General features: G+C 46.1%; 1 protein-coding gene across 1 annotated transcript; it reads left to right on the top strand.

Moving 5' to 3' along the window:
* The first annotated feature begins 740 nt into the window (after nt 1-740).
* Nucleotides 741-97,539, top strand: FRK (fyn related Src family tyrosine kinase). Its single transcript, XM_055329637.1, has 8 exons — nt 741-1,096; nt 52,591-52,712; nt 81,171-81,334; nt 82,910-83,078; nt 88,921-89,079; nt 95,337-95,518; nt 96,783-96,948; nt 97,340-97,539. The coding sequence occupies exons 1-8, from the start codon at nt 741-743 to the stop codon at nt 97,537-97,539; spliced, it is 1,518 nt and encodes a 505-aa protein (XP_055185612.1).
* The last annotated feature ends 24,357 nt before the right edge of the window (nt 97,540-121,896 follow it).

Below are 121,896 nucleotides of genomic sequence, written 5' to 3'. Positions count from 1 at the left end.
GCAGCTGGCGGGAGGTTAGGGACTGGCCTAGGGACGCTGCGGGGTGGGCGGTTAGGGATGGGCCTAGGGACGTGCTGTGGGCAGGGGGTTAGGGATGGGCTTAGGGATGCGTTGCCGGCGGGAGGTTAGGGATGGGCTTAGGGACACTGCGGGTTGGGTGGTTAGAGATGGGCCTAGGGACGGGCCTAGGGACGTGCTGCAGGGCGCAGCTAGCGGGAGATTAAGGACGGGCCTAGGGACGTGCTGGTGGCGGGCAGTTAGGGACGGCCTAGGGACGCTGCTGGGTGGGCGTTAGGGACGGGCCTAGGGACGGGCCTAGCAACGTGCTGCAGGCGGGCAGTTAGGTACGGGCTTAGGGACGTAGTGCGGGTGCACTGCTAGCGGGAGGTTAGGGACGGGCCTAGGGACGTGCTGCTGGCGGGCAGTTAGGGACGGGCTTAGGGACGCGCTGCGGGGTGCAGCTGGCGGGAGGTTAGGGACGGGCCTAGGGACGCGCTGCGGGCGGGGGTTAGGGACGGGCTTAGGAACGCGCTGCGGGCGGGGCGGGCGGAGGGCGGGCCCACCTGTTGCGCCCGCGGACCGGCAGGGCGCAGGCGAGGGGGCTCCTCCGTCCGTCCGCAGGGGCCGCCCCGTGCCAGGTTTGCTGCGAGCAGCCTCGCCCCGGGCGGCGGCAGGTGCGCCCGCGGACCGAGCAGGGCCCTGCAGCCCTGCGAGGGGCTCCGCAGGGCGGGGGAGCAGCCATGGGCGGCACCTGCGTGCGGCTGTGCGCGCACCTGCGGCGCTGGCTGCCCTGCGCGGGCCGCGAGCCCGAGAAGCCGCTGGTGATCGGGAACCCGGGGGCCCGCGCCCGCCCCGACGCCGCCCCGACGCGGGGTCCGCAGCCCGGCGGCGGCCGCTACTTCGTGGCGCTGTTCGATTACCGGGCCCGCACGGCGGAGGACCTGAGCTTCCGCGCCGGCGAGCGGCTGCAGGTGCTGGACGCGTCCCTGGAGGGCTGGTGGCTGGCCCGGCGGCTGGACGGGCGCGGCGCGGGGCGGCCGCAGGGCTACGTGCCCTCCAACTACCTGGCGGAGGACCGGAGCCTGCAGGCGGAGCCGTGAGTACGCGGGCGGGCGGGGGGGGGGGGGGGAGGGGGGTGGGGGAGGGGAGGGGGGAGGGGGGCGCACCTGCCCGCAGGCGGAGCCGTGAGTACGCGGGCGGGGGAGGGGGATAGGGGAGGGGGAGCACCTGCGGGCAGGTCGGGCCCTGAGTACGCGGCGGGGGAGGGGGAAAGGGGAGGGGGCGCACCTGCCCGCAGGCGGAGCCGTGAGTACGCGGGCAGGGGGAGGGGGAGCGCACCTGCCGGCAGATGAGCAGTGAGTACGCGGGCAGGAGCAGGGTCGGGGCCAGTGGGGATGACGGCCTGGCCCTCACAGGGGCGCCGCAGGCCTCCCTCAAGTCACACTGTCAAAGCCAAGTCCAGCTCTCTGGGTCTGGAGACCTCTGAAGCTCCAGCCCCTGCCCACCTGGGCACCCACAGGGCCCGCGAGCGCCCTGGCCCACCTGGGCACCCACAGGGCCCGCGAGCGCCCTGGCCCACCTGGGCACCCACAGGGCCTGCGAGCACCCGGGGTGCTAAGTTTTCACTGCCCCTTCCCGGTGCGACCGCGCCCAGACCTCGTCCTGGGAGCGCAGGTGGGGACTCGCGCCCCCACCAGTGATGCGCTCGAGGTCATCATGGTCACAGGCTGGCAGCGCCAGGTACTTAGGAGGTTCCACCAAGAAGGACGATATGACGGCCGCGTCCCCCAGGGGCTGGTGAAGAAATCCCTGAGAACCGTGGTGGCCGCGCAGAGGAAGGCTGGACGCCCTTGTCCCCTCACCATCGGGCCGATGCGGGGCCTGGCTGTGTGGTCCTGCGAGCGGGAGACGGGGGCTGCGCTCCTGGCAGGTGGACGTGAAGGAGGTGCAGCCCGGCCGACGGCGGACACGAGGTTCAGCAGGAGCAGGAGCAGGAGCAAGTGGGGACCGACTGGCCCCGACCCTGCTCTTGCCGGTTCCAGCGAGACCCAAGGCCGGGAAGGGCGCTCAGGACCCATTTTACAGATGGACCCTCAGTAGAGGAAAGACGCCCGGGGGGCCCGGGGGTTCTCACAGCGCTCCCCTTTCTAGGAGGGCCGCGCCATCCGCTCCTTGCCCAGGAGTAAAACGGCAAGGAGGTGCCTTTGGGGCAGCACTGCCGCTGTCCAGACCCAAATACAAATCCGAGCAAGCCGGGTAATCGCGGAGATTCCTTCCAACCCCAGGCCTTCTTTTGTACATAAGTGGAAATGAGTTGAAATCTAGACTTCTGGTGAGTGGACTTGTTCTCAAATGCCACAATCATATGTGTAAACATTTGTTTTCTGGGATAATCTATAGGAAATACCTTATTCTTTTTTTTTTAAAAAAAGATTTTATTGGGGGTCGGGGAAGGATCTCAAGATGGCTGGGCGAAAAGTTGCTCTAAAAACCATTGACTGGGTCGCTTTTGGGGAGATCATACCCCGAAACCAGAAGGCCATTGCCAACTCCCTGAAATCCTGGAATGAGATGCTTGCCTCCAGGTTGGCTGCTCTTCCTGAGAAACCACCTGCTGTCGACTGGGCTTACTACAAGGCCAATGTGGCAGAGGCCGGCTTGGTAGATGACTTTGAGAAGAAGTTTAATGCCCTGAAGGTTCCTGTGCCAGAGGATAAATACACTGTCCAGGTGGATGCTGGGGAAAAAGAAGATGTGAAAAGCTGTGCTGAGTTTCTGTCTCTCTCAAAGGCCAGGATTGAAGAATATGAAAAAGAGCTGGAGAGGACGAAGAACATAATACATCTGATCAGATGACCATTGAGGACCTGAATGAAGTCTTCCCAGAAACCAAATTAGACAAGAAGAAATATCCCTATGGGCCTCACAAGCCAATTGAAAATTTATAAACTTGAGTTGAGGAGAAAGCCCCGGCCCTCATATTATAAACATTGGACATTAAAAATAATGATGCGGTGTAAAAAAAAAGATTTTATTTATTCATGAGAGACAGAGACACAGAGAGAGGCAGAGACACAGGCGGAGGGAGAAGCAGGCTCCATGCAGGGACTCGATGTGGGACTCGATCCCGGCTCCCCGGGGTCACGCCCTGGGCCGAGGGCAGGAGTTTAACTGCTCAGCCACCCAGGGGTCCCAGGAAATACCTATTCCCTGAGCGCTTACTTTATGTTCTTACTCCTCCATGTTTAGGGTGCAGTAGGTCCGGCGTTAGGTACGCTCGATGTTCGGCAGCCCCTGTGCATTCTGCACAAAGGAAGACCAGAATATCAAGGGCAGAGTCTTGAACTCGTAATCTACCAATATTCTTATCATTCCGTCTTTCATTCATCATGACTCGGGCACTCTTTAATCCTCACCCCCGATTTCCCGCATCCCCCCACCCACATCCCCTCTGGTAGCCGTGTTGGCTCTCTAGTTAAGAATCTGTTTGCTGGTCTTACTCTCTCTCTTTCCCTTTGTTCATTTGTTTCTTGAATTTCACATATGAGATCACATGGTGTCTGTCTTTCTCTGACTTACTGATTTCTCTTCCCTTTATACTCTCTGGCTCCATCCATGTTGCAAATGGCAAGATTTCATTCTTTTACGACTGTATCATATTCCATTATCTATCTATCCATCCATCCATCCATCATCTATCTTGCTATCTGCGTAGATCTCTCTCTCTCTCTCTCTCCCTCTCTCTCTCTCTCGTCTATCTGTATCAGATCTTTATCCATTCATCTACCAATGGACACTTGGGCAGCTTCCATAGTTGGGCTATTGTGAATAATCCTCCAATAAACATACAGTTGCATGTATCCCTTTGAATTAGTGTTTTGGTATTTTTTTTTTTTTAGTAAATATGCAGTTGTGTGATTACTGGATTACAGGATGGTTTTATTTTTGTTTGAGGAAGCTCCGTACTGTTTTCCTCTGTGGCTGCACCAGTTTGCATCCCCACTAACAGTGCACAAGTGTTCCTTTTTCTCCACATTCTAGCCCCCATTTGTTGTTTCTTGTGTTTTTGGTTTTAGCCATTCTCAAGGTGCGAGGTGATAGCTCATTATAGTTGTGATTTGCGTTTCCCTGATGATGAGGGATATGGAGCATCTTTTCATGAGTCTCTTGGCTCTGGAAGGTCTTTGTAGAAATGTCTGCTTATATCTTCTGCCCTTTTTTTAAATTGGGTTATTTGTTTTTTTTGGGGTATTAAGTTGTATCAGTTCATTATATATTTTTGATACCAACCCTTTGTTAGATATTATTTCCAAACATCTTCTCCCATTCATGGGTTGCATTTTAGTTGTGATTGTTTCTTTCTCTGTGCTGAAACTATTTATTTTGATGTAGTCCCAATAGGTTAGTTTTGCTTTTATTTCTTGCTTCAGGAGACAGAGCTAGAAAAATGTTGTGAGGACCAATGTCAGAGGGATTACTGCCTTCCTTGTTTCCTCTTGGAATTGGTTCTCAGCGGTGTTTCCGTGTGTCACTACCAACCTGTATCTCTATATCGGGCTCCCCTTGGGATCTTCACATCCACTGGCATAAAAGCTCGATGCCCAGAAGATGTTGGTCAGCCTGGGTTATTTCTTTTCATTTAAGTGTACACGATGGCCGTCATCTATGAACCTAGGTTCTCAAAGAGGGTTCTTGCCACCAAATGGCTAAATTCTTTTTTTTTAACATTTCTTTTTTTTTAATTTTTATTTATTTATGATAGTCACACAGACAGAGAGAGAGAGAGAGAGAGGCAGAGACACAGGCAGAGAGAGAAGCAGGCTCCATGCACCGGGAGCCCAACGTGGGACTCGACCCCGGGTCTCCAGGATCGCGCCCTGGGCCAAAGGCAGGAGCCAAACCGCTGCGCCACCCAGGGATCCCCAAATGGCTAAATTCTTCAATAGTTCCAGTGCAGGTAGCTGCAGCCTCATAATTCCAGGCCATTTCAAGGGGTAGTGATTTAAACTTAGCGGGTAAGCAGTGAACAGTCTCCTGAGTGAAGGGTATCCACGTGGCCCACTCACAGCCTTCGTAGCCGGGGAGCTACACAAAGATGGCTTTTTAATGTCTTTCTTCATTGAATTTTTCAAAGTTGCATTTCATAGTTTTTTAAATACTGTGGAAGTTAACGTGGTTTATTTTACAGTGAGCTCTGTGTATAGTGTTGAGTAAAGGCGATTGTTTATATTTACATGTGTGGGATGAGAGGTAATGGGAAACCGGTGAAAACTGAGTCATCTAACTCCTAATCAGACTAGTTTAATGCAGCGCATGTTAGTATTTATCTGTTTGTGTTTTTATTCTTGACTTGCCCGAATGAGAAAACAGTGCAGATACTTCTGGAGTTATCAGTGCCAGGGCAAATCAGTTGAAGGTTTTAGCATTTTTTTGTTTGTTTTTAATACAAGAAGTAGAGATGTTAAAAAAAAAACGAGAACTATACTATTGTGAAAAGATAAAGCAATCTAGTACTTGATTGTTATTCCACCTTGAAATGCTTTATATTTTCTACATATCTTGCATTAAGTGATGTAATAAAACCATTCTTTTTTTTTTAAAGATTTTATTTATTTATTCATGAGACACACACACAGAGAGAGAGGCAGAAACACAGGGAGGAGAAACACATGCAGGGAGCCCGACGCAGGACTCGATCTTGGGTCTCCAGGACCACACCCTGGGTCGAAGGCAGCACTAAACCGCTGAGCCACCCAGGCTGCCCTAAAACCATTCTTAATGACTATTTCTAAGAAAAATTATTGTATTTGCCTTAATTTTGATTTGAATTCCTAGATACTTTCATAGATGAGTGCTAGTCTTCAACATCTTCGACATGAAATTTCTCAGAACCCTTGCTCTCAGAGTCTGGTTACTCAGAACTCCTTTTATGTTTCTTATGCCCAGTGGTTTATTCATTCATTCATTCATTCATTCATTCATTCATGAGAGACAGAGAGAGAGAGAGAGGGGCAGAGACATAGGCAGAGGGAGAAGCAGGCTCTATGCAGGGAGCCCAACGTGGGACTCGATCCCGGGTCTCCAGGATCACACCCAGGGCCGCAGGCGGCACCAAACCCCTGCACCACAGGGGCTGCCCTATACCCGGCATTTTTAGAGACAAAGTTCACCCAGAAAATAATGGTATGGAGATTACATATAAATCGTGGAGGCAAGAACAACAGCTTTAAATTCCATGTTTTTACTGTACAAAAAAGATTTAACTAATGCAACGTAGCGATGAAAAGCAAACTGATCAGCAATTGTACAGTTTGCACGTAGCAAATCATTTATCTACAAAGCGTTTAAAAAGTTCTGTGCCTAATTGTCTAAGTGTGCTTTAGGTGGTGCTCACACACTTTATACCACATTAAACTAGGGACGCATTCAGTGGGAAGCTTTTTCTCCTCTTCCCATCACCGCATAAAGGCAGATTATTTCCAAGTCCTCTCCTATTCACCATTTTATAAACTGCATTAAAAATATTTGCACCTTGTAATTTTGTTGGTAGTTTATGCTATGAAATAAAAGTGTTAGAATTTTATGACGTATAAAGGTAATGGAATTTCTCCCCATCTGCTTAGGGCATAGTTTCCTAATTGTGCTCCCCTTTAATATGTCAAACTAGAGTTCTGTCAAAATTTTATCTAACCTAAGGTCATTGCCATTGTCTGGCTGGAGGAAAGTAGGATTGAGAAATAAAGTGATATATTCTCAGGATGAGAATTCTTTCACCCCCACCATTTAAAATAGGATCGGAGCTTCAGGATTTGGTGAATACTGCTGAATTTAAGAACTACCCAATACGAGGTGGACAGAGTGTTCCTAGTGACCTTCAAACTTGGGGTCAGTAGACTTCTTTCCCAGGCGGGAAGTGAAACCACCTTATGAATCTTATTAGTGAATAATGTAGTTTAAAAATTAAAACTATTATTAATGCATAAATAAAAGCATCAGAATATATATATATATTAGTTGAGTACGACTGACATACAATGTGACGTTAGTTGCGGGTGTGCAACGTCGTGATTCACGGGTATATGTCACGCTGTTGACCGCAGGTGCGGCTACCATCCGGCCCCCGTGTCGCTATCAAAACACCATTGGCCGTATTTCCCACGCTGCGCCCTTTATCGCTGTAACGTATTCATTGCACAACTGGAAGCCTGTATCTCCCCCTCCCTTCCATCCATTTTGCCCAAACCCATCCTCGTCCCTCAGTTTGTTCTCTGTTTGTATAGGTCTGATTCTGCTTTTTGTCTACTAATTTGTTTTTTTTGTTTCTTTAGATTTCACTTATGAGTGGAATCATATGGTATTTGTCTTTCTTAGCCTGGCTTATTTCACGTAGCCTATTACCCTCTAGGTCCATCCGTGTCTCAGATGGCATGATCTCACTTTTTTTTTATGACTGTGTAATATTCACACACACACACACACACACACACAGACACCCCACATCTTCCTTATCTGTTCGTCTACTGATGGACACTTAGGTTGCCTCCGTGTCTTGGTTATTGTGAGATGATGCTGCACTGAACACAGGGTGCATATGTCTTTTCAAATGAGGGTTTTCATTTTATTTGGGTAAATACCCATGAGTGGAATGTTTTGATCATATAATATTTCTATTTTTAAATTTTTTGAGGAACTAAAAAAAAAACTTTTTTTTTTTGAGGAACTTCCACTCTACTTTCCCCAGCGGCCGTACCAAAGGCGTCGGTATATTCACAAACCAATCTGACGTGTCCACTTCGAGTAGTTTAAATCACTAGCAAATCACCTACAGGCGATCATCCTACATGGGACAGGCGCAGCCTTCTATGCAATAAAATAGGACTGACTCTTGTTAAGCAACTCTTATGAGCTGTCTCCTGGGTCTGGAGGCTCCCAAGAGAAAAATAAACAAGGTTTTGCCCCAATTAACCACCTGATTATCAGCTCAGAAAATTCCCTTTGGAGTCTCCAGCTCTCAGTGCTGCAGTGCGATACTGCTCTGCTGCAAATCAAAATCAGAGCAATCTTTGGGTTCTTCTGCTGGATATTTTAAGTAGGTCAAAATGTTGGTGGCATAGAATTTTAATTGAGATATGACGCTACTTACCCTTTTTCTGTGCTCATGAACACAGGCCATGGGACCAGATGATCTAGATTTGCGTCTGGCTCTGTCATGGCTTAGCTGTGTGAACCTGAGCAAATTATTTGACCCCTCTGCCTCAGTTTCTCATATGTAAAAGAGGAATAAAAGTGATGCCTATCTTGTAGGGTCATTATGTGACAAAAATGAGATTATTTGTGGGAAAAGCGCGCACCACAGAGAATCTGACGCGTAGGGAGGGCTTCATGAATGGTACCTGTTATTGAGTCGTGTGGCTCCCCATTTACTTCTATCTAAATAGATCATGCTTTGTGCATCCCGGCTGAGGCCTCAGCTCAGAAGATTTCTTTCCCTGGAAAGGGGTTTCACACGCTGAGCGTCTTTCGCTCTCCCTCCGGCGACCTTAGGCTTCGTGTGGGCGCGCTGTGCGGCTGCAGTCCTCTCCCTCCTCTTTTCTGGCCAACTCTCCCTCATCTTCAGGCTCACCCTGTTTGTTCCTCTCTCTCTGAAGCCTTTCTCGACTTTCTGGACTAGGTTCGGTGTTCCTGTTTAGAACCTTTAACATCCTTTATGGTCATTGCTTATCTATTTTCTGTAAGTCCATAAGCCGTTGGGGGGGTGGGGTGGGTAGAGAAGCCATTGCCCTGGGCCCTGAGCTTGGTGCAGCGCCTGTGCATGAGGATCACTCCTACCTGTTGGTTGGGCAAACGAGTAATTCAATAAATGTTTGCTTATCTGCAAATCTCAGATATTTTCAAGAGTAGCTGACAAAGCCAACCTTTTTTTTTTTTTAAACAGTTCCTCTCTGAATTGTTTTTTTACCTACCAGAAATATCTAATGAGTTTCTAAAGGCAAAGGGCATTTTGCATTTTTTTCTCAATGAATTGTTCATGTCTTAATTTTTGATTAAACTCATAGTCATAATAGCATAATTTCCAGGTCCCAGAAATTAGTGGCTCTAATCCACTACTGGGGAAAAAATATGCTTAGGGTTCACAGATTGCTGTGAATATTATCCATAATGTAGAATGAATATCAAGCTGGAAACAGATTGTGAATCCTATTGAAATGGTATTTAAAAATCACATACATACGCATTAAACTATATTATGGTTATATTTAGAGTGAAGAATTATTGGCTTGGGCTTTTAAATGGACAGAAAACCAAAACCCAATTTACAAAATTAATGTCATGGGCCAGACTTATAATTTCAGTTTTTATGCTTAACATACATAATTTCAAACTATTATGTATATGAAATATTTTTCAGATTGTGCACACTGAAAGTTTGATGCTTTTACTGAATATTAATAGATTTTCACTGTCACATTCTAAAACATTACCAAACACAATAATTGTATGTTCTTTTTACTAGTTTTCTTACTAATTAGCTGCTAATTTCTCTGCAGCATTTTCTGACTCCCATTTTTAATGGGGGTTCTTCACACTTGTTAGCACTGGAAAGATGGGCCAATTTTTCTGGGAGAAGGTCGTTATATAGATTGATGGTAGCTTGGCTGGTATTTTAGATCTCCTCATGGCTGTTTTCCTGACGCCTGCAACTTTAGTATTAGTTTATGTGGATTATTTTGAAGATTAACGTAATAAAAATTTTAAACTATATAGATGCGAATGTAGATCATGTGATCTGTAGTATATGCCTTCATGCTTATTTGACTAATTTCAGATGCCATATAGACTGTGCCTTGTGTATGATCTTTTTGTCATGATGTCATTTTTTTCTACAAACTTTTTCTATTAGATTTTCTCTTAAAAATTGAATTAGTTTTAGTGTTATATTCTTTAAGTTTTTATTTGTCTTCTTTTTTATTCATATGCATATTTTGTAATGCCTTTAAATTCAGACTAAATTTCTCAATTGGGGATTTTTTTCATGAATTTTGTGCCTTTTGAAGGGTAAAATGAGAATGCAATTCAAGAAGTGCTAAAGCTAAGAACTTTTGTAATTCAAGAACTTCTATCACTAAGAACTTTTAAAATTTATATTAGGTATCTATTTTGAAAGACATTTAGAGTCTTACATCAAAATAAATATTTCCATTAACACAAATGTTGCATACCACATTGGCAGCATGATTTAGACGATTCAGAAGAATCCCATATGGTTCCTATGAAAGGCCAGTATTGTTGGTAGATTTAAAGTCACTCTGATGGGAGCACCTGGGTGGCTCAGAGGTTGAGCGTCTGCCCTCGGCTCAGGGCGTGACCCTGGGGTCCTGGGATCGAATTCCGCATCGGGCTCCCCGCAGGGAGCCTGCTTCTCCCTCTGCCTGTGTCTCTGCCTCTCTCTTTCTCTCTCTCTCTCTGTCTCTCATGAATAAATAAATAAATAAATTCTTAAAAAAATAAAGTCACTCTGATGCTATTCCAATCTCACATACATCTTTTTTTTTCTATTTCTGAATATTGATCAATTTTGACATACCAAGATTCTCATTATAGGAGGGACTTATCTGGGGGGCCTAGGCTGTCTCAGTCAGAAAAGCACACAACCCTTGACCTTGGGGTTGTGAGTTTGAGCTCAACATTAGGTGTGGAGTTTACTAAAAATAATAAGTAAATAAACTTAAATATAGGAGGGACATATCCCTGCAAGCCTCAGAATTGTGCTGCTTGAAAAGCCACTTCTAGGAAGTCATCTCTGGAGGATGCCTGTGTTATATCTATGATGGATGACTCAGGATACTTTCTCCAGAATCTTCTCAGCATTTCTAGTCATTGACTTTTTATATAGTGGGACACATCAAAATGAATCAGACAGTGCTTCTTCTCCAGAGATTTTCAACAATCTCTGGAGGTAAGACAAATAAATCAAGAATGTATGTCAGTGCCCGCCAGCCAAAGACCACCAGGAATACGCCTGTGCTGATATACTGCTCATTGTGGGGAAGGAGAACACAGCAGGACCAACAGTGGACATCTTAGTAAGAGCATGTTAGAAAGGATGCATCATAGAGTTTGGGGGTGTAATTTTGGGGAGGACTTTTTTATTTTTATTATTTTTAAATATTGCATTTATTTATTCATGAGAGACACACAGAGAGAGGCAGAGACACAGGCAGAGGGAGAAGCAGGCTCCCTGCAAGGAGCCAGATGCAGGACTCGATCCCAGGACCCCGGGGTCATGCCCTGGGCTGAAGGCAGACGCTGAACCGCTGAGCCTCCCAGGTGACCCTTGGGGAGGATTTAAAGAAGCAAGGCTTCACCCTGGATTGACTGCTGTCAGAAAGGGGGGATAACTGTACAATTGGGTATTTTAATACATTTTGATGAGAAGGAGGGAAGACTAGTTCAAGATTAAGGCTGTAATTAATTGGTAGGGAAACAACAGTCGCTCGTGGTAGCCAAGATAAGTGGATGTTTGGTCATTTTTGTGGTCAGATAGTGTCCACGTTGTTGTGGGTATTCAGGTATGATTAAAAGTGATCTGATCTTGTTTTCGACTTGCTCCATCATGGTCACAGAGTGGCCTCATCTGGTGTTGGTGTTCTTTGAGGTTGTTTGTGTTCAACAGGAGGACAGCAAGACCTAGTCATAGTGCACGGCCAGCTCTTGGATGTCAGGGGCTGTTTTTCTCAGCTAGCGTAAGATAGGTGCTGATAAATGCAGTAAGAGTAGCGCAAACTGTCATGTGGCATGCACTTAAAAAATTATTACTTAATGATTCGATGAAGAAACAAATACAAAGATCAGTCCTGGTTTGGGAAAAATCATACGTTTCTTTCAGGGTTCAGCTCATAAGGCCCACCCTCTTCTAAGAAGGTTTTTCTAACCGTCGTTGGAAGAATTCATAATTTGTTTTTCATATGATTTTGTATTTCTTGTTAATAGGTCGATGGATATAAAGATGGAATTTTCCGAAAAAAAGATGGAATTTTCAATTTTGAAGGCATTCACACAGAGGTGTTATTAGATGTTACAGGAATAAGAATTGCAGAATATCGTAGACTTCACGAGGATTATAAGAACCATACAGCGTGAGTCTAAGAAATAGGAGAAGGGGCCAAAGATCAGCTCTTTAGAAATGCCCTTATTTTAGGTGAGCAAGCGCAGTGTGCAGATCACAGTAATGGCCCTGTTTGTTCACACCTCCTTGTGTCCACGCACTTTGGAGGTCTCCTCCCACCCAAACTCTCAGTTTGGCCAACTGACCTGTTTTGGCCAATGGAACAATGGTAAATGTGACAAAAACAGAGATTGAAAAGCGCTTGTGCATTGGGACTTGCTTTCTTCCTGTTTTTGCAGTTCTGCAAGTACCATGAGAAAACACCCGAGCAGACCCCTTGGATGATGAGAGACCGTGTGAAGAGAGGTATTCCTTGTCCCAACCGACTCTCCCGTTGACCGGAGAGTCATGGTCAAACCCGGCTAAGATCAACAGGGCTCATCCCAGATCATTCACCTTCAGATTTGTGAGTTAATTGAATAGTGTTTTGAAGCAAAACCTAACAAATACAAGGAAGAAGAAGAGCCACTGCAAGAAAACAGCGAAGAATTCGTGAAAGTAGAACAAAAACAAAGAGCATATTTTTCAAAATAAGAAGATAGAATGTCAAGGAGATTTTTGGGTCAAATGCCAAAGAAAGACCAGAGTAATGAAAAAGAGGTAAAAAGTATTAGAATTTCCTGGAGATTACTGATGACACTAAAAAGCAGTTTCATGAAGTGATTATGGACGATGTCATGAGGTAAAGAGAGTTTAACGAGGAGCTTCATGTTTCATCCAGGGCTCTGCCTTGGGAAGGTTGGACTGAGCTGAGCCATAGGAAACAGTATTGTAGACAGGGCTCTAGACTTGGGATTGGGGCCATCCTGACGCTCAGCTAAAGGAAAACAAAATCAAAAGAGGCAGTTGGGTGGGTTGGGATATCTGACATTTGGAGTTTGGGCTAGAGCAGGAATAGGTTGAGGGTTCATTTTTAGCAAAGTCAGTTCGATTGTCCCAAAATTGTTGGAAAAATTAACGAGTTTTTCTCTTTGGTACTATACTCCCAAGTTTTGGGGTCATGTAGGAGGATTGAACTCAGTCACTCGAACAGCTGCTTAAAAATACTTCAATACTTAATTATATGCCTTGCATCTACATTTTTATTTAATTTTAGATTCTTTTTGCATCTACACTTTTAGTACTTGTTTTCTGCGGTAGAGTAGTAGTACTGTTTTACAAAATAAAAAGAATGCACTCAGATCCATCTATTCCAAAATGCAATACATGGACCTCTTTGCATTCTCCTAGGAGATAGATGGGAGTGGCTTACGTGAGCCTCGACTGTCTTCTCTGGTCTGCTGCAGTTAAAGGATATTCTTCTCTTGTAGCTTTAGGCTGTTCTAATACGGCGAGTACGGTGATATTTCAGATAAAAGCAATACAGAAGTGACTCAATATCTTGTATCTGTATTATGCAATAGTTTATTGGAAGTCAGGCAGATACTGGTTTTGTTGCTGAATCACTTTGAACCCTGTGCTCTTATCAAAAGCCTCGCTTCAGGAAGCAGTCGTTTAACAAAATAGAAAGTCATGGTATTGGTTTCGTTAGTCCTGGTAAAGTGGTAGAAAGCAAAATAGTTTCATAATAATTAGTGAAGATCAAAGAATCCCGACAGGTGGTTTTTCACTTATGATCACTTTGGTGCTTGATGAAACTCCTGATACCTTTTAAAGCATAATTGCCCATTTTCCAAAATATTCTAGTTTATTAATGGCTTTAAAAACCTTATTCTTTTAAAAAACGTGTTTCATAACTACAAATAATATGTGCAGGTTGAAGGTAAATCATAAAGCATAATGATCAATGAACCATTGATATTTGGAATCCATATAACCAGCTAGCCCGTGACTGAGGCTACTACTACTAATGGCCCTATGAGTTCCTCCCCTGCGCCATCCCCAGAGTAAAACCTTTTTTCCTGGGAAATGTTGATCGCAACTCAGTTTCTAATAGCAAAAGATTAGAATCGCTCCGAGTGCCTATTACTAGGAAGGGATAATTTGTGGTTTATTACTCCGTGGAATACTATACGATAGCGAAAATGATGAATTGAGTGGCATACAACAGCAGGGATGGATTGTGGAAGCATAATGTCGAGCGAAAAGAAGATTTCAAGAGATTGCATATAATATGATTCTATTTTATGAACTCTACAAATAAGGGAAACCAAATAATATATTGTTTGAGTAGGCACACATGTTAGTAAACTATAAAACAGAGTAGGGGAACGATAAGCAGTAGCTATCTGATTTACTCATCTAAGGACCATAAATTCTATACTCCTGTAGGGCACTTAAATGATTAGAAGTCACTTGTGTCATGAGAAACTAAGGGTGGCAGAAATGCTGGCCAAAAGGTCACGTACAAATATTGTGATTGAACATATACAGTTCATGATGTTACCTTCCTCATAAAACTACTTTCATCGGATTATCCTTTAATATTACCCTCCTAACAGCATACATAAGATAGGAAAACACACAACTTTTGCAATTTCTATTGTCCTTATCCACTATGACTTTTAAGATGCCCGTCCCCCAAATTTCAATGACAATAATCCTTAACCTTCAAGAGACAGACTTGAGACAGTCTGCGAATCTTCTGAAACTGCATGTAAAGTTTATGCAATGTAGATTTGTGCATTTTTTTTTAGGATAAGGGGTTATAGGCTTTATGATATTCTAAAAGGAACCATGTAAAAACTGTGTAGGAACCTGTGTTACCAAATTAGCATAGGCAAAGGTTGTTTCTCTTGGAACATTATTTACTTCCTTATAGCAGATAATAAGAATTTTATTATACATCACATTTCTTTTAATTGTTAGGTACTGAGAAGCTCAGAGTTCAGTTAAATGCTTGTTTACAATAACCAGTTTTGACCTTAAGTCTGGCTTATTTTTTTCCTTCTCTCTCTCTCTCTCTCTCTTTTTTTTTTGAGTCCTTTTTTGTTCTTATTTTATAGAATCAATGCTGAATTTTATAAGAGTCTGTTATTATAACCTACTTTAATACATGCATAATAATTATAATTCTAGGCATGTTTCACATTTTAAAATCTCAAATTAGAAAGAAAAAGTGATTTTATATCTTTATATATTGAAGAATACATTTTTAAACTGTCTTTCTGAGCTTGATTGAGGGACTAATTCTAAGGCAAAGATGACAAGTTGTTGGGTAGAATACAATCAGCGGTTGTTGGCCAAGACCCTACCCGGCCTCCTTTACGGGCCCCCAGTTTCTTTCCCTGGTTCTAACCCTGGCTGGTGCTGTCCCCTGCCCCTTACCTGGTTTGTGGCCCTGCTCAGTTTCAGTCGGGCCTACGTCACTGTTTGCTGGAGAATTTGACACAACCTCCCTGGCCTTCCTCCTGGTCCCTGGGATCGCGAGCATTGTGCGTATTCATTGTGGTTATCTCATGATCTGCAGTGGGGCAGGAGAGGATCCTCGGTAGGGGCTTCAGCCCCGTGTCAGACCCACGTGCGTTTGAGGAGAAATGCACAAAGGAACGAAGACAAGGATTGAAACAAAGGGAAGGGGGGGAGTCGGTGGTTCAAAGTGTGGGTAAAAGGGGGCAGATGGGGGCGCCTGGGGGCTCAGCGGTTGGTTGAGCATCTGCCTTGGGCTCAGGGCGTGACCCTGGGGTCCCGGGATCGAGTCCCGCATCGGGCTCCCCGCAGGGAGCCTGCTTCTCCCTCTGCCCATGTCTCTGCCTCTCTCTGTGTCTCTCATGGGTCAATAAATAAAATCTCTTAATAAAAAGAAAGGGCAGGTGAATTTTTAATAAACGTCAGAAAAGACGTGAGGAACAAACAGAAGATCCCATAAGCAAAAATGAAAGAATACGATGCTGGTGTTGGAGGAACTTGAAGTGAGGCTGGGAGAAAGCAGGATAAGAAAGGAGATGGGTGAGGAGCTAGATAAGAGCTGGGCTCGGTGTGCAGCTGAGGGGGGACAGATGAGGGTGCCTTGCTACGAACCGAAATAAGTCGGACAGGTATGGGCGGGGGGGGGGCAACTCATGATTCCAGGCTTATATTATTTTAAGAAACTATCCCTGGGCTTTTACGTTTGCGTTACATAAACATTCATACTAAGGAGACCATGACAAGATGCGGTTTTCCAGCTCCGGCGCTGCTTTCGGGTCCGCAGCGTGAAAAACCAGATGCTGATTATTGTCGAAGAAGGTGAACTACATCCTTTTCGTCTGTGTCTACCTCCTTTTTGCCATCCAGTGACATACCATGCTTCGGCGTTGGTGATCTTTCACAGAGTGCACAGAAGGCCACCCACAAACACGCGTCCACTGTTCGGGAAGTGAGACCCAGTAAGTGACTCGCGGGGCCTGAGGATGACTCGACCTCCTACACTGTGTGCAAATCGCGCGGAGCAACCTTGGTGGTAGTGTGGGAAGTGTCCACCTTGGTGGTAGTGTGGGAAGTGTCCACCTTGGTGGTAGTGTGGGAAGTCTTTAACGTTAGTCACTGGAAAGCTGACTGCACGGGCAGGGCGGTGAAACTAAAGACTTTTAGGGAATTAGAGGAAGCTAATCACTTTGCTTGGCTCCCAGCGATTAAGAAAGTCTCGCAAACAAAGTACTGACACACTTGGGTGTGCTCCATTTTCCCTTCGGGAAGCCTGAAGGTTTTGTCGTTCGTTGATTTAAGAGTCAAAGAAAAGGCTTTTAATAACAATAACTCTTTTTTTTTTCTGATGACATGTTCACACGCAGAATACGAAATTGCTTTTGGGGGAGTTAGAAGGATAAACAAGTGAACGTATACAGAGGAAGGCTTCTGCAAGCTTCTCCCCGGTTCTGGTGAGGACTCTTCCTGGGACACAGTTCACTGATTTTGCTCACCTTACCTATACATTTACATTTATTTTTATTTTTATTTTTATTTATTTTTATTTTTTTTTATTTACAATAGTCATACAGAGAGAGAGAGAGGCAGAGACACAGGCAGAGGGAGAAGCAGGCTCCATGCACCGGGAGCCCAACGTGGGATTCGATCCCGGGGTCTCCAGGATCGCGCCCTGGGCCAAAGGCAGGCGCCAAACCATTGCGCCACCCAGGGATCCCTACATTTACATTTAAAGTTAAGTGGACGGGTATTTATCGTGTAGAGCGATTGCATTCATTAAAGGAACAAAATGCAATTTTTTTTTAAATCTCTTTCGAAGGAATATTTTTCAGTTTGATTTTTGAAAGTAGTTTAACAGAAGTTAATCTTCTTCAAACATAAAGAGGGAATATCTCCCAGGAATTTTGGCTGAGTGGTTCTGGGAACGCAAGCCACGTCAACACGTATTTGGATTAACATTCTTACTGCGTGGTCATACCTGGCGGAGCTCATTGAGCACACCGAGCGATTTAGTTTAGTCTAGTAGGTATTTTGGGGAAAACGATCCCAACTTGTTTTTCAAACCTATGTTTTTATCCATTTGAACATATTCCAGCAACTTTTTGGTTGCTATGATTTTGTGCCATTGTAGAAACAGGAGTGTACGTAATGAAAGGTTTAGGATGGTCCAGGAGAAAGTAAGTCTATTTGCTGAGGGCAACCCAAGGAATTGGCAAGATTCGCCGCATTCCTGGGGCTTACCTTATCTAATGGGATCTCAGCCGCTGCTGCTGACGGGGGAGAATATCCCCACGACTCCGGGATTTGTCACGGAAAGAGGCTTTGTCTGAGCAAAGAAGGAAGGAAACTTGGTTATTTCTTCTTAAATTGCTGATCTGTTTTCAGAAACCAAGTATTTGTTCAGACAGACTTATTAGCAAAGGCCACATAGCTCTACTGCTTGTCCCTTTTCTATCCAGACGCTTTTCGGAGAATGGAAAACTGAAATGGAATCATGTTTACTGAAACGGAGAGGTCGTGATCCTTGAGAAAGAGAGCCAGGAAAGAGGAAAGAAAAACAGTCGAAAGGAAGACAAGATCACGGAGACTAAGGCTCGGAACGAGGGGGTGGAAAACAGTCCTTACATTTCTATTACAAAGACCAGGAACAAGTGCCAAAGATCACCCTGAACGTTCCTTCCTACTGTAAATAGAAACCATAGAAACAGACATTCACCTGCTCCCTATTTATTCACGAACAGTTGTAGCAACACAAAAACTCAGAACTTGTTAGCTTGGCCGCCGATACTGGAAACCGTACGGTGGAGAGTGAAGGAAGACGTTGAACGATAGTTGTACTTCGAGCTACGTGAATTACATGATGATTCTCCTTATTTCTTCCCTTTTTTTTTTGATTCAGGCGTTTGGTACTTTTAATCCAAATTTATTAACTATCATGCACAATAGTTTGCTAACCAGACAAGTTGCTGGATTATAACTTTGAAGCAGGCTTTTCAGTCACTAATATTTGGTAGAAGGTTTCTGAAAGTATGTTTCTGATAGATGTGTAGGAATGAGTGATGACTGGGTCATATTGGAGAAGATTAAAGACTTTAGCAAGTTTAGAATGTGCCTGATTCTCAAGCGTGCTGTGGGTTCAACTGAAACCGAATGATAGGTGTTGATTCCTTATAAAAATTATTGACCTCTCTTAAATTCACCACTGCCATTTAAATTCTAGTTAGTAAAGAATTAAATGGTTTTTCAGACCTAATTTCTTCTTGGAAAGCTATGTAGCAGCCAAAAAGATCAACATTCTTAACTTTTACAAACAACTCTTAACTCTTCCCTGATGGCTATTGCACGTTAATCTCCTCTCCTGCGGAGCAAACCTTTACAAAAGTTGCCTATACTTGGGTCTTTCCTTCTTTTCTCTCTCTCTCATTTTTACTTTTTCTTTCTTTCTTTTTTTTTTTTACAGAAGTATAGAAAACATTATGTGCTCCGCCCCATGTCTCGTCACTCTGCTTAACAATTATTCTATATGTCGGCAAATTGAACACCAATAAAAAATAAATTTATATATAAAAAAACCTATAGGGGAATATATTTCCTTGATGCATATTTATATAATATAGCAAGACCTTATTACAGTGAACTTAACTTTTCGTCACCTGTGAGTAGCATTTACGTTAAAATAGCTCTAAGTTCATTCTACTACTCTCCAAAGAGAATTTCCTGTATTACATTTACTTCATAAAGAAAAGAAATGACAAATGAGAAACCTTTCTTCTCATATATAGTAAGCTAAAAAAATAAAAACAACAAAACAAAACAAAACAAACAAACAAAAACCAATTACCAACACATGGCGATTTATCTCATCCTGGTATTCCTTCTTCCTACCCTTACTCACACCCCCCACACTGGGTTGTTTTGAAGCAAATCCTAGACATCACATAATTCTTTCTGTAAATTCTTTTTGTAGGTGTCTATAAACATCATGAAAGACTCTTAAACAAACATCATTATGATGATCGCTCCTAAAAAACCAAATTCCTAATATCATTAAATATTCAGTCACTGGGAAACTTCTCATACATAGTCTTATAAACTTTTTGGTACTTTGTTCAAATGTAAATCTTGGTGGATTTGTTTTATGGCTTGTTTGTGAATCCAGATAATATCCCTATATTACCAATGGTTGATTTGTCTCATTTAATCTCCTTTAACATGGATCCTTCCTCTGTGTTTTTTTCCTTGAAATTTATTTCCTCTTCCTGTAGAATTCCCCACAATCTGAATTTTTCTGGATGATTATCTCTTGAACTGACCGCAGGTCGACTTTTACTCTTCCCACTCCAGGAAGCTGCTCTTACCAAAGGTCATCAAGAAAACTCCACATTATAAAATCCATCGGTCAGTTCTTAGTCTTCTCTTTAATTGTCTTATTAACACTATTTAACACTCTTGATAACGCCACTGGCCTCTCCCAGGAGAGCCTCTCATCTGGTTTCTTCCTGTAACACCAATCGAGACATCTTTGCTTGGCTCCTTGTCTTCCGTCCGACCACTCCATGTCAAGTGCCCAATCCTTTCAATTTTACTCCTCCTCCCTGCCTGCCCTCGCTTTCTTGGTCGTCTCTTCAATTTGAGACACATGTGTTCAATGATCTTGAATCATGACATGAATCAATGACCTTGACGTCTCTATATCTACCTGAAACTCTCCAAACTCCAGCCATTTCTTTCTTTTTTAAAGATTTTATTTATTTATTCATGAGAGACACACAGAGAGAGAGAGAGGCAGAGACACAGGCAGAGGGAGAAGCAGACTCCCTGCAGGGAGCCCGACGCGGGACTCGATCCCAGGTCTCCAGGATCACGCTCTGAGCCGAAGGCGGCGCTAAACGGCTGAGCCCCCCGGGCTGCCCACTCCTGCCATTTCTAACTCTTCCGAGAGTGAGCCCCTGCATTCCTTTGATGCACCTGCCCCGTGAGGCCTCGTGCTGCTCTGTCAATGGCAACTCTGCCTTCATTTGCCCGGGACCAGATATCTTGGGCTCACTGTGACTCCCAATTTTCCTTCGTATGTCACGTGCGGTCGATTAGCACATCATTCTGCCTCTAGTTCTCAACATACATCCACGAATCCGCCGTCTCTCACCAGGCCTTGCCACCGTCTAGTCCAACCCACCCTCATCTTTCAACCTGGCTTTAGTGGGATGGTCTTCTAACTGTCCTTTCTGATTTGACTGTTGGCCTGAATACAGTCTTTACTCAACAACCCAGCAGGCAGAGTGACCCTGTTTAAATGACAAAATATTAAAATTACTTCTCTGCTGGAATTCTCCAGCCCCTTCCCATATCACTGAGCGGGATCCCCTATTTCCAGTAGTACCTTTCCGACTCCAGTCCTCCTCTATCTTTCCTTGGCTTCATCTGGTTCTGCCATAGGACTTTTTTAGTATTTTCACTTAGACTTTGGAACGGAAGAGTAGCCTTTTATTTATTTTTTTTTTAATTTTTTTTATTTACTTATGATAGTCACACAGAGAGAGAAAGAGGCAGAGACATAGGCAGAGGGAGAAGCAGGCTCCATGCACCGGGAGCCCGACGTGGGATTTGATCCTGCATCTCCAGGATCGAGCCCTGGGCCAAAGGCAGGCACCAAACCGCTGTGCCACCCAGGGATCCCAAGAGTAGCCTTTTAATTAGCTTGTGCTGATGTTTCATCTGTTTGGCATTTTTTAGAAAAGATTTTATTTATCTACTCATGAGAGACCCAGAGAGAGAGGCAGAGACACAGGCAGAGGGAGAAGCAGGCTCATGCAAAGAGCCTGATGTGGGACTCGATCCTGGGACCCCGGGGTCACACCCTGAGCTGAAGGCAGACGCTCAACTGCTGAGCCACCCAGGTGACCTGTGTTTGGCATTTCAGACTCATTTTCACTAATAAATGGTAGCCTGTGTCCCACTGCATGGTCTTTCTTGCTCAAGGATGTTGAGTGCAAGAAGGGAAAATCTGGGGGTTGAACAAAATAGTGTCTTGTACTTCTAATAAAATCAACAAAAGTCTGTATTATTGATAGGCATCTAGATTTCAGTTCTAGGCATTTCAGAATCCTTGACATTGAATTTAGCTTTCTCCTGTTTATATCTTTAACGAAGAGTTTCTCTCAATGAATTCAATGCAATAAGTGCACATCTAAAAATAGTTCTAAGCACACAAAAAATTATGAGCTCGTTCTGTGTTGTCATCATGTAGAATTACTCTCTGCACCTCAAATATGTTTCTCCCTCCCCTAAGAAGTTAAACACAGACACGAGATATAAATGACTACGTGTTTGCTGTAAGGCTATCGGACGTTTTAGTTGTAATTAACAGAATTTCTAATATTAACCAACATTAGTTCACAATGTAACGTGCTTAAACATGGAACATAATACCAATGCTCAGTAGATGAGGCATATTCATCAATATACCTCGTGCGTATTAAAGATTTCTTTCTGAAGGCCACACTATTAAACAGGTTTATTGTGCTTCCCATCATGAATTTTGAGTTTCCTCCTCTACTCATCCTGTGGACGTTACTCCTTCCTTAAGTCGTGGTGGCGAGAAGGACGGGCTCCAGGCCCGCGTCAGCAGAACGGAGACAGGTGCTGCCCCGGCGGGGGGTGGGGTGGGGGGTGGTGTTGGCTGGAGGTGTGGTTCTGGGGGACGGAGAGCGTTGTCTGGCTTTGATTCGCTCATGTGAGTTTGTTGTTGTTGTTGTTTTCCCAAAACGGGCCTAAGTTTGCGTTTTCCTGATTGTGTGAGCTAGTAAGGGCTCACCGTAGAGTGTTCCGGACAACACTGGAAAGTGGGAAGGAAATTTCCTGTCCCCGGAACGTCCAGAGGTAGTGACTGACCACATTAAAAAAAAAAAAAGATTTTATTGATTGATTGACTTTATTTATTTGAGAGAGAGCGAGAGAGAGAGCGAGAGAGAGAGCCCAAGCAGGGGCAGAGGCAGAGGGAGAAGCAGGCGCCCCGCGGAGCAGGGAGCCCGGCCCGGGGCTCGATCCCAGGACCCCGAGCTCAAGACCTGAGCCCAAGGCAGACGCTCAGCTGACTGCGCCCCCCAGGCGCCCCGTCCACATTTTTGGTGTATACCGTCTTTTAGAAATTCTTCCCTTGTTTCGTATCAGTCTCGGAGGAATTCTCTCTGGCTTCCCTCCTCCCCTGTCCCTGTCTGTGTATCCGTCCTTCTCTGAGTAAAGCCACCCGCGGCTTTGGGCCTCCCTTTAAGCAGCGAGACGCCGTTCCCCTGCTCTCCGGAGCTCTCCTAGGTACTTTTGGTGCTTAATCCTTTTGCCTTATGCTGCTAATCTTGAATATTAAAAACATTTCCCACGTGATAGACGTATGTGACAAACAGCAAAATATCAAAATATCTCCTAAGTTCTTATGCACATGTCTTCTGTGTAAATGTGATCCGTGTATAGATTCTGCTGGTCTACTTCTATGCGTTTTAGGGCACGAGGCAGTCGTCACAGGATATTTTCAAATTTCCGTAATATACTTGTCAGTGAATACGCCGTGATTTATTTAATCCTTCTCTTAATAGTCAGCACTTAGGTTTTCTTCCATTTTTAGTATTTATCATGTTTTGAATAGCACAGAAACGAGTATCTTTCTACGTAAAGGTTTTTCTGTATTTTGTATAATTTCTTTAGGAGAGATCCCCAGAATCCAAGGACGGAGCCAAGGTGAGGAGCAGCTCCGGGCCCTTACTGCGAACGGCCAAACTTCGTCCAAAGGCTCCCGCTGGCGCAGTGAGGGACGCTCACAGTCTCATGACACACCACGGTCACTACACAGTACCATCGTTTTCCCTAGTGACGGGAAATCACGATTCAAAGAGATTTTTTTCCTACACTAAGACGTCTGAGTTTTTTCCGTATGTTCTTCCATTAATTATATTTTCCTCACGAATTTTCAGTCCGTTGACCACTCAAAAGTCGAATCTTTTTAGTTTTCCTTGACCTTGTGTGTGGGCCCCATCGGTGGATTCATTCGCCAGGGCAGCTGTGACGAATGCCTCCGAGGAGACGGCTTGGGGGGCAGACGTGTTGTCTCCGGCTGTCGAGGCTGGACGCCTGAGATCAAGATGTGGGCAGGCCGCCTCCCTCTGAGAGTTCCTGGCCCTCGCCTAGCTCCCGGTGGCTTGCTGGTGGCCTCTGGTTTCACCATCCTCACCCCCGCCCCCACCTTTACGCTCACACGGCATGTGTGTGTGTCCGGGTCTCCAAATTTTCACTTTTGGCACAGACAGTAGTCATACTGGATCAGGGCCCACCCTGCCCCATGTGACCTCACCTTAACTAACTCCATCTGAATGACCCCATTTGCAAGTAAGGTCACATTCTGAGGTACAGGCAGTTAGGACCTCCACCTACGGAGTTGAGGGGGACCTAATCCAACTCGTAACATTCAGCAGCTCACTCATCGATATATTCGTTGATGATTTCGGCAGGAGCATTTATGGAAGGTTCCCTCATGCCGATCGTTGGAAGTAGGTGTGAGAGAGAGCCCCTGCCCTGGAGGGGCTGGGGGGTCAGGGTGGACCCAGCACTCCCTTCCACCCACCGCCTCAGCGACACCAGCCTCTTCCGTGTTTCGGGGCGCAGTGGGCACGAGCCTGCCTCGGGATTTCTTTCCCCTCTGCCTGGATTATTGTTCCACGGGATGCCTGTGGGGCCTGCTTCCCTGCCTTCCGTTCTCTGCTCAGAGGGGGACTTCTCTGACGGTCCTGTCTGAAGTGGTGACCCCACGCGTCTCGCACGACCTATTTCTCTTTCCCGCCTTTACCTTCTAAAAATTTCTCATCACCTTCTAAGATCATAGTCTGCAATTTGGTTCTTTATTTTGCTTACTGCTTGCCCTTGCCCTGGAATACAAATGGCTTAAAGACAGGGGCTTTGGTCTGTCTTATCCACTACCATATCCCAAAGGCCATACTCAGTCAATACGCAACGAGTGGATGAAGAGAGAGTTGTGATCCAGTGGATTAGGTGCTACGAGACACTGCGATGTTACGGTTTGATTATTTAATGGCATTGTTATTAAGACTTCATTTTTTAGAGTAGTTTTAGCTTCATAGCAAAATTAAGGGGTAGGTACAGAGATACCCATAGCATAGTCTCCTCTGTCATCGACCCGATAATATTCCCCACCAGAGTGGTACATTCGTTAGAACTGATGAACCTCTATCGACATCATAATCACTCAAAGTCCATAGTTCACATTAATGTTTGCTTCTCGTGTCGCGCACGCTATGGGCATGGATAAGTGTAGAATGACACGTACTCATCACTATGGTATGTAGAGTGTTTTCATCGTCCTAATAATCCTCTGTTCTTTGCCCATTTATGCCTCTCCCCACCTCCCTACCCCGTCAACCACTGATCATTTTATTGTCTCTGTATTTTTCCTTTTCCAGAATGTCATAGAATTGGAACCATAGAGCATCATGCCTTTTCAAACTGGCTTGTTTCACAAAGTAATATGCATTTAAGTTTTCCCCAATTCTTTTTACAGGTTAATAGCATCTTTCCTTCTTTTCTTTTCTTTCTTTTCTTTTATTTTTCTTTATTTTCTTCTTTTTTCTTTTCTTTCTTTTATTTTATTTTTTCTTATTTCTTTTTTAGTGCTGAGTAATATTCCATTGTCTGGATTTACCACTGTTTATCTGATTCCTGAAGGATATCTTGGTTGCTTACAAGTTTTGACTGTTATGAACAAAGCTGCCATAAACATTCATAGGCAGGTTTTTGTGTGGAACACTTATGTTTTCAACCCCAAATTGTGTGTTTGCTGGACTGTATAATAAGAGTATGTTTAGTTTTGTAAAACACCACCAAGCTGTTTCCCAAAGTGGCTGCAGGGTTTGGGCCATTCTAATAGGTGTGTCGTGGCTTCTCATTACTTAAATTGCTTTTCCCTGGTGACATTTGATAGGAAGAATTCTTTTCATATGCTTATTTGCCATCTGTACACAATCTTTGGTGAGGTGTCTGTTAAGGTCTTGGGACCACTTTTCAATTGTTTGTTTTCTTATTTTTTAAGTTTCAAGAGGTTTTTCCATATATATATATATATTTTAGATAACAGTCCTTTAGCATATGTGTCCTGTGCAAATGTTCTCTCGCAATCTGTGGTTTATCTTCTTATTCTCTTGACTTGGTTGTCTTTCACAGGGAAATTTTTTGTTTTAATGAAGTTCAGTTTATCAGTTCTTTTTTTTGATAAAGTTTTAAATATTTTATTTATTTATTCATGAAAGACACAGAGAAAGAGAGAGAGAGAGAGAGAGGCAGAGACACAGGCAGAGGGAGAAGCAGGCTCCATGCTGGGAGCCCCACGTGGGACTCGATCTCGGGTCTCCAGGATCAGGTCCTGGGCTGAAGGTGGCGCCAAACTGCTGAGCCACCCGGGCTGCCCCCAGTTCTTGTTTTTTCCATGGATCACGTATTTGGCATTACATCTAAAAAGTCATCACCATACCCAAAGTCAAATAGAGTTTCCCCCCTATGTTATCTTCTAGGAGTCTTACAGTTTTGTGTTTTACACTTAAGTCTGATCAGTTTTGAGTTATTTTTGTAAATCGTAGAAGGTCTGTGTGTATATTCATTTTTGTGAATGTGAATGTCAGGTTGTTCCAGGACGACTTGTTGAAAAAACTATCTTTGCTTCACTGGACTGTTTTGCTCCTTTGCCAAAGGTGACTTGACTATATTCATGAGGGTTTATTTCTGTTCTATTGATCTATTTGTCTGTACTTTGTCCAATACTACACCGTAGCTCTGTAGTCAGCCTTGAGGTTGGGTCGTGTCAGGCCCACAACTTTGTTCTTCTCCACTATTGTGTTAGCTCCTCCCACTCTTTTGCCTCTACATGAACTTTAGAATGCAGTGGCTGCTATCGAAAAACCAATTTTCTGTGACTCTAATTGGGATCACGTTGCATCTATAGATAAAGTTGGGAAGAACTGACATCTTGACAGTGGCAGGTCTTTCCACGAACATGGAATATTTCTCCACTTACTTACTTCTTCTTTGATTTCATTCCTCAGAGTTTTGTAGTTTTCTTCATGTAGGTCTTATACATATTTTGTTAGATTAATACCTAGGTATTTCATTTTTCGGAGCACTAATGAAAGTGATATTATCATAGTTAAGGTTTTAAGTTCACTATTTCTTTATTTTATAAATATTTATTGAGCACCTATTTAGGTAGTACATGTACAGTCATGACCAATGCCTAGTACAATTGTTTGTTTGTTTTAATTTTCTCTTTCCCTTAAGAAGAATTCTCCTAAGTCATGAGTTTACCTCTGAGTATTGCTTTTATGGATCTGGGAAAGCACCCAGTAGTTTTATTGCAGGAGAGAAGAATGAGGCACTGTATGAGTTATTTACATTAATCATCCATTAATTCTCCAGAACAACTGTATAAGGGAGGCACCATTATCTTCAATTTGTAGACAAGCTGAGAAGTAGCAAGTCTAAGGGCTGGAATGCAAATCTAGATATGTTAGTCATCCCTTTCACTCTCTGAGGATTCTTCTGTTTGGCCTGGTTCTCCTCGGAGTACAAATACTCTGCCATTATATTCTTAATGTCCTCTTTAATGTGACTTTTCTTAGGAAACTTTATTTTCCAGTTATTTTAAATTTTCGTTGTTTTTTTTTTTTTTTAGTTTAATTTATTAATTCCAGGTCTTAATTTCTGACCATCTCAAAAAGTAGTGTGTAAATTCCTCCTCTTAGATTTATTGGATTTCTTAGCGGCCTACCGTGATCTGTGTTTATTTGTGAGCCACACATCCTCCCTAAGAAGGTCTAATCCAGGTGTGTGTGGTGTTGGGTTGGTTCTCCCTGCCTAGTGTAGTACAGAGATCCAGGTGCTCCAAGGCACAGCCCCTCTCAGAGAGTTTCTCTTAAGGGCCAAGGTGGGGAAGGGCGGATGGAAGAGAGAATGATCCCTCAGGGGTCCCAGGAAATGCTGCCTCTTTTGGTGTGGTAAGCCTGGCCACCCTGGGGCGGCCGACCTGCTCAGGTGGGCTGTCTGCGGATTCTGTTCATTCATCACGCCTGTCATTCATTTTCGTTCAAGTGACTTGTGGCTGGAATGGCTCTGTTCCTTGGTTGACCATCTTCTCGGGACATAATGTTGCACAGTTCCTGCCTTTGACACACGCTTGTATGAATATCATCATGACTTTCACTCTTCCTCCTCCGTGCTGGCTGGCTCCTCCCCTGAGCCCGGATCCTATCTCTCAACAGCCCTTGTGGCCAGTGTTTTTAACAATCCTGCCCCACTTCTGTACATTAGCATTTTAAAAACCTTCAAAGTTCTAGCTCCATCCTGAAGTTTTTTCCTAATATCTCTAATCTTAATATTTTTAAAAAAGATTTTATTTTATTTATTTATTCATGAGAGACACACAGAGACAGAGAGAGAGAGAGGCAGAGACACAGGCAGAGGGAGAAACAGGCTCCATGCAGGGAACCTGACGTGGGACTTGATCCTGGGACCCCAGGATCACGCCCTGGGCTGAAGGTGGCGCTAAACTGCTGAGTCATCCAGATGCCCCAAAAGATTAAGATTAATCTCCCATTTTCCCTTCTAATTTTAAATATTTTAATTATTCTATTTAAATATTTAAATATTCTTTCTTTAGGTTATTCTGATTTATCCTATTTTTATATATTAACATTTTAATGCTTAATTATGACTTCTTAATTATAATGACCTTTTTTGTCTTTTCTAATTAATGCTATCTATTTCATGGATTAAAATAAATTGATAAGTTTTTATCTAACATTTTACTGTTTTCATTTCTGTATCTCTCTGCCTTTGGTGCCTCAAATAATAAACAGGCAGTTAGATTTGTTTTTTTTTAATCAGTGTTAAATTTTATGACTTGATGGGCCATTTAGGCTGCTTACAGTCATAATATAATAGTCATTTGCTTATATAATATTTAAGTATTATTATCTATCATCCTATTTGACATGGTAAAGATTATACGTCCTTGTCTCTTTTCTGTTGAGGGTCTTTATTGTGACTGTTTTTGTTTTTCACTCTGCTAGTATTACGGAAGGATATTTTTTCATCTTAAAGACTGAGTGTGTTTAAACACCGTTCGATGATTTAAATAATGTTCTTTTTGGTCCTTGCAATCACCATGCGAAGTACTTGGTAATTACCTTCAACACCTTTAACAGTTTGGATGGTCCATGGTTAACTAACTCTTCAAGGCCCGATTCCATCCCTGTGGGGAGCACATCGTCCTGCAGAATGCAAATGCCAGGGCCAGTGTGCAGGACTTCCTGCCATTTATTATGAACTCCTCATCATCTGTCTCTTACTCCATACCCTACTTTTTGCCCCATGTTGACACATTTTTTCCCTATTTCTCCAGGTCCCAAGTCATGGCATCGTCATTCACTTTTATGCAGAATTTCCTTCCTTCTGGTAAATCATTTGTGACAATTACGTAATAACTCATCTTCTGGCTTCTCAAAACCTTTTCTGGGACACCTGGGGGGCTCAGTGATTGAGCGTCTGCCTTCGGGGTGACCCCGGGGTCCTGGGATCGAGTCCCACATCGGGCTCCCCACGTGGAGCCTGCTTCTCCTTCTGCTTGTGTCTCTGCCTCTCTCTGTGTCTCTCATGAATAAATAAATAAGATCTTATTTAAAAAAACACACAAAAAAACCCCTTTTCTTTCCTGATTACTGTTGTGGGAAGAACAGCCAACTCTCTCTAGCTTGAATCCCAAAGAACTTAGCATCTTGAAGGACATTTGAGTCACATTCCCGATACTTTTTCTTCAATAAAAACAAATCTAATAGTCAGTCTACCCTATCTGTCTGTCTGTCTGTCTGTCTGTCTACCTACCTACCTACCTACCTACCTACCTGTCACATTCTTTTAGTTGCTGATGTTTGATCTACGTTGGCCCTTCTAATTGTTCCCATTATGCTTTGGCCATGGATATAGGACTATTTAAAAACAGTAACAATAACAACAAATTTCTGGGCACTATGATTCAAGAATTACTCTAGCCTTATTTCTTCTTTAGTCACTTGGAATTTTCTTATAATCAGTATGTCTTGTTCATCAGCTCATTGAATCCCAAACCCTTTACTGGAAAACTGGGGCACAGGGGTTGGTGCCCTGTGACTTTTTCTCTGCTGTCTTTCTGGAAGTGGATATATCTCTCCTCTCTGTTTTTTTTCTTCTTTTTTTACTTTGCCAATATATGTTATTTTTGCTTGCTATTCAAATTCTGTTCTTGAGTTTAGTAGGAACTCGGTTACAACTAATAATCTGATTACTTTTAAATATGTCACAATTGACATTTTGACACCTGGTGCCATGGTAATTTGTAATTGCTAGAACCATTAACGCCTGCAGCATAGATAAAATAAACCTGATTTCTTCTCTAGCTCTTTTATTTCTCAAACAAGCAAGCACATTGAAACATAATCAAGTGGGAGAACTGATTCCACCCTGAATTTTAGAAGAGTGAGTGATTTGTAGACATTAGTGCCCTTTTAAAAATCAAACTTTTAATTATGAGGTAATGGTAGATTCACATGCATTTTGATAGAAATAATACAGAAAGACTTGGTATGCCCTTTACCCCCTTTTACCTAATGATAGCATCTTTTAACACTAGACTGCAATATCAGAACCAGGATATTGATAGTCAAGATACAGGTAGTTGAATCACCACGAGATTCTCTCTTTTTACTTCTAACTCTTGCAATCAACCACCACCACCCTCCTTCTTACCACCCCACCACCCTGACCCTCCAGTCCGGGCCCTGACCTCTGACAACGACTGATCCCAATTTCTTTTATTGTTTTTCAAGACTGTTATATAAATGGAATCAGACATTTTGAGACTGGCTTCCCCCCCACTCATTATAATTCCCTGGCAATTCATACAGGTTGTGTGTGTATCAGTATGTTCCTTTGTATTGCTACGCTATTTATCTATCGCATAGAATAGTATTCCATGGTGTGGAGTACACAACTGTTGAGCCATTTACCCATCGAAGGGCATCTGAGTTGTTTCCCTGTTTTTGGTTATTACAAATAAATCTTCTGTGGACGTTATTACACAGGTTTTTGTCTCAACATAAGTCTTGATTTCTCTGGGATGAGTGTCCAAGGGTGCAATGGATTTGTTTTTGTACTGTCAAGTCTGGAGAGTTCTTTATTTATTCTAGACACAGTCCTATATATGTGGTTTCCAGATACTCTACATTTTTTTTTCTCTCAGTCTGTGGATTGTTTTTTTACCCTCTTAATAGGATCTTTCACAGATCACAGGTTTTTTAATTGAGCCAATGTTCAATTTATCATGCTTTCCTTTTACGAGTCATACTTTTGGTGAGAAGTTTGGATCTCTTTGCCTAGTTCTAGATCCTGAAGATTTGCTCTTTTTTTTTTTTTTAACAACAGTGCCTTTTCCTTAGAAAATTGCTTGCTGCTCTCTTCTCAACTGAAATCAATAGTCTTAAGTCCAAAGTTTAAAACTATATAAATGAACACATGGATGAATTAGCCATAGCAGAGATAGCCGGGATCTTTAAAAAGTATCTCTGATGGCCCTGTTATAAAGAACCACAAAGTGCCTCTTCTGTAGGAACTGTCATGAAAGAAGGTAGAGCATGGAAACAGAAGACTCCCGTTCTGTGCGCCTTATAGAGTTATTGGCAGATTCCCAGAATGAGGGGCATCCTATAGACACGTCAAGGAGGAAACTGAGGCCAGAGGTCATGCAACATGTGAAAACATTCATTTGTGGTGAATACATGGCATGCCTTGAATTCAAGTACAAACAGAGCTGTGGCTTGTTCACCTAAGACTGTTTACCCTCCTGGATCACGGAACCAATGGTGGCTGACTCATACGATTAACAAAGGATTATAACCCACAAAAGGTTAGTAAGAGGTAGGGATATTGTTGAGAAATAGACAATAACTAAGAGAGCTACAACCATATGCTTTGGGTATTTGGGTCTTCTAATTAGCCTAGTCTTCTAAAGGGTCAAAATTAAAAATAAATAGAGGCCAGAATTACAAGGGTGTGGCTTCAAACTTTATTATTTCTAGAAAGGGTTTGCTACTTTGAGACTAAGTTCATGGTGACTTGACAAGTGGTGATAGGGGTTTCATTTTAGAAATGAAATTTAGGGGCACCTGAGTGGCTCCGTCGGGTAAACGTCTGATTCTTGATTTTGGCTCAGGTCACGATCTCAGGGTCACGAGACGGAGCGCCGTGTCAGGCTCTGCGCCCAGCAAGGAGTCTGCTCGACATTCTCTCTCTTCCTCTCCCTCTGCTGCTTCCCTCTGCTCGTGCTCTCTTTTTTTCCTCTCTAAAGTAAATAAATCAATAAATAAAATCTTAAAAAAAAAGAACCACCCTGAAATTTAAAATGACTTTTCGGAGTTAAATACAGCAGAGGTTCTGTATACAGATTTTAAGGTGAAGTCGATAGTCATTTTTCTCTAATAAAACACAAAACAACACACTTTTATCTTCCAGGCTTCATATTTCCTCTCTCAAGAAACTCGTCATCAGGAGCATAAGTTTGCATAACATATTGCAGATTAGGTATTTACTTTCTTTGCTCCAGCCTTTGAGCCTTAGCTAGTCCGCTGAAAATGGTGCCAGTCTATACCCGCAGAAGGAAAAAGAGGCGCTGGCAGTCTGTGTGGGGTCATTTGAGAGGTGTTGCAGGGCTCCGCTAATCCCAACGTCTCCTGTTCACGGAGCCTAAAACTTCTTGCCATCCTTCCAGTTAAAGGCCTCTCTCCAGAAGATCTTTTTTAAAGACGGAAATATCTGGACACCTGGGTGGCTCGGGGGTTGGGCATTGGCCCAGGGTGTGACCCCGGGGTCCCGGGATCGAGTCCCACGTCGGGCTCCCTGCACGGAGCCTGCTTCTCCCTCTGCCTGGGTCTCTGCCTCTCTCTCTGTGTCTCTCATGAAAAAACATATAAATAAATCTTTAAAAAAAATAAAGAGGCAAATATCTTACCAAGGAAGTAGATACTAATATCCTCAGTGACTCACATTTCTGCACCCACCCCTAAGTGACAGTAGCACCTAAGGAAGCAGGAACCAGACAGTTGTATTCAAACGAGGCGGCTAGTAAGGAAGGAGTGGGGGGGCCTTCTCGGGGGGCCCATCGCAGCACAGGCGCAAACTTTATGAGAGGAAGGTTTCTGAGGTCAGAACTTCCAACTGAATCTTCTTTTGCAAAACCAACCTAGGTACTTCCAGGTCTAACCGAGGAAATAGTGGGGTTTTTAAAAGCCACATTCTATATTATTATATAGAAGCAAATCTTCTATATAGTTTTTCAAAAAATTAATTTTAGGAGGCACAGTTTGCGCACAGTAAGATGCACAGATCTTACGCTTACATCTCGTGAAGTCTGGTGAACACACATGCCCTTGTGAAGGACACAACGATTAAGGTGGAGCACATCGCACGGCCTCAGAGATTTCCCCGTGGTCCTTTCCGGACACCCCCCGTCCCCCGCCCCTGGATGGGCCATAATTGTGCCACGGAGGCGCTTCTTCTAAATGCCATCCCACAGCCACTTCTCTGAGTCTGACGGCTTGTGCCCGCCGCGGGGGTTTCGGGACCCAGCCGTGCTGCTGGTGTGTCCTTGTTTGGCCTTCAGGGCTGCAGCACAGCTTGTTTTCTCATCCCCTTGATAGACATTTGGGCTGTTTCCCGCTTTTGCCCATCACGAGTAAAGCTGCCATGAAAATATTTTTGTGCTAGTCTATTTGTGGACGTATGTCTTCATTTTTCTTAAGTGAATGCCCCAGAGTGGAATTGCTATGTCAGAGGGTTAATGTGTGTTAACTGTACAAACACTGCCACAAAGGGCTCGTACTGCTTTACACTCCTGCAACAGAGCTCGCCGGTGCCTGATAGTCTCAGTCTTTTTCGTTTTAGCCCTTCTTCCAGGGATGATCTATCTCGCTGTGACTTTTAATATTTAATTTAATTTAAAGTCAGTCAGTTAGCACATAGTGTATCATTAGTTTCGGATTAGAGGTCAGTGATTCATCAGTTGCATGTACCACCCGGTGCTGTTACATCCCGGGCCCTCCTTCACGCCCATCCCGCTGTTGCCCCGTTCCCCACCCCCCCCACCCCCCCAGCAACTCTCAGTTTGTTTCCTAGAGTTAAGAGACTCTTATGGTTTATCTCCCTCTCTGATATTGTCTTATTTTATTTTGCATTTCCGTAATGACTAATGATAAGCAGCACCCATTCCTGTGGACACTGGCCAGTCCTGTTTCCTTTGGCGAAGTGTTTGCTTAGGTCTTTTGCTCGTTTTAATAATCCAACATCTGGGCCTACAAGGAGTTACTTCCTATTGACTGCATTGATTCCCTGGGTATGGGTCATACGTCCCTGCTTCTTTGCAATACTGCTTAATTCTGGTTGCGTGCAGGACACTGTTGTGGCTACCCTAGATTCTCTCACATTCTTCTGAGAATTACTGGCTTTCTGGTTTTTGTAGATACTTTAGTAGATAATAGCCTGGGATCTAAGTGCAAACCTCCTCTCCTTTAAGCTATAACTGCTCCTAGTATCTTTGTTCTGTTTTTATTTTGCTTTTAAGCCTGACATTAGGTGAAGGTTTTTTTTTAAATTATTTTTATTTTTTTTTTTTAGGTGAAGGTTTTTTCATTGTTGCCCTTTTTCAGATTGAAGAGACTTTTTTCTATTGTAATATTGCTAAGTGTTTTCACTTTTAATCAAAAATAGATGTTGAATTTTTCAAAACTATTTTGAGTCTATTGATCGGATTCTGCAGTTTTAATTTTTAGTCTATTAACGTGGTCAGTTACATTGATTTTTAAATATAAATCAACTTCTTCCTGGAACAAACCCCATTTGGTTGCAATATGTTTTTTATTTTATAGATTTTTGGATTTGATTTGCTAATTGTATTTTAGGGATTTTTGCAACTGTGTTCATAAGAGATATTTATCTGTGATTTTCTTGAAATGTCTTTGATTTTGATATCAGGGTATTCTGGCCTCATAAAATAAATTGGAATATATATATATTTTTTTTTCTTGAATTTTCTGAGACAGCCTGGATATAAGATTGATATTATTTCTTCCTTAAATTTTGGTAGAATTCACCTGTGAAGCACTAGAGACATGGGGTTTTCTTTGTTGGAAGGTTTTAAATTATGAATACAATTTTTAAAAAAGATTTTATTTATTTATTCATGAGAGATACAGAGAGAGGCAGAGACACAGGCAGAGGGAGAAGCAGGTGAAGGCAGATGCTCAACCACTGAGCCACCTGGGCGCCCCTGAATACAATTTCCTCAACAACATTCTTTAAGGTTATTAAGATTTTCTGTTTCTCCTTGTGGTAGTTTGTGTAAGATGTGTTTATCAAGGGACATGTCTATTTCATCCAAGTTGTCAAAATTATTGGCATGTAGTTGTTAACAATATTCTTTTATTGTTATTTTAGTATCTGGGAATCTATGATGGTCTCCTCTTTAACTGCAGATACTGATAATTTGTTTTTGATTTTTTTCCTTGAATACTGTTACTAGAGGCTTATACCTCTTATTAATTTTTTTCAAAAAATCAGTTTTTGTGCTTGTGGATTTTTTCTATTTTTTCTTTGACCAATTTCCACTGCCTTTTTTTTTTATTGTTTCTTTTCTTCTATGTCTTTTAGGTTCAATTCGTTCTTTTTTTTTTTTTGTCCATTTAAAGGAAATATCTGATATGGTTTCGAAAAAGCAATAGAAAGATTTGCATTAGTGTATACTTAGAAAACCTATGTTGAACAAATTTTGCAATCTTATTTTTGTTATCAAGGGAATTAAAAAAATTAAATGACTATTGTAAATTTAATCTCAATCAATTACATACGAAGGGTGTGAAGATTGAGGTGCATAGAGAAATCATGAGGCAGAAAATCCTTGTCAAACCAAACTCCTAAAAATAGCACTTTAATGTGGAGATGGAATTATATTTTTCAGGCAATTACTCTGAATACGTCTTTTTTTCATTGTCTCTGCCTTATCAGTCATTATATGTGAAATTTTGTCTGCACCATTGACATATTGATCACATACATGTCAATTATGAAACATTTCCTCACATTTCTTTTAAAATATATTTCTTCAATTTTCTGACATCAAAATGATGTATGGTATGGTTAGATAGCTTATATTTTTTGACTTTTATAAAAGTTTTCTTTTTATACTGGTCTACATGTGTGTTTTTCCACTCATAATGTTAACCTATAAGCAAGCATATTGTCTTTTTTTTTATTATCCCAGACTTCAATAAATGTTTATTGTAGTGTTTTTCCTTTTATTTTTTATTTTTTTTGTGTGTGTGTTTTTCCTTTTAGATGCAATGTTTCTTGGCATTTGAAACATTAAAAAATTGTCCTTTTAGTTTCTGAAGAATGAGAATCTGATTTTAAAAGTTAATTGGGCATAAAATATCATATTAAAAGATGAACATGAAACCAGTCCTTTTTTTTTACTCCAATTTTCCAACTAGGATTTGGAAACCATGTGAATGAAGATCAGTTAAATATATAGTAAGACATAAGATGAGAAAAATGTTGATAATTACTGAAGTTGGGTGTTGAATAAAAGTGGGTCATTATACTGTTCTCTCCACTTAGGAATATGAGTGGAAAGTCTGAAAATGTCTGTTAGGAATGCACGTATGGAAACTCAAAGAGATGGGAAAATTGTGTCTTGTCGTTGAGATTTCTTGTCTAAGAAAATATTTCCAAACATGGATGGATCTTGGTTTCACGGGCCTACAGCTAATATGGTACAGAGGGGAAGGTTCTGTCTGAGAAAATGAGAATGAAACTATGGGAACAGAACTTGGTAAGAAAGGGAATATTTAGAAGAGAAGAAGAAACCACTACAAATTATTTGTAGACCCTGACAAATAATAAACATAACCATAGTGAAATATGAATGAACTGCCTCCTATTTAGTTTTCCCCCTATATTTTTGACTCATTTTCTTTGACTGACTCTTGATGTGACAAGATTTTGTAATACCATTTTCTATAGAAAGAATAAATGATACTTTGAACTTTTGAAATGTTTGGTCACATTTTTTTTGACAGTTTAGAAAAAATTTTAAGCTTCATAATTCATTATTTGCAATATCATCTATAATTTTGGAATTGTTTTTACTTATTTAAATATCTATTTGAATTTTAATTTGCTTTCCAGTTTTGAATTTGGATCCTTATGCAACCAAGCCCACCTCTAAATAACAGATTAGTGTTTAACTTCATAAAAATACATTCTTATGTTATTCTGTGGGAACATTTTTATTTTTAAAGATTTATTCATGAGAGACACAGAGAGGCAGAGATCCAGGTAGAGGGAGAAGCAGGCTCCATGCAGGAGCCTGATGTGGGACTCGATCCCGGGACCCCGAGGTCATGCCTTGAGTGGAAGATGGACACTCAACTGCTGAGCCACCCGGGAGTCCCTGGGAACATTTTTAGGAGCAAATTTGGCTCTTCCGACGTATTGAAAGTGATCCGTCCTCTGTATTGTACGTAATATTTTTTTCAGGCAAAATGTTAAAGAGGATAAAGGGTAAATCTTCTCATGATTATCCTTTTTTTTTCTGGAAAATCAGTGAAGTTGAAGAAAGATTTAAAAACGAAAAATGAAGGGGAAAAAATAAAAATGAGAAATGAGGGGGAAAAACTAAAAATGAGAAATGAGGGAGAAAAATAAAAATGAGAAATGAGGGGGAAAATAAAAATGAGAAATGAGGGGGAAAAAATAAAAATGAGAAATGAGGGATGCCTGGGTGGCTCAGTCAGTTAAGCGTCTGCCTTCAGCGCAGGTCATGACCCTGGGTCCTGGGATAAAGCCCTGCATCAGGCTCCCTGCTCCGTAGGGAGTCTGCTTCTCCCTCTCCCTCTTCTGCTCCCCCTGCTTGTTCTCTTTCTGTGTGTCAAATAAATAAATAAACAAAATATTGAAAAAATAAAAATGTGAAATGAAAATGTTGGCTTCGTCACACTAGTGCAAACCCGTGGTTGACTCTGTTCCATCTTCCGTCTGGGAGATACCGTAAGAGGCAGCTTATCCGCTCACAGTGAACGGGGTGTCCCCCCCCAATCCTATTTTTTTTTATTACAGTCACATCGTAGGGTAGTTTTCTATGAATTTGGGTGAAACTATTTTGATGCCTACTTACCCCGTTTGCAGCCTGGAGCTCCTCTTTCTGCCCCGGGTCCTTTATACTTCTGCCCCGCTGTGTGAGGGGGACGATGATGAGAGGACGTGGCTGCACGTCCCCTGCACGTCGGGCACGAGTGTTGAGAGGTCCCGTGGACGGCCTTGCACATCCACCCGCACACGGGCACCGCTTACTCTCTTCCCTCAGCTCACTTTCTAACCCCACAAAGAGGGGCCCTTGGGGCACCTGCTCTGGGGGCCCCGCGATCTCCCACGAATTGCAGTAATGAGCAGAAAGCACTGGGGCTTAGGAGCATCGAGGGGAGGTGGGGGGGTTGCATAATACCAAGAGGAGAAACCCAAGGCCAGGGGCGTGAAGGAGGGGGACGGGGGTTCGTCTTACCCACTCGGCTGATGACCCGGAGCTTGAGGAGTGAAGGGCAGGGAAGCTCCGGCGTGTGAGGCCTCGTCCTCCCTCCGTCAGTCTTAGGAAACCTGCTTCTCTGTCTTACTTGGGGTCCCCATTCCGAGGCCGTGGGGCGTCTGGTCCTGTGCCCTCGCTCCCCTTTCAGATCGCAGGTCTCCTGAGTGTCTGCTCCGGCCGCAGCTTGACAAGTCCGGACCGACCCCGCTCTGGGCGCTTCACCCAGTTCTTTCTTCCGTTCATCCCGGACGAGGAGGGCAGCGGCCGTTTTCGCGCCTGCATGATCCTTTGTACCACTGAGGTCGTGGGGTGGGCCGAGACCTTGTTGGCCGGCAGGTTGCTACCAAGATTATTTACTCTGTGTGTGTCATTAGGCTTTATCCTCCTCAGGGGACACTTTGAGAGAGCAAATACCTTAACCTAGGTCAGGAAATTCAGGATTCTAATATGACCGCGTTCCTTAAAACATCAGTGTAACTGGGGAAGAAGCCCAACAACCGCGCCTTCTCCTTTATCCTCAGACGTGGACTTGCTTTTGACAAGAGCACGCGTGAGCCTTTCGCCACCGTCTGCTGCGGAGACTGGTGGGGGCGGTGCGCTGCCTAAGGGCTTAACGTGCTAAGGAAATTCTGTTGTCTCTTCTTTTTATAGAAAAAATATTTTTAGTACTTATTTCCTGAGACACACAGAGGCAGAGACCCAGGCAGAGGGAGAAGCAGGCTCCACGCAGGGAGCCCCACGCGGGACTCGATCCCGGGACCCCGGGGTCCCGCCTTGGGCCAAAGGCAGATGCTCCACTGCTGAGCCATCCGGGGGCCCCTAAAAGTCTATTTTCCAAACTCTGGTTCTTTGTGCTGTTGAGAATCAAGACCTGGAGTGGACGGGCCTTGATGGAGCGCAGCCGTTTGACGTGCCTTGGAGAAGGTGGAAGTGGGCCTGGGATGTGGGGGGCGGGGGCGGGGGGTAAAGAACTGCATTGGTCATTGGTTTGCACGTGAAACCAGGTGGATGGAAAGCCTGAGCCGGAGGGAGGGGAGGGGCAGGGGCCTGGGCCACATGCAGGGAGCCCGCCCTGCGGAGGGAGCCAGGGGGGTGGGAAAGCCCCTCCGGGCACCAGACACTGCGTCTTTGAGCTTGATTTCTACACTGGATGGTCCTTTGCTCCCCACAAATTTTACGCAGAGTCTTGGCAGAATTTACCATTGTGAGGTTGCTGTGAAAATAAGGGGGGGGGGGCTCCAGGTGGGGCAGAGCGACCGGAGAGCGGGGGTTGGGTGGGGGTGGGTGGGGGTGGCCACACAGGAGCCTTTGCCTGCAGGGAACACCTGTGCTTCTCAGGGCTCAGCCCCGAGTCCCAGCCTCAGATTCTCGGGGCCTCTTGGGGGGAGCCTGTGGGACCTGGAGCCGCACCTCATGGCTGGTGGCCCGTGTGCCCCCATCCCAGCTCCGTCCTCACCGCTGGCGGCCCATGTACCTCTTCCCGGGCTCCATCCTCTCTGCTGGCTGCCCACTCTCAGCTCTGTCCTCACTGTTGGTGGCCCATGTACCACCTCCTGGGCTCCATCCTCATTGCTGGAGGACCGTGTACCCACCCCCCCGGGCTCTGTCCTCACCACTGGCGGCCTGTGTACCCCCTCCCGGGCCTCTGAGCACCCCTGGGCGTGTGTCCGAGGCCCGGAGCGGCGGGTGGGGGGTGTCACTGTGTGCCAGCAGGTGCCCGGCCTCCCCCAGTGACACTGCAGTCCCCGTGCAGCCCTCCCCTCCGACGATGGGCAGAAGCAAGTGGGGGGCTGGTGTCAGGGTGTTGGCCCTGAAGCACCAGGGGTCCCTGCGGCCTTGGCCTCCTCACCACCGGAGCCTGCTGTCCCCACCCCGCTCAGCCCCTGCCCTGTGGAGTCGGTGGCGCCACTGCCACAGCTTAGAGGCACTTGGTCATTAATACCGGCGCTATTGATGATTGATTAGTGGTGGTAGCAGTGTTTGGTTGGTAGCTGGGTGCCAGGATCAGATTATTATTTTTTAAATATTTTATTTATTCATGAGACACACACAAGACAGAGACCCAGGCAGAGGGAGAAGCAGGCTCCCTGCAGCGAGCCTGATGCCGGACTCGATCCCAGGACCCCGGGGTCACGCCCTGGGCCCCACAGGTGCCCCGGGGTCAAATTATGAAAAAGAAAAGAAAAAGAATATACGGGCCCATCTGACCTTTGTGGCCTTTGTCACCCTCCCGTCTGCCTCGGGACACCTGCTTCACGTAAACCCCTGAAGAGTCGGCGACACTAGTGCCCGCGTGTGATGGTAGCGTGGGCACCCACGGGCACACGCGCACGCCGCCCCCCAGCACGGCCACAGCCACGTCCGCCGGTACACGTGGGTCTCTGTGCCGCGCGTGGGTTAAGACAACGGAGATTTTGCTTTTTCTTACATGTTTGCCAAACATGAACGACAATTTCATTCAAACATTTTGATTTTTATGTGGATTTTAAAGAAATCCTACCTCAACTACTCCTTTATAATCAGAACTATTATTTCCTTTTTTAAAAAAATAAATTTATTTTTTATTGGTGTTCAATTTGCCAACATACAGAATAACACCCAGTGCTCATCCCGTCAAGTGCCCCGCTCAGCAGAACTATTATTTCTAGTCTGTGGATGGTTATTTTTTCTGAAAACGCGCGCTTCCTACCTAGCAGAGGGCTCACTTTCCTTTGGCCAAAGAGCCGCGGTGCCCAAGAGACCCTTGGAGGATACTTGTAGCTTCAGGTGCTTCGCGTTTCCATAAATACCAGTCGTACGGATGAAGCTGGGGGGGGGGTCTCATTTGTTGCTTACCTAGAAAAAATGCTAATAGATATGGGCCAGGCTGCACTTGAGGAATCCGGATATTGTCTCGATCCCAGAGTCGATCACGATCCTGGCTGGTCTATTCCTTCCGAAGACTCTCTCCGGCTTTCCCCCACCGCTGAATTCATTCTCATCACCTTGATTTCAGGAACACACAGGCTAACGCTCTGGAATTCCACCTGCCACGCTTTGCTGCCTGCTGAGTGATTTTATTTTATTTTATTTTATTTTATTTTATTTTATTTTATTTTATTTTATTTATTATTTTATTTTATTTATTTTATTTTTTAAATTTAATTTAATTTCTTAAATAATAAATTTATTTTTTATTGGTGTTCAATTTGCCAACATACAGAATAACACCCAGGGCTCATCCCGTCAGGTGCGCCCCTCAGTGCCCGTCACCCAGTCACCCCCACCTCCCGCCCACCTTCCCTTCCACCACCCCTACTCTCTCTCCTTCTTCCTTGGCTTCATTTTTTTTTTCTCCTTGGCACTTACCACCTTTGCACAGCCTGTGTAATTATTCAATTATTTTATTTATCGCCTGTCTTTCCCCATCAGTGTGGGCTCTTTGTATGGTCCCCCCACTGCTGTATTTCTACGCCCTGGAACCGTGCCTGCCACGTAGTCCGCGCTCAGTAAACAACTGCTGAACGACGAATGAACCAGTGAAGGAATCTCACGGTCGCAGGCTGTGCTTATCGCTTCTTACCAGCCCTTGCGCGAACGTGGAGATGTGTGGTTTCTGTCCCGGGCATCGGCGAGAGTTTAATGAAACGCTGGACTCTCTTCCCAGAGGATGTGTACTCACTAAAACACATTTACAACAAGTTTAAAAGGTTCACCCATGAACCCTCATAAACATTTCTTTCTAGTTCTAAAGTTCTGATCACCCCCGCTGTGTTCCTCCCACAGAGTAACTCTTCCCCGCTCTTGCCTTCCACACGTCCGCCTCTTAAATTTGTTCACTAAATGAGTTTTAAAAAACAAGTCAAATTGCCCTGTCATTTTTGCAGGTGTGCCCAGACCTCAAAAGTCTTTACTGTGTTAAATCTTACACGGGACATCTCATCATGGTCCTAATGTGGTTTTTGAATATTTGCCAACGATCTACGTCTGCCGTGGAGCTCGTAGCTCCTCCATGGGGTTCTGTGAGCATCAAAGAGCTGGTTTTGTTTCCTCTTCCTTTAATCGACGCTCTTCCCCCGCCACTGCCCCCCAAACCAGCCCGCTCACAGACGGGCTGCTGATTCTTCACCCGTCCTTCATTTCTTTGGATTTCTCATCTCTTCCAAATCCTTACTCCAAGGGTCTGGTCTTTAAGATGCCTTCCGTTGTTGACGCACCGTTGGGTGTTTGTTTCCTGGATTGCAGTTGCCTTGGCAATTAGATCCTTATTTTGTTTTTGTCACTTTTTGACTTATTATTCAGTTAAAATGATCTCTTATTCTTCCCTTGATACTCTAAAATTCTCGAAGGGCAAGAAAGATGCCCTTCTTCTGCTCTTAGGTCTCTTCATCGTGTTCCATATAGTGAGTAGGAAATGAATGCTACGGAGACATTTTAGCAAATGAAGCCAGTCGAAAACTACATCGATGTGACCTTGTAAGATAATAGGAAGGTTAAGATACCTTCAAGGTGTGTCCTGTCTTATTTGGGATAAAGGATTTAATGACAGTCAATGATGACTTACAGTATCACATTATTAGCCCACCTTCAAGAGGGTATACACACGGACTACTCCTACTAGACTCAACACTTGGTCTTGTTTATTCTGTGAACATTCCCAAAGAACAAGTTGATTTGTAGATCTTTATTTTTAAAAATTTTCAAAGTAAACTCTGTGCCCAGCCTGGGGCTTGAACTCACTGCCCGGTGATCAAGAGTCACGTGCCCCATATGTTGTAGATCTTTCAAGAATACTCAGTGCTTTAAATAAAGTGGGATGAGATAATATCACTCATGATACCAGGAATTAAAATTCTTTAAAATTAAGTGAATCAAAAAGTTTCTCTCATTTTCCTTTTTTGAAAGTGAGAAAGGAAATGATTCATAAGAGGAGATAACTATTGTGGGTTTTTTTTTGCTTTTTTTTTTTTTTTGTTTGTTTGGTAGGAAACTTAGTGGGGCTATCAGCTCTGAAATCAGTCCTCCCTATGACTATTAAAAAGTCATAATAGTACCCAAAGGCATATTCAGATAAAGAACTGGAGTGAACATGTGTAGTGTTTTGTGAAGTAAGGCATATTTCCAAACGTTATGAAATTAATTGCATTTACTTTCTTTGGAAAGAAACTCCTCAATGACTAATGTTTTCAACTCTGATCTGTATTTCTCTCATTTCTAGGACAAACATTTTCACAAATGTACAAAAACAAAGCAGACAGGTTAAAATCTACGCTAGTATTTCTGGCTTGATGACTGGAAATGCCATCATATATGCTCACACTTTGGGTTCTATTTTCATTTATTTATCTATTTTAAGTAGGGTCCAGGCCCTCTCTGGGGCTTGAACTCACAGCCCTGAGATCAAGAGCCAGGTGCCCCCGTTTTTGATTTTAAAAGAGAAATCAGTAGTAGCTTCCATTTCCTTTTCCACAAATAGAAGGCAGGGTGAGCCCAGAGCAGCGCCCTGAGGTCGATTCCCCGTCTGAGCTTTGCCGGGCTCTTCACCAAGCTTTTGTGAGGGATGGGAAGCTCTGGATTTCTAGACACTGGCCCAGGGGTCGGGGTTATAACCATGTCGCCAGCAGCACAGAGGCCTCAGCTGCCCCATGGCTGGGGACCCAGGTGGGTCATCTGATGTCCTCTCGGGAGAGACTCCTTTGAAGTTCCCCTTTTCTGATGACTCGACAGGTGACCGCCAGTGCCAACCAAGCTTTACCAAGGAGCTCCCTGGTTTCTTTGTGACAGCAAGTCACACTGAGATGCCGAGGCCACACTGAGATGCCGAGGCCACACTGTCGCTTTATCACACGGTCTTCATGCATGTGTGGCCCTGACGCGTGTGTTTGGGAGGACAGTGAAGCGAGCGTCCTTCCCGGTCTTCCCGGCCACAGGCAGCTGTGCTCTCCCGGAGAAGGCTGCGCTCACCTTGGGACCTGCCGTCGGGCCCACAACCTGCCAATCTGCGTTGCAGCCAGGTGGCCCGGCAGGTAAGGTGTCTCACCTGCATGCTGAGTCGCCAGAGCAGGCTGGTGGGTCCAGGCTTGCTCGGGGCACCGGCTTCATGCGGGGTGACCGTCACCCTAGCCCAGTGCAGATGTGCTCATGGCCAGGTACTACATGTCCTGTCATCAACAGGTAGTGCTTTAGGTGCCCTGGAAGGTGTGCGGAGGGTGTTTGCAGTGAGGCTTTGTGTAGCTGCAGGTGGACGCAGAATGTGATGATGATGATGATGATGATGATAAGGAGGAGGAGGAGCAGAGGCAGGAGGAGGAGAAGCAAGAGGAGGAGGAGCAGGAGCAGGAGCAGGAGGAGGAGGGGGAGGAGGAGCAGGAGGAGGAGAAGCAGGAAGAGGAGGGGAGGAGGGAGAGGAGGAGGAGCGGGAGGGAGGAGGAGGGGAGGAGGAGGAGTGGGAAGAGGGGGAGGAGGAGGAGAAGGAGCAGGAGGAGAAGGGGGAGGAGGAGCAGGAGGAGGAGGAGAAGGAGCAGGAGGAGGAGGGGGAGGAGGAGCAGGAGGAGGAGGGGGGAGGGAGAGGAGGAGGAGGAGCGGGAGGGGAGGAGGAGGAGCGGGAGGGAGGAGGAGAAGGAGCAGGAGGAGGAGGAAGGAGCGGGAGGGGAGGAGGAGGGGAGGAGGAGCAGGAGGAGGAGAGGGAGGAGGGGGAGGAGGAGCGAGGGAGGAGGGGGAGGAGGAGCGAGGGAGGGAGGAGGAGCAGGGGGAGGAGGTGCAGGAGGAGGGGAGGGGGAGGAGGAGGGGGAGGAGGAGGCAGCCGTGACTTTTGCCTGCGGGGCGTTAGCCCAGAATGGTGGTCACCAAGGCCTGGGCGTCCTGGGGACGCGGGCTCAGGTGATGCGGGTCCGAAGGCGGGGGCGAGGCGGGGGGGCGCCTCACCCCTGCAGGTGCGAGCTGGCGGGGCGGGCGGTTAGGGCTGGTCCGCGCGGGTCGGTGAGAGACCCAGAGGCAGGGGCGCGCAGGGGGAGGAGAGGCGGGCTCCCGGGAGGCCGATGCGGGCTGGAGCCCCCCCCCCATGGCAGGTGCCCTGCGCCCCCCCCGTGGCAGGTGCCCTGCGCCCCCCCATGGCAGGTGCCCTGCGCCCCCCCCCGTGGCAGGTGTCCTGCGCCCCCCCCCCGTGGCAGGTGCCCTGCGCCCCCCCCGTGGCAGGTGCCCTGCGCCCCCCCCGTGGCAGGTGCCCTGCGCCCCCCCCCGTGGCAGGTGCCCTGCGCCCCCCCCCCCCGTGGCAGGTGCCTGCGCCCCCCCGTGGCAGGTGCCCGCCCCCCCCATGGCAGGTGCCCTGCGCCCCCCCCCCGTGGCAGGTGCCCTGCGCCCCCCCCCGTGGCAGGTGCCCTGCGCCCCCCCCCGTGGCAGGTGCCTGCGCCCCCCCGTGGCAGGTGCCCTGCGCCCCCCCCCGTGGCAGGTGCCCTGCGCCCCCCCCCATGGCAGGTGCCCTGCGCCCCCCCCCCGTGGCAGGTGCCCTGCGCCCCGCGCCCCAGGACAGCCCCGCCCGGCCCTCGCAGTGGGGGAGACGCGGGCATCCCCTGGGGGCGGCTTTGCAACCCCGCGTCTCTTTACACCGACTCCCTGAGCGTTGGCCCCTGTGTCCCACTGAAACGCTGATGCCGATATTCCGCAGCGACGCGCGCGGCCTGGGTTTTTAGGGGCTGATGTGGTCTTTTTTGTGCCACGAGGAAGCTCCGTTACCACGTTCCGGCCTCCGCCCCTCACAAGGAGCGAAGGCGCCTGCGCCACCTGGTGGCCGCACGTCCCAGTCCGCAGGCGCGGGCGGAGGGAAGTTCCAGGGAAGGGGGGTCCCACCCTCGGGTGTGCGCGGGCGCGAACGCAGCCGGCGTCAGGCACTTTATGTCCATCATCTTCCTTCCCTCCTTCCTTCCTCCTTCCTTCCTTCCTTCCTTCCTTCCTTCCTTCCTTCCTTCCTCCTTCCTTCCTTCCTTCCTCCTTCCTTCCTTCCTTCTTCCTTCCTTCCTTCCTTCCTTCCTTCCTTCCTTCCTTCCTCCTTCCTCCTTCCTTCCTTCTTTCTTCCTTCCTTCCTTCCTTCCTTTCTTCCTTCCTTCCTTCCTTCCTTCTTTCCTTCTTCTTTCCTTCCTTCTTCTTCCTTCCTTCCTTCCTTCCTTCCTTCCTTCCTTCCTCCTTCCTTCCTTCCTCCTTCCTTCCTTCCTCCTTCCTTCCTTCCTTCCTTCCTTCCTTCCTTCCTTCCTTCCTCCTTCCTCTCCTTCCTTCCTTCCTCCTTCCTTCCTTCCTTCCTTCCTTCCTTCCTTCCTCCTCCTTCCTTCCTTCCTTCCTTCCTTCCTTCCTTCCTTCCTTCCTCCTCCTTCCTTCTTTCCTCTCTCTCTCTCTTTCTTCTTCTTCTTCTTCTTCTTCTTCTCTTCTTCTTCTCTCCTTTCTTTCTTCTTTCTTTCTTTCCCTTCCTTCCTTCTTCCTTCCTTCCTTCCTTCCTTCTTCCTTTCTCTCTCTTTCTTTCTTTCTTTCTTTCTTTCTTTCTTTCTTTCTTTCTTTCTTTCTTTTTTTTAAAAATTTATTCATGAGAGAGAGAGAGAGAGAGAGACAGAGGCAGAGACCCAGGCACAGGGAGGAGCAGGCTCCTTGCGGGGAGCCCGATGCAGGATTTGACCTCAGGACCCCGGGGTCACGCCCTGGGCCGAAGGCAGATGCTCCACGGCTGAGCCCCCGGGGGGCCCCTTTATGCCATATTTCTGATGGATTTCCTTAGATTTAAGTACATTGCAAAGTAACATAAAACCGCATCTTCCTGTAGATACCCCACCGTGGGGAGGAGCGCAGAGTGAAAAGTGTTTTGGCCGCTGCTTCTGTGTCTCTCACTCAGTCTCCAGAGAAGTAAGCAAATAGGCATTTTGGTTTGTTGGTTTTAGAAATGTAAATGGAACTAATGTTTTGATGACCCTGCAGTTGACTCTTCTTCACTGGGTTCTATGTCCTGCAGATCTTTCTGCGTCAGAGCTACAGAATTTACACACAGTAGACGCCGGGTAAATGTTTGCGAAATAAACCTTAGACTTCGATCACATACTCCTTTTGTCCAAAACCGGACATTATGCTTTTTTTTTTGGTCCATTTTCATCTATTTGAAGCGTTTCCTCCTCCTGGGTTATTATGGGGCTGCTCTCCTTTTTGATTATTCTTCATCAAGATCTCTCTCATGGCAAGTATCTCTTTCATAGCAATAAATATTAGTTTCGAAAAAAAAATAAAGATTAGTTTCATCAAAGATCAGTTAAAATGGGGAGCCTGCGGGCTCAGTGGTGGAGCAGCTGCTTTTGGCCCAAGGCACGACCCTGGGGTCCTGGGATCGAGTCCCATGTCGGGCTCCCTGCACGGAGCCTGCTTCTCCCTCTGCCCGTGTCTCTGCCTCTCTCTCTCTCTCTGTGTGTCTCTTATGAATAAATAAATACGATCTTTAAAAAAAAAGGTCAATTAAAATGTGTGTGTGAGTGTAGTGTCATTTTATTGGATGATTTTCACATGTAAGCGCCAGACTCTAACTTATTATTCTCAGCTGTCTCATATAAATTTTTATTTATTTATTTATCATTTTTTTTTTTTTACTATTTTTATAACTCAGTAGTTCTCAAGTTTTACTGGGCATCAGACGCACCTGGGGGCTCCTTGCGACCCAGGTTGTTGGGCACCGGCGCACAGTCTCTGGCTCGGTAGGTGTGGGGAGTGGCTGAAAACGTCCTTTCCAACACGTCTGCACGTGGCGCCAGTGCTCCTGGTCCAGGGGCCGCACCCTCAGGGGCACCGGTCGGTAAGACTCTCCCTGGACCCGCCGCGGGCTTGCTTCCCGGCCCCCGCTGTTGGTGCCTGCAAGGAGCAGAGCCCACGGAGAGCGCGGAGAGAGGCCTCGGCGGGCCGCGGGCCTGGAACCATCTGGTGCGAGCAGAGGCTGGAAGGGACTGTGGCTCTCCGGGCGGCCTCTCCGGGGCTCATGCTCCCACCGTGCGGTACGTGCTCCGACCTCCAGCGGGTTGCCTCATCCTGGAGTCTGAACGGTGGCATGGAATGCCTCGACTTGCAGAAACCAAGATGCATTTATATTCACTTCCTGGTGCTAGCTCGGCCAGGCCAGGTGACATTCCAGGTATGAAGTGAGCTGACGCATCCAGCCAGGTATCTATATCCATTTCATTGTTACGGCCGAGTCGATACTGGTGCGACTCGCCTTGTAAAAGTGAGTGCAGGAAACTGTTGTCCAAGAATCTAAAATTGGTGGGACAAATAAGGACTTAAAAGCAAATTGCCATAGAGTTCCTGTCTCCAGATGTAGTAGAATCACCGCATCTTTGATTTACAAAAACTGCCTGCTTGTGCGTATACTGGGCAGAGAAAATACAGTCATTTACGGCCTGGATTATACAAAACACAAATGTAACGTATGTATATGAAACACAGAATGGAGTTTATTCTTGAGAATGATGAGGTGCATGAGGTATATTCATACTTCTAAGAGTTTGATCTGCTAGATGAATCGTAATTCTTGTAAAGGCTTAAATATTCACATTTTGAGCAGACACTTTTTAATGTTGATGCACAATCAATACCCTCGGAATCAAGAAAACGCAAGGGCTCGATCAGTATATTTGATCCAGGTTGCTAACGCGCTTGAAATATTTGTGCAAAGAAATTTTGCCACTTCTGGAAATGGAGCAAAAAAAAAAAAAGGTTATTAGCTATTAACTCTAGGCTTTCAGTAAGCCTGCGACTACCCGTAAAAATATATAGTATTTTTTATGTGTTCACTTGAACTTCACGTCAACGGCATTATAATCGCGCGCATCGTTGTTCAGCTCCCTTCTGTCCCTCAATTTATTCGTCTTAACTGCTGTCTAGTATTCTATCTACATCTATCACGAAGTTTATCTCTCCCCTTACATTTAGTTGGCATTTAGATTGTTTCCAGTTTTCCGTTGCTAGAACTCTTCAGTGAATGTTCTTGAACACATATGGTCTATAATCTAGAAGTGAAATTGAATGGCAGACACATATGCAGCCTTATTAGATGTTGCCAAATCGCTCTCTGAAATAGCTGTGCCATGTGAGGCTGCCTCTAGTTTTGTACAAAGGCTCTCGTTTCACATTTTCCCTAATATTTGAATGTGAACGTCTTAAAATTTGTCTACCCTGAAGTGTGAAATTTCATGGCTTTAATATTTGCTGGTATAGATAATAACGCTGGTGCAGATACTGTGCTTCTTATTTTATTAGTTATTCGTCTTTCATTTTACACTTACATGCTAGGCCAATTTTTCGGCTGTGTTGTTTCTTTAAAAGAAAAACAAAACACCTATCTTTTCTTTTTAAAGATTTGTTTATTTTTAGAGAGCAAGAGAGAGAGTGAGCTCCAGGGTGGAGGAGGAGTAGAGAGAGAGAGAGGGACAGGGTCCCAAGCACAGCCTTGCCCCTGAGTGCAGAGCCCAAGACCCAAGACCGTGACCCGAGTCGAAATCACAAGTCGGGCGCCTAACCGAGCCACCCAGGTGCCCCGTCTCTCTTTTTTATTTATTTTTTTATTTATATATTTTTAAAATATTTTTGAGGGATCCCTGGGTGATGCAGCGGTTTGGTGCCTGCCTTTGGCCCGGGGCGTGGTCCTGGAGACCCGGGATCGAATCCCACGTCGGGCTCCCGGTGCATGGAGCCTGCTTCTCCCTCTGCCTGTGTCTCTGCCTCTCTCTCTCTCTCTCTTTGTGTGTGACTATCATAAAAATAAATAAAAATTAAAAAAAAATTAAAAAAAATATTTTTGAGAGGGTAGTTTTTCTTTTTTTTTAAAGATTGATTTATTTATTCATGACAGACAGAGAGAGAGAGAGGCAGAGACACAGGCAGAGGGAGAAGCAGGCTCCATGACGGGAGCCCGATGTGGGACTAGATCCCGAGTCTCCAGGATCAGGCCCTGGGCCGAAGGCGGCGCTAAACCACTGAGCCACCCAGGGATCCCCCCCCCCCCCCGCCTCTCTTTTTTAAATAGATTAAAGGTCTCGGTGTAATCTGAACACTATGCCTATTCTTGGTCACCTACTTTGCAAATATTTTCTCCAGGTCGGTGGCTTGTATTTTAATTTTATTTCACAGTAATCTTGCTGTTGCAGAGATTTGAAATTATGGTGTAAGAAATATTTTCGGTCTTTTTCTTTCGGGTTTTTATGTCTCCCCCCTCCCTTCCCTTTTATCCCAGAAACCCTCTCTAGTTTGGCACCTCAGCAAGTCTGAAAGTTTGCCTTTTACATCAGGCCTTTCATCCACGTAGAACTATGCCGTATGTTGTAAGTAGCATCCACTGCCTTTTCCGTGTGGATCCTTCACGGTGGGAGCTTTGGTCGTTGAATAATCTGTACCTTCATCTCTAACTTGTGTGTGTGTGTTGGGGGGGGTCCGTTTGAGGGTTTTCTTAATTCTTGTTCCACTACTGTATTGACTTATTCCTGTCGTTGTGGAAAACACGCATTTCCCTTTTCCCGTGAGTCCACTTCATAGCCCCCTGGAACGCTTCCGGGCCTGCCGTGATTTCAGCGAGATAAGCAGGAGTCTGCGGACGGACGTGCGTGTCCCTGGTGTGGAGTCCCTGGGTGGTCGCTGGTGCATTCCAGGTCTCTGCCTCCTGGGGAAAGGCGGGATTGCGTTTCCTGCTCCCTTTGCATTCGTGCCACTCGTTTGCGGTGGTCTCGGTCTTGCAGGGAAGCTCGGGGAGCGGCCTGTGCTGTGCCCCGTTGCACTCCTGCCCCAGCGGTTGTGGAGCTCGGGGGCGGCCAAGCCCCGCTAGATTCAGGGGTAGACGCGGAGCAAGCCCCGCGTGACCTTTGGTGGACACACGGTCGAGTGAAAAGCGAATCCTTGTTGTCTTGAACCTCGGGGGCCTTCAGCATCGTGCATCACGCGGATGCCCCTTGGCGCATCCTAACTGCTCGAGTTACCGTCGTGAAGTTGGCAACTTGAGGATCGGCAAAAAGGCGCACAAACGCCTTGCTCTGGTTAGAAGGTGATGACTATATTTTAATGTCTCTCTTTTCGCTTCCTTTCCCCGCTTCCTTCCAGTTGTCTCACCAGCGGGAGCCTGTTTCGATGGCCTGTAAGTCCTCCCCCAGCCCTCAGCTCCTCACACGGCCTGTCTTCCCTCCAGCCTACGCGTCCTCTCTTTGTCTACACCTTTAACGATGATACCTGCAAAGATAAATGTTTTTACCCAAAATCTGAAATGATGAAGATCAACTGCGTGACTCTAGAGAGGGGGGTCATCAGTGCAAAGCAGGTTGTCGCAGCTTCCTCTTATTATCGCATTAATGTCCGTTGACTTGATACACGTCTTAGACTGGCTCTCATGGCAAAAGCCATAATTCTCTGTTGGGGTTGATCACATTCACAAGCTTGTGTGTTCGGTGTCTGACTTTTATATTTCTGGAATGTTCAGGGTAGGAGGGTCAAGATAAGTCCTTTTTTTTTTCTTCTTATTTTATTTTATTTTTTTAAATAATAAATCTATTTTTTATTGGTGTTCAATTTGCCAACATACAGAATAACACCCAGTGCTCATCCCGTCAAGTGCCCCCCTCAGTGCCCGTCACCCAGTCACCCCCACCGCCCGCCCTCCCCACCTTCCACCGCCCCTAGTTCGTTTCCCAGAGTCAGGAGTCTTTATGTTCTCAAGATAAGTCCCGATGCAGGAGTCGAGCCCAGGACCCCGGGATCACTCCCTGAAGGCAGGCAGACCCTCCACTGCTGGGCCACCCAGGCGTCCCAAGAAAAATTTCCCTTATGTTTGATAATTTCCTCTAAAAGACGCAAAGTCGTCCCATGTTATGGCGGCATTGGGCAGTATTGGATGGGGGGGGGTGTGTGGAATTCATGCCCAGAGCACGACAGTTTTAATCGTTGACACTTTGATGGGAAGCGTATGAATCCTTCGATTGGAATGTTTGCCTCCTAACACCTAGAAGGCGTCAGTGGGGCAGCGGACAGTGTGGGGCTGATGATGAGAATCCGGGAGCACGGAGCCCAGCAGCCTAACACGGTGGGCCCACCCCGGAGGCTTGGAGTCTGCCCGGAGGAGGACGCGTTACCTCCAGACAGAACAGGACGCAGGTGTGAGAAGGGACGTGCTAGCGGCATCAGCCAAATTCCTGTTTTCTGGTCCTTAAAGACTCCTGGTGAGGGTCACAGACGTCCCCAGAAATCGCCGCAACCGTCGAGAGCTGCCGTTTGTCCCTGTAATAGTTTCACTCACGAAGAGCCAACATTTCTGATGTTAGGATACCTTCTCACAGACCTCCTGCTCCTTAAAGAATGACTGTTGTTTGGTTAATGAGAGTTTACATCTGATTCTTTTTAGGTGGTTCTTTGGCGCGATCAAGAGAACAGAAGCGGAGAAACAGCTCTTATATTCAGGAAATCAGACTGGAGCCTTTCTAATCAGAGAGAGTGAAAGCCAGAAAGGAGATTTCGCCCTTTCAGGTACGGGCATGGTCTTACGTGATGTGAGCATGGGATCGAGAGTCTGTAGTAATGAGCCCGTGTGTGAGTGAGCACGGAGGGTTGTTTGAAGTTGGCCGTGTTTCTTACTTCCGTAATAAGCACCAGGCTAAAGCTGAACTGCCCAAGAGTAACACGGAAATTAGCAGACAGTTTCCGTCTACGAGCAGGCGTCTCTGCAAGTAAGCACGCGCTCTGGCTGTGACGTGGCAGTCGTGGGTCTGGCTGCGTTTTCTCACGTTTGCGTCGTGTAGGGGTCTATCCTTCCAGGGAACTGAGAAGCCGAAAGCACAAGCTACACGTGTGGTCAAAATGGATCTTTCCACGGTACACTTTCAGTTGTTGCATTTCGTTCGTCTTTGCCGGGCTACTAGGAAGTCAGTTGAAGGGGCAGCTGGGTGGCTCAGTGGTTGGGCGTCTGCCTTTGGCTCAGGACATGACCCTGGGATGGAGCCCCACATGGGGGGGAGCCCCTCCCGCAGGGAGCCTGCTTCTCTCTCCCTCTCTGCCCACCTCCTCCCCTGCTTGCTTGCTCACTCTCTCTGTCAAATAAATAAATAAAATTTATTTAAAAAAAGAAAATGAAATGCATAGTGTGGTTGCATTTAGTTAACCCCATGACATGCAAAATTCAGCCAAATGTGGTTTTCCAACTAGGAGTCAACTACATGTGTACATTGTATTAGGAAGACCTGAGAATGGTCTTAAATAGTTACAGGTGCTTCCATGCCTTCCCCTACCTTTGAGATTCTTGGTTTTCGGGGCGCCTGGGTGGCCCAGTGGGTTAAGCGTCAGACTCTTGGTTTCGGCTCGGGTCATGACCTCGGGGTCATGAGATGGAGCCCCACCCCGTCCTCCCCCGTCAGGCTCCACGCTCCGGGCCGCCCCTGTGTGAGATTCTCTTTCTCTCCCTCTGCTCCTCCCCCCACTCACATGAACTTTCTTTCTCTAAAATAAATAAATAAAATTCAAAAATATCTGTTTCTTGGTTTATGTTGCAAGGATACAGAATGTTCTTTTTCCTTTCCTTTTCTTTTCTCTTTTCTTTTCTTTCTTCCTTCCTTCCTTCCTTCCTTCCTTCCTTCCTTCCTTCCTTCCTTCCTTCCTTTCTTTCTTTTCTTTCTTCTTTTAATTTTATTTACTTGCTCACGAGAGACACAGAGAGAGGCAGAGACCCAGGCAGAGGGAAAAGCAGGCTCCCTGTGGGGAGCTCAATGTGGGACTCGATCCTGGGACCTTGGGGTCACAACCTGAGCCAAAGGGAGGGTCAACCACAGAGCCCCCCAGAGGCCCCCAGACCATCTGTCATGAGAGACTTTCTGTCCTTGCTCTGCTCTGACCTCTGTATTGCCCAGGCCCGTCATGTGTTACGGCCCCCTTTAAAGCGTGTTCTCTGTCTAGATGGCAACCTTTTGAGGGGAGGCATTTGGCCTTCCTTTATCCCTGCGGCCCTGCCCTAAGTGTCTGTTAACCGCGAGGCCCGAGGCCCCGGTGCCCGCCTGGGTCACTGCGCTGGAAGGCAGGACAGCTTTCATGGGGCACCAGGGAGGCAGCCCCGCAGCTCGCTTGTCCTGGGAGCTCTGACGGGCCCCGACTCAGGCCAGGCTGTGTGTGCCCGGTGCCCACTTTCCTTACTCACACCAAGGCCGTCCCAACTATCAGGGCGGATGGACTGGAGCTGGAAGGGACTCAGGGCGGGGGTGCTGAGGCGGTTGTTTTCAGAGGCTCCATCCTTCGCCCCGGCCTCTGCAGGCACAGAGTTAGTACGGTGTTCTCCACTTGCTCGGCCTCGGCTCCGCCCCTGCGTAGTTAGAGGATGCTGTTCTGATTAGCATTTTGGAAATGTGCTCAAGTGTGATGTGCCACCGACCTTTCTAATCTTGCTTATATCCACGGTGATAATAATAATAAAAAAAATACAATGACTGATACAGGATGAGCATTAGCCACTTAGAATTAATGCCCCGTCGCCTGTGGCTTCATGCCAGTGCACCCCTGTATACACCCAGGTGACATATGTATTTTATTAGATATAACTTTTTCCTTACTATGAAAGCAATATCAACATTTTTATATAAACAGAAAAGCTCAAAGAATAAAAAATATCAAAAAATCAATTAAAAATTTGATATTAAATATTTTGATTTATTATCAAAATACTTCTCCTGACAAGCTTTTTTTCTGTGCTAAACCACTAAGTATATTTATTTATTTATTTATTTAAATAAATTTTTTATTGGTGTTCAATTTCCTAAGTATATTTATTTAAATAAATACACTCATATTCAGAAAATAAATTGAGATTATCTTAAAAAAATATAGATGTGTGGGTATATATGCATCTATATTTATATGTTTGTATGCACATACTTGTGTGTGCACACGTGTAACAGATCTGGGCTTCATCTTTCTTATTCCATCTCAATATTCCGTGAACAACTTTGAGTGTCCTTTCGTATTCTTCCCATTAACATTTTTAGAAATATTTTTAGAAATGTCCGTTGCGTGGGTATTTATTTTTAATAAATATTTTTAAATTTTTTATTTTTATTCTTAAAAATTTGCGTGGGCATAATATTTTTAGAAATATCCATTGCGTGGGTATTTCATCATTCCACCCATTTCCTATTTTGTGTGCTTTCATTATTTTTAGCTGTTTTGCTGCTCTAAAGTGTGATGCAGTGAGCATCCTTATAGATAAATGAAGATTTCCATGAGAATATTACGCTCAGAGGAAGAAAAACGAGTCTCTTGGAAATCTCCATGCTTAATGATAAGAGAAAGAAGAGAATTCCTTATTTAAATGCACCCACGTTTGTTTATTTGGCTTTCCCAGTATCTATATGTAAAATTAGGTAATCATTATTTAGCTAGAAGCTAGATTAAATGCTTTAGATCAGCATTAAACTTATAGCAGAAGAATATCTCCATGAGGAAAACAAACGAAAAGAATTGCTTGAGTCCTATCTTTGAATAAGGCCCGGGCTGCAGCGACGATTCTGAACACTTTCTAAGTAGGATATTATGGAACAAAACAGCTTGACAGGCTTAGAACAAAATTACAAGGATATTGGCTTTTATGTGCCGAGAATACCCTCGCGCTTGCTTATGGATTGAGGAAGCTTTGTAGGCCTTGCTTGGAAACCAGCACATGATTATAGATTCTTTTTGAACGAAGTCAAACAATTTAGAGTCTTTCAAACAAATTATCTGATTGCCGTGTATTCACTGGGGGACAAAGTCAATGCAGACCATTCGATGCTACTGAAAGGAGCACTTTCCTATTAGCCGGAAGGAGGGCCGCCCAAGAGACAAAGGGAAGGGAAAAGGTCTTCAGTATGTGCACATTAAAGCAAACAGCTAAACAAACACACACCCCAGTGCTGAGTGCTGGTTACCGCCCTGATCCCCAGGCTCGCCCCACGGATGCGTTTCGGGGGCGGTGGTCCCCTTAGTTGGTCGGAATTGATGGTCTCTGATTTCGCTGGCAGCTGTGCTGCTGGAGGAAGGCAAATAATCACTCCTTTTCTATCTCTGTCCATCCCACGCGAGTTTTCCTTCAACCTATGGTCTTTGTTCTCGGGCGCGGCGGCCTGCAGGTGTCCCAGGGCGCGTCCCGAGCGTGTGATTTGCCAGTGCGGGCGGCGGGGCCTCGGCCCAGGTGGGGGAGGCTGCGGGGGGCTGGCCGTGGTCCCCGGTGGCCGTGGCTCCAGGGGTCCGCGGGGCCTGGACGGACACCCAGGGTGGTGGTGCTTCCCAGGACCGCAGGACCCCATCCTCCGCGGCTTCAGGCAGCAGGTGGTTTGATGTGCAGCAGGTGGTCAGGTGCATGGCAGGTGGTCAGGTGCAGGTGGTCTGATGCGCGGGAGGTAGTCAGGTGCACGGGAGGGGGTCAGGTGTGCAGGAGGTGGTCAGGTGCGCCGCAGGAGGCTTGAGGGCCCGCCCGCGCTGGTCCTTGACAGCCAGTTGTTTTTCTGTTGAAAAATATAGAATTTCGATGGCACGTCGACTTGCTTGGCTACTTTTTGCCTTCGATCAAGGCCTTTGAGGGTGTTAGGGTTACTACCCTTCATGTCAGGTCGGTGTTGGGGGTTTCGGTGCTTCCGTCGGTGTTTACAGCCCACTTGAGGGGGTCCGGGCAGGGGGCGACGGAAGTGGGCGGCGGGGGCTGCAGAGGAGGTTGTCCCGGGCTCCCCGGCGTGGGGGCAAGTCGTGCGGAGACCTCCGGAGCGCTGGGGCCACTGCAGCCTGCCTCAGGGACAGCCACTGCAGAGGTGCCTGAGGCCCCCCGCAGCCAGAAGGGCCCTGCAAGGCCCGGTGGACGAGCCCAGGGCCGCACCTGGGGAGCCCGCTTGGGGCTTCCTGCGCTGGCTCCCCTCCTCGGCCCACCTGCACCCCGGGGCTTCCTGCGCTGGCTCCCCTCCTCGGCCCACCTGCACCCGGGGCTTCCTGTGCTGGCTCCCCTCCTCGGCCCACCCACACCTGCACCCCGCACCCGCCCGGGGCCTTTGCTGCAGGACGGCAGTGGGGGCAGGTGCAGCCCCGGGAGGCCACCTTCCTTCGGGGAGTGGACAATACAGTGGGGGGACCTGGGGGGCTTCCCGGAGGAGGAAGCAGGTGTTCTGGGCCGGTTTATGTGGTGGGACCGCGGGAGGCAAGGGCACGGGTGTGCGTGCGTGTGTCCAGGGGGGACGGAGCACGGGTGAGCCTAGAAGGGAAGCCGCGGCCACGCTCTGCGGACCCGGGGTGCCCGTGAGGAGCTGGGCCTGGGCTGGCGGCCGAGGGTTCAGCAACTGCGGGGTGGGCGGCCGCGAGAAGTCCCAGGTGCAGCCGCTCAGCATCCCCTCAGAGGTGGCGGCCCAAGGCGGGCTCTGCCCGGGACCAGCCCCCCAGGAGGCCCCCCTGGTGCTCCCCTTCCGCGGGGCCGTTGGGCTCGGCACCTGCGGGTTCTGGGCGCGGGAAGTGCGGCAACTCTGGCGCCCTAAGGCCGGGCCTACGGGAGGTGGGCGGCAGGTGCAGCCCCTGTGCTGGGCGCCGAATCTAGGACCAGCCCCTGGAGCCCTGCCCGCCTCACCCATGCCAGCCTGAGGGGTCCCGGGATCCGGCAGGAGGGAAGGGGGTGAGGACCCGGGGGTGGGGGACAACAGGCGGTGATGGCCGGTCGGACGGGGTGTCCGGATGCGGAGTCTAGGGTGACCTCAGACCCCTGGTTGGGTGACGGGGCCACCGTGTGCCGTCGTCGAGCTGGGCCCCGGGGGGCAGCTTGCAGGGAGGGAGAGGGGGACAAGCGCCGCTGGCCGTCAGGGCCCCGGGGCCGCTGTTGCCTCCTGTGGGACCTGTTTGCGGCCTCGGAGCGGAGCACTTCCCGTGGGAGACTCCGGCCGCCGAGGACCTGGGTCCGGGGGCGAGCGCGACTTTCAGGGTGCTCTGGGCCCGCTGTGAACCCCGCCCTAAGGCGGTGGGACAGGCCTCTGTAGCCACAGACTTTAATTTATTTAAAAAGATTTTATTTACTTGGTATGGATGAGAGAGCACAAGGGGCCGCGGGCAGGGTGCGGGCGAGGCGGGCCCCCCGCTGAGGAGGGGACCCCCCCCCAGGCTGACCCGGGCCCCGGGGTCGTGACCTGGCGGGACGCAGATGCGGGACCCACCGAGCCGAGCCCCGAGCTTCGAAGTGACTACGCTGAGGTGACTGGAGCCGGATCAAGCTTTCGCCCTTCAGATCGCGGGGAGCCTGGCGAGGCTGTGCTCACGGGCCCCCGCGTCTCCAGTGGGGCCGTGGGCCGGGCGGGGAGGCCCGGGGCTGGGTGCGTCGGGGAGGATGCCTTGCGTCTGTCCTTCCTCCTGAACCCTCTGTTCCGGGGTTCCTTGGTGAGCCCCTCCTTCACTGTAGGTAAAGTGCCCTGTAGGGGCGCCCGGGTCACGCGCTGGTGTCCTGAGGGGGAGACCACGGTGCTCTTTGCTTCTGGGCCGTTGCCCTGCAGCCGCGGCCGCCGGAGCACTCGGGCGGCAGGTGCTGACCCCTGCTCTCCCCACCGCCCCCCGGAGCAGAGGGCCGCGAGGCCAGCCCCCCCGTTCTTACCCCCAGCCCGGACCTGGCAACCTCGCAGTGACCCCGCCTGCCGCGCTGCCGGCTTGTTCCACCCAGCGATCCCGCCGTGGCCGGCTGGTTGTCCCCAGGGACTGAGCCTTTTGTAGACGGGACAAGATGGGCGAAGGATGTCGCCTGGGCTGCGGCCGCCGCCCCGCTGGCTGGCACAGGTGCAGCACCCCCCCCCCCGCCCTGACCCTCCCTGGCCCGGGCCGTGCTTGCGGGACCCCTGAGCTGTCCATTTGCTCTTCGTTTAAGATGCACGTGGACATGGGGCCCCCAGTGCGCGCCCACGGTTCTGTTACTGTGAACCACGGACGGAAACAGCTGTAGGTCCCACGTAGGAGCCAGTGGAAAGGGTCGGGAAAAATTGCTCCCTGAATTTATTATGCCAGGACACTTCCACGGATTCTGGGAGCATTTTATTTTTTTTAAGATTTTACTTATTTATTCATGAGAGACACAGAGAGGGAGAGGCACAGACCCAGGCAGAGGGAGAAGCAGGCTCCACGCAGGGAGCCCGACGTGGGACTCGATCCCGGGACCTCGGGGTCACGCCCTGGGCCAAAGGCAGGCACCAAACCGCTGACCCACCCAGGCATCCCCCCTCTGGGAGCATTTTGATATTGGTTAAAGATGTTTTGCTCTTCAAAAAGTGCACATGCTGCAGAAAGAAATTTTTTATGTTAATAACTCCGGTATCGCGTATAAAATGTATTAAATTTTAAGCATGTTGGTGCCATCCTAGGAAATGCCTTTTAATTAAAGTCGTAATTTAGTTGTATTCAGCTTAATTGCAAATATCATTGCCCGTAATAGCAAGTGGCTTTTCTGTGAGTTATGGCATTTCTTAACATTTCCTTTTCTTACCATTACTACTGATAAATTATATTTCAAATGTTTTTAAATACTCTATAAAGTTAAATTAACATTTTATTATGTAGTTCGAATATCCATGTTTATGTCCGTACATACACATACACACAGAGATGCACGGCAGTGAACCTTTTCTCTAGGGCTCTGGCTCATGGAAAACTCTTCTGTCTTCCTGAAAATGTACAACTAGCATTTCTAGAAGCCATAGGATTCTTTAGGGGGCCTGCATTCTATTTTTCTCCTTCTTCGTTCACTTGTCTCTGAGCACCGCATACCAATTCACCTCAATTTTCGTTTCTGGTTTTGTTTACCTTGTTTTATTTATTAAAAAAAAACTTTCTGTATGAAGATTTTGAGCTATTTGGAGGAAAACAAAAAATTATGCATATTATTATTGTTCATTTTTGAATATGACGTTTCAATAATAAGTTCCAGATATTAAATAAATAAGTGGGAAGTTGAAAAGTCATGTGGAGGTCGGTGAACTTGCTAACTCGTTTGTAATTCATGATGCGGTCCATTCTGTTATTTTTTTCATTCTGTTAGTTGCCAAATTAATCTGATTATTATTATTTTTTAAAGATTTTATCTATCCATTCATGAGAGACGCAGAGAGAGAGAGAGAAAGAGAGGCAGAGACACAGGCAGAGGGTGAAGCAGGATCCATGCAGGGAGCCCGAGGCGGGACTTGATCCCGGGACCCCGGGGTCATGCCCTGGGCCGAAGGCAGACGCTCAACCGCTGAGCCCCCCAGGCTGCCCTAAACTGATTCTTTATATTTTGTCCTGTTTGGTACTTCTACATGGAGAGGGTGGCCAGCTAGGAATTATTTGAGTTAGCATCCCCCCGTTCTCTACTCGAGAACATACATAAAAGGGGCGCCTGGGGGGCTCAGTCAGTGAGGCAGCCGACTTCGGCTCGGGTTGTGATCTCAGGGTCCCAGGATCCAGCCCCGCATGTGAGTCCTGCTCTCCTCCTCTGCTTACGGGGCCCTTTCCTTCCTGCGGAGTCCACCTTCATGGCCTCATCTGTACCTACGCACCTCCCAGAGGCCCACTTCCTAATACGGTCACCCCGGGGATTAGGGCTTCAGCATATGAATTTGAGGGGCAGACCAGCATCAGCCCAGAGCAAGGGCTGAGTTCCGTGCTTCGTGGCCCGCAGGCATGCCTGAAGGGGTGAGGGCTGAACAATCACTAGACATTGGTCACATGTCCAGAGGCTTGGAGCATTAGCGGCCCTGCTATGTGTGCACTCATTCAACCGGATGGAGAGGAGGACTGGTGCAGGGTTTGCTTTGTTTCCCCCAAACGCCAAGTTTCTTTTCATTGAGTATAATGGAGGAAAAATAAAATAGAAGTGATCAGATTCTGTATACGTATCAACTTTCCCAACATAATGTTCCAGAACATGAAGTCTTTGATAAGCTGAAAGTGGCCCATAGAACAGGTTTGGGGGTTTAAATGCATTTGAAGAAGACCTCGTGTTAGTTACATTCCCTCTGCCCTGACTCAGCAAACTAAAAAGTCTTGGAAGCCCTACAGCAAAGAAACTTAACTTTCTAACCCAGTTTCCCAAACTGCTTGATTAGAGAACCATTTATTTTTCTATAAAATGTGGTCTGGGAAAAAAATAATAGTATAAGAGATGAAAAATCATCATCTGAAGGTATAGAGAAAACTCTCCTTTGGAGGCATATTCCCTAAAAGGAACAGAAGAAAATTTTTGAAAGCATTTGATTTGCAATTATAAAATTTGAGAAAATACAAATCCTAAGAAATTAAGTGTAAAAAGCAACACAAAAAAGGCAAAGACGGGAGATATTAAACAGCAAAATTGTCACTTGAGGGCTGAAAAGAGAGAGACTTGAGATGCTCTTGGAGAGAGAAGAAAAAAGTGAAAGTTTGTGAGGGCAGATAATGCGCAAACAGGAGACATTTCTTTAAATTTGTAAGAATAATTAAATGCAAGCAACAATTAAGTATGTGGTAGAAGAAAACTCTTCTGAGTTAAAAAACAAATCTGTGCTTGTGGATTAAGAGCACTCACATTGTTGTTTGCAAAAAGATCCATACCTAGTGTGTCTTTTCCAAAATAATTTGCTGTCAGGGTGAACAAAGAATTCCGTGAGCATCCAGGGAAAAATGATTTCAAAAGAATGAAAATTAAGTTGGCTTCAGAATTTTTAAAAAAGTATTTATTTATCCATGAGAGACACAGGCAGAGGGAGAAGCAGGCTCCATGCATGGAGCCCGACACGGGACTCGATCCCGGGTCTCCAGGGTCAGGCCCTGGACCGAAGGTGGCGCTAAACTGCTGAGCCACCCGGGCTGCCCCAACTTCAGAATTTTTTAAAAAATATTTTATTTATTTATCCATGAAAGACAGAGAGACGGGCAGAGACACAGGCAGAGGGAGAAGCAGGCTCCATGCAGGGAGCCCGATGCGGGACTCGATCCTAGGATCCCGGGATCACGACCTGAGCCGAAGGCAGACCAACTGCTGAGCCACCCGGGCATCCCCAGAATTCTTTTCCATACCCTTTTCCCCCCATACCCAAATTCAGTATAAACATTTTAAAAAAATGAAATAAAAATTCACCAGTGATGAAAGACAAAAAAACAAAAAACAAAAAACAAAAACGAGAAAGACCTAAAGAACCCACAAGGTAGTCTTTCTTTCTCCCCCGATCTTATTGATAAAGTTAAAAAGGTAACTGTCTACTTTCACCAGTTTTAATACTTTGTGATGTTTATTTTCTCTCCAACATTCATATATTGATCACGTAGACGTTGACACAGAGGTCGCAGATACCATGTTACTTCACCTTTAAACACTTTGATGTTAGTATGTGTGTCCCTGGGGGTAAGGACCCACTTTCACGTCATCACAACACCAGTATCAGTCTCAGGAAATTTCACACCCATAGAACAGTGTGACTGTTATGGCGAGGGGACTCCAGTCCCTCCGAGTGTCCTTGCTGGCCCCTTGTTTATTTATTTGTGTTTTGATGCCATAAAGGATTATGCATTGCATTTGGTTATTGAACCTCGTTAGTCCCTTTTATCCGGAAGAGTCAAAGCCTTTGAGGACTGTCCTTTGCATACCCCATAAAGTCCTCTCAGCCTCGATGTTCAGCCCTTCAGAGGACCACGCAAGGCCGCCTCCCAGCCTAGTCCTTGCTATTCTCTGGAGTCCTACTGTGCTTCTGGCCAGATGACCCCAGCTACTGCGTGCCCATGCCTCGTACTGCCCGCCTCTTCCTAACCCTTTTTTCTTCCTTTCTGTGAGCAAGGTACGCAGGACTTAGCACAGTGTCTTGCATGTAGAATTTTTTTTTTGATAAATATCTGTCTACTAAGGATTGAATTGTTTTATTTATTTTTATTTTTTATTTTTTTTTGCGGTTGAATTGTTTTAATAGTTTGCTACCGATTTTTTTTGACTCACTTTTCTTCTTTTTTCCCATAAAGATTTATTTACTTAATGGAGAGAAAGAGAGTGAAGGGGGGGGGGCAGAGGGAGAGGGAGGACGAGCAGCCTCCCTGCCCAGCGGCTATATCCGAGGACTGTGACATCATGCCCTGAGCCACAGTCCAGAGTCTGACGCTCTGACGAACTGAGCCACCCAGGCACCCTTTACTTTCCTTTGTATAGAAAAGCAATAAAAAATAAATTTATAAAAGAAAGAAAGAAAGAAAGAAAGAAAGAAAGAAAGAAAGAAAGAAAGAAAGAAAGAAAATTTCCCCAAAGCCATTGACTTGGAAAATGAAAATGAGAAAAAAAAAAGCAATCTTGAAAAATTAGAGGAATATTTTGAACTATTTTTTAATCATTGAGTCATTCATTCATTCATTCATTCACCCATTCATCATGAAGTTTCCTTTTCTGTAGGCTACATGGCATAACTGTGTAAACTAATGGCTCACCCGTAACAAGCATTTGATTATTATGCATATAAAGCTCTTATATGCAGATTGCTTTTAGAGCCCAGAGAACAATTATTATTATTATTTTTAAAGATTTTATTTATCTATTCATGAGAAACAGAGACAGAGAGGCAGAGACACAGGCAGAGGGAGAAGCAGGCTCCATGTAGGGAGGCGGACACGGGACTCGATCCCAGGACCCCGGGGTCACAACCTGGACCGAAGGCAGATGCTCCACCACTGAGCCACCCAGGGATCCCCAGAAGAGAACAATTATTTCCTGGGTTAATAAGGGAGGACATTATAGGGAAATGAGACAACAGTCAACACTACCTAATAGTGAGTGGAAGTAAATGGAAAATAGTGGGCACAAAATTAATTTGTTTTTGTTCAGATAATGGCCATTGTTAAGAACCTTTATTACTTTGACAAAAATCAGATGATGCTCCTTAGATTAAAATGAGAATTATGGGGACATCTGGGTGGCTCAGTGGTTTAGCGTCTGCCTTCGGCTCAGAGTGTGATCCTTAAGTCCAGGGATCGAGTCCCGTTTCGGGGTCCCTGCATGGAGCCTGCTTCCTCCTCTGCCTGTGTCTCTGCCTCTCTCTCTCTCTCTCTCTCTCTCTCTCTCTCTCTGTATCTCTCATGAATAAATAAATAAAATATGTTTTAAAAAATGGGAATTATGGGGCATGTGGGGACTCAGTCAGTTCGGGGTCCTGGATCGAGTCCTGCATCAGGCTCCATGCTCAACGGGGAGTCTGCTTCTCCGTCTCCCTCTGTTCCTACACCCACTTGCACTCTCTCTCTCTCAAATAAATAAATAAAATCTTCAAAAAACTGGGAATTATTTTGAATACTTGGACAAAGTAGAGATCTTTAAATTATTCATCCATTACCACTGGTGCTTGAATGGCTATCAAGGCAGTACTAGCTATGATTAATGTGATCATGAGACATCCAACATGAGTTTTATTTTTGAATAGCAGGACAGTGCCAGAGCTGAGATTTGAACTCGGGTCTCTCTAGACCTTGAGCCCAGGTAACATATAAACTTAATTATCTCAAACTGGGAAAAAGGAGAAAGATTAAAAGAAAAGTTGAGCAGTGGAAGACAGAGGAGGCAAAAGGGGAGAACATTTGAGAAGGCATGGATCGATTAGGAAATTAATCTTGGCTCTGGAAATGAGTCAGTGACCCACAGGCCTCTAATTCTTCCTCTTTTCCACTGGTCTTGGGCATTCTCGTCCAGTTTATACTTCAGGGAAATAATGACTAATTAGATGTTTGCATTTCAAGGCTGCCTGAGTCTTAAGCATCTAATCAATTTCTTTTTAAAAAGATTTTATTTATTTATTCGTGAGAGACAGAGAGAGAGAGAGAGAGAGAGAGAGGCAGAGACACAGGCAGAGGGAGAAGCAGGCTCCATGCAGGGAGCCCGATGTGGGACTCGATCCTGGGACCCTGGGGTCATGCCCTGGGCCGAAGGTAGATGCTCAACCCCTGAGCTACCTAGGGGTCCCCGCAATTTCTTTTAGTTACTTTTGAATGGCAAAAAAAAAAAAAAAAAATTGACAAAAAATCGAAAAAAATTGAAAAAACCCCGTAGAATTAAGGCTTTCAGCAGAGTCCACGTGGTGTTTATACACAGCGACGTCATCTCTGATGCCGGATGTCAGGTCCGCCTTATTTTAGCCCCGAGGCTCTGCTGGCTCCCCAAGCCGGGCTCCCGCAGCCGCAGCAGGTGCCGGTGCAGGTGCAGGTGCAGGTGCAGGGCCCTCGCTCCGGGGCTTTGCTCCCTCTTGCGGCGCCACAGGAAACAACAAGCGGTGACGGCGACAATTCAGGGAGTTTCTGTTTCTAGGGGTCACGACCCAGTAACTTACAGGAAGGGGAAGAACATAGAACATCGGGTTTTGGGTGAAAGCACGTTTCAACCTTAAGAGAGCGCCTGTGCTGTAAATGAAAACACATCCGACTGGCAGTAATTTTACTTTATTAATGTCAAAGAATTGACGGAGGTACAGATTTTCTTGGGGCGCCCGGGGGACTCGGTCAGTGAACCGTCTGCCTTGGGCTCAGGTCGTGACCCCGGGGTCCCGGGTTCGAGCCCCACGTCGGGCTCCCTGCTCAGGGGGATCTGCTTCTCTCCCTCCTTCCTCCTCCCCCCCGCCCCCCGCTGATGCTCTCTATCTCTCTCTTTTGTCAAGTAAATACATTAAAAAAAGTCTTTAAATTTTTTTAATGATTCAGGTATCTACATACTATGTGGTGGGAGCTACACAGAGTGTGTTCACGGTGTGAGGAGCGAACGGAATAAATACAGTCCAATGTAATAAATTAGTAGCTCTGATTTTAAACTGTGTCTTTAAAATGATACATGCATATTAGCTGCTTTGTGACTATTTATCGGCTTCACATCCATCACGAAGTCATTCCTAATGCATTTTAGAAACATGCTTTGCATTAAGTCATTAGAAACCTCGGCACAGGAGCTGCGATCTGAGAAAGTACTCTGTTGTCTTCAGAGCCCGTGCACGGCAGGCACTAAATTTATTTTCCTATCTGTGTTAGCAGGACAGGAACTTTCTTTAAATCCCTTCTCTTTGCAGGGCTAGCCCCTTGTCACCTTCAGAAGCCTTTACAAATGTTTTGCTGGAAGTAAACTATGGAGGAGGCAGAAAGCATAAAAGGAGAAGAACAGACATCATATTCCTATTTTTGTATGATTTTAGTAAAGCATCATTTTTGGTGTATCTCTTATGTGTAAAGACACACTCACACAGGAAAGACATCGATATATTTACCCTGTTACTCTGGTTTCTACGAGAGTAAGCAAATAGCTGAAATCAAGGAAAACATGTCACTGGACTATGCAGGGTAACGATGGGATGGAGTAGAAATGAGAATTTCTTTCTTATGCCGGCAATTTGAAAGAAGTCTGGGAGCTGAATTTAATGCTACAAATATCTAGGCAGGGAGGGCGAGGGCCTCTGTGCTCCGGCTGGACGCTCGCCTTGCAGGTGCCATGGTCTATGACTGTGAGCCTTGTAGCCTGATTGGGTTTGGATTCTTCCCCTTTCATGGTGTGGCTTGGGGCAAATCACTCAGCCTCTCTGTGCCTCGGTTCCCTCTTCAGCAAAATGAAAATTAAAAATGGTATAGGGGATCCCTGGGTGGCTCAGCGGTTTGGCGTCTGCCTTTGGCCCAGGGTGTGATCCTGGAGTCCCGGGATTGAGTCCTGCGTCAGGCTCCCTGCATGGAGCCTGCTTCTCCCTCTGCCTGTGTCTCTGCCTCTCTCTCTCTCTCTCTCATGAATAAATAAATAAACTTAAAAAAATGGTATCTACTGGGGACCCCCAGGTGCCTCGGTCAGTGAAGCATCGGCCTTTGGCTCAGGCTGTGATCCTGAGGTCCTGGGTTCGAGTCCCGCATTGGGCCCCCTGCCCAGCGGGAAGCCTGCTTCTCCTTCCACCCCTCCTCCATGCTCTCTCTCTCTCTCAAATAAATAAATAAATTGAAATCCTAAAAAATATATATAATGTCCACCTCTTAGTGGTGATCGTTGGATTAGATGAGTTTCTATAATACAGAGAAGGGACTTAGGACATTGCCTGGCAAAAAGCAAGTGATATTTGATATATTTGTTGTCATTAGCATCAAACCCAAGCAGTAATGAGCCTTCAGACCATTGGACCCATCGTGGCAGCTTGCGGTCGTGGCCTGATGGGGGGGCCGTGGAACGTGCTATTTGCCGTGTGGGATGGACCTAAGATGCTGCTGGTTTTGTTCTTTTCTCTGGGAAATTTGTGGTGTATTTTTGGCATTTTGTTTTGTTAGCTTTGGTACTTCAGGTGGTAAAAACCACGGGTTAGGTCCGGTGATGGAGTTGCCGTCGGGGTAGGAGGGAGCCCCAGAGCCCAGAGTAGACTCTCAACTATCAAGCCCATGAATCATCATCGCGTGCAAACGGGTACGACCCGCCGTGGCTCCCCGGATCCCCCAGAGTCTTCAGGTTTCATCTGTTGAGGTTGCCTCTCAGTTTGCTCTCTCAGAAAGTGGAAATCATAGTTTTTCTCCGCCGCATTCAAACGTTGCGACGGCTGCATTTATTTCCGCACGGCTCCTGGCTAGCATAGTGGAATTAAAGAATTTGAACTGAAAAGGACTTTCGGGTCATCTGGCCACAACACTCATTTTACGACGGAGGGGATTGGAGGTCCTGTGGGGTAAGTCACTCATCCAGGGTGACACACAGAGCTGTGAGCAAGGGGCAGCTACCATCTGAATTGGGTCTTTTGACATCTTTTAAATATTACTCAGAAATCACGCTGCTTTCTTTAACATGCCCTCTGGTAGTCAGTTTTTGCTCCTAAAATTGAGTGGTTTAGTCCTCCGCACGAGGGTGTTGGTTGGTGGTGCTTGGCGAGGCTCTGTCTGCGCGGCCCGGCCTGGGCCTAGCTCCTCGTCTCTTCCCCTCCGGGCCTGGGGCCGAGGGAGCCGCAGTGGCTGTCCGGGGTAAGGCGCTCTCGGGGTGGAGAGCGGGGCGGTGGGGGGTGCAGCCAGAAGAGGAGGGCGAGCCGTTCAGACGGCTCAAAGCTTCCGCTGGGAGGTGCCATAGGCTGTGTTTGCCCCCACTCCCCCCCCAGCCACATCCCGAGTCAGTGAGGTGGGCAAGGGTGTTACACCTATTGGAAGCCACGGCAAAGACCAAGAAAGAATGATTTATTGACACGCCTTATATCAACGAAGGCAGTCAGAGGGTTCAAAATCCAGTGCAGGAGGCACACAGTGAATATTGAAAGGGTTCGGGACAGGCTCCCCACCCCCCACCGCCCCCCCGACCGTGTGCCACGTTGGCGTATGGATTACTGTGAGCTGGAGGCACTTGAGACCTTGGGGGCTCAGGAGAAACTCTTAAGCCCAAAGAAGAATCTAAATTAGGGCTTTTCCAGAATACGAGTCATTAGCAAAATGCTTTCTATCGGAGTGACCCACCTGTACGGCAGGGCAAACGCCTAAGTACTAAACACCTGCTCTTCCCATCACCCCGTGACGTACGTTTCCCATTTCCTTCCTCTGAAATCCCAGACCCCCCCCCGCCCCCCGCTTCTCTGTGGTCGGGGACGACATAGAGACCGCACGTAGCTTGGCTGCCTTTGGAGTCCCCACGTCCCTGTGAATTCCCCGCACGGGGGCTCCGTTCACGTTGATTTTTCTCCTGTTAATGTGTCTCATGTCAGTTGGATTCTTGGTCCAGCTAGAAGGGCCTCTGAGGGGGTGGGAACTTGCTCCCCACCCTTTATGGGAGCGGCACCGTGGAAGGAGTTCAGTAGCTCGGGTCGGGGTGCCGCGAGGTCCGGAGGCCGCCGTAGGCTGCGCGCTTGGGCCGGGGGCTGCATGGGGGAGGAGGTGCCTGGGCCGGGCCTTGGAAATGAGCTTGTCTCTAACGGTAAGCGGAAGGGCGTGGGGTGGGGCTGCCTGGTGCCCGCAGGACGGCAAGGAGCGAGTGCAGCGAGTGCGTTCGGGGCCCTACACCTGAGCGCCTAAGCCTCGCGGGTAGGGGCAGCGGAGAACGGTCTCGAGGCTTCTGAACCGAGGCAAGGGGACACCGGGGAGCTCTCAGAAGGAGAAAGCTGGTGCAGATTTAGGTTGGCGAGAGGCCTCGGGTGACCGGCACGGGGGCCGCGACGGGGCCAGGAGACAGCAGCCAGGGGCTCCTCCCAGGCGGCGGCGAGGACATGGGGTGGGCCTGCTGCCCAGCCCAAGGTGGGGAGGCCAAGGGGGTAGGAAGCCGGGGACCCCAGCCAACCTCTGGTCCAGTGGGGTGAGGCTTCAGGATGGCAGTGCCGGTCCCCGAGGTACAGTCCTTCAGCCCGATGTGGGTTGAGATTGGCCTTGGCCCGTTGAGGGCCCGGGGGCCTGGAAGGCAAGAGCGGGTGCAGCGCCGCAGAGGGGCCGGGCTCACGGCGGTCGTGACGGTGGGGCGATGGCCCGGGTCACGGTGGCCCGGGAGCAGCGGGTCGCAGGGGGACTGAGGTGGCGTTTCCAGGAGGCCGGGCCCGAGCCGCCCGCGGGGGACCCTTCCCGGCTCGCCGGCACCATCCTCGATGCCAGAGTGCACAGGTTTGTCTGCTTCCAGGGCTGTGAGCGCCTTCTCCGGCGGCCTGGACGCTTCCCGGCCAGCCCGCGGGGACAGCTGGTGTGGGGGCCACTTGGCACAAGAGCGAGCCCTTCCGAGTGTTGTCACCTGCGTTCCAATCGCCGCACGGGTTTCCCTGCTTTGCCCCACGGCCCAGTTCCTTGATCTCCCCGTACACTTGGGTTTCTCCCCTGTGACGTCCGGAAGATGGCATCTGTACCCGGGGTGCTGGCGGATTAAAGGACCCGTTACCTGGAGAAGCACTGAGGGCGCAGCCCACGGAGGTGCCCAGGACGGTCCAGCCACGTGCTGCTGTTGTGCTTGGGGACGGCGGCCTGGAGGCGCCCGGGACGGTCCACCCGCGTGCTGCTGTCGTGCTCGGGGACGGGTGCCTTTTGCACAGAAGGCCGGAGCACCTTGCATTGGAGCACGAGCTTTGAACTTTTTCTGGGGGGAGACGGATGGTGCTGAGTGCTCACGCGGTTCACCTCTGCGCCCCGGAGCCCGTGAGCCCTCAGGAGGGTGCTCGGCCGCCTCCCGGGTGCGGCCCGTGTCTTCGGTGAGGTGTGCGCTGAGCAGCGACGGGCGACGTGCCAGCCCCAGAGCCTCGGTGGTCGTCAGCAAGCGCTTCTCTGAAACAAACAGCAGGACGTGGCTCCTGGCACGCGTCCTCATTCAACTCGAAGAAGGTTCCACGAACGGGAGCTACCGCCCCTTGGAAATGTGCGTGAATCGTGAGCAAATCACCAATCGTCGTCACGCGTGTGTAAGAACAAGGGAACAAGTGGAAGGACACGATAGCCTGCGATGAAAACAAATTTGCTAAGACGCGAGAAGCTCCTTTGTATTTTCGCAAGAAGATAAAGATTCATTTCAAGGTATTTTAATTCTCATCCATTACTCTCGGCAGCGACTTCCGAGCTGGCTCCGTGTAACGCGTCCGCTGGTCCCCGGGTGGGGACGGCGAGGAGCCGGGTCCGGAGCCGGGGAAAGCTTCCTGACGCTTTCGACGGAGTTTGTTTTTCTTTTTTTTTTTTTTTTTTTTGCAAGGAGGGAAAAGAAAGATGCCGTTCGGAAAGCTTCGAGACCTAAAACATTCTCCTGAGAAATCAGTAAATTACTACTTGGTTAAAACAAACAGACCAGGAATCGGGAAATAAGTGGTGGGAGGTGTCGCGGTTCCCGCCGTCGTGCGCTCTCCCCGCAGGTGGCTACACTGGGCTCCCAGCCCTGCAGACGGCTCAGGGCTTCAGAACTCGGGGTTTTGGGTTTTTTTTTTCCTCCACCAGTAAAGGGGAGGGATTGAGACTAAGTCACCTTTAAAATTTCTTCTGGTTCACACGTCGCCGCCTCTTTTTGCTGATAAGACGAGGAGCGCGTGCAGACTGTCTGCTCTCGTGTTGTTCTTTCCGAGGCGTCTTCTACAGTCTGAACAGCGTCAGCCCCGCACGGACAGACCCCCCCCCCCCCCGGGCCAGTCTCTCCCGTTGATGGGCGGCTCGTCCCCAGGGCCCTGACGGGCAGCGGGTGCACCTTTTCCTCATCATCTCACGTGTGCATGTGTTTGCTCACTCGGACAGGAGGTTTTAGGTTGGCTTACGGCGCTGAGACACGGTGTGAACTACGGCGGGACATAAAGAAGGACAAAAATCAATGAAAAAGGACAGAGAAATAGATTTTGCTGAGCTTCTAATGGGAGATAATTACCACAGCGTAGAAATCAGTTTCGCCGGGATTCCCGGGCAGAGAAGGCAAGCAGGGAAGCACGTGCGGCCCGTCACTGGCTTACGTGGGAGGAGATGCGTTCTGTTCTGATTTTAAGCATCAAGTTAAAAAAAAAATGAGTTCCTGGGAGGGTCTTTGTACAAAGAAAATACCAAGTATCGGGGGCAGCCCCCCCCCCTGCTGGGGGGCTCAGCGGTCGAGCGCCTGCCTTCGGCCCAGGGCGTGACCCCGGGGTCCCGGGATCGAGTCCTGCATCGGGCTCCCTGCGTGGAGCCTGCTTCTCCCTCTGCCTGGGTCTCTGCCTCTCTCTGTGGCTCTCAGGAATAAATAAATAAAAAAATCTTTAAAAAAAGAATACCAAGTATCAGCATAGACAGCCTTGCGCTGAACGTGTGGACCCCACGCGTGCACTGCTTCTCTAAAAAAGCCTGAACATTACGTATTTGTTCTTGCTTTAAAGTCCCTCTACCTTTATTGCCGCGGGGCTGGAAAACAGAGGGAGGAAAATGCCCACAGACCAGCTGATCTCTTCGATCTCTTCGTGTCGGCCGACGGGGTCCTCTTCGCCCCTGTGCCAGCGCGGTTTTCCCGGGGAAGCTCAGCTGGGCTCCCCGCGCGGCCCCAGGCCCCGGGGTGCGGGAGCTGCCCGGTGCAGCCTCGTGATCCCAGTTACACGATTCTCTTAATTTTGTGTCCCTCTCATTTCCTTCACACCCGATATCTCTTCTTGTTGCTCCACGGTTTTTACCATTAACTTCTAACTCTCCATTTTCAGACGTACTGCGATTTAGCAGTCATTTGGCGCCATAAACACGCTGCGGTGAACGTCCTTTCTGCGTCTTGCTTTTCCTATTTTGGATGATGAGCTGCGTTGAGTTCCCCACGTCAATGCTCTTACTGAACGTCATGCTGGGAAGGGGCCTCCAGTAGTGGCCGCGATGAGAGCCAGCCTCTTGCGATGTGTCGGTGTGTTTGTGTTCAGAAGGCTGCTGCTGTGGCACCCGTTACGTTTTCTGTGTTTTCTTTCTTTTTTCCACGTTCTGTGTTTTCTGGACAAGGACCTATGTATGTGAGAAATTTCTCTCTCATTTCAATTCCAGGAATAGTGTTTATTTATTTTTTATTTTATTTTATTTTATTTTATTTTATTTTATTTTATTTATTTTTTTCTCTGGTTTTGGTTTTGGTTTTGAGTCACAGCTGATGTTCCGATTCTTCAGGGAATCAGGTGACTGGCTGGATTTCCCTCAAGGCCCGAGCTGCCAGGAATGCAGAGAGCCCCATCTTCCGCGAGCAACCAGCAACCCTGGATCCGAATGCAAAGCCTGCCGGCCTTGTTCCTGGAGTAGCATCCTCCCCTTCACCTTTTGTCCTCCTTCCTTTAGTCACTTACTCTAGATTTTCTTCCATTTTTTTTATTTATTTATGATAGTCACAGAGAGAGAGAGAGAGAGAGAGAGAGAGAGAGAGAGAGAGGCAGAGACACAGGCAGAGGGAGAAGCAGGCTCCATGCACCGGGAGCCCGACGTGGGATTCGATCCCGGGTCTCCAGGATCGCGCCCTGGGCCAAAGGCAGGCGCCAAACCGCTGCGCCACCCAGGGATCCCGATTTTCTTCCATTTTGATAATTTATGCAAGCCTTTGAGTCTTTCTGGAACAAAGCATGCATGCAGCGAAATAAATGCATGTCAGTATTTGGGTTATTTCCTTAGGGTAACTTCTGAAAAGTGGAAGCACTGACTCTCATGTCACATTAAATCTCAGCCCAGTGAAAGATTTTCTGTAGGAAACTGAGATAATATAATCCAAGCATGTAAATTCCTGGTGATTTATTGCAGATATAATACTGAGTGAGACGTTAGAGTCCCGAGAGGAATAAAGAGTCAGCTTGTTTCCTGGAGACCTTCTCTGCAATATTAGATGATGCAAATGCCGTTTTCATGGGAAACTGTGGGAGATACTTCCCAGTTATCTGGAAAAATATTCAGTGTGACAATTACGCATTATTAATCAAAGAGATGCTCATTTTCTTTTCTTTTTAGTGTGTGTGTGTGAGTGTGGGCTCTACACCCGGTGAGGGGCTCGAACTCACTGCCCTGAGATCAAGAGTCGCATGTTCCACCGACTGAGCCAGCCAGGTGCCCTGAGATATTCATCTTCTTAAGGTTTAACTTATGTATAAACAATACAATTGACCTGCCGTTCTGAGACTGTAAGAGCCAGCTTTGAAGGAGCGTTGCTTACTTTTGGAAAGAGTCAGACCGTAGGGGTCTTGAGGGTAAGACCAACGTGGTTCTCAAAAACGTCATAAGTACTTAGTATATGGTTCAGGCTCACGATTTCTGGGCTACGTGATACGGAAGGGACCGTCGATTTTTGTGTGTCAGGGGACTGATGGTGCCATCTTTAACTTAGTAAAGGTCACTAGTGATCGCATATGTCCTCAAACATTATTTTTAGTAAGTTTTCCTACGTCAACGAATGAAAACATTCTCTCTTAATTGCTCTTCACTTAACTTAGCCTATCAGTTTAATAGAGGTACTGACCAACGTCCACGGCACCCTCAGCTAAGCCTGGCTGGAAGGCGTGTGTCCTTAAGGATCCACTAGTTGAGATGGATGCATAAAAATAGTCGCTCGTTCCCTTTGGTTGTGTTGTGTGCCGGTTTTTTTTTTTTCCCAGATAAGGAGGTAACAGCTCTTCCCCACGATACTGCTTTAATATTTTAAGACAGATGTACTTTCTCCTTTCCAAACTATTCATGTTGGGATCCTACTCTATCTGCTGTAGAACAATATAGAGTGTAAAGTGAGTGTGTGTCTTGAATTCTGTTTTATTCTACATATATATATTTTTAAAGATTTTATTTATTTATTCATGATAGACATAGAGAGAGGCAGAGACACAGGCAGAGGGAGAGGCAGGCTCCATGCCGGGAGCCCCACGTGGGACTCGATCCTGGGACTCCAGGATCACGCCCTGGGCCGACAGCAGGTGCTAAACCGCTGAGCCACCCAGGGATCCCCTTGAATTCTGTTTTAGTGGAGATACAATATAATAGCTCAATTAAGTGTTATTTGCTTATTGGCATAGACCAGCCGTAGCATGATTTCTGATAGCCACGGCTATCTTCGTAATAGTTTTGAAAACTACTAATAAACGGGAGTTTCCTAAGCGCAAGAGCCCTCTCGCACCGAATTAATAGCAATTTCGTCACTTAGTGCCTTTGGTGGCCATTGTTGTGCAAAGAGTGGGAAATTTTACTTTGAAAGTGGCTCCTTTTGGTCGACAAAGCTATTCGATAATGCTGATGTTCTAATACAGCACTCAGACATTGCACATTTAGATGTATCTATCATCCTTTGTGAATAATGACACTCAAACTATCCCTGTGGGGGTATAGAGATAAGATCATTATTCTCATTTTCTAGATAAGGAAACTGAAATGAAATTCCTTGCCTAAGGTCAAAGAACAAATCACTGGTGGAATAAGATTAGGGCAGCGAGTTCTTGATTTTCAATCCGTTGTTCGATCATCTAAGCCGTAGTGTTTTACTCAGGACGGGAACAGATTATTATCAGTCAGGAGGAATGAGGCTCTGCCCAGATGATGCCAGAAGATGAGCTGAAAAATGAAAATCCGCTCAATCAACCATTTGTTTATCTATAAAACGCCAGACTGCTCATTTCGCCGATATTTTTCACTGGAGCTACTAGCTTGTCTCCGTGTCTTGCAGACACAGTCTCTAGCTTTAATGTTCTTGTTGTATCCTGAAGTCCACTTCTGGAGGTTGTGTCTTTTACGGATCTAATTTTGGAATATCTTGGAGTTCGTACTGATTTATTTAGCAGGTAACTGAGTAACACGTTAGTGGTGTGGTGCAAGGGGGACAGAGCTCCTTGGAAGCGCTTTTAGGCGAACACTCAGCACTGCTTTGTGTAGCGTCAGACACACCCTTTCCTACCGTCAGGGACAATCCCAGGTGAGGAGAATGTAAAGTTAGGAGAAAGCTGAGTAAGAAAGCTGGACTCCTCTATCTGCCATCAACCACTTAGGGAAGCACTGGAGCCTGGCAAAAGGGCCGCAAATGGGAGATGCCATCCCCATCGCACAGATTCCCCCCGAATTAGTTGCCCCGGGTGTGAAGGTGGCCGCGTCACCACGCGCCCTGTGCCTCGGCCCTCACAGAAGTTCGTGAGAAGACGTAGTTGAATCCTTTCAACGTTCAACAAACCCACATCGTCCTCCTCCTTCATGCTTACCTACACCTCTGCAATATATCCTAATTCTTGGACATGTTCTGGTAGATTAATCTGTCGACAGGTGAAACATTTTCCCCAGGTCAAACGGCATAAATGAGAGTCAAGATGTAAGCTCAGGATGCCTGGCCTTCTAGCTAAATCCATTCAATCGTGATGCTCCTGAGTTTGTTGATGAATGGTTCCATTACGTTTTATAGTTAGCCTTATGGTTTTTGCAGATGAACTACTAGAATGCTTAACTAGTCTGAGCTCCGTCACTGACGGTGAGAATGGCACAAACATGATCATTCACCGATAGTCTGTAGAATTTGCAATAGGTTTGGCTCAATCACAAAGATCACAGTGAGCCAGAAAAGGAATAGCAAAAAATTCATCTCTCCCTAATTCCGAGACCCCCGGATTTCAATCTTTATCAGGAATGACCACTCGCAAATGTCTGGACTCACTACTAACAGATTAAAACCACTTTTAAAAGACAATCATATATTTTGGACTTGATTACTCAAGGATATAATATTAAAAGTGCCTTCACCCTGATTAAAAGGTATTGAATTTCCTCGATGTAGCTTCTGTGGTCTAATTTGTACGTTATAGATGGATGGATGGATGGATGGATAGATACATACATACGTACAGTCTTCCAGTCAGATAAATATCTGGGCTGTCAGAGATGGAATAGTTATTTCTGGGTTACGTATGCTGCAGAAATATAAAAAATAGATATAAATTTGAATGACTGTTCCTCTAATAGTATTTATATTCTGGGGCGAAGAGTGTTTTCCTCCCTTTAAAAGTAAAATTCAAAAAAAAAAAAAGTAAAATTCCAGGGAAGTTTATCTTGAAATATTTGCATAAATACCTATTTAATTTTGCAGCAAACATCAGAAGCTTATATTTCACTTCAAATTCAAGAGGTGGTGAATCGTCGTCCATGCATTTAGCAAATGCTGATGTTATTTGTTAACTCTGTGCCAAGCTCTGATTAGATTTTGGCTCAAAACAGCAGAGCCCCTGCCATCAGGGAGCTACCTCTACTGAGATCACTACATTCACTATTATTATTATTATTATTATTATTATTTAAGATTTTATTTATTCACGACAGAGAGAGAGAGAGAGAGAGAGAGAGAGAGAGAGGCAGAGACACAGGCAGAGGGAGAAGCAGGCTCCATGCAGGGAGCCCGACGTGGGACTCAATTCTGGGACCCCAGGGTCACGCCCTGGGCCAAAGGCAGATGCTCTACTGCTGAGCCACCCAGGGGTCCCGATCTATTGCTTTTTCTATTAAACAGAATTACTTTTATTGTGCTTGAGAACTCTAAATGTATTGCAAAGTATTGGTTTTTACAGTTGAGGCTTGAAACCTTGACAGAGTTGGCAAACATTTATTTAGGCTTTTTTTAATAATCAATAACAATTGCCAAAGCCATATCAATCATTGTGATTTGCATCCCTTATTAAGAAAATCACAGGGAGTACTTTAACCCTTCAGTCGTTTATTGATTTTAGTCTCTAGCTTGGAAATCTTTAGATCTTTTGTGGCACATCAAAAAAAGGAATTCCTGCTTAGGTCTAATTTCCACACAGTCCACTTCAGGTTGAAACCAGGTATTGTTCATCTTGTTTAAAAGAGGGGAATTTAAAAAAAAGGGGGGGGAATTTTTTTTATTGCTTCCAGTCATTTCTAATTATGACCCTGTTGGCTTGCTAGACATCTCAGCTATAACCTACGCACTTTTCTGTTTGATAAATGGCAAAGCTTGAATTCCCAGGCCAATCATATATATAAATTGCAGGTATACGTTCTATTTAGCTACCTTTCTACCTCTAATATTTTTATTACTTTGTGGAGAAATGAATTGGGCTAATATTGTTGACAATCCTCCTTGATTTTTTTGCTAGACTTTTAATCCATATATAGGAGTTGTTATGAGCTTAGCTGTACATCCTGGTAAAACCCTTCCATTTGGTGATGATTTTACAGGGCAACTAACATTGTTCCAGGAGTCAAGGTCAGTGGGAATGGTAACTTGACAGACCAGGGAGTCCAAGAATGTGTTGCAGATACTTCAAAAATTGTAATTTAAGTAACTTATATGGTGGGACCCCCCCCTGGGTGGCTCAGGGGTGGAGCACCTGCCTTGGGCTCAGGTTGTGATCCCAGGGTCCTGGGATTGAGTCCCGCATCGGGCTCCCTGCGTGGAGCCTGCTTCTCCCTCCGCCTGTGTCTCTGCCCCTTTCTCTGTGTCTCTCATGAATAAATAAAAAAAAAATTTTTTTTTAAAGAAGCTTATATATGGCTTTTGGAGAATCCAAATGTACTCCCACCCTCCGCACTATAAAAAACTAAAATATTTTTCTGTATGCAGATGATGTGACTCTTTTTTTCAGTTTTATTGAGGAAACAAGAGCATTATAAGATATTTAAAGGGTACAATGTGACGATTTGATATACGTATACTTTGTGAAAGGATTACTCCCACTGAGTTAATTAACATATTCATCACCTCACATATTTACCTTTTTTGTAATTTAGAGAACATTAAAGTTTTTTTTGAAGTTCTGTTTTTTTATTATTTATTTATTTATTTATTTATTTAATTTATTATTGGAGTTCAATTTGCAACATAGAGCAAAACACCCAGTGCTCATCCTGCCAAGTGCCCCCCTCAGTGCCCGTCACCCAGTCACCCCCACCCCCCGCCCACTTCCCTTTCCACACCAGGGTTAGGGGTCTCTCATGAAGTTCTCTGTTTTCTTAAAAAATATTTTATTTATTTATTTGAGAGAAAGAGCACAAACAGGGGGAGGGGCACCAGGAGATGGAGAAGCAGGCCCCCCGCTGAGCAGGGAGCCCAATGTGGGGCTTGACCCCAGGGTCATGACCTGAGCTGAAGGCAGGTGCCTAACCTACTGAGCCACCCAGGAGCCCCTAAAAAAATTCTTTTAAACTGATGTGTGACATATGTAATAAAAGTACACGATTTGTAAGGGTTTGGTTTGCTGAACATTCAGAAGGTGAATATACCCACGTAAGCCAGCATCCAGTCAGGAAAAAGAGTCCTACTGACCCGCCAGTCTGACTCCGAAATCAGTCGCTCTGCTAGTTTTTAAATAATAGTTTTAAGTAATGTTTGTGAGATTCATTCATGTCGATGCATTTATAGTTTATTTACAAACCTGTATGGTATTCCCTGGACAAACATACAACAGTTTCTTAGCCTCTCCTACAAGTTGATGGACATTTGGATCGTTCCCCGAGTTAGACCCTTACAGACGATGCTGCTAAAAGCGTTCTTGTCCATGTGTTTTGGCGCACATATCACACATTTTGTTGGTTATACGCGCTGGAGTGGAATTACTGTAGGAATGATTATGTTAAACTTTCGATCATGACAGTTTTCTAAAACGACCGTGAAAATCACACTTCCGTCGCCTGTGTGTGAGGGTTCCAGTTACTCTGCTTCCCTGGCAACACTTGGTATCGTCTGTTTTTTTTTTTTTTTTTTTTTTACTTTAGCTGTTGTGACACGTGCAGATTATTTTGTAAGGAAAACCTTGTCCCAGCCATCAGCGCGCCCTCAGTAGACCTCCAGGCCGGGCTGAGCTGTCTTCTACTCAGTCTTCTTTCCTTTCATGAGAACACCGCTCCAGGTTGATGGGTTATTGAAGCCCAAGTTTCTGTAGTTAGCAAGGAATTCAGAATAATCTGTACGCCTGGCAAATGCCGCTCAGTTCTTAACAGTAACTTTGCTAAATGAAAGAGCAGCTTATGAAGCGCATTAGTCAGTATTCAAATGCAAGTGCTTTTTCTTTTAAGATTTTATTTATTTATTCATTCATGAGAGACAGAGAGAGAGAGAGAGGCAGAGACACAGGCAGAAGGAGAAGCAGGCTCCACATGGGGAGCCCGACGCGGGACTCGATCCCGGGACCCCGGGGTCACGACCTGGGCCAAAGGTGGGCGCCACACCGCCGAGCCCCCCAGGGATCCCTGCAAGTGCTTTTAACGCCACCTCCCACCCCCTTCACACGCTCGCTTAAGTGAAAAAGGTGACTCGTTGATTCTTCTAGCCGAGAAGCGAAGCTTGGGGCTCCCGGGCTAAGCTTCACTTTCCACACCAAGGAAAGGGCTGCTCGGCAAAGCGTGTCCCTGCCTGGGAGCGAGGTTTCACCGGTGGCCCCAGCTCCCAGCCCTAACAGACACGGAGACAAACGGCCACCGTAACAACAGGCACCCAGAGAGCCTCCTGGCACAAGCCCCGGGACTGAGTCCTCGTGGCCCTGGCCGTACGTTGCTTGGCCCAGGGCTGGCCCCGCACCTCTGGGCCACCTGCTCTTAACAGAGTGCGGGTTCTTGGAGCAGCGTTGGGTGCTGCTGCCCGGGGGAGGGAGAACGGCTGGTGGCAGGCAACCGCGGCGGAACGTCCACTCCGAGTCAGAGGATCTGAAACCGGGTGTGCGTCTATGCCTTTAGCTGTGACAGCACTTGGCCGTGGACGGAGCAGCGGCGCAGAAAGTAGTGTGGTGGCTGCACCGTGCGGGCCCTGGGGCTCGCTCCTGGCGTCGCGCTTGGACAGTGTGTTAGCCCGCGTCTAGACGGCCCTGCAGAGGCGCTCACAGTGTTGCCGGGAGTCCTGAGGGCACTGCTCCCGCCATCCCGTCCAGCTGTGGGATCTCCTGGGAGACCATTCTCCGTGGTCTCTGGCCCAGGTACAGCTGAACTGTTTCTAAACAACCTTTGTGATCTTATCCTACGGTGTTTCTGAAACGGATAATGTTTCCTTCTTTGCATTGCTAGTAGGATAGAGTCAATTTTTTTTTTTAAGTGAGCTCAATGCCCACTGTGGGGCTGGAACTCACAACCCTAAGATCAAGAGTCGCCCGAGCCAAACAGGCGCCCCTAGAGTGAGAGTCAGTTTAATGGCTTGTTTTAATCAAGTCCAATAGGCCTCCAAGCCTAGCTTTTTTTTTTTTTTAGTGATGACCTCACTCCTTTATTTTTATATTTCCTTTAAAATGTGATTTCCCAGGGCAGCCCAGGGGGCTCAGCGGTTTAGCACCACCTTCAGCCCACGGTGTGATCCTGGAGACCCGGGATCGAGTCCCACGTCGGGCTCCTTGCATGGAGCCTGCTTCTCCCTCTGCCTGTGTCTCTGCCTCTCTCTGTGTCTCTCATGAATAAATAGATAAAATTAAAAACTAAATAAAAAATAAAATGTGATTTCCCAATTCTTTTCCCTTTTGATTCTGCTATTTAAGCTTCCTGAAGTCTTCTCTGAAACCAATTTGCGAAATAAGTAGAACTTAGGAAAATTTCGTTCCGTGCATTAAAACCATGACCACAAAATAAGTAAATCTGCTTGGCTTTGGCAAGAAGTGTGTTATTAACAGGACTTATTTTGGGTTCCAGTTTTAGACGAAAGGGTTGTGAAGCACTACAGAATCAGAAGACTGGACGAAGGGGAGTTTTTCCTTAGCCAGAAAAGAACGTTTCCAACGCTGAATGAGTTTGTGAGCCACTACACCAAGACAAGCGACGGCCTGTGTGTCCAGCTGGGGAAACCATGTTTAAAGGTGAAATGCTTTCAAGCTGTGTTCCTTTTGAAGTTAACTTCTTTCCTTCAGATACTGGAGTCATGAGATCTTTCTGTTCAGGGAAAAAAAGGTCATTCGGTCACCCGAGGCACAGATAGGCAAACTGTGGCCTACGAGCCGATACGGCCCCACACTTAATTTTTAAATCTTTAAATTTTAATTTTATTTATTGGAACATAAGCTTAATGCTCGTTCATTTACAAATTGTCTTTGATTTTTCTCTGTACAAGCAGAGTTTCACAGTTGCATCAGAAACCTCACGGCCCACAAAGAAACTGAAATATTTACTATCTCATCCTTTTCAGAAACAATTTGCCAAACTTTGCCCCAAGGCACTCACTAGAGACAGGGTTAGTCTGGTATCCTGCCCCTGGAGCACTAACTGAGACGGGTGGAGGGAGAAAAAAGTGCCCACAGATAATTCTCATGTAGATCTGTATTCAAGAATATTAATGTGAAATTATTAGACTCTACCTGGTTGAGTTGTATGCATAGAGGTACCACTTAACTACCTGTTCTAATCGTTTGACCAGGTCAAAAAACATTTATAGGATTTATCCACATCTATCATTATTCAGTTGTTGCTTGTTTTACCCAGACTTATTTAAAGTTAGGTGATGGCCTTACACTGTCGCGGGGCAAAACCTCAGCTCCTCATTAGGGTTCGGGCCTCCCATTCCCTGTGCTTTATGTCTGGATGATCAGCGAAGGGCTCCTGGTAACGTCTGACCAAAATTTTATGGAAAGTAGAAGCTGAAGAATTTTGTCCAGTATGTAGGGAATTCACTGACTTAAATCTTGCCGAGTGAGCCTGCAGTTTTGGTATGAGTATGTGCGTGTTGGGTGGTATGGGCATGACCCCACAAGAATATGTAAGCTCACGCTAAGAATAGCTTACCTGATGCAAAGATGTGGCTTAAAAAATACTCAGTTTAGCCAATATTGTTGAATTCTGGTGGGGGTGGGGAGCAAAGTGTTCACAAAGAAGCGTTCACCCTCTGTGTGCTCAACATGCTGATGATTTGGCGGAGGAGCTAAGATACTCTCTGACGGTAGATAGTGAACTAGACTATGAACTCTAGGAGGGCCGGGGTCTCGTTTTGTTTACAGAATGGCATCTTGCTGGTGTTTGAAAAACATGTACTCACTACATGAACAAGTACACGAATGAACGGACAAATGAATAAATGAATTTGAAACAAGATGAAAATTTTAAGTGTGCAAAAATATATGCTACATATGGTAAATGCTGTAGGCCAAAGGATTTGGGAAGTCATTGCGAAGGAGGTGGAACTTCAAATGGGCCTTAAAACTGGGAGGATTTAGCTAGGCAGAAAGACAGGAAAATCGTGCCAGGGCCGTGGGAGGGTGGCATTGGGTGTAGGGTGGGCCAGATGGACATCATTGCTTCCCATTTTAAAGCAATTAGAATAGAATGTACAAGGTTTTGGTTTTTAGAAATGGCATCTTTTTAAAAAGTGCCCAGGCTATTATTTTCAACCAAAAAAAATTGTCTTTTTTTCTTATAATTATTGTAATTATTCCGTGAAACAGATACAAGTGCCAGTGACTTTTGATTTGTCGTATAAAACCGCGGACCAGTGGGAGATAGACCGCAGCTCCGTGCAGCTCCTGAAGCGGTTGGGATCTGGCCAGTTTGGTGAAGTGTGGGAAGGCCTGTGGAACAACACCACTTCAGTAGCAGTAAAAACATTAAAACCAGGTATGAGGATGAGGATGTCAAGGGCTAAATGTCAGATGTTGATGTTTAGAAGCTCCCCTTGCCACGGTAAATGTCCAAGGGGTCGCAGGACAGTCAATGCCGCACCAAGCAGATGTTGCGGTCACTTTCTCTGGGCCAGGAGACAATAAAGCATAATATGCTTTATTTATTTATTTTTTAAAGATTTTATTTATTTATTCATGAGAGACACAGAGAGAGGCAGAGACATAGGCAGAGGGAGAAGGAGGCTCCCTGCGAGGAGACCGATGCGGGACTCGAATCGAGGACCATGGGATGATGACCTGAGCCAAAGGCCGATACTCAACCACGGAGCCACGCAGGCGTCCGCATAACATGCTTTAGATCGTAAGGGCAAGAGCATGAGCCTGCCATCAGCGAAGGCTTAAAATATCCCCAGTGTAAGATTTCCACCAAGCATCTCTTCTCTAGAGTTAGAATTATCCCTCTTCCCACTTTTTTCCTAGCCTTTGTTAAAAATACTGACTTTACTGAAAATACTTAAATCAATGGAACCTTGGAGATCTTCAGGGAGAAACAATTTTGTTAAGTACTAACTGTTTATGGCTGAAAGGTAAAATGGTCCACCTAAAAGCCCTCATGTTTGGAAATGTAGGAACGATTTTTTTCTTCCATCTTCCTTTTTCCTATCGTGGAAATTAAAAAGACGCTAAAATCATATTTATTCAGCTCGTCATTAGCCCTTCTAATTTAAAAGCAGGATAAGAAAATTTATTTATTTGTTTGTTTATTTATTTATTTATTTATTTATTTTAGGATAAGAAAATTTAGAAAAAATCAAGTAACTTTCCTAAGATTTACTAGTAATATGAGCTGGAACAAAGTTTTTTTTTTTTTTTTGGAACAAAGGTTTAAACTACTGTATGCCTCAGTTTTATCATTTGCAAAAAAGAGGGTAGAAACAAGGCCAACCTAACAGGATTATTATGAAGATTGAATCAGGTCATTAGTGCAAATGCTTTGAATAACGTCTGGTTCATAGTAAGTGACCAGGAAAAATTGTTCTTATTTTAATTATTCTTATTGCTGTTATTATTGTCGTAAGGTCGGTTGGTGGCAGAGCCGACATTTGAACTCCCATCCAGCACTGTGGCATCACCCCAGGGAAGTGACATTTTATGAAAGTGCAACACTACTGTGGTCGCCTCACATCTACGTCTGATAACACGGGCGGGAGTAATACCCAGAGGCTAGAATATAGTTCTCTTGGGGACCTTCACGCTTTCCCTAACCCAGAATTCCTAAGGTTTAGAAATTCTCCCAGTGGCAGGAAGCGAGCGTCCGGGTATCGCCGGGTAGCGGCTGGGGTAGCACCATGGTCCCCAAACTGTGTGCCGAGGCACGTCGGGGCTGCACGGGGAATTTACGGGGATGCCTCAGTATATTTAAAAGTTTTGGGGTCAACAGCTTGAATAGCACACAGTTCGGTATTAGATCATGTTACATTCCTTTTGCTGACGTCCTATCTTCGCGAAAATGGATTTTGGGTGCTGACTGACTGGGACCACATGCCAAGACCCACGCAAAAATCAGCCTGGAACAGGAGATGAGGGTGGCAACGTTCTATCTGTTTCCAAGACTTGAGAGATTGTCCTGGGCCCCGTAGATGCATGTATCTCTTAGTAATTCCAGTTAAGGATGAAATAAAAATTATTTTTTCTCTTGATTTATCTAGATTACCTTTTATTTATTTTTATTTTTTTTAAATTATTTATTTATTTATTTACAATAGTCATACAGAGAGAGAGAGGCAGAGACACAGGCAGAGGGAGAAGCAGGCTCCATGCACCGGGAGCCCGACATGGGATTCGATCCCGGGTCTCCAGGATCGCGCCCTGGGCCAAAGGCAGGCGCCAAACATCTGCACCACCCAGGGATCCCTAGATTACCTTTTAAAATGGATATTAAGTTGTTAGGACACAAGTACTTTTAAAGTAGCTTTGGTTTAACCAAGGAATCAATAGGACTGTTAGATGTTGGCTTAGGGGCATCATGGAGATAGTTACTGAGACAGCGAAGGGGCCCTGAAGTGAGAAGGTCTGGGCCCCTGTGGTGTCATAGTAGGGGCTAAGGGTCTGGCATAAGATAGACCTGAGTTCAGCCGTGGCTCTGGCCTCTGTGACATTGGACAATCTATTAATCTTTCGAATCTTGTCATCTGGAAGTGGGAATTATAGTAGTTCCTACTTCACAGGGTTCTGTGAGGACAAATTGAGTCAATGTGAGTTCTTTTATTTAATTATAAATTTATTTTTTATTGGTGTCCAATTTGCCAACATATAGCATAACACCCAGTGCTCATCCCGTCAAGTGCCCCCCTCAGTGCCCATCACCCCGTCCCCCCCTCCTCCCCTTCTACCATCCCTAGTTTGTTTCCCAGAGTTAGGAGTCTTTCTTGTTCTATCTCCCTTTCTGATATTTCCCACTCATTTTTTCTCCTTTCCCCTTTATTCCCTTTCACTATTTTTTATATTCCCCAAATGAGTGAGACCATATAATGTTTGTCCTTCTCCGATTGACTTATTTCACTCAGCATCATACCCTCCAGTTCCATCTACGTCAAAGACAACCTACAGAATGGGAGAATATACTTGCAAATGACGTATCAGATAAAGGGCTAGTTTCCAAGATCTATAAAGAACTTATTAAACTCAACAGCAAAGAAACGAACAATCCAATCATGAAATGGGCAGAAGACATGAAAAGAAATCTCCCAGAGGAAGACACAGACATGGCCAACATGCACATGAGGACATGCTCCTCATCACTGGCCATCAGGGAAATACAAATCAAAACCACCCTGAGATCCCACCTCACCCCAGTGAGAATGGGGAACATTAACAAGGCAGGAAACCACAAATGTTGGAGAGGATGCGGAGAAAGGGGGATCCTCCTGCACTGTGGGTGGGGATGTGACCTGGTGCAGCCACTCTGGAAAACTGTGTGGAGGTTCCTCAAAGAGTTAGAAATAGACCTGCCCTACGACCCAGCAATTGCACTGCTGGGGATTTACCCCAAAGATACAGATGCAGGGAAACACCAGGACACCTGCACCCCGATGTTTCTAGCAGCAATGTCCACAGTAGCCACACTGTGGAAGGAGCCTCGGTGTCCCTGACAGATGATGGATCAAGAAGCTGTGGTCTATGTATACAGTGGAATATTCCTCAGCCATCAGAAACGACAAATCCCCACCATTTGCTTCAATGTGAGCTCTCAGCACGTTGGCCTCAGCGGGGATGCCCACCGTCCTCCGGAGGGCGGGTTCGCTGGTGCAGGATTTCCGTCTCAGCATTCACACCTGCCTTGTAAAGTGACGGAGAAGCACTTTTGAGTGACCAGATGTCACGTGAAGCACTCCAGGCGAGGACGACCTATTCCAGCACCTGGGATCTTCTCGATCACTGCATACGTAGTATTTTGAATCCTAATCTTGTTCACAATTGAGCCTAAGTTTCATTTCCCAGATCCAATCCTTCTTTTCCAAAAACGAAGCAGCTAGCTATCCATCCTAACATTGTTCTCTAGGGAAGGCTTTCTGGAGGTCAAAAGAGAACAACAACAACAACAAAACATCACATTTCTTATATTAAAAAAAAAAAGCCACGATAGTTTTCTCTCCAACAGGAATAATTATTATTGATTTACAGTGCAATAGCAGCAAACAGCTTTGGTGATTGGTTTAATGTCTTCACTTCACTGGGGCCATTAATCAATCTTAGCAGCTATTTATTGCTTAGCAGACTACCACGCAATAAAGACGAGCCTGAAATCAACTCCCACAGTAGCTTTGACAGGCAAAAATTAATATTTAATGTTGCATTACTAGCTGGGTTGAAATTGGGTCTCTGCTGTGCGGCTGGTCAGCCGTAACCAGCGCGGCCAGGGAGTGCTCGGAGCAGCCGTCACCCGCAGAGGCTCCTGGTGTCCCGGGGCCTGGCTCTTGTGCATGGTCTGATTTGGCAATGATTCGAGTGTCCTGCATTTCATGAATCTGATGGCCACCGAAGCATTAGGGTAGAAACATTTGGTGTCTACACATTGCCTGAGTGGTGATCACAATTGCTGTTACCCCTGGAAGCTTCATGAGTCAGATTATTTTGAGGGCGGGGTGGGGAGACTCCCATGATAACCGTAGTCGGCCATAGGCCAAACTAATTGAAATAAGAAGAAAGTCCTTTATTATGTTTTAGGCGCCTCCTTTATTCTCAGCCCCCGTTTGCCACTGTGATTCAAAACTTTAATCCTATTTGATTATGTGGAGCAAACCCACGATAGAGATGGAATTGAGGAAGCACGGAAAATCATGATGGAAATGAGACTAGGTCATTTTTCTCTACTCTCCCTCTTTGAGTCCTTGCCCCTCCCCTCCACAGTCTGAGAAAATACTTTTAATTGATCCTTTTGGTTTTTCCTAGAGTTTGCATATTAATAATAATACAAATAACGGCCAATAGTCATTGAATGTATACATGCCCAGTATTGCTCTTTCCTGGTGATGATTTTGCAATATCGGTAGAGTTACTGGCCACGTTTTGCAGACGAAGAAATGGAAGTTCAGAGACCCTTGGTGACTTGCCGAAGGTCACACAGTGAGCTAGGATTTGGTCAGAATCTGGAATTTGACTAAGGCTGTGTTCTGGACGTCGATGCTCTCAAGGGAATACCAAAGGATAGACTGCCCAGACGCTTCATGTGCAATGATCTGCAAGTCACATGTGACTCTTCCTGACTTCATATTAATAAACAAGTTGGAGCGTTATCTCAGAATGTCAAAGCTTTTCCATGCCTGGGTTCAAATGTCAATCATGACGATATTTCATGAGAGACAGGTGAATGGAACAGTCTCTTTGAGCATCAGGGGAAATGCTATTTGCACTTTCCACAGCAAGTGCTGAGATGCGGAATGACAGCGTTCCTTCAGTTACAGGAATGTCTCGGAAACATCATATCCTAAAAAATAATGAAAGATTTTAAAAAATTACTGATGAAATGTAAACTCCGGGTGTCCTTCCTCCTCTCAGATTTTATTTGTTGTTAACTACTTGACGCTTTGCATGGTAAGAGCTGAGCCATTAAAATACAATTTAATTGTAAGTGAGCCTTCAAAATAGGTCCCAGGACTGTCTCCCTTATCATTGTGTTAAGCTACTAAGAGTCTGATCACAGATGCATTAATATAGGAGAAAAAGCTGAAGATCCATTTCAAGTTAGACATATAAGGCTGGGGGGAAAAACACTGAGTTTGGGGTAGCCCTCGAATGTTTTCTACGTGGTCCATGCCATCTATCCCTGTAGAAGTAAGGACATAAATATGGCAGACAGTCATGGCTTCAGGATGGTTATCCAGCTGTCCCCACAGTGGGGACCAAGGACACGGCAGCGATCAGTTCCCTGGATCCTGGGCCGGAAAGCTCTGGCCGCAGTAATTAAACATTCAGTGTCCTCCAGCCTTCATGGCAAGGGAATGTCTTCTCGTTGTGCTCTCAATTTGCTGGCCTTGTTTTATCAATTAGACTGTCAGTTCACTCCTTTCCCCCTCATTTTTCATATGGACCTGAAACAACCTCTCTTCACCTGCGGGTCATAACACATAAATTACACACCCTTGATGCACCCAACATCGGTTATTAGGTTGCCCGGGCCAGACGGAGTCTCTTCTTTGACAAATCTGAAGATTTGTGACACCAATGCTCTTCCTTTACTGAGAAGCAGGAAGCAATCTTGGTGATTCCCACCAGACTGCTGTGAGGATAGGAATGCCTCGATAACGTAAAGTGATTTCCTCCTTTTCTTGTTTCAGGTTCAATGGATCCAAATGACTTCCTGAGGGAGGCACAGATAATGAAGAACCTAAGACATCCAAAGCTTATCCAGCTTTATGCTGTTTGCACTTTAGAAGATCCAATTTATATTATTACGGAGTTGATGAGACATGGAAGTCTGCAAGAATATCTCCAAAGTAAGCTAAAGACTTAATAAAAGGAAAAAAAAAGAGGAATTTAGTTTAGCTAGTCCTATAAATGTCAATTTAGCAAGCCTTCTATAACCCAAAGGATATTTGCTGTGTGTGTATCTATGAGAATGAATGGCTTAGCATTGAGTGGCTCAACGACATTTTAATAGGATACACACCGTGTACCAAAAAGAGGGAAAATATTCATGTAGTGAAGAACAAATTGTTCACAGTAGGCATATTGGAGCACGAACCTGAAGAATGGATGTTTTTTTTACATGATGCTTTGTTTCTTACGATAACTAATGGAACATCAGTCACGAACCTGTTTATTCTATGGCCCAGAATTAGGGGACGTGGAATACTTTTGGGGAAAGAGAGGTACCCTCATTCTTTTCCCGTCGCCGGTGTTTGGCAGCCTCGTACTGGTTGGGGTTTAAAATACTTCCACTGCTAGGCAACATTAGAATTTTCAGACTGAAGAGCAGAAATACCCTATTGCTTTATTTCTGCATCTGCTTCCTGTAGTCAGAGAAGACTTAAGGGCACTGTGAAATTTTGATGTTTATTACAAATGAATAATTTAATACGCAAAAATATAATGAGTATTAAAATGAGATGTTCAAAGTAATGGAGATCAAGTACTGAGAGAATAATTCATGCTTAAAAAAGAGACTTTTTCCTATGCTTTCCCGAAATGTCAGAGTGGGATTGATAGAACGTGTATAGGTAAAGGGAGGTGAGAATAATAGAACAAAGATATTAGAAGGATAAGAGTATTCTCTGATTTCAGGGTGGCTTATGAGGCTGGTGGTATTAAATTGCAAAACTGGAGAAGAACAAAGAACATGGGCCTGTTAAGTGCTGTTAAAAAAATATTCCTAGCTCCTTTGCATAAAGGTATCGAATTTAACAGTGTCAGAATGTGTTAGCGACCAGAGAAAGACTAACCTCAGCCATCAGACCCCTTTTGCCTATTCCCAGGGACAAAAGTACTGTAGTCATCTTGAGTCATCTTTAACAAACAGGCTCGGTCAAGGTCACTCGTGCCACTCACGGTGGTAAATCTAAGCGTCAGTTCTCGGTCCTCAGACCTATTTGCAGCATTTATTTCAATGGACTTGAAGTGAATGGAAACACTTCCTTCATTTGGCCTCCAGGACACTTCACTCCATGGCTTTTCCTCCCGTCCTCTTTGTTGGCTCTTCTCCTACCTGTGTAATTTCTCTCATCTCTCGGACCTCTCAATACCTTGGAATTTTGCAACATCACTAGTTCCCTTCCGAACCTCGGTCTCAGGGTCAAACAACATTTATGTAACAAAGATTTCTCAAATTACATCCCTCCATTACTTCAGAATCATAAATCCAGCTCCCTTCTTGACCACTCTACTTGAAGGCTTCCCTGGACAGCACAGGTGTGATGCAGCAATACCCCCTTCCCCCAAATCCCAGAGGCACTTATTCCTCGCTCATGCTACGTGTGCAAAATAGATGTGTTGGTGGCTCAGGTGTTTTGATCACCTCGGCGGGGGAATGGGATGGGACCAATCTCGTTCTGGCTCTTAGAGCTCCAAACCAGGAGATGAGAGATGACTTCTGTGCCCTTTTTCATTTGGTCAAATCAAGTCAGGGGGAATAGGGAAGTACAATCCTCTAACATAGTTGAAGAGGAGAAAAAAAAATAAAGGTTTGTGAAGAGCCAGAATTTCTACTACATGTGTCCGTTGAAAATCTCAAAACCACGTGCCCAGAACTGATCTTCTATTATCCCCAGTAACCTGCTACCCCTGTGGTCTTTCCTTCTTTGACGATGTCAACACTCAGCCTAATGTCTTGGGTCGTCTCTACTTCTCGCAGCTTCCATCTAACCAATCAGCAAATCCAACTGACTTCTTTCAAAATATGCCGAGGACGTTGCCACCTCTCAGCACGCCCACGCTGGTCCAAGCCGTCATGAGCTCTCTCCTGCAGGTGCCGCTGCCTCCTAAGTGGTCTCCCTCCCTTGGTTCTTGCTCCTCCCAGTCTCTTCTCAATGCAGGAGTTGGAGAGATCCTGCTAAAATGTAAATCAGGCCGTGGCCCACCTCAGCCCAAAGCCTGAGTGACGCTGGTTCTCTCCGTACAAGGTCTCAGGTCCTGCATGGCCGGCTCTCCGTTGCCTCTCCGACCACATCTCCCCCAACGTCTCCCGCGTTCACTGTGTGTCCCTCCCTTTCCCGCTCTTCCTGTCTTCCACGTGTGCTTTGCTTCACGCCCTTTGCACTTGCTCCTCCCTCCCTCTGAACCTTCCTTCCATTAATATCCATGAGCTCACTTCCTCACTTCCCTGAAAAGTCTTTCCTCAGAGCTTCCTATTATGGTGAGTCCTTCACTGGTCACCCTCTGAATTCTAAAATTTAACCTCCTTCTTCTACCTCTTTGTAGCCTTCTTTCTTGCTTTTGTGTTTTCTTAGCTGTTGGTCATCTTATAATGTGGGACTTTGTTATGTGGCCTTATTGTAAGTATCCTCTAAAATACAACTCTTTGAAGACAGAGATTTTTCTTTGTTTTCATGATAGTACAGTGTCAGGCACATAGGAGGTGTGCACTAATTAATTACGTGTTGAGTGAATGAATGAAAAAACTAAAGGAGAAATTGAGTGGGGCTATTCTGAACCTAAAATGATCAGGATTCAGGGTTTGAGCCTGTTTTGAGACTCTTGGGTCAGCTTGATGGGATCCACTTAGGAATTATGGACTCCTTTGGCATTGAGGATTTTTGAGGTCTGTTGATGTTTTATTCATGGGCGAGCACATATCTTGTCCGATTCTGGGTTGGGCCTTTCAGGGTCAAGTTTACCAAGGCCTTCATTTGCCAAGAAACTTAGTAGCCACGAGGAATAATGAAGAGATGCTCGTTACGGACGATCCCTTCCCAATCAAGAGGGCTTACATTCAACTGAGTGATCTTAAGGTGAATCTGCCACTCTTAAACAGCCCTTCGCGTTAACTGTTGTACGGTGAAAGACTCTTGAGTAGTGGAACATAATTGAAAATATTTTCTTGTTGCAGATGTAAGTTGTCACAGGCCGGTGAACCTTTATATCAGTTTTGACAACTGGCTGTTGTATCAGAAGCGTGTTCTGAGGTTTACTTAGCCAGTTCCTAGGCCACTGCATTCTTTCATGGTAGGAAATGTGTTATTACTCAATTTTCTTCTCTATTGTGCCTGTCAGTGAAAACTTTTTATATCCACTGTAATAGGATTAGATGTCGTATTTGATAGTTGAGATGACATACGTATTTTTCTATAGAACCATCTTTGTAGTCCCTAAGCTTGGCTAAATATTTTTTTTTTGTAATAAATTTCTCCAAAATGGAAGAGGCTTGTCAAAAACTTTAGTATTGAGGGTAATGGATGTCAGGTATTTCTTACTGAAATTTAAAGAGAATAAATATCTGCCTTTTTTTTGCATTCATACATATTTTTAAAAATGAAAGTCAGCACGTTGTTCATCATTGTCCGTGAGCTTGGACATGATTGGTCATAAGTTCACACCTAAGTGGACTGAAGTAGGCCAGGAGTGTTTTCATCGAGATGCTCTTTAGCCAGCTCCAACTGTAGCCCCAAGATTCAGGTGCTCAGCAATCATGTGGGAGGCAAGTTTTAGGGAGGAGTGTAGCAATGTTTTTAAGAGCATGAGATTTCAATCTCAAACATGTCTGAACTTGAATCTCCGCTCCACACCTTCCTACCCATTCTTCTGAGAGGCAGAAACTCCTATGAAAGGGGCAAACAGTAACAATATTTACTTCATATAGTTCTGAGTATAACATGAGGCGATGTAGTGAAAATCAACCATATGGGATAGTGGCAGGAGAAGTGCTTGTATATTCAATTTTTTTCTTTAAAAAAAAAAACCCCACTGTATAGTATTTACCATGTGCCAGGCATTTTTCTTTCCTTTTAAAGATTTGTTTGTTTGTTTATTTATTATTTATTTGAGAGAGAGAGTGCGCCTGAGTGGGTGCAGGGGTGGGGGGAGAGGAACAGGAGAGAGGGAGGGAGTGAGGAGGGGGAGAAGCAGACTCCGCGCTGAGTGCAGAGCCAGAGGTGGGGCTCGATCCCACGACCCTGAGATCATAACTGACTGATTAAGGGTCGATTGCCTGCTTAACCACCCAGGTGCCCCTGCCAGGCCTTTGTACGAGTGTCGTACAAGTATTAACCAAGTTCATTCTTCTGACAACCTGGTGAAGTGAGAATGCTTATGGTCACCATCATTTCCAGCTCGTGGTGGAAGAAGCTGAGGGATCATCTTTTACTGAAAAAAAAATGGCATCCATAAAAAGACACATTATGTGGTATAATTGAGCATTAATTAAAAGTGAGCGAGTCGACAGCAGCACAGCCACTGAACAAATCAAGAATGAGAACCCCCGAGTGCCACCTCCTTGGCAGCTCCTCACCGTCCAGAGGGGCTTGGTTATTTTTTTCCCTTAACTTGCACGTTCCTCTCCCAGAGCCCCGTCGTCTTCCCTTCTTGACTGGGGTTTGGGAGTTGGCTTCTCCTCTTGCTGCCTCCGTGTCCTCAGCTCCTGTTCTGCCCTCAGCCTTTATCCCCCATCTCCAGTGACTTTGCTCTCCCTGCCACTAAGGTCACCAACGCCTCCCCAGTAGCATTTGGTAGGTGCCTTTCCGACCTTGTCTTGCTGGACTGTGGAATTGGACAGTGGTGGTGAAGTCACTTTCTCAAGACCTTTGTTGGGATGCTCCCTTCTGGTTTTCCTTCTACTCTTCCGGCTGAGTCTTCTCGGTTTTCTTGGAGGTTCATCTTCCTCTGTCCTCCCTAAATGTCCGTGTTTCTCATGATTCTATCGCTTCCTAAGAGTCTCACCTGCCTCTAATGGTTGAGTCCTACCCATAAGCTATGGTTGTTAGCTGCCCGCCCTCTCTTGGGCTCCAGAGCCATGTGCCTGTCTTCCTTTAGGCGTTTCCAGCTGGGCGATCCACATGCATCTCTACCTTAGCAATTCCTAAGCTGTTCAATTCTGTTTAGGCAGCAGCAGAGGTAATAAAAACAGGTAGGAGCTACTGAGTTCTTTCTAGGCGCCAGGCTCTGCTTCAAGTGCTTTACACGTACTGACTCATTTCACTTCTCATTCTAACAACTAATCCCAGACGGTAATTACAGCCGCCACGCTACAGGTGAACACACTGCGGCACAAGGGCGTCAAGCGCCTCGCCTGAGGTCAGGAAGAGGCAAAGCTCAGATCCAGACCCTGGCGCTCCAGCTTCAAGCCAGTTTTCTAACCCCCGAGCGATTGTTGCCTCTCACGTTAGAATTTGCGTCTGAGACCCTTGACCGTGAAATTCAACGCGCTTTTGGTAATATTTGCCTTATTGAGTCAGGGGTGATGATGGTTTGGATTTACATGAGACCTTTTCAATTCTCCAAAGATCTGAAAGCATCTACTAACAGGATAGCAGCTAAACGGTACCCAGGGACGGCTGACACCGCACAAAGCAGCGCAGAGGCACTTTGACCTCTCTACGAATGATCACACAGACTCTGCTGCTTGACTTTCCCACACGTAATTATATAGGATGCGTAGAGGTAGAAACTATGTCTATTAAAGGCATGATCATGCCTGGAGAGATGAGCAAACTATTTCTAAAAAATAACAGGCTTAAAAAGGGAAATAAAAAAAAAGTGTATCAAGCTTAATGGAGCACAGATATATGCGTTTTATAACTACCGATAGACCATTTTTGTCAGTGGGCTAGTTTTTAAGAACAATATGATAGGAAAAAAATGATGGAAGAATGAGAACTTTTCATCGGCTCAGCCATGCAAATTAGCATTATTTTATAGCTTCAAAGACTAAAACAAACTATGAAATGTTTGAAGGAGCTCTAGAGGCAACCACGCAAACTCTTCCGTGAAGCGAGGACTCAGCCATGTGTGCTATGGAAAACGGCCGTAGTTGGACTCTTTCAGATGTTGAGAGCTGGGTTCGAATCATGGGATACCGTTGTTTCTTTCTGTGTGTACGGGGAGAGAGGGCCACAGCCTCGGGGTATATTTGGACTCTGAAAATTGTTGCCTCATTAACCTGCCCAGGAAATGGATGGTCTGTATTCATTCTATTTCTTCACTCAACAGATCAGTGCTACGGCGCTTCATCCCCCTGGTAGATCATTCATCGCACTTCTCAGAACTGACTTCAATAATTCACATGTTCCCCAAGATAAATGTCTTACTTTCTCTTATTGCTCAGATGACGCCGGAGCAAAGATCCACCTGAACCAGCAGGTAGACATGGCCACACAGGTTGCCTGCGGGATGGCTTATCTGGAGTCCCAGAACTACATTCACAGGGACCTGGCTGCCAGGAATGTCCTGGTTGGGGAGCACAATATCTACAAAGTGGCAGATTTTGGACTGGCAAGAGTTTTTAAGGTGAATTTCGTTTTGTTTCAATTAGGTGTTGGCACGGGTCAGAAGCCTAACATACCAGCAGCAGACTCATGGTTTTACTGTTATTCTTCAACACAGGGTTTCCCCCAGTTCTGTGGTCCCACAGTTCAGTAGCCCAAGGCCTTATAGATAAGCCATCTCCTGTTTCTATTTCTGTTATTGTTGTTGTTTTCTTTTTTAAAATTTTATTTAAGTTCAATTAATGAGCACGTGATCCGTTATCGGTTTCAGAGGTAGAGGTCAGGGACTCATCAGTCTTCTATAACGCCCAGTGCTCATCACATCAGGTGCCCTCCTTCTTGCCATCACCCAGGTACCCCGCCCCCTGCTGTTTCCATGTCTTCACCAAGGAGAGAGAAACAGAGAGAACGGTGCCTAACCCGATGGGAAAGTATGTGATTAAGCTTGTGGTTGAGTGAACGATCTGCTTTTCAGTACCGGTAGGCTCTGTTGATGGGCCTCGATGTTCCTGACAAAAAGCAGCGCATTTTGTGAAGTTACCCCTAGATCCGCCTCTGCCCACTTAATGCCAAACGAATATTCGTGCTGCCAGAAGTCTTCAGCAGTCGCTGACTTTTGAATCCTGCCCCTCTCCCCGTGTCATGACGTCAGGCCGAGAGACAGAGATACAAGAGATACGCTAGTAGGTGTTTTGGTCTGAACGTAGTTTTTCATTTCGACACTGTGCCCTACGAACATGGGTGTGGAACGTGAACCACAGCATATAAGTGATTCTCTTTTGATCTTCATGAAGGCATCATCTCTTTTTAAAATAAGTTAATTAGAACCCCAGTGACTTGATATATTAATTTAGATCATTTGGATCCTACTTTTCAGTATTAGGAAGTGGTAACACGGTCATTATTAAAGGCAGTGGCTCTTCAATACCAGCAGTAAGTCTGAAATCAGACAGACTTTGCTTTCATTTTTTTTTTTTTTATTCACTAAGGACCAAATGCTAAAGACCATCACACATGAGTTCTCCCCTAGGTAGTAGGGTACGCCTGTCAGTGGTATTTTTAGCACATAGTAGGCCCTTAAATAATATTTTATTGACTCCTCATAGATTTCTCAGACTTAGAAGCCGGGTTTGGAATTTGCTACTGTAATTATCCGTTGAACTGAGCTCATTTTGAACCTCTTTTCCTCTGAATTTTAACGTGAAGCAGGTTACAGATGAATGAGGGCAGGAAAAAAATATATATATATCAATTGAACTTGGCTTGATTCCTTAATGCATTAACAGGTAGATAATGAAGACATCTATGAATCCAAACACGATATAAAGCTGCCAGTGAAGTGGACTGCGCCTGAAGCCATTCGTACTAATAAATTCAGCATTAAGTCCGATGTGTGGTCATTCGGAATCCTTCTTTATGAAATCATTACTTATGGCAAAGTGCCTTACAGTGGTGAGTAATTAATTCTGAAGTGGGCCTTTCTGCTGCAGGTCACTTACTTAGGTGTGACTTTAACTGCTTTGCCCAGACTTGGAGGGCAGAGTTATGGGGCTGACCACACACCACATGCCTGTGGGAGCCTAAGAGATAAAATCTGATGACGATGATTTGCATTAATGAGGTGGTTTATTGCCTCTTTCTCCTTTGCTCTGGAATTGCGGCCTTATAGACACCACTGGCTGCAAGATTTGGTTTAACCTCTGCAGCCTGGGAAGGGGATGGTCGACCTCCTAGCTTCACCAAGGAAATCCGTTTGCTTTGTAATCTTGAATATAGTCATCTATGAGTTGACGGCCCTGACCTTTAACTTGTTTTTTGTTGGTCCTATTCTATGATTATTTAGGCCTGACAGGTGCTCAGGTAATCCAGATGTTGGGTCAAAACTATAGACTCCCTCAACCTCCTAACTGTCCGTCCCAGTTCTACAACATCATGTGGGAGTGCTGGGATGCAGAGCCGAAGAACCGGCCCACGTTTGAGATCCTGCTTTGGAAATTTGAAGACTATTTTGAAGCAGACGTTTCATTTTTGGATTACAAATAACTTCGGAAAATGAACACCGAAGAAGAACATTTAATAATGAAGTAACAAAGGAGTGCAATAATCAGTCCCGAAGTGCAACCTGATCAATCAACTGCCAGGAGAGCTAACCTCGACACGCGCAAGGGATGGGGTCAACCGGGCCACGTACTATGAGAAAGATTCTATGTGCGCTTTATTGACTGGGCGACACCGCAGGGCAGTCTCCGATGGCATCAAAATCACACACATCAGCACAGCTCTTTTCCTTTTAAAAAAATACTTACATTTCTATTTATTGTTTGAAATACCGATCAAGAGGCTCAACAGATGATAGTCAATTTTTACTCAGTGACTGTTGTAGCATTTTCCTGTTTACTGATTAAAGTGGTTATTCATTATTCCTCGGGTTGCTGCATCCCATCAGCCTCTTATCATGAAGGAATCTGATTGCTCTGCTGCACAGCAGGACCTGTGCTTTGAGATTTTTTTTTCCCCTTTTAAAATATCCTGTGACTACAACGATGGTAAAGCCATGTTAAATGACTTGATTGTACTTGGAGTAATTGCACATATTTTTTCCCCTACGCATAGAAAAATGAAGCAGCTGTTGCGAAAAAGAATTAAAATTTCTCTCATTTTGCAGAAGGAAATGATGGGAGTTCTCTATACCTCAGTATGTGTGATCTGAGAATCATCCAAACATTAGTTTTAATCTCCTAATGTTAAGAATCGGATTGCAAGGCGGATGAGTTATTATCTATGGAAATATGTGAGTTATTATCTATGGAAATATGTGAGAAACATTTAATGGCCGGCAAAACCTGAGAAATAAGGATAAAATAGTTTGGGAAAAATGAAAGGCGAGCAGTAGGACTGCTGTGGCTCGGGTTTCTGAGACGATGGACCTTCGGCGAGTGGGACGGAGCTTTAAATGGATCACAGTCCAGGTCAAGCCCAGTTTTAGATCCAGAGGCTGGGAATAGAGTCCGACCCTGGTTATGGAGCCGTATTTTCTGTCTGGTAGGACAAGAGGGTTTTGCTCCTCTCAAGTGGGCACGGACCTTTGTAAGGTTGTTACTGTGTGGAGCTTTGTGCCCCATTAGACGCCGAGGACGGGTCCTGAAGATCAAGTGCTATTCAGAGGTCCGCGCTGTGGAGCCACATGCACCGAACAGGCCCCCAGGAAACCGGCTTTGGAGTCTGTTCCGTCACCTTTGGAACAGAAGGGCCCATGGGAACAGTGGCAGGGCCACGCTCAGGACGGGTGACACCTGGGCCCCCCTGCGCTCCCCGTGGCCTGGGGGACACAGGGCTCTGGGCAGCGGGCCGGTGGCCCTCGAGCGACACGGACGGCGCCACTGCCCTGCACCTGTCCCCCCCCCATGGCCGTCCCCGCTGTCACCGTGGGAAGCCTCTCCTGTCCTTGCAGGGGCACCACCGGTCTCGGGGCACCTGGGCGGTGCAGTGGGGCAGGCCTCCCCGACTCCTGCGTTCAGCCCCGTGGTGCTCTCGGGGTCGGGAGATCGAGCCCCGCACCGGGCTCTGGCCCGGGGAGTCGTCCCCTTCTGCTCCTCTCCCCTGTGCTTTCTTTCTCTCGAATAAATACATAAATAAATCTTTAGAGAAGGTCGTTGTTTTCCTCTTCAGGCAGAGGGGGTACGTGCCGGCGGGCGGTCGACTCAGCGGGACGTCGTGTGCCCATGGCCCGCGGTCGGCTGTGCGCTGAGGCTGGCGTGCGGCCTGCCTTCCTGGGGGGGGCTGGACAGGTGCACTCGGAGCACCGCCGTGGGCGTGTCACTCACACTTCTCTGGCTCCAGATGGGCCATATGGGCCCCTATTGATAATCGAGCCCCTTGACTAATTATATATATATATATATATATATATATGAAAGATTTGTAAGATAAAGTCAACACTAATCATATAAACCAGTCGACTGGGTGTAGGACAACCATGTTTATTTAAAGTCAGAGTCTAACTGTGAAAATTCACCTGCCGTGTAATCTGTCTTTTTGGAGCAGCTAATAATAATACATTTCTTAGTAGGATCTGATTTTGAAATGTATAGAGAAGGTGATCCTTTCTGGTTTTCATAACACCTGAAACCGCTTCAACTTACTATGTTTGGTTCTTGGAGACATTTATGTTCAAGGTTCTGTCAAAGCAATCTATTATTCTTGTTTTTTGCCTGATGGATCACGGAGAAAAATAATGGATTCAGTTATGAGAAGCAGTAATAGATTTTTTTTTAAGCTGACATAAATTTCTTTCCCTGTATAGAATAAAAGGATTGGGAAAAGATAAGTTGAATTTTCCTACAATGAGCCGGTTCTTGTTAGATTTACCTCCCATAAATTGCAGCAAAGCACTTTCTATGTAATGTTTTATTTATGTAATTCAGTTATTTGGAGGAGGTGGTGAGGGATGTGAGTACATCATTTCATGTGGTATTTCAAATCTCTTTTGACAAAAACCTAAGAATTTTTGCAATAGGAAAACTTCAAAATTCCATTAAGCCTCTTTTAAGAAGGTTAGGAAGGAAATAGGTTTACATTACCTAAGGTCAAAAGAGGCACAGAGTGGATTCCTAATGGCTGCGGAGCCTGAATATGGTATCATCAAGAACAGTAAAATCAAAGCGACCAACCATCTGCAAACGGGGCTGTGGGGCATGTGTGGGGGGACAGGGGGCTCTTAACGGACACCAGAGAGCAAGAGCAGGCAAGTATGAGGCGGGGCCCCTTGGCGACACCACTCACAACGCGTGTGACTACTTGGATCAACTGAACCGGAAGGGGTTCTTGATTCTCTTGATTCTCCCACTGCCCACGGGGAACCATTGCCCTTGGAAGGATGTCGTACGTCCCCCAGCTGGAGCTCCCTGAGGATGCAGCGCCCAGCTGGCGGCCCCTGGCTTTGCCCAGCAGAGGGTTTCCATAGTCTGGTTGAGCATATGGTTTCTGGACCAAAAAGCCTGTCTGATAGCGTGTCTGTGTGACTCTTTTCTTTTTTTTACTTCTTTTTTTATGTATTTTTTTTAATTGGAGTTCAATTTGCCAACATATAGCATAACACCCAGTGCTCATCCCATCAAGTGCCCCCCTCGTTGCCTTTTAAGGACTTTTTGCGACGATACACTATGTGAACTGGAATGGTGATGATATGGGGACTCACCTTGTGTGAGTGAGTTCTCCCACCGAAAATGCCCTCTCTCTCTCAAAAAAAAAAAAAAAAAAAAAAAAAAGTAAATGAGGTTAAAATACCTGGGTATTGGAGTTGCCCACGAGCTCATCTGGAAATGTTCAGTTTTCTGGTATTTCCTTGACATCATTATGGAGAAGTTTTGGTCTATAGTCTCCAACATGATCCAAAAATTTAATGTTGTAGTATTAAAAAAAAAAAAGCTGGGTAGTTTGGTGGAGAAAGAATACTTTTAAGTCTTTTAAATCCATGGCTCCAGTAATATTTTAATTTTCATAGTGTCATCTTTTTACTGCCTACACTACATCATTAAACTCCTTCAGATTTTTCCTTTTTTATATGAGGGAAGTGATGGTAAATCTCTTAAATTATTTATTACATTTAGACATAAACTAGAGAATAAAAATAGCATGCAAACCCTGGATTTCGGAGCCTGTACAAGTTTAGCTGCGATCTGCACTTGGATGGCACATCTACCTAGGAGTTATAAGGTTCAGTTAGAAGGCAAGAAACACCCAATTATTTCCATTTACTCTCCTTGCCTGAGTAGTTTATCCATTAGTCATCCGAAGTAACAGACCTCAATATAACATCTTTTTCATCCTCGTGGAATATAATCAGCTCTTCCAGAAAAGGGTAACAAATCTCAAATCTGCGTTAAGTATCTAGTTATGTATATTTCTGTGCAGGGGATTCAAGTCATATAACATAATAACCCTGAAATTGTATGTTAGGGGAAAATGGGTTGAAAGCAACTAAAATTGCTAGGTTTGGAAGAAGCCAAACATTGTGTCGTAGTAATCCTCTGGGATTTTAGAATAGAGGTTTGATTGTACCATATGTGATGGATAAGGTTGCTTGATATTAACCAAATAGCATTTATATTTTAGGGTCCACACAATTTCAGGGTAAAGGATATTATAGCTCTTAATAATTTTTCAAAATAAGCATTTAATTATGATTCAGAAAGTGGGAAACAGCCGATTAGCCAGATTCTATACTTTATAATTTTTTTAAAATTTTTTTAAATTTTTTTTTATTTATTTATGATAGGCACACAGTGAGAGAGAGAGAGAGAGGCAGAGACACAGGCAGAGGGAGAAGCAGGCTCCATGCACCGAGAGCCCGACATGGGATTCGATCCCGGGTCTCCAGGATCGCGCCCTGGGCCAAAGGCAGGCGCTAAACCGCTGTGCCACCCAGGGATCCCCTGGATTCTATACTTTAAAGTTGCCACAATGAGATGTTTGTATCTAAAACAACGAGTATTTCTATGTTATATGCTTTAATAATACTTAATATTGTCCAATTACATGTGAATGTATTTACCTGTGATTAATACATATGCATCAAAAAGGATAAAAACGGCTTCTTTTAGGGGCGCCTGGCTGGCTCAGTTGGTAGAGCATGAGACTCTATTTCAGGGTCGTGAGTTCAAGCCCCACATTGGGTGTGGAGCCCACTTAGAAAAGAAAAGAAAAAGAGAAGACGTCTTTTAATTGTACCACTTGTTATAACGCTATCACTTATCTTGGTTTAAATGCAGCTCATATTTTAAAAATTTCTGTTTCCGGGTTCTTTAAAATACTAAGGCAAAGGCTTTTCTTGAGAATACATTTTACCCGAAGGGTTCTATCACTATTTACGCAGGATATTTTCATTATGCTAGTGGTATCAAACTGATTATTTTTAACTTGCCTTTTAAAAGTTGACTTCACTGTTTCAGAGATCAAGTTGGTTGTGTGCCCATGACGTAAATTTGATGTATTTTGTAGTATTTAAAACATTTCCTCGATTGACCACGCTAAAAGGGCTTTCATGTGTATAATGGGGAAAGAAAATCTAGGAAGTCCAGGAAACAGACCTTGCTTATGCCACATGTCACCTGCTCATGTCACCTTTATCAGAGACCCAGGCTCTATCAGTGGGGGTGAGAGCCCTAGTGGGTCTCATGTTGGCGATTGAATCCTTGGGCCCAGAAGATACATACATTGCTTCTGCTCACAACTAACTCATTGACCACAACCACACGGTTTCACCTAGACACAGGGATCCCTGGATGTGTAATCCTACCATGTCCCCAGAGAGAGGGCACCAGAACTACTCAGCGAACAGCACTAAACACTATCACAGCACATTAGAACATCATGTAATTTTTACATGATGCTGAGTGTTGGAAGGCCACGTATACTTACTTACCCATTTCTTTCCCTTAATCATTGTATTCAATCATTGAGCATATATGGATTGCCCATGAGTAGCAGACATTGGGCTACACACTCGAATAAAGCTGTGCACAAGAGAGAAAAGGATACAGTCTATCGGGGGAGATGGACTGGAGTATGTGACTCTCAGCTCACAAATCTATGTGCACCGCCGCAGCTTCCCATTTTCTCCCCAGGAATAAACTTACTGTCTATAAGCTACTATCCTGTACCTGTTCTCTCTTGCTTCTTAATAGAAGAGACTGTTTTCTCGGAGTCCAGCTAAAAGATCACATTTCTCAGCCTTTTCTGCAGCCTGGGGTTACCAAGGAGACGTAAGAGAAAATTGCTCAGAGGGACTTCCAGGAAGAATCCATAAGAGGGGGACAGAGAGCTGGCATGGGCTTTTTCTTGTCTTTTCCTCTTCTGTACCATTTTAGGCCTAAAATTCAATGACCATCTTAGATCATGAAGAAACCTTAGAGATGGAAGTCACTTCTCAGTAGGGGCTGGGTTTTTGTGAAGAGGGCAGCTGCTAATGCCTTGGGTGGTTGGCCTCAGAAATTCTACTATAGGAGAGAAAGAGAGAGAGAGAGAAGAGGGAGAAATCCATGATGCTATGTAAGCAACTCTTTTTTTCCAATTTCTCTCTCTGGAGATTGGAACGGCCAATTTCTGAATGGCACATTATCTACTTAAAACCTCCATTCCACTAGGTATTGGAAAATAAGTTCTCAGTTATTAGGATTTTCCCCCAAGTATAGAGTACTCACAATACGATAAGGTTTGGGAAGAGTTGTAATTGTTTATTGCTGATATCAGGTCATTACCTGTCCAGGTGGCCATCCTCTGAGATATCTTTTCTCCCATCTGAAGTGACCTCTTGGTCTCAGCTCTTTCTCATCTATTTTCATGCTCTTCCTTGGTCTAAAAGAAACTCTTGACCCATCTGCCCTGATGCTCCCATCACCAGGAGCTGTTCTGTCCTTCACCAGGACACGTGTCAGGAAGTACTCCAATGCTTTCCTCCTTTCCAGGCTCTACTACTTGGGAATATTGCTCTTATTCCCCAAACCATCTGAAAAGTCCTCCTCAAAAATCAGAATAGGGTCCCACATGTCCCACACAAATCTCACATGCATCCTTCTGGCTCCATTCTTCCCCTAGCCTTGGAATCTTTAGTCTTTTCGGATAGTGGGGCTGGGTGGGGGTGGACCAGAAGGCTGATGATTGCATTTCAGAAGTCTTGGATTTTATTCGATTTATTTATTTTTAGAAGTCTTGGATTTTAAAAGACAAGAATTTGTCTCTTGTTTTATTGTTTTCCACTGTAATAGTTTTTTTTTTTCAGATAATAGGTGTCTCACAGTCTAGTTGCCTAATATGGAAGGACTAAAGCATAATAGAAAATACCTGGGAAAAGCATCAGTTAAGATCTTAAAACAGTATCCTGCCACACATGGAAATTCAACAAAAAATACATAAATAACTACTTGACTGTGGTTGTGCTGAGTATCATGAAAGGAACATGTGGGGTTCTGTGCCAGTGAATATATGTCCCCATGACTAGGTCTGGGGTGTTTGGGAGAAATGGACACATGATGTTTTACTGTGGTCTGAAGGATGAGAAGGTGTTAGCCGACTCCAGGGAAGAGATAGGCACAGCAAAGATGAAGAACATGGGACAACTGAAGAACTAGAAGAAATCCAGTTCACCTGGAGTGTGTGGAGTGAGGAGGGAAAGGTTCACCAGGTAAGGCTGGCCAGGCAAGTTCTGTCCCAATAATGGGGGCTGTGTAGTCCAAGTTGGGAATCTTATTTTTTTTTTAAGATTTTATTTATTCATGAGAGATCCAGAAAGAAAGGCAGAGACACAGGCAGAGAGAGGAGAAGCAGGCTCCCTGCAGGGAGCCCAACGTGGGACTCGATCCCAGGACCCCAGCATCATGCCCTGGGCCAAAGGCAGACGCTCAACCACTGAGCCACCCAGGCGTCCCTGGGAATCTTATTCTTAATCCTCATGGGCAGACACTGAAATCTTAAAATTGGTAACAAGACCTATTTTAGATTTTTAAAATATTAATTTCACTAACATGTGGAGGATGGATATGGAGACACAATTTAGGAGGTTCCATTGTCTGGGAGAAAGATGATGGTGGGTCAGGTGTGTGGATGGCAGGAGATATAGAAAACTGAACACATGTGAGACATTTGGAGATAGAACAAGCAGCTGTTGATAACTGGTTATGTGGGCAAGGAATAATCAGGCATCAAGGATGACCTCATGACACTCTAGGAGCAACTAGGTAGGAAACAGTGGAAAAGAAGCAGGTCATCCTGGATTGGGTTAACATCCAACTTGAGATGTTAATTAGAGTGAATGCTTGTAGCTGGAACCCAGAAGTGAGGTATGAAGCCAAATGTAAACTTAAGAGGACTTTGGTATTAGGGAACCACATAAGGGAAGGGAACCCTATCAGAGAGATAGCGGAGAGTGAGAAACAAAGAGAATTAGTTCTTTTTTTTAAATTTTTATTTATTTATGATAGTCACAGAGAGAGAGAGAGAGAGAGGCAGAAACACAGGCAGAGGGAGAAGCAGGCTCCATGCACCGGGAGCCTGACGTGGGATTCGATCCCAGATCTCCAGGATCGCGCCCTGGGCCAAAGGCAGGCGCCAAACCGCTGCGCCACCCAGGGATCCCAAGAGAATGAGTTCTGAGAAGATGGGGCATGAAATCTGGGTGGAGAAAAAGGAGCCAGAGATGCGCTTGGAAATGGAATGTGTTGTTATTACAGAAGGCCGGGGATTAAGGCGTGGGTGCCAGTCGTACCGAACGGTAATGAGAGGTCAAAGACCAGGAAAGGGAAAGCTTCCATGAGCTTTTAGAAACCCAGCAGTCCTTAGAAAGTTCAAGTTCACCGGAGAAGGGGGATCAAAAGTGAGACTGTCATGGGCGGAGGCACAAGCACGAGATGTGGGAGGACACTTGCGGCCTGGACAGTGTTTGTCCACGGGGCGGTGTGCCCGCAGGGGACACAGGTAGCAAGGAGTGGGGAATGCAGGATTCGGAGGCGGGCGGGTGCTTCTCTGAAAATCAGAGAGACTAGATGGTGTTTGAATGCTGTTAGGATGGCTTTTGCAGTAGAGAACGTAGCGCAGGAACAGTTTGCAACTAAAATAAATCTGAAAGAATACCTGCTGCCTTGCTCGCTGAATTTGTATGGGTTCTACAATATGGATATTTAGTTGAGCTAAATATCTTTGCCCTAAGGGAACTAAGGTCTGGAATCTACTAAAAACATATTCGAACGGATACATTTCTTATTCCAGAACCTACTCTGTTTTAATGACAATTTCGTGGTGAAATTTTCTTACCTGTTTCCCAAGCTTGATTTAGTTTGCTAATATTCTGGGAGTAGATAGAGGGCTTTTCTTTTCTTTCCTTTTTTTTTTTTATAGATAGCTTTTCTTTTTTTTTATAATAAATTATTTTTTATTGGTGTTCAATTTGCCAACATACAGAATAACACCCAGTGCTCATCCCATCAAGTGCCGACCTCAGTGCTTTTCTTTAGAAATATAAGTTTTAGCCGTGTTAGAGAAACAGAAAACAAGAGGAAAAAAATTCAAGTAATCCCAAGTAAAATATCTATTCATTTTCCATGGATATGAATGTCTGGTCTGATTGTTCAAAAGGAAACGCTATGGCTCATTGTGATGAATTATGAAATCCATTTAAGAGCACGTTATAATAATGTCAAGGAGGTGATAAGAAGCTAGAGTGTTAATATTTCAGGGGGAAGACAGTTGAGTCACCCCAAAGAATATAATCATAAGAAAGAATAAAAGGGGAAATGAAAGGAAAATTAGGCAAAAAAAGGCAAGGCTATTTTAAGAAAACATATCATCAAAATCTTAGGAGAAAAGTTTTTTCATTTATATTGTTAATCAGCTTATGAATAATGCAGAAATGTCCTTATTTGGCTTTAAAATACCCTTAGAGCAAACCCTTGGTTTTTGGACTTGAGTCTGATAAACATGATTTCACAATAAAATCTTTCTCGGGTGTTATCTTCATCGACCTATTTTCACAAAACTGCAGAACTGTAGGGACCCTGCAGATCATTTAGTTGGTCTCACAGGAGTTCTTTTCCTTTTTTTTTGAAATGAAAACTCAGAAGCAAAAATAATAAAAAGTAAGGGGTATTTAGTCTTTTGAGAGAGAGTTTTCTTCAAATGAAACTGCTTCTAACTCTTTAAATCCTTGCAGAATTATTTGCAAATCTTTAAGAAAAGACTTGGCATAAATAAGGTGGCCTCAAGTTAATTATCTTTCTCCCGTGTCTTAGAGAAACTTATGGCACTTGATTTGGAGAAAACCAAAGATAAAGTTCAAGATTCGATTTTGTGGCTGCGCATTAAAAATATTTGAAAGCATGAAAGATGTGCAAAGTTGTGCAAATGGGAATGGGTGCCAGCGTCAAGTAATAGCAATGAAAAGCAAACAGGATAAATGAAGTTCACAAGTTCTCAAGCTGGCCAGCAGATGGGGGCCCAGATCGCTGCTGAAGAGCTGTGATTGGGGATTGAGGGGAGGAAAGGAAAGAACCTCAAGGATAACCTAAAATGCTCATCTAATATTTAGTTTGTGTAAAAAAAAAAATAAATAGTGGAGGTAAGTCCAAGTGGTCCTAAGTCCCTGTGCTCAGACCCACAACGAAGACACTGATTATGGATAACAACACAGCGCCCCACAGTTTTGAGAAATGCACAATTGCCGAGGTCACGCCTCCCCAAACTCTGATTATCCAAGGAACTTCGAGCGCTCACCGAAGTAGACTTAATGGCATGAATGTTCCTTTTGTGATATATAGATTTTAACATCTTAGCTCTCATTTTTACACGTATTTTTATCACGTACCCTGAATATCTTCCCACATGCCCAATTATATTCCAAAAGCATTGACATACTCTTTATCTAGCGTTGCTTGCTTTCTTGGCTTATTCACTCTTATAACAAAGAGGTATGAATAGACTTCTGTGAAATTAATTCTAAAAAATTACAGGCATTTTGATTGTTATTAATACAAAAAGCAAAACATTTCCAGTACTACCTTGCAAAACTGACAACTAATCATAGTTCATTTTTTTCAGTCATAGGAGGCTAAAATTATTATTATACCAGTGGAAAAATTGCACATTTTTTCCCCACTGTGCTTTAGAACTTTTAGTTTAGGAAACAGTGAAAATGATATGTTGTTTGTGGCATTAGCTCCACTTAATTTGGAACCTTAGAATAATTTTATTTTCTTCCATTAAATCTTTAATGCACTTTCAGCATAAAATTTAAATATATTAATATGCCAACTATTGATTTCGTGTTAACATTTTTAAGGCTACCTAAATCACACTGATCCTTTTGGGTGGCTCTGAAAACCAGTTGATATGTACTTTAGCATCTGCTCAATATTATGATTTTAAGTTAATTTGTTGACTAAGGAAGTGCTCCAGGTTCATTCTGTTATGAAAATCAGATTTCTCATACTGTGAAGAAGACTTAGACTCGTGCACTTTTGCTGCATGAATGATACGATTATATTTTCTTCTTCGTTTTGACATTACTTGGTTGGACTCCGGCAGTCTCTGGCACCACGAGAAGGTTCTAAGAAAGGAGAGCATTACCTGATTAATGCTGGAAAAGTGCCAGCGGAAGGTTGACTTCATATCTTGTGGGTCTTATTGTTTCTGGGGTCAGATGAATGAAAAAGCTGTAGAATGTGAGCACCGCAGCGTGGTTCTGGCGGACTGCTGCGCTGGGAGAAAATCCGCCTCTGGGACCATTGGAGAGACGCTTGGTTTGCCTACAGAGCACATTTTCGGTGCCACCTTTATAAAATACTAACTGGTTCCAGGAAAAGGCAAGGCTAGCAGGAAGGAAAAGGGTAAAAGTTCTCTGAGAAATTTAGGCATCTCCTTTGTGCTTCCACAGGGGTTGTCCTCTTTCTCCCTACTTCACACTCCTGATGTCTGCAGAGGGTACAAATGAAATAAGAGGGGAAGGAGAAAAGAAAAGGGAGCTAGAAAGAAGAGATGGTGCAGTGAGCATCGAGAGGGTGAGCGACGGCGAGAAGCTAGCCCTTCCCTCCGACACCGCATGGTCAGATTTATAGAGTCTATTTCCGTCTTGGCCAGAGATTTACTGACAGATCTTTGCCAAATCAAATCACTTAATTCCAGAAGCTCCCCCCCCCCGCTGCCTTTTTTGCTCTTTTAAAGATATTATTGTTAGTATTTATGAATTGCAAGGAGGGTTTCAGAAACATAAAGCCATGAAGATCCTTGAGATATTTGGATCTGCGTATGGCTACCACGTCCAGCCAACTCTCACATCCCGCCGAGCCCTGGACCGAGACCCTCTCGCCACGTAATAGATTTCTGAGCTGTCTGCTTTTACAAGTTAGTTGGTGCGTAGTTTAGGAAAGCAATCTAATTTAATTTTGGTCTGGACAGTAAATCTTCTGCTGTGGAGGTTGAGCTCTAAGGAGGTGGGGTGGGTAGTGAGGAGGAACCGCTTTGGGTTTCCGTTCAGTCATTTCAACACTTACTGGGCGTCTGCTCCGTGCTGGGGATCACGTTAGAGTTTGGGAATAAAAACACAAGTAATAGAGGAAACCTTGTGTCTTTGTGTGACGAGGCGTTGGAGGTAGGCTTACTGGAGTTGGAGGCTGGATTTGGGTTGCTGGTTGCCAGCCTGGAGCATGCTATTTGATCTCTTTTTATCCGTTTTCTTATCGGCAGATGGGGATGTTACTTGGGTGACAGAGTTGTTCTGGAAATTAAGGGAGAAGAGGAACGTGAGCAGTGTGTGGCACACGGCTGTGTGCTCAAGTGCATGTGTCTGTGAACGTCCCGTCTCTGTCCTCCAGGACACTCATCTAGGGGGCAGGGGGGTCAGTAACGAGTCACTGTAACACAGTGTGGTAACCCCAACTTGCACGGGCCTTTAGGAGGCCTCAGGAGACATGAAGAAGTCAGTCTGGAGGGTTGGTCCCAGTTGGAACGGGATGTCAACCCCAGATTTCGGAGGGAATTGCGTGCTAAGCCAAGGACCTAGAGTGGAGTCTGAAAAAATATTGGTATATAATGAGGCTTCTAGTCTGAGGCTCAAACTCAGGAGGTCTTTGTCTAAGAAACTCTAATTAGGGTCTTTTTTTTTTTCCAACCTGTGACCCCTCTCTGAAGACATGAAAGAACTTAGTTTTCCACCTTTAGCTTTTGACCCTTTTAATCCATCAGGGATTTGGCTTAGTTCTTAGGGACCTCTTTATCTTATCAAAACTTCAAAAATTAGTTTTATGTTGAACCTATTTTTATCTACCTTCATTAGCCACATTTCTCAAACTGCTACTTATTCTTTGCATTTTTATTCCTATTTTAAAAAAAATTTAATCTCCTTCTTTAAAGAATTTTGGAATTTCTTGGCCCCTATAAAATATGTTTATTTGCCTTGCTTTTTTCCCCCTTCAAGCCTGGCACGTATAATAGAAGAGAAAGCAGTGATTTAGGAGAGCTGGTTCCAGGGTAGTAACTGCAGCGCGTAATGAGGTTTGGGAGAGAGAACTCTTTATGTGGAGGAGGAGGCTTGTTCCTTAACTCTGTGACCTTGAGCTGACTAATTAATTACTCTAACTCATTTAAAAAACTTCCTAAAATATGGGTATCACATGGAATAATGAATATGGAAATGGCCAGCACACAAAATATTCTGAACAATCTAAGCTAAATCTAGTTCATGCTCATGAACAGGACTCACCCCGTCGTTTACGAGGATTTCCTAGTCCCGGCAGAGGGTGGGAGAGGCTTCCACGTTGCAGATACCTAAAGTTAGCATCGTGCTGGTCCATAGTAGGCAATCAAAATATATTATGTGCACGAATAAAGAAACGAATGGGCTAACCCAAACCCCCACGATTAAGATGACAGCTTCTGGGTAGAAGACTGTGTGGTCTGCTTATACCCAGCTCAGCTGGTGCCTGGTGGTCGGGTGGGGCAGCTGTCTGCCTCCCGTTAGGACCTCATGCAGCTGGAGCCATACGGTGAATGTGAAGACTGTAGCCCGAAGCCAAGTCCAGAGACGTTCTCCACTAGTCGTCTCCTTTCAACGCTGTTGCTACCAAAAAAAAAAAAAAAAAAAAAACAAAAACCAAAAACCACATGGTATTGAGTCTTTCCCGGAAAGCTCTCCGCAGAGAAGCACGAGGTAGGGTTCCCGATTGATTCGTTAGAACACCTGCTTCCAGAATAGGCAAAACCAAATGGATTGAATTTATTTTCCTTCAGGACTGAAGTTTTAGGGATTCTCTACCTCCGTTTTCTTCTCTCCACATCCAATCAAAGAAGTTATCTGGGGTCGGGAATCAATAGAGACCAAATTCAGGATAAAGATGGATCATCTCGCTTAATAAACCAGATGAAAGAAGAATTTTTGTTGTCTCAATTCTCACCCATGCTAGGACAAAAACGAAGTACACGTGAAGGCTGCTATGGTTGATATCAGTTTGTCGGCTTGTGACTTAATAATTCGTGGGAACTGAACGGCAGGATAGGAAATGCTTTGTCAAATCTTGGCCGGAGGGGTTTCCACTCTGTGGGCTGGTTCTACAAGAAGAGTCCCTGAGCCAGAAAGGGAATTTGCAGGTCCAACAAATTTTAATATTATGGTCTAATCGAGCTACCCTCAGGCTGCGTCTTCATTCAAGGTCCCAGGTAGTGCCTTGCTCCATTCTGGAGACAGATGTCTTAGATCAGGTTAAAGTGGTCATTCATTTATTCATTTTCATCCAGCAACTATTTCCTAAAGACTTCATATGTGCCAGGTATTTTCCGGGCGCTGGGGATAATGGGACAAACAGAACAAGTCTCTGTCCCATATTCTAAGTCTCATTTCACTCTGACCCTTATTCTGACCCAGTATTCCTGCCCGAATCCTGCGGTTTCCATAACCAGAGGGGCAGTATTACGGGTATATAAGGGATGAAATGGAGCTAAAATGCCTCTAATTATGTAGCTAATCCTCAAAGCTGCAGAAGGCTCCGATTGTCTACTTATGCCGCCATGTGGTTGAGCTCTTTTTCAAACTAAGTTCCAAAGGCTTGATGACTGAAACCGGTCTTAACTGCCCAATGCCTGGAAAACAGAGAATTAACGATCCCATCTCTTCATTAAATGGTAACTCCTGGATTTTTTTGTTTTTTTCTAGAAAATTTCTGGAGACATTTTAGGTAGCATTTATATGAAGTGATCTAAATGCCTATGTTTAAATATTTTTGCAAAAAATGTCATGGTTCAAGCTTAGATGATCACAGTTCACACCAGGGGAGCTACAACCGTTGGCGATGGCAGATCTTTTTAAAGAGACGCTGGCAGTGCACGTCCCATTGGTGTCTGGACAAAGATTTCACTCAGTTCTGCTGTGAAGAGCTAATTCCCTGCGTTTCGTCAACTGCAGTGTTTCTGTAGCTGTAACAGCAACAACAACAGCCACAAAAATCCCTGTGTTCTTTTAAACACCTGATCAGTAGACCAGAGCTTGGAAAAGCCAAATGAGCCTTCTCGTGGCCAAGAAACTGCAATCCTACCTTGGACTGTGCATCCTCAGGCCTCTGCAAACGTGCTAATGAACTCTGTGCGTGCCCTGGACAACACCCGTGCTCCGCGGGCAGGAGCCCTCAGCACCACTCAGCTGGAGCCTACTCCATGTCCAAACAGAGAAGCATCTCCTTTCTGAAAATCAATATAAAGAAACCTGGTTTATAGAGTGGAGCCCCGAGGTCAGCGGGGGGAGCTCTCGCCCCCTACCCCTGCTTGTAGTTGCAGATCCAACAGGAAGAGAGGGGCCTTGCTCTGGAAACTACTTTAATATCTCAGCAGGTGGAGGGAAGAGTGTTGGGCCACATCCCAGCCAGTGAGAGGCAGTTGCAACTCAGCCAACGAAAAGCCACTCTGGGGCACCTGGGGGGGCTCGGTGGTGAGCACCTGCCTTGGGCTCAGGGCGTGACCCCGAGGTCCAGGATCGAGTCCCACAGGGAGGCTGCTTCTCCCTCTCCCTGGGTCTCTCATGAATAAATAAATAAAATCTTTAAAAAAAAAAGTAAAAAAAAAAATAAAAAAGAAAAGCCACTCTACTTCAGCTCCCAGTTTACTCCAGTGGACTTCGGTCCATTATATATATTAAAGATTTTATTTATTCATGAGAGACACAGAGAGAAAGAGGCAGAGACACAGGCAGAGGGAGAAGTAGGCTCCCTGCAGGGAGCCCGATGTGGGACTCGATCCCGGGTCCCCAGGATCATGCCCTGGACTGAAGGCAGGTGCTAAACCGCTGAGCCACCCAGGCTGCCCTATTTTTATATATTGAACTAAGACTGGACCGTAGCCCTTTGCCAGGCTCTGGCTTTATATTATCTCATTTAATCTTCATTAAGAATCTTAAAAACAGATGCCATTCTCCCTACCTTATGGAGGAGGAAGCTGTGGCACAGAGAAGAGGCGTTCTGGGTCATCCCAGACTTGGCAGAGAGGTTCAGGCCCAATCTTATTACTTCTAATTCTATCAGACTTATTTTTACCAATGGGATTCTCATTACGTTGATCCCATGGGGCAGAAACTTTGATACTGCACGGATTTCCCCCCTCGTCTCCCATTCCCTTTATCAGGCGTGGATCCGTGTCAGTCACACACCCTTACTTGGGTCGCTGTCTTCCCATTCTCAGGAATGCATCCCGAATGCATCCCTCTTCTCCTACCTGGATCAGTGTCTCGCTGCAGCATCCTCTGACCGTCCCCCTGCCTTGGGAGGAGAGAGTCTCAAGAAGCTGCCACATTCGTTCTTCCTAAAAAACCGATTCACCCTGTTTTCGACCTTATAATTCCAACGAAAAGGACACAGCATTGGAGTCCTTTGCAATCTAGCTTCGTGCTCTTTATCCCTCATCTGTTTTTTTTTTTTTCAATGTGGGTGTCCTGTGCCCGATTTTCCGATTTCTCTACTATTTTCTGCACATGGAGGAATCAGAAATTCCATGTGTACCATCGCCCTCAAGGATACATGAGGTGAACGTGTTAGTTATGGGGTAAAAACGCCTTAGTTCGGGAATCTGTATTTAGAAGATTCAGTTGCTCTGTATCATAAAGGGACCGTGCGCATGTGACCGAAACATATTTATAAATGTGAGAACCGACTTCCTCTATCCGCATCCGCCATGCTGATTAAATAACAGGGCAGAGTGTTGGGACTGGTGTGTGCGTGCGTGCATATGTGTGATTATGTCTCACAATTTCATTTTCTTTACAGCAGCCCCTTTGCTCAGTTGAATGTCGATCTCCGTGTCTCTTCCTATTCCTGGTGTCTGCTCACTTCTTTCTGCATCCACCTCTTCATAGCCATGGCCAGTGTCCCATGAGGAACCTCTCCGGCAATCCTGCAAGTAAGTCAAACCTCTTACTAGTACTTGCTGAAGAAGAGACTTTTTCATTGCGCGATGACATTCTCTTTACTTAAAGTCTCTATCATAGTAGCTTACTACTCACTTTTCATTTTCAGTGTGTATATATATAAATATATATATATATTTATCTGATTTCATATAGTCTAAAAACATTAACCCACCCTTCATGCTTACTACCAAAGCGGGAGCTACTGATGCTGGATAGTGTTTTTTTTTTTTAATAAAAGTTTTTATTTGTTAAAAAAAAATAGAACTCATGAAGAATGTATTTAAGGACAGTCAATCCATCCATTTAATAGCTATTGAGCCACTATTATGTGAAAATCCTGTTTTCAGAGTCAAAGGGAATATAAAAATCTGATATGCTTTCCCCCTTAAAGGAACTTAGACTCCACTAGAGTTCAAAATTAAGCTCCTCCCAGGTGACCTGGGGGGGCTCCTGGTGAACAGTAGAAGGAGATGTTGGAGGAACCCAGGCGTCCTGGTAGCTGGAAACCGCTCGTTTGTTGATTCACCACTTAGCTTCGCCACTTTGTCATGGAGTTCAAGTTTCTTTCTCTTTAGTCCAAAGCCGTTCTCTGCCTCAGCGCTTAATCTCCACTTGTGCCTCTTAGCATTAAGAAACAGCCAATATTTGTCTGAAATTAAGGATTGAGAAATCAATGTTTTTAAAAAGTGCATAGTAGCCAGTTTCCTAGGCTATTCATTCACTTTCAGTATCGCTTCTATTTCAATCAATGCAAAAGCCCTAGGACACGTATTGTCCCGCCTCAAGATGGAGTCCCTTTTCCCCGACATGACATGTTCTTGCACCTACGTAATTCAGCCTAGAATAATGCCCCAGGAATTCTAGCAAGACAGTCTGTGGTGGCTTTTGTCACTCTCTTCATCTCAGGGTGGTCAGGGGAAGAAGGGATCTTGGAGTTTCAGATCCTTTAGAAGTCATGGGCATGGCCAAAGGCACCCCAGCTTTGTTCTCTTTTGGGGTCTCCCCATTCATGTAAGCTGTGTATACCCCTTAGTTTTTCTCATTGTCTAAAATAATACCCGAAGGGACACACACACCCCTCCAGAGACCAGCACCAGTCCTCGTAGATAATACAGCTTAATCTAGGGGGTCCCAAATTCAAATGTGTGCTGAGGCCTGGCAGGAAAACCAGGTGAGGTGTGGGGGCTCAGTGTCCCCAGGTTGAGATGGGACAACCTCTATAGATCTCCACTTCTGTTACTACCTGGGAACCAGCCTCTCATGTTGCCATACCATTGGCATTATGTCTGAGGAGCCAGAAATCCATATTTTTATAATGAAAATAAATGAATCTTCAGTATCGTGACGGTTGATTTTATGTGTCGACTTGACTGGGCCATGGGGTGCCCAGACCTTTGGTCAAACATTACTCTGGGTGCTCTGTGAGGGTGTTTTTGGACGAGATGAACACTTGGATCAGCAGACTAAGGCAGAGTTCCCTCCCTAATATGAATAGAACAAAAACACTGACTTAGAGGAAATTCTTCCTGCCTGACCAGTTGAGCTGGGACATTGATCTCTCCACGCCTTTAGAATTCAAGCTAAAAAACGAGCTCCTCCGGGGTCTCAGGCCTGCTTGCTGGCTTTCCGACCGGAGCTCATGCCATCAGCTCTCCTGGTTCTCTGGCCTTTCAATTTGGACTACGACTACTCCATTGGCTCCCGTGGACCGCCAGCTTGTCTCTATAATTGCAGGAGCAGCCAATTCCTCTTTCTCCCTCTTAATCGCTCTCTGTCTCCATCGCCCCTCTCTCTCAGTTCTGTCTTAAAACAAAATAAAACAACACAATGGCATGAGGTCCTCTGTGTCATGCCTGAAGGCCAGCGCCATCACTTCATGTGTTGTATTAAATCCACAAGTCCCCATTACGGGTGGCGTTAGGGAAGCTGGGGATGGTAGTTTCATTATTCCAGTTAGGTAAGTAAAGAGACTCTTTTAAATTAAGTTAAATTAAATTAAATTTTATTTTATTTTGTGCCTGTGTGTTGGTCACATTTTATGATTTTTTTCAATTTCATTTTTTTTATTAAATTCAATTTGCCAACATATAGTATAACATCCAGTGCTCATTACATCAAGTGCCCTCCTTAATGCCCATCACCCAGTTACCCCGTCCCTCCCACCCACCTCCCCTTCTGCAACCCCTTGTTTCCCAGAGTTAGGAGGCTCTCATGGTTCATCTTCCAAGAGACTTTATTTTGAACAAACCAAATCATATACATTAAAAAGTTACTGATCTTCAGGCTGGGCTCTTTATAAAACTACACTTATTTTAATAAGGATGATGCCATTTTTCTTTTTAAAAAGGTTTTATTTATTTATTCATGAGAGACACAGAGAGAGAGAAAGAGAGAGAGATAGAGAGGCAGAGACACAGGCAGAGGGAGAAGCAGTCCCCATGCAGGGAGCCCAACGTGGGACTCGATCCCGGGACCCCAGGGTCACACCCTGGTCCGAAGGCAGGTGCTAAACCGCGGAGCCACCCGGGCTTCCCGCCATTTTTCAAATAACATTTTTTCTTCCTCTTTCAGAATTGCCTTCTGAAACAATTTCACGAGAAAATTTTCCATAATGTTAATTTACTTCCCCTTTGTTTTTGGCCAACGGCATGATCAACCAAGTTAAAATATTTGCCTTTTCAAATAAATTTTGGTTAAGAGATTAATTTCACCAGGCCCTCCAAGAAAACAAAAAAGATGTATCAGCGCTAGGAATACCTAGAAGCATGCGCCATGGGAACGTCGCTAAAATATTCGAAGCAATCGGTAAATCACTGGGATACCTGGCGCCACGACTGCTGAGAAGGGGCCGCAGCGGGGGATTTTGGCGCATTTGTTTAGAGCTCGGTCTCGCTCCGGGAAGCAGGGGTCATGAGCTCATCCATCGAGTGACGTGGCTTGGGAGGAAGACGGCAGGAAGCGAGGTCGGCTTAGGGAGGAGGCTGTCGGGGGCAGGTGGCTGCTACTCGGCAAGGGCCCGGCGTGGTCAGGGGCGCTTCTGAGCCTCGTGTGGCCAGGTGACTGGTATTTCAGAAATCTGTGTGGAGTGCAAGGGAGCCTGCAGGCTCGGAGGGGGCTGGTAGGGCTGGTGGTCACACTTCAGTCGCGGGGCGGCGGGAACAGCAGAGGAGGGGCCGGAGGCCGGAGGGCAGCTCGTGCATTTGAGACACTTGCCAGCGAGGGGAAGAGCCTGAGTCAGGATGCCAGCAAGGCCCAGTGGATTTTCTTTAGGGTGATGTAAGGGGGAGGGAAGGGTTCTGAGGGTCGGATGGGAGCGTGCGAGCAGAGAGGAGCCGGGGAGGATGTTCTAGAGAACGGGGATGCAGGGGATGCAGGGGACGCAGAACCAGGGAGCTTGGAAAGCACGACGCCAACGGCCCAGGGAGCAGGGGAAGTTGCGGAGAGAGGAGGGAGGTCTCGTCCTCTGGGGAAGACGTTCCCTGTGCTGGAGTGACGGAGAAATTATTTGGATAAAAATAGAAAACAACACTTGCCAAATTTGTGATCTGCGAGGAGCCGCTAATGTGACTGATCAGAGGGTTAAGAGCCCCGAGGTCGGCCTGGAACGTGGGGGTGATGAACTGACGCACACACACTGACGTCTCGGGCTGATAAGTGCAAGATTTTTCCCTTTGTACTAAAGTCGATCATTTAAAGTACAGAATGGAGGAGAAATGACTGAAGGCCGCTGCGTGGGGGAAAAGATTAGCATTTTATTGGTAAAAGGCTCACATGTTAACGCTGCCAGGAGGGTAGCGGGTGCCCGGAAGCCACCGCCACTTGCTGTAATGGGTCTGGAGGCACAGGGCGGCTCCGGAGCGCCTGAGGCCCGTGGACTGACGCGTCCTCGTCGTGGGCCACTTGGTGGTCACGCACAATGGGAAAGAGTGAGGAAGCCGCGTGTGTGCTCACGGGAAAGACCGTGAGGACGTATTGGTGAGCAAAGGAATCGGGGGCGAGGGGGGCGTGACAGCACAGCCTGCAGGCCACCTCCCGTCCACGAGCGGAGGAAGTAAGAATATACAATCGCACTGATTTTCACTCGCAAAACAACCTTCCAAAATAATAAAAAAGAAATAAAAAACCGCGGTTGCCTGTGGCAGGCGGGCGGGAGTGCAGTCGTGGGGACAGGACGGGGGCAGGGGGCTCCGTGTGGCCTTGGACGTTCTACTTTGACCATGTGACTGAATCGCCAAATTACACGTATTTCAAAGACTGAGACTGATGGTTCGTTGAAACGGACCCGGAGACGTGGGTCTCGGCCACCAGCTCGGTGGTCGGGGAGGCCTATGGCCTGCGTCTCGCTTCCTCCCGCAGGTGGCTTCGCGGTGTTGCCACGCGGGGCCGCCGCTTACACCCCCGTCCACACGAGCAAATACGCGAGGGGTAGGACGGGGGTGGCACCTCGCCTCGGACATGGGGGCGACGCTGGTTTCAAAGAGGACTCAGCCCTGCTCCCGGTTCCGCGAGGTCGAGGTCCAGGGAAGGAATGCGGGCCGGTGGCAGGAGCAGGGGCGTCCGATGGTGTTTCAGGAAGCATTTTGGGGACACTGTCCTGTAGTAGGCATGGGACTAGCAGGTGGACAGGGAAACGGCTTGAGCTTCCTCAGGGTTCAGGCTCAGGATCGGGGTGCGGGGTCGGGCGGTGCTGACAGTGGGAGCAGAAGGTCCCAAGGCTGGGGACAGACAGGAGGCGGGAGGCTGGGCGCACCTGCATGGGGTGTGTGTGACCTGGTTAGCTTCCTGGGGACGTGGGCCTGAGTCGGTGGTGGGAGGGGGGAGAGGAGGGGGGGGAGAGGGGGAGAGGGCGGGACGGAGAGGGAGAGGGAGGGCCAGGGAGAGATGGGAGGGAGAAGGAGGGACAAGGAGGGAGAGGGAGGGATGGGGAGGGAGAGGGAGGGACGAAGAGGGAGGGACAGGGACAGACAGGGAAGGACAGGGAGGGAGAGGGAGGGATGGGGAGGGACAGGGAGGGATGGGCGGCGGGGAGAAGGGGCTGAGCAGGGCTTGCACCCAGAGGCCTTGTGTGGCGCGTTACCATCGCCCTGCGTCCCGGGACAGGAAGGGCCGTTGTCAGGATGGGCCGCGGGGCCCTGCAGCCGCCTGCAGCTCCCACAGGAAGAGTCTGGAAGGCTCCGGCCTCTGCTCCCCAGGCCTGGACACAGGGTCTTGCTCCCGGCGCGATGTGGACTGAACCCTCTTAACGCGTGGATCTGTAGAGGAGCCCCGACGTGTCACACGGGGCAGGCGGCTCCCTGGACCTTCCAGTGTGCCCGTCCCAGGCGACTGGCCGAGGTCACCAGCTGCTCAGGCCTGGACACGGTGGCCTGCGGGCGCCCGGACCTGCCTCGTTCCCTGTGCTGCTGCCGCCGCCGGCGAACACTTTATCTTCAGCAGCTCCTGGAAGGACGCACTGCTGCTTCCCCTGAGAGCAGAGCACAGGCCTCGGCGGTGTCGCCCAGGGGAGCCCCGTGGGCCCCAGGCCCGTGACCTGCAGCCCCACGAGCTGGGCAGGCGGGCGGCACGGCCCGCGGGGACAGCCGGCTTCCGGAGGCGGCAGGAGCCTGCGACAGGTCACCCAGAGGCCAGGGCATCCGAGGACATAATTTAAGCCCTATTGGGTGGTTTCCTCTTACGGATGCTATTTCCTCTCTACGCACCGAGCGATCGTGTTTGCAAATTCCGCAGGGATGTGACCCCCCGGGCCACCATCCCTTGAACTTCTCTCTCAAACACATGAGAAGACAAAGCAAATACAAACCCCACGACGTCGGTGTCACATCACGCAGCTAAAATTCTCTGCTATCATCTTCCTTCTACAAATCAAGCCTCAAAAATATGACTTCTCCAGAACTTCTAAGTTTTTTTTTTTTCTGAGATTGCAATTAGGATGACATTCAGTTTTCTCTCTTCTCACGTTGCTAGCCTCAAAAACCTACAACTGCGAAGGGATTAAATGCAGCGCATCTGGAAACCACTGTTTGACTCGACATTTCTTTCTTTTTTTAAAAAAAAATCGTCAAATTGCTATCGCATTACATAGTTTTAAAAGAGCTTTAAGACATAAGTTATTTGCTTATTAAAATAATTAGTCTCATTTTCTGGCTGTAATCTTTGCTCAGAGAAGTTGAGCGCCTTGCAGGTTGGCAGGTGGTGGATGGAAGCTGGCCCCTGATTTTATTTGTCTGGAGCTCCCGTCACGGTGGCCTCCTGCTTTCCGAGGGGGAAGTTTATCTCAGTTACTGGGAGCACCAGCGTGGACCACTTTCCTCTGTTTACACCTGCTTGGTGTGTGGCTACTTAAAGCAAAGGGGAGCAGGGACCCCTGCATGGCTCAGCGGTGGAGCGTCCGCCTTGGGCCCAGGCCGTGACCCCGGGGTCCCGGGATCGAGTCCCGCATCGGGCTCCCTGCATGGAGCCTGCTTCTCCCTCTGCCTGGGTCTCTGCCTCTCTGTGTCTCTTATGAATAAATAAATGAAATGTTTTTTTAAAAAAATGAGACCAGAAGGAGAAGAGGAGCAAAGGACTGTAGATGAGGGCGGGGGTAGCTGAGGATCTGGCGGGCTGGAGCCTGACTGGTCTCTCTGCCCCCAGGAACGTTGCCTGCTCGCGGCTCCTCACTTAGGAGGCACCGCACCTCGCACCTTGCACCTCGCACCTTGCACCTCGAGGGCTGGCTGTTTTGGTTACTCAAGAAGACACGGGAGGGGCTGCAGAGGCTGAAACATCAAACCACTCACCTCTTAGATGCAGTGGGATGTGACAGGAACACTGGAATCCCCGGAATGCCCCGGGTCTCTTCCCCCACTCCCCTTCCACCGCTCCCTTCGCCACCCTCGTCCTCTTGTGCGTCTCCCCTCGCCAGGTCCGTGAACCTCCTGCCCCTCCCGTTTCCCGGTCGGTCCCTCCAGGCACTGGGGGGGGGGTCTGTGCTCAGCTCCAGGTGGAGCAAAGGGTCTTGGTCAAGAAGCCAGGAGCCCGGTGGCCACAGTGTCGTGTTGTGCTCGGCTGCGCGAAGGACCACAAACAGCGGGTTTCTTCTTTCACCAGCGTTGATGGGCCACATGGGCCGCGCAGTCGGGCGCTCTCTGCCTCCATCGGCAGGCCCACTCGCACCTGCGTTCCCTTCGTCTCCATTTTTATTTCTCTATCCTCATCTATGTATTCCTCTCTCTCTCTCCCTCTCTCTCCCTCTCTCTCTCTCTCTCTTGTTTGCTTTCTCTCTCTTTCTTCCTCCAAAGTGGGAAAAACTGTCAGTTCTACTTCGGTTTTACATATCTAAGTAAAAATTTTCTTTTCCTACTTTCCCTAAAGGCTTGGAAAACAAGAGTCATGTGATGACACTTACAAATAATAGGTGAACATAAAAAAATTAACATTTAATAAGAAAATTAGGAAGTGTTACGTACGGGCTGGGGATGCTGAGAGATGCC

Source organism: Nyctereutes procyonoides, unplaced genomic scaffold, assembly GCF_905146905.1.
Source record: "Nyctereutes procyonoides isolate TBG_1078 unplaced genomic scaffold, NYPRO_anot_genome, whole genome shotgun sequence".
NCBI classification, from domain to species: domain Eukaryota; kingdom Metazoa; phylum Chordata; class Mammalia; order Carnivora; family Canidae; genus Nyctereutes; species Nyctereutes procyonoides.
The sequence above is the reverse complement of the archived record's forward strand: the minus strand, read 5'-3'. Positions and strand labels throughout refer to the sequence as shown.

Coding starts and splice junctions, on each gene's coding strand:
- FRK (XM_055329637.1), top strand. CDS start 741: ATGGGCGGCACCTGCGTGCGGCTGTGCGCGCACCTGCGGCGCTGGCTG. Junction 1,097..52,590: donor CGGAGCCTGCAGGCGGAGCC/GTGAGTACGCGG, acceptor GATTCTTTTTAG/GTGGTTCTTTGGCGCGATCA. Junction 95,519..96,782: donor GACTGGCAAGAGTTTTTAAG/GTGAATTTCGTT, acceptor ATGCATTAACAG/GTAGATAATGAAGACATCTA.